Source organism: Papio anubis, chromosome 10, assembly GCF_008728515.1.
Source record: "Papio anubis isolate 15944 chromosome 10, Panubis1.0, whole genome shotgun sequence".
Classification (NCBI taxonomy): domain Eukaryota; kingdom Metazoa; phylum Chordata; class Mammalia; order Primates; family Cercopithecidae; genus Papio; species Papio anubis.
The window spans coordinates 57564111-57708289 of NC_044985.1; the positions used below are offsets into that span (position 1 = coordinate 57564111).

The following is a 144179-nucleotide window of genomic DNA, read 5'->3' on the forward strand; positions in this document are numbered from 1 at the left end:
GGTCCCAGGGTGCAGGATGATGGTGAAGGTGATAGTGAGAAAGAGAGTGGGGGAAGGGGAAGGAAGAGGAGAAGGAAAAGGAGGGAGCTCACCTTCCTGCGAGGTTCCCATATGCTAAGCCCAGAGCCTCAGTCATTTTCTTCTTTAACTTCACACAGCAACTCCATTTGGCAGTGGATGATCTGAGGCCACAGGACTTGCCCCAGGTCATTTCTGTGAGTGGCAAAAGCACTCTCCAGTAGAGACAGTGAATGCCCCGGAGGAATCAAGGATGTAGGGGGCAAGCAGGAAAGAGACTCTGAGAGGGGAGACACATGAGGCCGCTGGGCCAGGCCCACAGTATAGTGAGGCCATGCAAAAGTCAGCCTTACCATCTACTTTAATCCCGGGGTGAGGTTCTGGATCGTGGGGAAGGAATGGAGGCTTCCTGTGGCATCCAGAGCAGCTGGGGTGAGGGAAAGCGCACAGGAAGCGGGCCTGGGGCAGTGGCCACGTACTGGCGCACATGGATGGATTTCCACATCCAGACAACCAATGCAGCTACATCGGTGAGTGTCAGCGAAAGGTGAGCCCTGGTTTCACCCGGTGCAGATACAGAGCATAAGGTTTTTTGTGGTTTCAGAGATTCATATCTTTTAAAAGCCCTTTGGCATCTTCCTTAAGCCTCATTCTTCATGAGGTCCCAGATGTCTCAACTGGGCCACAAGCACAAGCATGTCTAACTGCATCCCTGAAGATGGGGCTCCCCTCCCCTCCACCAGAGGGCCCATCCTGGGGGCTCTTTTCGAAAGCCAGTGCATATAATTGTTGAATAGGAAGAACCTGATGGGTACTGTGGTAGGGAGAGCAGGGGATAAATTCCTAAAACATTACACAAATGTATCTCAAATTTCCCATCTGAGCTGGAAGAAATGCCCCAAAATATAACCAACAGGAGCAGCTCTTCGCTTCAGTGTTGCAAGTTTTCAGTCTGTTAGGCAGGAAAGCCTCAGCTTAGGCAACTTTAGAGAAAACCTCATTCAGTGAAGAGGCCCACAAGATTGGGGCCCGGCTGGGAGTCTCAGGAGAATACAGTGAAAACAAATCACAAGGCTGCTGCTTCAATGATGTAGATCAAACTGTGGAATAAACATTCATAAAGAAAAATATGGACTGATATATATATTGTCAGGCAATACCATGACAAGCATTTTGCACAGATTTAAGGAAATCAGAGCACAAGAAAGGGGAAGCACCCAAGCCAATGCCTATGCCAGGCAAAGGGCGAAGAATGATCAGCCAAGCGTTCAACCACCAGTTGATAGTTACAGGGTAAAGTGAAAACTAAACTGTTTGGTTGTGAAATGAACCTAGCACTACATAGACCCCAATCACTGACACAGCATGTACAGTAATAACAGCCAACAATTACAGAATGCTCGAAAGTCCTTTGAGAAGCAGTCAAATGAAACTCACAGCATCTGCCGTGGGAAAAATGTTGAGAATATTGTCCACTGTATCACTCAGGTCCCCACAGGAAAGACCCCATTAAAAAATTTCTTCTTTTTTTTTGAAAGCTGAGACAAGCTTTACTTCCCTTGAGGAAACAGTCTGTCACTCCTGAGCATGAAAGTTATGTCCTAACTGTTCGTTTCTCTTTCTTTTTTTTCCTGAAACGGAGTCTCGCTCTGTCGCCCAGGCTGGAGAGAAGTGGCGTGATCTCGGCTCACTGCAAACTCCGCCTTCCGGGTTCAAGCGATTCTTCTGCCTCAGCCTCCTGAGTAGCTGGGACTACAGGCGTGCACCACCACGCCCAGCTAATTTTTGTATTTTTAGTAGAGATGGGGTTTCACCATATCGGCCAGGCTGGTCTCGAACTCCTGACCTCATGATCTGCCCACCTCAGCCTCCTAAAGTGCTGGGATTATAGGCGTGAGCCAATGCGCCCTGCCACTCTCACTCTCTCTCTCTCTCTCTCTCTCTCTCTCTCTCTCTCTCTCTCATTTTTTAAAGCTTTTAGGAAGCTCACAGTCAAATCAAAATTCAAATATAGCATAGGTCTTGATCGCCTATACCATTAATCTCAAAACCACTCTTTAATCTCACCGTCCCCATAGGGAAAAATTTAAGGACAACTCCCTACTAGATGTGTATTTATTTATTTATTTATTTATTTATAAATCATATACATGGCCAGGCATGGTAGCTCATGCCTGTAATGATGGCACTTTGGGAGGCTGAAGCAGGCGGATCACTTGCATCCAGGAGTTTGACACCAGCCTGAGTAACATAACAAGACCCCATATCTACAAAAAAATTAAAAATTAGCCAGGCATGGTGGCACATGCCTGTAATCTCAGCTACTTGAGAGGCTGAGGAGGGAGGATCACTTGAGGCCGAGAGGTTGACGCTGCAATGAGCTATGATTGTGCCACTGCAGAGTGAGAACTTGTCTCTAAATAAATACACAAATAATATACATGTACGTCTATTATTACCTGATATTTTAAAGCATAATATATACAGAGGCCAGGGCTCATTGTCAATGACTGAGGATATAAATCCATATTTCAAAGGGTCTTCTAGGGGTCGGACATGGTGGCTCACGCCTGTAATCCCAGCACTCTGGGAGGCTAAGGTAGGCGGATCACCTGAGGTCAGGAGTTCGAGACCAGCCTGGCCAACATGGCAAAACCCCACCTCTACCAAAACTACAAAAATTAGCCAGGCGTGGTGCCAGGTGCCTGTAGTCCCAGCTACTTGGGAAGTTGAGGCAAGAGAATCCCTTGAACCCAGGAGGCGGGGGTTACAGCGAGCCAAGATCATACCACTGCACTCCAGCCTGGGCAACAAGAGTGAAACAGTCTCAAAAAAAAAAAAGTCTTCTAATAATTTCAAATTGTTTTAATTTCTTCTTTCACACCCAGTTAGATTGGACTGTCATAACATTTACTTCTAATGAGGCTAACAAAGAACTTGTCTGAGTAGTAGGAGAAGCACCAGCTTTGCTATTTTCTTATTTGCTTGAATATAATGCTAGCATGTGAAGTGAAAGAAGTGGTTTCTGTGCGGAAGTAAGTTTCAGCTTGCTATCCTCCTTCTCTGAGGATTCACATAAACATGAAGAGTATAAGCCACAAACCCATGGAACCGGACACAGGTGACATTAAATGAAGACCCAAAGGAAGTGAGGGAACCAGTTAGACAGTTGTCTAGGGGAAGAGCGTTACAGGCAGAGTCAACAGCCAGTGGTAAAGCCCTGGGGCAGGAGTGTGCCTGGTTTGTGGGAGGAACAAGGAGCCCCAAGTGGCTGGAGAGAAATGAACGAGAGGAGTCAGAGAGGAGCTCAGAGACTTCATGCAAGGCCAGATCCCGCTGGGCCTCATAGACCATAGTAAAGATTTTTGCTTTGGCCATGAGTGAGATGACAAGCATGAGTGTACTGCAGGATGCCACAGCCTGCCGAGAGCAGCCAAAGCAGGGAGGTGGCCCTGCCAGCCTCCCTGTGGTGTGGAGCTCCTGCCCGCATTCCTCAGGGCCCTGTGTCTTCCCTTGGTGTTGTGGGCTGGTAGAGTGAAGCATACGCCAGTCACCTATGCCAGTCACCATATTAAATATGACTAAATCTTCATGCCTCTCCTTTTGGGATGAAGAGTGACTCTGGCTAAACATACCTAAACATTCTAGTATTAGCATATGTTTTCCCATACCACAGTTGAGTCTGTGGATACACACTGCTTTGGAACTCACTATCTGTCCCTCCATCCATTTCTACATTTTCCTGGTCCTAACTCGTCCTGACTTTGGGCCCTCACTCTTGAGTTTTATTTATAGTAACCATTATTTTTGCCTGGGTTCTCATTAAACCATTTATGGAATGGAAGTACATATTTCTACATGTTGCAAACAGAATGGATGCAAGAAACTGAATGAGGCCTCCCACTCTCAATGTCCATCTTGTTATTTTGCCTAATCACATATTTGGGAATCTGTAAGTTTGGGGTTCTTCCATGCACCTTTATCTGCAAACCCTTCAAGGTCATGTTCAGAAGAATAAATGAAACGTGATTATCCACTGCAACATGATTATCAACTGAGGAATAAATGTAACATGATTATCAACCAGCATTGATTATCAACTGAAACTGAAATACCTAGACTTTAAGAAGATGTTAAGTATGTATCAAAATAAAGATTAAGGCCAGGTGCAGTGGCTCCCACTTGTAACCCCAGCACTTTGAGAGGCCCAGGCAGGCACACAGCTTGAGCTCAGGAGTTTGAGACCAGCCTGGGCAATATAGGGAGACTCCCGCCTCTACAAAAATTACAAAAATTAGCCAGGCATGGTGTCATGCACCTGTAGTCCCAGCTACTCAGGAGGCTGAGGTGGGAGGATGGCTTGAGCCCAGGAGATGGAGATTGCAGTGAGCTGAGATCGTGCCACTGTTCTCCAGCCTGGGCAACAGAGTGACACCCCATCTCAAAAAAAAAAAAAAAAAAGTACAAAAAACAAAATAAAGGTTAAGACCAGTGACAAAATTAGGATTAGGGTTAGATTTGGGTGATGAAAACCCTTAGAAAACAGTGACTTTAACATACTAGGTTTTATTCATACATGTACAAAAATGTCCAGAGCAAAGGTCTCTAGGGTTAGTCTGGACACTCCATGAAATTATGTGGGGTGCAGGGACCTTCCAGGTGTTCCTAGGATGTGATCCTCATCCCTGGGATTTAAGGTGGCAGCTAGATCTCCAACCACCATGGCCGCTTTGCAGGTGGCAGGGAAGGGGAGCAGGGGATATGATGGTGCTCTGTAAGGACACCATCCAGGAATGCCCCACGCTGCTTCCCCCTTCATCTCATTGGCCAGCAGTTATCCAGCCATACTGGTGAGTGGGAAATGCAGGCACTAAAAATCAGGGAGAATGGTTACTGGGAGAACAACAAGCAGTCTCTGCCACATCTGCCTTAAAACTTGACATTTTCATTAGCAAAAGATAGGATCCCACATCAGAATTGCATTCAGTAGATTCTGACACTAGACCATCAAGTTAGAACTGATTCTGATTTTGTATGTGTGCATCCATTCAAAGATTCATTATATATTACCACCGATGGAATATTTAAAATAAGAAATATATTGGGAATATATTACACATGATAGAGGCCCTGAACATTATCTCTCTGTGAATGTACAGTTAGTATTATCCATGGTGTCTGGACATGACTGAAAGCACTTTTTCTGTCTGATAGAACCCTGCCATTGCTTTAGACAATCAGAAGCCTTCTTGATAAGTACGTTGGGTTTTGCAAACCTGATCCTCCTTCAGATGCATGAGGGAAGTCCACTGAGTGAAACCCACAGTGAATTTTGGAGGTTAAGACTTCCGTCTTATAATGTGAACAATCACACTCTAGCACATCTGCATCAGAATTGGAAATGTTCACTTATTCAATTTTCCTAAGGCCGTACAATTTCACTAGTGATTTTAACAGATTAAAAGAAAATCTCTAAAACAAACCCAATGCAAACCTAATAATGGCTCATGATTTCCTTTTTGAAGTCTCATCTCAGCCACTGCTATGTGTCCCCTAGAGACCTCACTGGAGAGTTGGTCACTGGGTTTTTGCAACTTTCCCATAGACCTCACTTCAACAGCTAGAGATGTGGGCAGATGCTGAGTGACAATTTTCCTTCCGTTGCGGAACATGAGTCAGGGAGGGAATTCACTGTGCAATGACACACGTTTCGCATCTTTCAGGTGCCAAATGTTCAAAGGATAAAAATACCTCCACTGGCCACTCCCCAGAATAAGATAGGCAGTGGCCCAATCGTGAGCTCACACTGCACCCATGACTTCACACTCCAACTGGGAGGGCTGTGCTGTTTCGAGCTAATCAAAGAGGGAGCCTAAAAGAGACAGGTTCTCCTTTCCTGGGCCACGTTCTCCCTCACCAAATCTGGAATACCTGCTCACTCAAGTTTATAGGAATAGTTCAGGAATCGGAATCGTTCCATTGAGCTGAAGAGTAAAACGTGTTGGAGATGGGGATTGAATGATCTGTGTGCTTCATGAGTGATGGAATTGCCATAGCAAGTGGTGTGGTTTCCAGAAAGCTGACAGCATCTGAGTACATTTGCCCATCCCACGACCATTACCTCCAACCCATAAGGAAGGGAGGAAATCTCCACCTCTGTTTTATATTTCTTCCCCTCTGAAGGGAAAGAAGAAAATTATAAAATCAGGAGGCTACACACTGCCTAAGACATTTACATTTAAGCTGGACCAAGCACTACCCATGTATCACAGGCAACAATTTCGCCCTAACAGAGAAATGGACTAAGTGACTTAATGGGTATTTTCCATCTTTAATTTCCATGATTAAAAGAAAGAGGTTGAGAGGGGTACATGTGGAGCCTATTGTGAGTTTGCCAATGAATCCTAATTTAGATCAAAGAGAGGCTATGTGACACTGAACCATAAACACCCTAGTGTGCGTTACTTCAAGGAAGTTGTTAGTGTGCCCCCGATGGCTATTATGTGATATAGTTGCGCTCGATAGCCTGCACCCTTTAATTACTAATATAGAAGAAAATCCCATATAAGAGGGAGGAATGTAAATGAGACCTCTGCTCTTTTGAACATTTTATGCATTTGCCAAATTAAAATTTGCTGTGGACTTTGGTTTTCCCTGATCACTGTTGGTAGTGATCATTTGGCTCATGGGATTAAATCCAACTTCCCAAAAACTATTTCCGATCAGTGTGCAGATTTCAGATATTTATATGTGCTTTGCGTTGAGACATGAATCATCAGAACCAGATTGGAGACAACTTCTTTGAAGTTTTGAAAGGTATGGAAAAAATTCTCTTTCTTCTCTTTCATTCTCATCTTTCTGCCGATCATTGTTCAAGGGCAGGTTGAAGGGGCTGCAACTGAGAGAGGGGCCCCAGGATTCCAGAGGTAAGATGTCATACCACACTCATGCACTGCCTTCAGTTTGTGCATGTAGCTTTCGTGCACAGAGGACGCCGCTTGAAGGACTCAGGTATGGATCAGTAAGCGTGACTGTACTCACTTCAGTGGGGGTTGCTTACATTGAATTTTAAAGCACAATTACAAGATGAGCGCAACCACAAACGTCAACTGGATCAGCACGATTTTAACGATACTTCCATCTTTAGGATTTTTCTGTCCTCAGCACACATGTAGAAAAAAAGAATTGACTACTCAGGAGGCTGAGGCAGAGAATCATTTGAGCCCAGGAGTTAGAGGCTGTAGTATGCTGTGATCACACCTGTGAATAGCCCCACTGTGCTCCAGCCTGGGGCAACATAGTGAGACGCTGTCCCTGGGGAAAAAAAAAAAAAAATTTAACAGCTTTGCACTTAAATTAGCAGCTGAGTGTAGAATCAGACCCTGTACAAAAGCAAAGATGCTTATTAGACTGAGTGACTGTAGAAGATGTTAACCATTCAGGGAGATCTGCCATGCCCAATACTGCATCTTGTTCAATAAAGCAAACTCCTTCTTTGCCATCTGTCTCATACTACAAAGAGATAATAATAATAAAATCATTGCTTAATGAGTAAACTAAGTAGATGATAATTCCCTAGTAGATCATATTGGTGTTCTTCTCCAAAGGCTGCCATATTCTCAATGAGGCGGAGAACACGGGGGAGAGCATGTGATTGTGCTCCGACGGGGATGCCTAAAATCAAAAACCAAGGCAGCATATGTCAGCATTTAAAGCCCCATCAAAGAAACATCCAACTTTTCAGCTGTAACCCAAATATAAATTTTCCTTACCCTGTCAATTAGCAGATTACAAAACTTCTGTAGCAGGAAGACCATTCTGCCAGCAAAGCCGTAGTGCTTGGAATGGGTCCAGGTCAGACAGATGGTGTGGAAAAGGGGTGCAATGAGACGTTCCCTATCAGCAAAGTCAACTGTTCTTCCATGCAGCACATGCAACCTTTGACAGGAAGAGCCACAAGGTGAAGTGTGTCTCCCACGCAGCTGGAGAAGTGTACAGATGTCTAGAGGCACCCAAGTGACACGACAAGCACAACAGTAGGCTGCCTTAGGAGAAGCATTTAGAAAAGAAAAACATGCAAAACATTCAGTAACTGGAAACCTTGTTCTTTGGCACCTAAAAAGTGCCCCCCACCCTAAGCTGATGAGCATAAAAAGCAGAGTCATATCTTCTCCAACCATATTAGGATAACAGAGAGTTCTTGACTTCTTTGGAATGCTGACTATGCTATGTATGGTCAAATGATATAAACATGGGAAGAACACAAAGGATATTTGCTATACTATTATTAAATGTCACCTGTGCATGTCACAGACTATTTGCAAAACTTGTTCACTTATAAATAGCACCTACTCGGTTGCACAGAAAAGCTTGATTCAGGAGTGAATGATTAGTAAAGTTATTATGCATAGTAGCAATAACAGTCCACTGAATCTTAAGTTTTAAAATTAAAATATTGATGACAATTTTAACAATTTTTAACTTAAATTTCCTTTCATTATGATCAAAGAAGCAAAGCTACTTCATTAACTTAAATATTTTTAGGCCAATAAAAGTGTCTTTGGGCTGGGCTTGGTGCTCACGCCTGTAATTCCAGCACTTTGGGAGGTGGAGGCAGGTGGATTGCTTGGGCCCAGGAGTTTGAGACTAGCCTGGGCAACATGATGAAACCCCGTCTCTACTAAAAATACAAAAATTTGCTAGGCATGGTAACACATGACTGTAATCCCAGCTACTTGGGAGACTGAGGCACGAGAATCACTTGAACCCAGGAGGCAGAGGTTGCAGTGAGCCGAGATTGTGCCATTGCACTCCAGCCTGGGTGACAGAGCAAGACTCCATCTCAAAAAAAAAAAAAAAAAAAGAGTCTTTGTTGCTGTCTCTCTGAATTAATCATGACCAGTCACTTGTAAGCACCAACAACGCGCGAGGCACTTAACCTGTGTCAGCTGACTTCATACTCTAAACATCACTGCAAGATGGATTTATTGTCATCATTTTAGAGGTAAGAAATTAAAGACCCAAGAAAGGAGCCTGGCCGTGCACTGACAGTAACTCATAGCACCACTATTCTGATTCCAGGAATCTAGTTCAAAAGCCTGTTTTTTCTCCATTCCATCACCATGCCCCCCAAAGTGGGAGATGGCTATTTGTTGCAAGTTCCAAGTCAAACTTTCTTCAGATGGAGAAGTACCATGTGATGATGCAGATCGATTGGCCTAATGCACAAGGGCCGGTTGTAGTTCAGTCATAATTCCTATTTCAGCTAGCTCCAGGTGTTGGCTCGTGGTGCATAATTTCGCACCATGAAGTGTTTTGTGCCCAAGCACAAGCTGGAGTCCTACCTTGAGGTAGTTCCTCCTGAAGGTGTTCCTGCATGACCAGGAACCTGGGTCCACTTGGCCACCTGTCTTCTACCAAGTGAGAGCGATAGAAACACAAAATGTGGCTGTGGCAATTTTGACTTTCACAATGCCCCTCCTCCACCAAGTCCTGACTCTTTTTCTGCTGCACATTTTGCTCATTCACCCAAAGAGGCTTGGGGTGAGGGGACTCTCAGCTGAAATCATGTAGAGAGGAGACATTGAGGCCATTATCCTGACGATACTGGGTTAAATTCTTTTCAGCTGCTCTAGCAAAAGTGGACTCTGCCTTCATACAGAGGCTGGATTTTCTTTGACACAATCTTGATCGAACAGAATAGGAGAGAACTCACATGTCATGCTCTGTCTACAGCAGGCCCTGATTAAAGGGAATAGGACCTGGCATCACATTTGATGCTACAGAGATTTCAAAACCAAGGCCAGGTTGATCTGCCAAGCCTGGAGTGGAATTTTATGACTAGTACCACTATTTTCACTTCAGAGTAACCTATAAGGAAGAGGATCTAATGATTAAAACAACAAGTAACTTGGTCATCAGTTTAAACTTTTCAACCCAGGCCCCTACCCTATATCCACACCCTGCGGAGGAGGAGAAAAAAGCACAAAAGCCTCATAGAAGTAACAATTGCTTATTTTAATGTTGGCAACTTATAACTGACAATTATGTTGTTAATTGATAGTTATTTCAATGAGTTGTCATCCATGTAGATTGTTCAGATTAGCAGTGTTGTTTTTGCATTGTGATTAAACCACTGGGTAGCTGCATAAAAACTGTTGTCATCTATTATAGATACATTCTAACATCTCAGAAGAAAAAAAGGGCCTAGCCCCTTTAAAGATACAGACCATTTTTAAAAGAGGCTGGTAGTCACAAAGTCTTGTTAAAACACGATTTTTAGCAGAATTCTAGATTAATGAAATGTAACATTTAATTAGAGAAATTCCTTTCTATGTAAATGAAGTATTAACTACACAAATGGCAGTAAAAGAGGGAGCAAACGTCAGCAGCAAGGTTACCAGGCACACCAAGGAAACATTCCTCCTGTGTAGAATGAGGCTGACAGAGACCCTAGGCTTGTCCTTGGAACTAACGCTCTCAAATTCAGGACAGGTGGCCAACTGCAGGATACAGCTGGTTTCTTTTTAGGACTGGAGACCAGAGCAAGTAAAATCCCACAAGTTTAGCCTGAAGGAAAGGTTTAGAATAAGTTGATAGTCCAAGACTAAATAGCATTTATTAACTCTACATATAAAAACAAAACAAAACCCTCTATTATATCTTACTTAAAAGTTTTCTATGGCTTTCAAATCTTGAAAAAAACAGATTGGATTTCTAAGTTGTTCCACTGCATAGAAGCTTTAAGCTGTAGTTATTTTATTAGCAATAGAAAAGTGATCTTGGACATCTGCTGGCAACAACACCAGAAGCCCAAGCTGCCCCCTCCTAATCCATGGGGCAGTCTTGGCCACAAGGTGGCAGTTGCCCAAATCTTAGGCAAAGTGACCTGTTGGAACTAAACAGTCTAGAAGACATGTCATAGAGTTTTAACATAAATTTGGATGAAAAGCATTCAAGTTATCAAGTTATTCAACCACCTATTTCCTTTTAACAAACCTGGCAGTCATTCTTGTTAAATTGGAGCAAGATTCCTTTTCATATCAACTGAACGTACTTTTTGGGTTTTTTTGGGGTTTTTTTTGTTTTTTTTTTTTGTTTTTTGAGACGGAGTCTCACTCTGTCGCCCAGGCTGGAGTGCAGTGGCGTGATCTCTGCTTACTGTAACCTCTGCCTCCCAGGTTCAAGTGATTCTCCTGCCTCAGCCTCTTGAGTAGCTGGGACTACAGGTGCATGCCACCACGCCCAGCTAATTTTTGTAATTTTTTTTTAGTAGAGACAGGGTTTCGCCATATTGTCCAGGCTGGTCTCGAACTCCTGACCTCGTGATCCACCCGCCTCAGCCTCCCAAAGTGCTGGGATTACAGGCGTGAGCCAACGTTCCTGGCCCATACATCTTTTTAAACTGCTGTTTTGTGGGAGTTGCATCTATGCAGTATTACCTACATTTTTCCAACTCTCCACTCCTGATGTCCCCACAATATTGCTACCCCCTCAATTGGCATTGCCGTGCTACTGTCTCATTTGAGGATGCAGTGGATCTGTGTGGGTTTACACTGCACAGAATTTTTTCCTTTCTTCTGATAAAAGGATTCTTATTTTCTTTAGATAACCACTCCTCACCTACACTCTTCTCCATGGGTTGGGTGGGTCAATCACCACCTCTGAGGCTCAGAGCTGGGCGTGTGTCTCAGGTCCAACCAGTCAGGTTATTCCATTCCTCTGGTCACAGTCAATATATTAGAGATAAGCACAGAACCCAGTCAGTCCAATAAGAACCCACCTTAGGGCTTTTTCTGAAACTTCTGGGAAAGAGAAAGGAAGCATTCTTTCTTTAAGGTGGGGAGAATGTAAGCTTGGAGATGCTAGGCCAGCACATGGATAGAACCTGATGAGAGACAAGCTTTCACAGGACAAAGCAGAATCAAGATAGAGGAGTTCCTCATAGGCGCATAGGTTAACAATTGGAAAACTGCTTTATATATTTGTACTAGGGTTGAGTAAATAGGTAAATATATTGTAGATTAAGAAAGCCAGGTTTCTCACTATCAAAGAAAGAAATTAAAATCAGGAAAGGGGGGAAGTCTAGAATGAACCTTGAGATTTGGGGATTAGAATTGGAGGTACCAGTATGAACTCATGGTTTTTCTCCCCAATATATACCCAGATAGATAATACAGAAATAAATACAGATATATGTATGTGTGCATGTATGCATGGGAAAATACATATATTTGCTAGCCATATCTGCTAAGCAGGCATAGATGCAATGACATCCCAGTAATGATGAGCACACCTACCAGTCAGATCTTGGGTTCTAAATACCATTCTCCAATAAAAAGAACTGGGACTCCTTGGAGAAGTGAATGAATCCATGGCTGGGGTAGAGAAAATATAAAATGAGCCTGTAATATCTCTTGGTGCTGGAAAGTAGGCAAGAGCTCAAAAAAATGATGAAGGCGTATCAGACAGCATAAAAGAGTTCCCCAAAGCAAAACCTGGAACCATTTGAGCAACAAAATAAGTATTGGATTATAATACTTGAATAAAACAAACATTTATGATATCAATAAATTTTATTTTTTCAACAAATAACTGAACAAATCAACAGAAAAGACACAGCTCTTCTTACAGAAAAAATCCAACTAATAAATGCAGAAGAAACGAGGGAAATAGAAAATTACTATTAGAAAAGTATAGTAAGAAATTTTGCAGGCAAGGTACACCAATGGTCTCTAAAATTAGTGGGGAAAATTTTGAGGAGAAATAAGATAGTTGCATAGTCTCAAAGTATCTAATTCAAGGTATTTAGTAATGACAAAGGGTATGATAGCTTTCTATTGGAGAAACCCAGCAGACATCACTTAAGGTTAACATTCTCCGTAATATGATATGTTGACATCGTGTACAACCAATTTGATGGCCTCAGAAGCCTATAATAATTCCTAAGATATTCTTAACACAAATGCATAACCTCAGGCTAATCATAAGAAAAGAGTAGACAGGACATTCTACAAAATAACTGGCCACTGCTCTTTAGAAGTGTCAAGGTCATGAAAGGTGGCAAAGATTGAGGAAATGTCATAAAATGGAGGCCACTAAGGAAGCATGACAACTAACAGTGACATGAGACCCTTAACTAGATGCTGGAACAGACATTAATGGAAAAACTGGTGAAATTTAATATCTGGTTTTATTGTATTGTACCAGTGTTAAGGTCTTAGTTTTGGTCACTGTTTTATTGTCATGCATGACTTTAATGTGAGAGGAGGCTGGGTGCAGGGTATCCAGAAACTTTCTTTACTATTTTGTAGCTTCTCTATAAGTTTTAAATTATTCCAAAAGAGTTTTTTGTTTGTTTGTTTGTTTGTTTTTTTAATGTAGAGGGTGAAAGTAGAGGGTCACTGAAAATTAAAGGGCAAGGAAAAGAAGGAAAGAGACCCAAGGACCTGAAGACATTATATGAGCTTCTGAACCACGCTATGATGGCAGCTAATTTACTCCAGGACTTTCTGGTAGTTCCTGGACAAGGGTGCAAATAAAATAAATAAATTCATAAATAAAAAAAATAAATAAATTCACTACACTTAACACAATACTAAATTTAGATAAGTATAGTAAATTCATAGGCCATTGAAAAGAAAGAAGGGGAAAAGTGTTCAGCCAGGAAAGCAAATAAGAGCTGCAATTTACAAAATGTTACAATAGTGCCATTAGTATTTTTTTAAATAAAAGTTTGAAATGTTTGTAAATATGCCTCTTCAATTTGCCCAATACTTTTGAATGCCACTTTGGGTTATCAACTGAATTCACTTTTTCCATAAGTAGACCACCTACCTAAATAGTGTTTCTGAGAAATGTAAGAAAACTCAGCCCTAAAACATGATTCTATTGGTCATGCCACAGAACATGAAATTCACTGCATTCATCTCATTTTGGGTTAAGACCTCGGTCTCTTAAAATGTAAATGCTATGGTCTAATCTATAAATATTCATCTCAGTGCTCTCTGAAGGAGTAATATACTATTAACATATTATTAATCATTAGCAACTTAGCCCCAATTTATTAATCAAATTAATTTATGTCCCATGGTAGGGTCTTGGAGGGATGGAACATAGAGTGAGTAATTTTTAATGAATGACTAGAAGAAAGGAAGGGTCTGAAGTCTAAGAGACATGTGCTGACTCTGGGGATCCCATTCAAAGGTACTAGGGGAGAAAAGAAAGAGTAACAGAGAGAAAAGGAGCAAGAGAAAAAACAGCACAGTGTCAACAGCAACCCTGCCAACAATACCTGTTCATAACTACCATTTTCAGGAATAATACAAGCATTCTTTAAGGGACACACAGATCAGGGCCATCACTCAGTTATTCAGGTTGTTCCTGGACAACCTGTTACAAGTAATGACTAAATCCAGCCCAAGATCCCTTTGCCAAGCTGCAAGTCCTGCAGGGGCCTGCAACTGCCCAGAGCAATGCTTTTCTCTAATTCATGCAAAAGTTTTGCAAGGGCAGCCCTTCACCAAAATTATTTTTAAGACTTTTTTGCCCAAGGAGGAAAAGGGCATGTTGACATTTTCTGGTTATACAATCCTCTTCCACTTTGAGACTGTGACAAGAAACCTCATTGCCTTCCTCCTTGATATGGTTTGGCTGTGTCCCCACCCAAATCTCAGCTTGAATTGTAGCTATAATCCCCATGTGTTATGGGAGTGACCCCATGGAAGGTAATTGAATCATGTTGGGGGGTTTTTCTCATGCTGTTCTTGTGAAAGTGAATAAGTCTTATGAGATCTGTTGGTTTTATAAAGAGCAGTTCCCCTGCACATGCTCTCTTGCCTGCCACCATGTAAGACATGCCTTGGCTCCTCTTTGCCTTTTTCAGTGATTGTGAGGCCTCCCCAGCCACGTGGGACTGAGTCCATTAAACGTCTTTTTCTCTATAAATTACCCAGTCTTATAGCATGAGAACAGACTAATACAGTAAATTGGTACCAGGTAGTGGGGCACTGCTATAAAGATACCCCAAAATGTGGAAGCAACTTTGGAACGGGGTAACAGCCAGAGGTTGGAACAGATTGGAGAGCTCAGAAGACAGGAAAATGTAGGAAAGTTTAGAACTTCCTAGAGACTTGGAGAGCTCGGAAGACAGGAATGTGTGGGAAAGTTTGAAGCTTCCTAGAGACTTGTTGAATGGTTTTGACCAAAATGCTGATAGTGATATGGACAATAAAGTCCAGGCTGAAGTGGTCTCAGATGGAGTTGAGGAACTTATTGGGAACTGGAGCAAAGGTAATTCTTGCTATCCTAATTTAGCAAAGAGACTGGCAGCATATTGCCCCTGCCCTAGAGATCCATTAAACTTTGAACTTGAGAGAGATGATTTAGGGTATCTGGCAGAAGAAATTTCTAAGCAGCAAAGCATTCAAGAGGTGACTTGGGTGCTCTTAAAAGCAATCAGTTTGGTTTGGAATTGGAACTTATGTTTAAAAGGGAAACAGAGCATAAAAGTTTGGAAAATGTGCAGCCTGATGATGCAATAGCAAAGAAAAGACCATTTTCTGAGGAGAAATTTAAGCCTGATGCAGAAATTTTGATAAGTAATGAGGAGCCAACTGTTAATCACCAAGACAATGGGGAAAATGTCTCTAGGGCATGTCAGCAGCCCCTCCCATCACAAGCCCAGGGGCCTAGGAGAAAAAAATGATTTTGTGGGCGAGGCCAAGGGCTTGCTTCTTTGTGCAGTCTCAGGATTTGGTCTTATATCTTAGCTGTGGCTAAAAGGGGCCAACATACAGCTTGGGACATTGCTTCAGAGGGTGCAAGCCCCAAGCCTTGCCATTTCCACATGGTGTTGCAGGTGCACAGAAGCCAAGAACTGAGGTTTGAGAACCTCCACCTAGATTTTAGAGGGTGTATGGAAATGCCTGGATGTCTAGGCAGAGGTGTGCTGTAGGGGCAAAGCCCTCTTGGAGAACCTCTGCTAGGGCAGTGCTGAAGGGAAATGTGGCGTGCAAGCCCCCACACAGAGTCCCCATGGGGCACTGCCTAGTGGAGCTATGAGAAGAGGGCCACCATCCTCCAGACCCCAGAATGGTAGATCCATCAACAGCTTGCTCTGTGTGCCTGGAAAAGCCAGAGACACTCAATGGCCAGCCCATGAAAGCAGCTAGGTAGGGGGCTGTACCCTGCAAAGCCACAGCAGCAGAGCTGTCCCAGACCACAGGAATCCACCTCTTTCATCTGTGTGACCTGGATATGAGACATGGAGTCAAAGGAGATCATTTCAGAGCTTCAAGATTTGACTGCCCTGCTGGGTTTTGGACTGGCATGGGGTCTGTAGCCCCTTCATTTTGGCCAATTTCTCCCATTTGTAATGGGAATATTTATCCAATGCCTGTACCCTCATTGTATATAGGAAATAACTAATTTGCTTTTGATTTTACAGGCTTATAGTGGAAAGGATTTGCCTTATCTCAGATGAGACTTTGTACTATGAACCTTTGAGTTAATGCTGAAATGAGTTAGGACTTTGGGAAACTTTGGGGAAGGCTTAATTGGTTTTGAAATGTGAGAACATGAGATTTGGGAGGTGCCAGGGGTGGAATGATACGGTTTGGCTGTGTCCCCACCCAAATCTCAGCTTGAATTGCAGCTGCCATAATCCCCACATGTCGTGGGAGGGACTCAGTGGGAGGTAATTGAATCATAGTGTTGGGTTTTTCTCCTTCTGTTCTCATGATAGTGAAGAAGTCTCATGAGATCTGATGGTTTTATAAAGGGTAGTTCTCCTGCACATGCTCGCTTGCCTGCCACCATGTAAGATGTGCCTTTGCTCCTCCATCACCTTCTGCCAAGATTGTGAGGCCTCCCCAGCCACGTGGAACTGTGAGTCCATTAAATGTCTTTTCTTAATAAATTACCCAGTCTCGGGTATTTCTTCATAGCAGTATGAAGATGGACTAATACATGCCTTAACTGTATATGCAGGCTACTGTCACCCCATCACCCTCTTGGTACTCAGGCCTGTTTTGAAGGTGGCAGAATGCAGAGCACAGAAGGCTCTCTAGCTCAGGAAAGAGCTTTAAAGCAGTCATCAAATTACCTCCAATGACAGAGCTACTGGTGCAAACTCTACTGATAATTTTTGTGCATATTGATATATTGTTTAGGGTGGTTAAAAGTAAAGGACAATGGAAGAAAGAATCTGGCTGGAATACTACTCAATAAAAAAATCAAAACTAAAACATTGTTGTCCCCTGCTAAGTTACTTACTGCAAGAAAGGCTAGAGTCAAAGTTAGGGAAATTAAAATAAGGTATTTCTTCCTACTGCTTTCAGGACAATGTTAACTGATTCTGGCATATTTTGACCAGGAGAAAGTAGTAAATTAGCACAGTTTTCTCTTTAGAGCAGTGTGGATATATTAGTTCCTCCTATCATTTCACTAACACAGAGGCTCAAAGAAAATCCCACTGGCCTTAGAGAACATTACCAGGGGATGATAACCAGCAAATGCTTGGTTTTTCCCAACCTCTTTTCTGCAGCTTTTCTCTGGCTAGTAGTTGAAGGTGAGCCTTAGTTTAGGTCAGTGGTTATCTGGTGTCCTCCCAAGATTACTGCCACCCCCAGAGAGCACGATGCACTTGTAGTGAGCCTGAATGAGAGCCCAATTTCCTCTCAGCTAAGCTTCAGAGGAAGCTTAGCAACCTTGACAAGCACTTACCTCCTTGGTTTTTTCTTCCAATTTTCCCAAAGACATAACACAGGTGTTAAATATAGATAAGGCAGCCACACAGGGGACATTAACTTGAGGTACCATCTGCTCTTAGCTCTGCCTCCCAAAGTCTGCTGCTGCCCAAAATGTTTGATTTGGATGAAGGTATCATGTCTCCAGAGGGTCTGATGCAAGCATATTACTTTAGAGGAATAGCACACCGTTAGCCCTTCCCTCAATCATGCAACAAATACTTATGGACTATCCACTCTACTGAAACAGGTTCTCTCTGCCAAGCCTGAGGAATTAGTGCTAGGCAAAATAGAGACATTGAGTTTCCTGTCTAGTTTGCCATTCTTGCCTAACCGACTCTTCATCTTTGGCTTTTATCACCCCTCTGGGAAGTCTTCCATGAGCCCTACCTCTGGCTTGAGGAACTTCTCTTCTATTCTCCTATAACATTCAGTACATAAGCCATGGCACTTAGCACTCAAAAGGAACTCCGAGTTCCCAGGATTTCAAAGGAGGACAAAGATTAGTTTGCGCATCTCAAAATCTCCTGTCATTTTCATTTCAGTTGTAAAATATCACATAAAATAACTCTCAAAACATCATTCTTAAGCACTACTCAAAGGAAAGAAAAATTGATATGCAGTGCACAAAATGTGGAAAAATAAAGTCTATACTGCTCATAATGGTAAACGCAGTTGTGGGTCATGAATCTGATCTAAATCACTGAAATCCATAAACAGTGATAACTTGCTCATAAAACAACTCTTGCGAGACTTTCCATAGGAAACCTTAGAAGGTAATGAAACAGCAGCTAATTAACTCTGGTAAAGCCTTGATAGGTTCTGCTTTATTATCTTAATTAGGAATATCATGAACACTGTCCTCACAGCACAGACACAATTGTCTTCCTCACCCAGCTTTCCACTCCTGACGGGCAAAGACCTAGAGCTCTTCTTGCCACCAGACTTTAATAGCCCAGATTTTGTCTTTGAGTTTTACAATGTACCTTCTTACAACTTCCTGCCTGTTCTTGGGTCGCCAGATGGAATGATTTTGGCAAGCAGGCCCTATCATTGAGAATTAAGATTGTGCAGGGGCCAAGTCCTATGTTCAAAATTTTAAAACCAGACCTAAAAATCATAGCGAAAGATGTAAAACCAAAGTGAAACTAAAGTAGAGGGGGGAAAAATTATCAAACAGACTCAGAAAACCTTTTCATGTTTAGTTTCTCTCATAAAATATAGAGTTTTGGGGAAAATCACAGTATCTTGCGTTCAGGAAGTGGTTTTTTGTTGTTTTTTTTTTTAAGTCAGGGTCTTGCTGTATCACCCAGGCTGGAATGTAGTCGTGCGATCTTGGCTCACTGCAACCTCCACCTTCTGGGCTCAAGCCATCCTCCTACCTTAGCCTGCCAAGTAACTGGGTGGGACTACAGACATGCACCACCATGCCTGGCTAATTTTTTGTTTTTTGTTTTGTTTTGTTTTGTTTTTTTGAGACAGAGTTTTGCTCTGTTGGCCAGGCTGGAGTGCAGTGGCACCATCTTGGCTCACTGCAACCTCCAACTCCCAGACTCAAGCAATTCTCCTGCCTCAGCCTCCCGAGTAGCTGGGATTATAGGCATATGTCACCACACCTGGCTAATTTTTGTATTTTTAGTAGAGATGGGGTTGCACCATGTTGGCCAGGCTGGTCTCGAACTCCTGACCTCAGGTAATCTGCCCACCTCAGCCTCCCAAAATGCTGGGATTACAGGAGTGAGTCACCTTGCCTGGTCACGCCTGGCTAATTTTTTAAAAATTTTTTTTAGAGACAGAGTTTCTCCATGTTGCCCACACTGGTCTCAAACTCCTGAGCTCAAGTGATCCTCCCATCTTGGCCTCCCAAAGTGCTGGGATTACAGGCATGAGCCACTGTGCCCGGCCCAGAAAGCCTTTTGTACTGTTTCTGTTCTTTGCGTTGAAAAAAGAAAAGAAAAGAAAAGAAAAAAACCCTGATGGTCTTGGCCCATGTTCCCAGGTTTCCCAGACCCATTAGCCATTCTGTATTACCTTGGCATTTATGATCATCTTGAGCTCATGACAAAAGCAGAGAGGCAAATATTCAACATGGTAAAACACTTGCTAAGTAATGACAAATACCATTTGCACATCTCCAAATGGAGCTAATTTTGACAAGATAAAATAACTGAGTATGTAGGCTTCATAACGACACATGTGATTTCACAAAATATTTCAAAGGAAGGTAGAAAAATTCACCAATTACTAACAAAAACATATTATACTCAACTCATGGAGAGAATTGAAAAAAAAAAAGATTAAAGACACAAACTAACTAAAACATATTAAGAGGCATTGTAGCCAGTGTAAAGTTAGAGGTGAATCTATGGAAACTTTGCTTTCTCTGGATTTTCCGCCAATCTTCTTTTCAATACTTACTCTGTTGACAGTATCTTTTAATGCCTAAGAACTGCTTTAATAATCTTGAAACAGGAAAAATAACTAGCATATGCTTGTAACAAAAGGTGTGTAGACATTGATGCTATAATTATACATCATAATAAAGGATATAATTCAATGTCCTAGAAGACAGCTTGCCTAAAAACATGTAGGAGATGATTTGGGACATCTTCAGGGACATAGCAATTTGGTAGTTGGAAAATAATTTAGGCAGCAAGCAATGTGGTCTGCTTACCCAAACCACAGAACAAATGTAATTAAAAGGAGGAATGGAAAATATTGTGGGTTTGACTTAAAAAAATTGGTTAGGAACTAGGAACTTTTTCTGACTATAATCTTCTCTTGTTACAAATGTAAGCATAGGGAAGCACTGATGCAAATAACATGATCCATCCAAACCCTTCCTTTTAACCACCTGGTATGCAGACAAAAAAGAAAGACAGAGGTAAGTCTAGAACATAAGGCTGGTACATTTAGGTTCTTTTTTAATAAAACCTCATACTAGGTTCTGTGATTTAACATGCAAGAAAAAGAAGAAAAGAAAAAGACTTTTGAGGTTAACATTAAAAAAGAAAGAATAGTGTCAAACAAAACACAATACTCCTCTTCCTTTTCTGCTACCATTGGGTTGCGGGAAAAATACTAGAGGAGATATATGACAGAGTGCTAGAGAAAGCCTCATACCCTCTAGTTTAATTTTTTTTTTCTTTTTTTGAGACAAGGTCTCACTCCTGTTGCCCTTGCTAGAGTGCAGTGGTATGATCATGGCTCACTGCAGCCTCCACCTCCATTGCTCACGTGATCCTCCCACCTCAGCCTCCCAAGAGGGTGGGACTACAGGTACTCGCCACTATGCCCAGCTAATTTCTTGGTTTTTTTTTTTTTTTTTTTTTTTTTTTAGTAGAGATGGGGTTTCACTGTATTGCCCAAGCTGGTCTTGAACTTCTGGGCTCAAGAAATCCTCCCGCCTCGGCCTCCCAAAATGTTAGGATTATGGGCGCGAGCCACTGCACCCAGTCCCTGTACTATCATTTATTCTACTTGGCATTTCTTCCGAAAGTTCAAAATTTACCTGACACTTACCAGTTAACACAAGAATATAATCCCAAGGTCTTGAAAAAAATAATAATGTCAGCATAACAAGTAATACTTGTTTGTATTTTACTGTCTACCACCACCAGTGCTGTACTCAAAACTAGGGGAATCAGTTATCTTTCTTTTTTTAAGGTCAGGTTCCCCAAGAGGAGGTAAGTGAGGTGGAAAGTATATAAGAACCAAAGGGGCCCTGGCTACCCAGGTGCAGTGGTGTGCACCTACAGTCCTAACTTGAGCTCAGGAGTTCAATCACACCACTGCACTCCAGCCTGGCCAACAGAGTGAAGGCCCATCTCAAAAAGGCCCTGGTTGCCTACATGCAAGTCAGGAGCAAGTGGGATACTGAGCAGATTGTGCAGATGTGCAGAATGGTTCTTTGCTTTGAGCTCAGGTTGCCTATTGCAACCAATTCATGTTCTTCTCATGTTTCTTCTAGGATGGGAATTGAGAATAGATCCACTGTCTATCCTACTAGGGGCCCTTTCTGCTCTACGAGGCACAGTTTGTCTTCCCAATGGACATTTTGCTAGGTAGGACTACCCCTCTCCTGGTGCACCAAAGGTGCACTAGAAGCAGTTCAGGCAGAAGGAATAGGATGAAGTGTCAACATAGCCATCAGGCATAGAAGGTGCAGTGCCTAGGCTCACAACACATTTAGGGGTCCATGAACATGTTTTTAATTTCTTTTAAGATCAGGAGAGTAATGAATCCAGCAATCCCATTCCTAGGTATATACCCAAAAGAATTGAAAACAGGCATTCAAACAAGTATTTCTATGTGAATGTTCACAGCAGCACTGTATTAGTCTGTTCTCATGCTGCTGATAAAGACATACCCGAGACTGGGTAATTTATAAAGGACAGAGGTTTAATTGACTCACAGTTCCACATGGCTGGGGAGGCCTCACAATTAAAGTGGAAGACAAAGGAAAAACAAAGGCACATCTTACATGGTGGTTGGCCAAAAACAAAAAAAAGAAAATAGAGGTTGTTCAGGGGAGCTCTTGTTTATAACACCATCAGATCTTGTGAGACATGTTCACTACCACGAGAACAGCACAGGAAAGACACGCCCCCATGATTCAATTACCTCCCACGGAGTCCCACCCACAACATGTGGGAATTATGGGAGTTACAATTCAAGATGAGATTTGAGTGGGGACATAGCCAAACCATATCGAGCACTACTCATAATAGCAAAAAGATGGGGAAAAAAACACAAGTGTCCATCACTGATGAGTGGGTAAACAAAATGTGGTAAATACATACAATGGAACATTATTCAACCATAAGAAGGAATTAATTACTAGTACATGTTACAATGTGAATGAACCTTGAAAACATTACACTAAGATTCCAGACACAAAAGGCTACATATTGTATGATTCCATTTATATGAAACATCTAGAACAAGCAAATCCATACAGACAGAAGACAGATTAACGGTTCTCAGGGGTTGGGAGAGGGGCTTATGGGGACATGTCTGCTTAATGGGCACAGGATTTTCTTTGAGTTAATGTTTTGGAAGTAGGTAGAGGTAGTGATTGCACAATATTGTCAGTGTATGAAATGCCACTCAATTGTACGCTTTAAGATGGTTAGTGGTACAGCATGGTGATTATGGTTAATAACGTATTGTATACTTGAAAATTTCTAACATACTAGATTTTAAGTGTTCTTGACACAGAATAAGCATGTGAAGTAATGCATATGTTCATTGGCTTGATTTAGCCATTACACAATGTGTAAGTATGTATTTCAAAATATGCTGTACATCATAAGTATGCAAAATTCTTGTCAATTAAAAATTTTTAATGCTAATGGTTCATTTATGTAAATTTCTCAATAAAAAAGAAACCAACCTAGATTATATTCATCTTTGTACCAAAATAGTCATAATTAAAAAATATATATTTATGAAGAGGTCTATAAGACAAAAGTGCCTAGGACCTATGAAAGTCGTAATGCAGCCCTAACCGAGTGCACAGGATGCAGAGACAAGCAGAATGAACCTGAGCCATCTGAGTGAGAAAGGGTAGTTGGTCAGAGCACAGCAAGTAAGGGACAGGCTCACGTGTGTGGAGGCTGGGGAAGCCGGCAGAGGCCCAGCCAGGCATGGCAAAGCCTCGGGATGCTAGGTGAACTGCCAATAAAGAGTTTTAAGGAGACTGATATTTTCAAAGATCACTCTGGGCTGCTGATTGGAGTGTGGACTAGTCAGAGTCAGGAAGAATGGTTACGAGGAGCCCAAATTCCAGGATACTGCTGTAATCCAAGCAAAAAATGATGGCTCTTGCTCGGATGCTGGTAGAGGAGATGTAGAGAGATGCATGGCTTTGAGACACTTGGACAATCAACAAGATCACTATGGGGAATGGGAAGGAGAGGGCGTCAACATTAACATTCCCCTTTCTGGCATGAGCATCGAGAAGCATATGGTGTTATTCATTGAGACAAATACTGAAGGTCCAGGGTTAGGGGTAGACATTCAGAAATTGAATTCTGAACACATGAAGTTTGAGGTACCTGTGGAAGTTCCAAAGCAGGGGCCAAATAGGTAATTCAATATTTTACCTGCAACTCGAGGAGTGGAGTGAAGATGGAAAACTTGGGAGTTGCCCATGTCTGGAGTAAAAGGAAATCCCCAGAACAAATGAGATCATCCAGTAAAAGAGTGCAGAGTGAGAAGAGAAATCAGCTCAGGATCAAGCCTGGGGAAAATTCGATATTTAAGGGCCATGTACAAGAAGAAAAGCTAGCAAAGGAGAGAGAGAAGTGGAAAGAGGAAGAAGGAAACAGCTGCGCCATGGGTAGATATCAGGAAAGAGTCCACTTCAAGAAATGGAGAACAACCAACTGATGTGAACACTGAGGTCAGGCAGTATGTGAATCTTTAAATGTTACATGGGTTAGTGACAAGGAGGTCACTGTTGACCTTTTCAAGACCATCTTCAGTGAAGTGAAGGAGCAGAATAACTCAAATGGGAGTTATTCGAGAAGAGTGGGGGAAAAGGAAGTGAAAAGTGTGTGGGCAACTCTTTCAAGAACCTGTGAGTGAGGAGGTGACAATGAGACAAGCCAAACCCCCACTTCACTCACCTAGCTGCCTGCCCATGGGGCAATAGGGAAACTAAAGCAGAAGTAACTGCCAAAAGCAAAGGAGTTAGCAACCTGATGCTGCTAATTCTTAGAGCTCAATGACAAGCAAGGCCTAGGTCCTTCTGCAGCTGGTTGCCTGACAGTCTAGCAAGTTGATAGAACCCATGCCGTGATCCTGTTAATTTTATGACTGTTTGCAAAGGGACAGTTTTCTCTGCCCTTGTAGAGCAAAACCAGGGAGAAATTTAAGTTTGCAGTTTGCTCCCCACCAGATCTCACCGTTGTTGTGGGGAAAAGCCCTCAAGAACAAAGAAGGTGCAATCACACTGGGTCAGAGTCCAAAAATCCAGCTTCAAATAATGTTAAGACTGTATACCACCTTTGGTGGTTAAGTACAGAGTGTTAAAAGAGGTCACTCAGCACTGGCGCTGCAGGCTGAGTCCAGCCCCATGATGCTCCCACACATTCTAGGACACCTTTTCTCCACAGCCATAGCTGTTAATGGCTCACTTCTTTCCTCTGAGGCTTTGCCCTCTGTGTCCTAAGTTTAAATTCCAGGACAGAGAAATATCTCAAAAAACTGTCCCTTTATCCTTTGCCAATTGAAAAAGAAACCAGCCCAGCAGCAACGAGATTAGGTAACACAAGACCTTGGTTCTGGGTGGTGTTCACACCTACTATCGCTTTTGCTGTGCATCATCAGTCAAATAATGATTTATTAGGGCAGAATATTGCTTTAAAAAGTTGGTTTTGGCCAGGCGCAGTGGCTCACGCCTGTAATCCCAGCACTTTGGGAGGCCGAGGTGGGCGGATCACGAGGTCAGGAGATCGAAACATGGTGAAATCCCATCTCTACTAAAAATACAAAAAATTAGCTGGGCATGGTGGCATGTGCCTGTAGTCCCAGCTACTGCAGAGGCTGAGGCAGAAGAACTGCTTGAATCTGGGAGGTGGAGATTGCAGTGAGCCAAGATCACGCCACTGCACTCAGCCTGGGTGAGAGAGAGAGACTCTGTCCCAAAAACAACAACAACAACAAAAACAGTTGGTTTTGTGCATATGTTGCTGCCTCATACTTTCTAGTCTCCATTTCAGGGTTGACTCACTGTCTCCAATATTGGAGTAGATTTCAGGAACACTTTGGTTAGAAAGATACATTCCTATCATCGACTTTTCTTAGTTTTTTCCTGCCCTGAATTTGGCTTATCAAGTGAGCCTCAAGCTTAACACTAGAGCCTGAGCAAGTAAGGCCCTATGTTCTTTCTTTGAAAGTCATAAAAGGTTTATTAGGTCTCCTCATGAATCTAACCGTGCCAAGTAGACAAGGCCTACATGCAGGCTCTCCTAGGCTTGGGGCATGGTGCTCCAGATGTCACATCTGTGGATATTTAGCAGAGTTATGCTGTAGCTCTTAGAGGATCATGTTTAAGGAAAAACAAAAAACAAAAAAAGTAGCCCTTCCCTAACATTGAAATAAAAGGAATATGTTGTTATAATGAAAAAAGTGTAAGAAACTAGAGAAACCAGATAGATTTTTTTTTTTAAGTCAGAAAGGTGATTATAGTCAGAATGTCATCAGCTTCTCTTACTATAACCTTCAGGTTAGAAATTATGAAATGATCATTTCATCTTGAGTATCGGGTATACAACATGCACTCACATGTTTGTTGAACAAATAAATGCCATCAATCCTGTTTTAGGTTGTATGAAAACAGCTGTGATACTTGAGATAATCACACAGGATTTGAAGTCAGAAAATCTGGAGTCCATATTCTGACACCTACTAGCTGTGTGTTTTTGAGTGATACTCTGGCCCGCTAAGCCTTAACTAGAAATGGAGATAATGCCTATTCCACCTATCTCACCATGTTATAAGAATTGAATAATGTTATAGTTGCATGTGAGAAAGAAAAGTAAATAGTAATCAGAATCAGGACAGAGATGTCTGGCACCACCACTTCTGTTTAACATTAAGCTGTTGATTAAAAGTAGAGGCATAAGACTTGGAAATGAAGAGACAAACATTTTCTTATTTGAGGACAACATGACGGTCTCCATAGAAAGTCAATAGGATCTACAGGCAAACCATTAGAATATCAAAAGAATTATGTAAGATTATTAGACAAAATCATTTTATAAAAATCAATAGCATTTATATACTCCAGCATTGATCAATTTAACATTTAATTTTAAGAAGCCTATTCTCCAAAGCAACAACAAAAACATAAGCTACATAGGAATCAGTGCAATAAAGGATGTGTAAGGATTTTCAAAGAGACAATAATTTATTTTTTAAAACCATTAAATACTTGAATTAATGGAGAGATACAGAATGATCATGGATAGAAAGATAACATTCTTTTCCCAAATTAATCTATAGATTCAGTGTAATTCTAATCAAAAATCTTAACCTGATTGTTTAATTCTACGTAATCACTTAATCCTAAAGTTCACAGAAAGAGCCAGGGGTGAAGAACAGTCAAAACCATTTTGAAATACAGAGAAGGGTGGGCAGAGGAGACTTCCTTACCGGATATCAAGAATTTAGGATAAATGACAGAGAAGGCATTACAATCAGCAAGGAAACACTGGACTATTCAATAAACTGCGAAGACAACTGATTATCAATACGGAAAATAATGGACTTCATGCCATAAACAAAAGTAATTTCAAAGCGAATTAACAAGATAAATGGAAAGGCAAAATCATAAAATTTTTAGAGAAAAATTTGTATGACAGTAGGTAAAGAATTTCTTCAGAAAGACAGAAAAGCCACAATTCAGATACAATAAAACTTCTGCAAAACAACACACACAAAACATAAACAAAATTAAAAGATAAGCCTTAGACTCAGAAAAGATACTATCAGCATATATGTCTCTAAAATATATATAATATACATATAAAATAATATGTACCTGGGATTTATTAACAATGTTTAAAGATCAATGCAAAAATTGCAAATAACCCCAAAAAGCAAGAAGGCAAAGGATTCAAACAGGTGACTCCCATCAGAGGAAAATGGATTATGAACTTGTAAAAATATGCTCAACCTTATGATAATATAGAAAAATTAGAATTAAAGTCCTGAGTTACCATTTCACATCCAGCAACCCATCATGTGCAGTAGTAGCCTATATCCCCAGTTCTCGGATAAAATGAACAGCAGGGAAACAGTTGGATTTAAGCCTTTTTTTTTTTTTTTTTTTCTGAGACAAAATCTCTCTGTCGCCCAGGCTGGAGTGCAGTGGTGAGATCTCAGCTCACTGCAACCAACGCCTCCTGGGTTCAAGCGATTCTCGTGCCTCAGCCTCCCGAGTAGCTGGAATTACAGACATGCGCCACCACCCCCAGCTAATTTTGTACTTTTTATACAGACGGGTTTTCACCATGTTGGCCAGCTGGTCTCAAACTCCTGACCTCAAGCAATCCGCCTGACTCAGCTTCCCAAAGTGCTGGGACCACAGGCGTGAGCCACTGCCCCACGCCAAGCCTTCTTTTCAATATTCAACTCAAGAGAGCTGTCTACTATGTGAGAAGACCACCTACAGTAAGAGACTATGAGGAGTACCACACCTGGGCAGGGCTTGACTGAGAGCTAGAAGGTGGAACCACTGAGAAAAACATGCATTGTTTCTGCTACAGCTAACAAATATTTGATTACGCCTACTGGTACCAATTTTTAAATATACGCACGGCTTAGTTTTTCAGGTCCCTTTTAACTTTCTTACTTATACTTGCTTTTCTTCCAGATGAATCTAGAATCATTTTGTCAAATCCCAAAACAAAATTTCATTGTCATTCACTGGAAAAAAAAATCTGCCAAGGCAGGATTGGGAGGGTATGGAAAAAATGTGAACTATAAACTGCTGGTAGGAGTATAATTTGGTATGTATGTTATGGAGATCAATTTGGAAGTATCTGGTGAAACTGAAGATTAAGAATATCCTGTTGGTCAGTGATTCAAGTTCGAGATACATATCTCAAGAAATGCTCACATGTGCACAAGGAAATATGTCAAGTATTTCATTGCAGCATTGTTTATAAGTCAAAAATTGGAAATAACTGAGATGCTCAAGAAGAAAATGAATACATTGTGATAATGAACTACAGCATTTAAATGAATGAGTTAGAGAAACATGTTAGTGTGGATACATCTCAAAAACATCAGTGGTAAAACAAGTCCCAGAAGGTTTTGTACAGAATAATAGCATTTATATAAAGTTTCAAAATCAGAAAAACAATCCTAGGTATGCATATATACATATAATAAGGATATAAAACCATTCTGATAAACATCAAATTCAGAGCTGCAGTTACTTAAGTGGGTAAACGGAGATAAATGAAATGAGATAGGGCTATACAGACCTCAACTATAATCATTCCTTTTTAAAAGAAAAAACATATATAGGTAAAAATAAGATTATAAAAGCTGGATGACAGATACTTAGGTATTTATTACATTGTTTTCTGCATTTTTCTGTATTAATTGAAATGTTTCATAATAAAAAAGGCACAATACGAATACTAGCAGTTAATACTGGCTGATAACTACGTGGATCAAGGTGAATTAACTCATTAATACACTATGAAGACAACTATTTTCAAGTGTAGGAAGAATACTGATTTTTTTAGTGCTTACATTTACTAATACATATTATAATATGTGCCAGGCATTATGGAAAGTGGTTTACATGCATTAACTTATTTATCTCCATAATCACTCTGTGAAGATGATGCTGGCATCAGTCTCATTTTATAGTGAGAGAACAGGCTGAGTGGAAAGGTAAAGAGTGAAAGGTCACATAGGTGGTAAGCAGCAGAACTGGGAGACAAGCAAGCCCACGTGTGTTTAAGTCCCAAGCCTATGCACTTAATCACTATATTGTGCTATGAAAGGTTTCAACTTTACTAAATGAATAGATTTAAAAAACCACACAGAGTTACAAGGAGTAAACTTGAGAAAAATGCAATTAACACAATCAAGAATTTTTAAAGGATCAGGGTGTGAGTAGGACTAAGTAATTGGGTATACCATAATTAAAAGGCCCAAACTTATTCTGAGTCCAAATACACAATGAAAATATACACGATGTGGTGTGAGATAGAAACATGGGCTAATGCTGGCAGAAGGTCAGTATTCCACAAGACCAACCACAGATAAAGATACAGCCATCTGTTAAGAGGGTGTCCTGAAACTGTAGAGGGACTTCTAAGCCTTTTAATCAGTTTTCTTGGACACATTCTACCAGTGTTTCAAGGCCCACCCTTTCTGATTCATCCCAGCTCTATACTAAGTTCTGCCTCATCTAAATCTGACTCACTTGGCAGGCAGTAAACATGACGTTTTTTGGTATGTCTCAGAATGGCGGTCTCCAACCTTTTCGGCACCAGGGACTAGTTTTGTGGAAGACAATTTTTTCATGGATGGGGGACGGGGGGCGGGGATGGTTGTAGAATGAACTGCTCTATTTCAGATCATCAGGCATTAGATTCTCTTAAGGAGGGCACTACCTAGATCCCTCGCATGTGGGGTTCACAATGGGGTTCGCACTCCTATGAGAATCTAATGTTGTGGCTGATCTGACAGGAGGCAAAGCTCAGGCAGGAACGCTCCCTTACCTCCTGCTGTATGGCCTGGTTTCTCACAGACCAGGGACCAGTACCGGTCTGTTGCCCAGGGGTTGGAGACCCTTTTCTATAGGATCAAGTCATCAACCCTAACTATGGTGTTTTATGAGAATATACTGTATCTCAGTTGTCTTAGTTGGCATTATTTGGTAGCAAGTAACACCCTACTGACTTGCTTAAGAAAAAACTAAGTTGGGGGGTCTCTCTGTAAGGTTTTAAGGCTATCTTGTGGATCCCCAGAAGGATGAAATGCAGACAGTGAAATGCAAGACACTGCAACAAACACTGCCAAATTATCAGGAATCAAGAAAGCCATTTTCTTTTTCTTCTCGGGTTGAATGTCATCTTTGCTTTCTCTGCCTCCCATATATGTTCCAGATGTGACCTTCCAAGACATCAGTTTTCCAATTCCAAATTCTCAGGAGAAATCATCTAATTGGCTCAACTTTGACCAGATGTCCACTCCTCGTCTGATTTCTGAACAGCTCCTCATGGAAGGTGGCAGAAAGTAATGCTCAGAAAAGGGATGTAAGTTGGCAGGTATCCTAAAAAGTCACTAAGCCAATACTTCCTATATTCCCTGTTGTCTATTAATCGGAGGCTTAGACTTTTTTTGTAGGAGAAGGGTGGTGGGGAGAAATAACTGCATTTCTCTGATGGCCTTTCCCAACCTTAAAAACCACTTCAATACTAAATTTTATCTTTCAGTCAAAATGAACCTGAAGATTCTCCGGCTGGTTTTTAGAAATGTTCAAATACGATAGAATCTTACATAGGGGTATAATATCCTCAAGAAAATACACATCTATGTGCCTCAGCCTTTTCTTCTTATTCCATCCTTTTCTGATAGGGCAGTCACTTCAGACACTTTATCCACTATCAATTTAGGTCTCAACTGTTCTTTTCACATTTTTGCATTATAAACAAGACTCCCCCTCATTTTGGAAAAATTAATGCATGAACCATAGTCAAACAATGAAAATTCTAAAACACTTCACTACAGAAAAATGGAATCTCCAGAGTTAAGGGGGGAGGAGGGCATTGGAAGGTTACCATTTGAATCTCTACCATAAGTCAGGCACTATGCTAAATTGCTTATATTTTAATGCAACAATTCTATGAAGAGGGAGTACTATTGTTAGCCTCTTCATGAATGATGAAAATCAGGTTTTAAGAAGGTAAGAAAACTATCAATATCATACATCTAGTATGTAGCTTAGCATAGATTTAGAAGAGTTAAAAGGTGAAAAATGGAGAGAAGGGCTGAAGGAGATAGGCCTTCTCAGGATATCATTCTTAACATCAAAAACTGTATCCTAAACATATTTAATACAATGAAGTGGCATGACTCGTTACATAATATACATGACAGCTTTTACAGTTTTAAAAATATATTCGTATCATCAAGACTTCATAACATCAAATAAAAGCAACGGGGGGGGAAAAAAAAACTTTGTATACCCTTTAGACTCCAATTTTGTTATGTGTATTAAACTCCACACATTTGGCCAGGCGTGGTGGCTCACGCCTGTAATCCCAACACTTTGGGAGGCAGAGGTGGAAGGATCACTTGAGCCCAGGAATTCAAGACCAGCCTAGGCAATATAGTGAGATCCCATCTCTAAAAAAAAAAAAATTTAAATTAGGGGTATATCCTCAAGAAAATACACCACCAAGTCGAGCATGGTGGCGCGCACCTGTGGTCCAAGCTACTTAAGAGGCCGTAAGTGGGCAGGATTGCTTGAGACCAGCAAGTGGAGTCTGCAGTAAGCCATGATTGCACCACTGCACTCCTACCTGGGTGACAGAAACAGACCCTGTCCAATATAGGGAAAAAACAAACAACAAACCCTGGACTTGAATGAATTTTTCTGCGGAGGTGTAGGATCCCAAAAAAACTAGGAATCACTCATAAAAAAAAATAAATTCTTCTCTTTTGCAATTTGGCAGCCCCTCTTAAAATTTTATCCACTCTGTCCCTCACAAAGTACCCCCATCACCCAACATACCACACTGTACCTTTGCAAACGCCATTTCTGCTGCTGAGTTTCCTAGACTTCATGCAGAATTCTCCCTCTTTTAGGTTTCTACAGTACTTTGCATCTGCCACTAATATATATTTACATCATATGCAAATCTGTCTGAACAAGGCAAAGGGTCAATGTATTTTTGTTTCAACACTAAATAAAATTGTGATTTCACTGAAATATCAAATTTTGTACCCAAGATATCAATTAATTTGTTTCGTGCTTATTGTCAGACAACAAAAGACTTAGTACTCATTCATGGCAGTAAGTTTTAAACATACTGTTTAGTGAAAAATAATTATTTTACAATGAAAACGATTGTTACCAGCTTCATATAATTAAAACTGAAAACCAAATTCTTTAACAGGTAGCATAACATGTCAGTGTATATATTTTAAAACCAAATGTTATTCCATAATCATTTATGCAACCCCAAATTTCAAATATTGAACACAATACAAATTTTTCAAAAAACAAAACTTTTGGATCTCGAGTAGGCAGTACTGGAATTTAAACTACAATCAAGAGCCTAAGGGGATGCTTGCTCTATTTTTAGTGATTGTAACAAAGTAGTGTTTAACAGAACCACTTGAGCAGCTGTTTCAAAACACATATACACTCCATCCCCAGATATGTTGATTTAGTAAGCTGAGGCGGCTTACCAGGCCTATGGAATCTTTAAAATGCTCCCCAGTAATTTCTGATGAACAATACTGTTTCAGAACTATTTTCTATGAAATAGGTTTGACATGCTTTCAGCTTATATGTTATGTGTATTTTTAAGTATCTTAAGCATTGCCACTATTTTGAAAGACCAAAGTTATTTACAGGGCATCCAACTTTCTGTGGTAGGTGTAGCTCCTTTAAAAGGTTATGTGCTTTTTGGTTGAGTCACTTTTCAATAATTAAGCCTCAATCTATAGAAAATTAGATGCTCTTCAAGTGATTATTTTCTTAAATTAAAATTTGAGGTATACAGATAATCGAGTCCACTAAATGTTACAATAGGATTTGTACATAAATATATTCAATATGCACTAACTCTAGCCTTTACAAAAATAAAGCAATTAACACCTATTAGAGTATACCTACCCTGAGAAATATTATACTCATACACAGTATTAATAGATTTTATAACCAGAAAAAGTTGACATCAGAGCAAATCTTCAAATGTTGTTTCCAGAGTATATTCAACATTTTAAAATATAAAAATAGAAATATTTAAAATTATCTACACCCAGGTTACATAACTTTGGTAAAAGTTCCAAAGTTCACTAATATATTCCTAGTGGGCACTAAAAAAATCTAAAAATTTAAGTAATTTTCAAGCCTACTTATTTTCTTCATTGCATTCATTCTCTATGAATTCATAACATATGCATGGACACCTATGGATTCAAAGTACACCATAAACTTACTGTAAAAATTCAGTATTACTTAAAACATCTCTACTATCACTCAAATGGTTTAATTTGACTTAATGGGCAGTTTGCTCAAATGAACCACCTGCTGCTCACTTCATTCTCTTCACATTAATCTTAATGTAAACATTCTAAAAATTACCTAAAGGAGTTTAAAGATTCAAAATCTAATCCCTGTAACTTCAAAATAATTGTAAATTCTAGTGGTTCATTTATATTATTCCAAGTAGAACTTCCTATTTTACATCACAAGCTTAAGTCTCACATTTAGAAAAATTGTCCATGTTTATGCGTGTCTAGAGTTCTCCAATGCAATCAGCTATTACAGACAGAGTCAGACTGGGCCTGGAAAACAGAAAATGGACATATTTACCCCCACTGTATACATGTTAATAAATTTGATTTTTACTTTAAAATATCTAGAATACACAATCACATTAATACTTTCTTCCTACTCTGCCTTTATCATGATCAAACACATGCAAATTCAAAACACAACTTTTTCAAGTAACTCCTGCCATGGTTACCAACGCTTGTCTTATCATTTTCAGGAGCTTAAACGTAAATTCGGGTTTTCGATAAATCAAACTATTCTGCATTGCTTTAAAATGGGAAACAAAAAAAATTTGCAAAATGGTACTGATAAAACTGATATGAATCAATGTGGGCTAACACTAAGACTTTTTTTCAAAAATTGTATTTAATAAGCTCAATCTTATTTACTCTAAGTAAAAAATTTGTAAATGAGACCAGTGTCTCCATATATCTCTTCTTCAAATAAACATGCCTGTTTACAATTCAGTGTCTAAAATCAAGAATCTAAAAATAAAAAGCCAAGTTGAAGAAAAATAAACCACCAACTCTTACCCCATACCACTGCAATATTTTTAATGCATAGGAATACAACAAACTCAAAAGAAAAAAAAATAGTGTTTTATTAACTACCACACTGTTATAATACACTTTAAACGTACAATAAGGTAGCCTTTAAATTTGAGGTGGTCTTAAGAATAACAAATGAACACAATTCCAAATTTCTGAAATAGGTGAACTGCTGCAGTTACAGGTATACATTTAGGAAAATTGTATAGCTCTTACAAGACCAGCAATGTAACTTTATTTTGTACATTTTTAAATTGAAAATATAAACAATAATTAAAAAATAAAAAGAAAATACAGCATAATAAAAAACATACGTTTCTCAATTAAATGTACTGGATACATATAAATTTTAAGGGAAGAAGCAAAAAAGGAAAATGATTGATATTTAAGTGCAGACTGACTACCTAGACAAAAAAAAAAAAAGACTTAAAAAAATATCATAAAAGCTCTAGTTTTTCTATGACTAATATCCATATGGTTGGAGTATCGTCACTATGGAAGTGATTTTGTTATGTTTGCATATGTTATACTTTACTGGTAATTTACATGATGGCTTTTAAGGCCCTGGGAGACATATGGTTTTTGGAAACAAGATTGGATAAAAATCACTGCTAAGACGCAATACACCTTATTTTTTTGGTCCTCCAATAGTCAAGAAAAGGGATAATTCACTATAACATTCTCTTACCACCCAAATGCCTCAACTTATACATTTTAAACTTTTTCAAACATTGGTTATATTGCCCAACTTCGTTATTGAAAGAATATTAACAAGACATTATTTTGGCAAATTAAATCTTAAACATGGCTTTTCAACAGGATTTAAAAGGTGACTATCCCTAGAGTTCCATGTTAAAATGTAGTTTTCAAAATCTTACAAGAGTAATGCTTAAAATATTGTACATAGTTAACCTAATTAAAATAATTAGCCTCAAAATGACAAATTGATAAGCTAAGTAAAGCCTACACTATGTAACATTTGCTTGGAAACTTGATTTGTCAGTTATGCATAATAAAAATTCCAGTCATCAAGAAAATTACAAAATTTTTTATCATAACATGATTTCTTTCACCCACCAGCTTTTTTATCTTACAATAGATAAATACCAACATGTTCTCATTTTTACACTAAACCACACAGGATTGATGCATTTGGTTAGACTACCATTCGCATTGTTAAATTCAATTTTCTCTTTATATAACTTGGTAAAATTTCATTTCTTCTAGATTCCAAAAGTACCTACAAAACCCATGCAATTTTACCATTTTTAATATACTATGGAATATCATACAAAGTAAGGCATTTCAGTGTCATGTATAACCAAGTTACTGTCAATCCAAAAATTTTTGCACATCAATAAAAAGATATCTAAGAACTTAGGAACAATATTCTTCTCACTACTGTATAAAAATAACCACAATGAATAAGTATTTGTGTAATATTTACTCCATTGTCTCATTTCCAGAAACTGTGACAAGCTGTAAAGGTATTTCAGTGTTGGTAAGGATATCTTGATTGCTGGTGGCGGAAGTATTAACAGTTCCTATCCCTGAAACAGAACCTTGTTGAATATTTGCAAGGATAAGCGTTGTTCCTCCTGCAGTAATCAAAGTATCATCTCGCGCAGCTTCCACAGATGCCAGCACTGTACTGCTAGAGTGAATACCTTTTTTATTCTGGTGTGTTTTAATATGTTTGGCAAGATGGTCACTTCTCATAAAGCGTTTTGAACATTCTGGACAAACAAATTTCTTCTCACCTGTTAGGAAAAAAATTAAGTTACTTGGTTTTAAAAATTCAACTTTAACAGCTCAATCATTTCCCCCAAAACATAAAGTCAGTCAATGCTGACAGGTAAGGATGGGAGCAGGGGTCTATTAAAACTGTATTCATTTTACAAGCTACCCCTGCCAGATTTCTCTTACAGAATATTTCTCCTTAAAATAAATCATCTTTACTTTTTGATGAATAGCAAAATTCAAATATGTATTATATAATAGATATTCAAATAAAACTTTAATATCTCAACTATGCTGTTTTAAATACCTGTGTTAAGATGCCAGCTAAAAAAAAATCATCTACAACACATTTTAAAGTCTAAATAAAAGTATATTCTTTCACACTATAACTAAAATACTAACGTGCCATGTTCATGATACTAAACCTTCAACTCTTAAATATAATTAAAGCAACAGGGTATTTCTAGATTAAAGAAATGACACGACAAGCTTGAGATCCAAAAAGAGTAAGTAATCCGTAGAAAAAATGAATCTGGCTAGCTGACTTGATTTCAGCTACAACAATCAAGAACAAGGATAATTAATGTCAAGATGTTAAAGTTGATAAAACCCTGATGCCTAAATTTATTTCCCAGCATGAATAAATTTAAATACAAAAGACAGACTGAACTTCTATTATGTTGAAGACCGACTCTGCAAGAGGATTACCAAAAAAGACAAAAGGCCAACCTAAAAGGATTTCAGAGAGAAATCAATAAAAATCAATAAATCTAGGAAATATTTTCTTAATTCTTTTCTTCAAAAATGTCTTACCCGGTATCTTTTGTTCTAGCACCTCTACTCTACATAGGTCTTTATCAGACCTCATGCTTGAACTATATTGCAGTCACATCCTAGTCTGTCTCTCTCGACATTATTTACCTTAAAGACCAAATTTTATTACATCAGAAAACTTCAAGATTATATTAAGTGATATGGAAATGCAAGGGTAACTTGCAGATGATGTAACAGTTTAGATGCTCCACTGCCTAATTTACAAGGAACTTTAAAATGTGCCTCAATCCTACTTAATTGAAATGTTATGTAAAATTTCATCCTCATTCACCGCTACCAAAAAAAAGGGGGGGTCTCTCACTTCTTCTATTAACATACCACCGTTTTTCTAGGAAAGTATTTCCCAGTTTCTCTTGTAACATTAGTCCTGAGAGGTACTCCATGGCAAACGGCACAATGATCAAACAAGGTTAGGAAATGCTACACACGTTACATCACTAATTTATAGATGCAAGCTGTCCATCTAGCATTTAAAGGTCTTAAGAGGTACTGCCTTGAAGGTACTTTAGCCCACTATTTCCTACACTTGTTTGATCACTGACCTTTTTCTCCCTTTTACATTATTCCTTTTTACAACCTGCTGATAAAATCCTACTGAGGAAAATTCTGTTACAGGGCCATCGTAAGGTCTATTATCCCGTACTTTACTATCCCAAGCAATAATTACCTGTTTCTGAGCCTTTTCAACAGCAGACTGCAATGCAAAATCTTTTATCTACCTTTTTTTTTTTTTTTTTGGAGACAGGATCTCACTTTGTCACCCAGGCTGCAGTACAGTGGCATGACCATGGCTCACTGCAACCTCAGCCCCCTGGGCTCAAGCAATCCTCCCACCTCAGCCTCCTGAGTAGCTGGGACTACAGGCACACACCATCACGCCTGGCTATTTTTTGTCTTTTTAGGAGAGACACAGTTTCACCATGTTGCCCAGGCTGGTCTCAAACTCCTGAGGCTCAAGGAATCTGCCTTCCTTGGCCTCCCAAAGTGCCGGGATTACAGGCATGGGCCAGCATGCCCAGCAGCCTTATCCACTTTAATTGTCTGTTGCAGTTTCATATAGGTTAATCTCATCTCTCTACCTACCCAATGAGAGACAGGAACTAAAACAATTAGAGCATCTGTGTACTACTACAGACCTCATAGGTAATTTTATACAATACTGAAGGGCCAAAGTAGGAGATGTGAAGCAATGTCAGAGATAGTTTATTCGCTTAACCTAATAGGGAACTTGGGTTGGAATCCAGATGACTTCAAAATCCATGTTGTTCTCCATTTCACCATGCTTCTTCCAAGCTCTCTAGGGATTGTAAATACATATTTTTCAATTCTCCAGTGTTGAGCATAGACTGATGAACACTTTAATCATTTACATGGTAGTAGAAGAAAACTATCTCTCTCTAAGTTAATACCGTTAGGTTTCAGTGTAGATCAGTCATAGGTCCATTTCATTTAACAACCACACAACACTATGTAAAAATAATATGATGAGAGAAAGTCTTCACATCAACATTGCCTTGGTTACTCCTCGGTGAAATACCTTTCCCTTACCTCCAAGATACTAAAAACAAAAGAAAAGGTGAAATGCCCAAATATATCAGAAGAAACAGAAATATTTTTTGTTACAGTGTTAAGGGGAAAGAAAAGAATAGGATAGATCAAGAGTAAAAGCTGATAACTAATTAAAAATGTTAACAGAATAAAAATAGCATAAATGTGGCTTAAAGCATTCAATAATGTCAACAAAAGCTACCCAAAGTCTACTTAAATAAAACTTTATTTTAGAAGATAAGCCATACTGACTTGTTCTTTGGAATTTGTGATATTAAGATGGTGTTCCTAAAGGTAAAAACTGGATGTAATTCATTGTATTTTAAAGATTCAATTCAGTAAGAAATGCTAATTAAAAAAAAAAAATGTCAAGGCAGTTATGTAGCCCTATAATTCATTTTTGTCTGTTAAAAGTAAATATTAGTAACCTGTATGTGTTCTTCTGTGCCTCTGTAATTCATCACTTCGAGTAAATCTTTTACCACAGTACATCCAGTTACAAACAAAAGGGCGTTCTCCAGAATGCCAACGCAGATGAGCTCTCAGATGTGAGGTCTTCCCATAGACTTTACCACATCCTGGTATGTGACAAATGTGTTGCTTCTTTTTCCCAAGATTGGTACCTCTAAAAAACACACACAGAATAATATATACCTTATATGAAAATATTCAAATGGACATTACCATTTATATCATATATCCCCATGTTGAATTTTAAATAGAAGACATTATCATTACGAAGTCAATCAGAAACCAAAACCATTTAAAATCAGTTTAAATGAAAATTTATGTATTTCAGGCATATACATTTTATATATTAACCTTACTCCCGAATTAATGTGATTGCTGTCCAAATGTAAATATGCTCAAGAATTATGTAATTAAAAGGACATTTCATATGTAAAGAATGTACAATAAAGCTATTTATTCTTCTATCAGAACCATTCACAAATTCTACGCATAAGCCTCATCCAATTAATTATATAGGAAACTAAATGTGGTCTGTATTCAAAAGTCATGGTGTCAGATAATCAAAAATATATTTAAACCAAAGAATGAATGCATAACTGATCACAGGTACAATTAAAAGATACAGGAAGCTTTAGCAGACTTTAACATGATTTAAGAGTATTTATTCATATTTGTGTGGCCACACCCTGAATATACACTGACTTGGAGAAAGCTTTTTTTAAAATCTAGCTAAAGCAATGGTCTGAACTCCCTTAGCATTAGATGAAATAAATATAAATCAAAATTATCTTTACATTTAAAATTCCCATATTAACCATGTAAAAGCCAAAATTAGACACAAGAGATAAAATACAGTTTTCTCCACATCACCAAATTTGACATTTATTACATTTCAGTATTTGATACCAAGAGCAGGGTTTAGAAGATATGAGATTAGATGGGTGAACAGAGGTATCTTAGCCTAAGCAAGAAGAAAACTTTTGATCCCAGAATTTGATAATCTGAATAGTATTAAACACTACAGAAAATGTTATTTCTCAACCTTTTAAAATAAATTTTAAAAAATTAGGCTAGTTACTGAATAAATTATTTTTAAAAAACATGACACTTTGGACAAAACAACTTTTATAAACTTTACAATGTTTCTGAGTTTTTTTTTAAAAAAGTACATTTAGCCCCCTCCCCAACTCCCCTCCTCCCCCAGTCTCACAGTTTAGTCATATCCTGTAAAACTTTCTACAGCCTGTAAATCCTCCTGTATACAATACACCTATCGTTTTTCAAATTTACTGGAAAAATGCATATTTCCCCACATTTATATTTTAATGTACTCACACTCAGTAGCATGTGAAATTGCCATAGGACAAACAGTGCTAAACGGTGCAGTGCTGGCTGTTAGATGCCATAGGTGTTCTGAACAGGGAGACATCAATGTGGGCTCCAGTAGTTAGAGAAGGCTTCGTGGAGGAGGTGGGTAGGATTTAGATAGAAAGGAGGGAAGGCATTCCAGGCAGAGGAATAGCATAAGTAAAGACAAGGAGGAGTCATGCTGTTGTCTCAAGGGCAAGGATGTCATAATCTAACACAATTCTAGTTTCTGCTCCAGTCCACCCCCAATTTCTACAACTCTCTTCAAAGAGCTGAGTTGAGTGAAACAGGTTTTTCTGGCTCCCTTGCAATGCCAAAGTCTCATTAACCAAAGCCAATATTGATTCCATTTAATTTAGATTTTTAAATTTATTATTTAAAAAGCCCTAAGAAAAACAGCAATGTTTGTGGCTACTGGTGTACAAACCAATTTTACATATCGTGTTCACCATAGCAATTTCACAGAGAACCCAATTCAGTTCACTCGTGTACTCATGATTTCATGCCTCTCCTCTAAGCCTACCACTCAGGTCAATCAACGCGCTTTTACAAACTCAAAAGTGTATTTCACAAACCTAGCAAAATTTAGCATGGGAACACTAACAAAGCACAAGACTAACAAATTAACAGCAACAAATCTGGGTTCTCAAAGAAGCAAGAAGCTAGGGAAGGTATTTTTAACTGAATTATTAGGAGATAAGAAATATTATTTGAAAATGGGATAGGCATCTAAGAAAGAAAAAACATAGGGGCGGGTTGTACACATATATAATTTAAGGAAAAAGCTCAACATCCAGGCCCAAAATTCTATTTAAAAAGAAAATTTGATTCAAGATAAGATATAGATATGGTAGATGTGGATTTATGGCATGTTATATGAAGGCTTGAAGGGAGAGAACTGAAGTGAATTTCTCAACAAACTTCAGGTAAGAAAAGACTTAAAGTTTTCTTCTTGATTAATATCCACACCACTAATGCCTATAATATAGGAAAAACTAATAATTTTACATTTCTATTCTTGAGTGTCTAAACTTGTTCCCAATAATTTAATAATGCTAAGATAGAGTGGAAGTTAAACTGTGGGTAGAGGGGTTAAGAAAAGTTAAGTAAATACACTCTCTTCTGCTCAGGGTGGGAAAAACAGGACATAAACTGAAATGCTGACAAAGAAAACAGATTGTGCACAATTTTAAAAATATGGACTGATGTTTAATCCATACAAAACCTATTTAACAATCATGTCTCTAGAACGTATTTTACTTACAATTATTTGTCTCTCACTAGGTTATCGCTCACTAGTTTCAACAGTCTCTGAAAGCTGGTTCCGCTCAATAAATATTTGCTAAATAATTACAATTTTTAAATATTTTATATTTTACACCTTACTTTAAAAGGTAAACAAATAAATAAAATTTACTTCTCTAAGGATGAATAAAATTAGTTCTCTAAAAATGCCATCTTGCCCATATTCTTTGAAAAAAAAAATCGTTGCAAAAAAAGACAAATATTATAAAAAAATTTTTTTAACTACTATCTGTATCACCTTGCAGAATACTTCAGAATAGTCTGGATTTACTACATATGTTATGCTTCTATTAATTAGGTACAACTGTCATTTATACAAGTGTATCTATCACACATATACTACTTGAATTTTGTTCAAATAAGCTCTAAGAAACAATATAGTTTCTTTTCTTAGGAATCTCAATTTTTATTGCTTAGAATAAGTGAGCTATTGAAGAATGAAGTCACAAAAGTTCTAGAAAAAATATAAATGAACATTTTTATAACTCTCAGAATACAGAAAACTTGTAATAAATAGCATGGTAACAAGGCATCTAATAAAGGAAAGGCTGATCAACTTAAAATTTTTGTGCTTTGCAAGCTGTAAGTGATGGAACTGTTTCTTTACTTGCGTAGTAACAATGCCTTCTGTAAACCACTGAAAAAGTTAAAGGCAATGTAAAACTGGGAAAAATATTTCCACATGACAGTTACATAAATTAACAGATTTACAAAAAAAAAAACAAAAATTCAAAAAATAAATTTTAAAATGGCAAAATAACATCCCCAAAAATGCTCAGCCTCACCAAGTAATTTAAAAATATACTAAATAAGACAATATTAAGGTATTTTTCATCTGTCAGACTTTCAAAGGTTAAAAATAATGTAAAATTCATTGTTGGCAAGGATATGGGAAACTAGATACTCTCACACACTGCTGGTTAGAGTACAAACTAGCCTTTCTAGCAGACAATTACCTTTAACCCAGCAATTTCACTTCTGCCAACTTATACAAATAAAATATTCAGACAAATGTGCAAAGACATACATGTAAGATTATAACAATAAATTCCCAACAAAAGATGTTAAATCACTCTACATCCATACAATAGAATACAACAGAATACTATACAGTCATAAAAACGATGCAGACTATACATACTTGAAAATATGGTCACAAAAATTATCAAAACAAGAACAGACATATAAAACAGTGAGAAGAAGATGATTCTATTTTAAAATACATGTAACATCTTGAAGGACATATACAAACATGTTACTAGCTTATCTTGAAGTGGGGTGGGATTCTGGTGTTTTTAAATGTCCTATATTTCTGCATTTTTATGAGCATGTCTTAGTTTAATAAACATAAATTAAAACATTTTCATTTTAAAATAAAGAATAAATGAAACAAAGGCCAGGCCTCCATTAGATTTTTTGTGAATAATTTATCTTAAAAGTCCCTCTAAAATGAGTTTCAGAAAAGTTACTGCCTAGCTAGAATTCACAATTTTAATTGACCAAATTATGTCAGAAAACAAACTTTTAAACTAATTACAACAAACATGAATACCTAAGGATCCGATGTAGAAGGAGAGTCACTTGGGAGGCAGCATAGTTTAACGGTTAAGGCTCTGGGTAAAACTAGGTCTGAATCCCTGTTGTGTGTGCTCTTCAGAGTCATTCAACCTCTCTATGTCTCACTTCTAACACCATTGGGAATACGGTAAGCTCTCAATGTTACCAGTTGTTAGCAATTATTATTACTGCAGAGGGCTGGCCAATGTGCAACTCAAAGGCAGATAGAAAAGCTCTATTAGATCAAGTTTGTTAACTGTATTAAAAGTACATTTTATCTACTTAAACAGTGCATTTCTAAGAAAGGTATGTTAACTTTCACCATGACAAGGTATTTGGTTAGGTATGGCTTTAGAGTTCTATCCATTTTTGCTCTATATATTTCAAAGCTGCACAAAAAAGGGACCGTGACTATTAAATCTTCTTGGTGGAAATTTAGTATTATTAACAAGAAATACATCTCTGTCTCATTTGGGGCTTTCACCTCAATCCCACCTCGTGTGATGTATTAACTCTGCTACCCAAGTTTTCTTTTTGTTAATACTTGCCTGATAAATCTTTTCCTATCCCTCATCTTCAATATTTCTGTGCCAATTATTTGAGGTGTTCCTTATAATCAACATCAGTCTGGATCTTTTTTTTTTTTTTTTTAAATATGATCTGAGTCTCAATCTCTTAATTATTAAGCTTAGTACATCCACATTTAACATAATCTCTGATCATTTTGAGTTTACTCCAGTCATGTTATTCTGTCAATGTTTACCTTTAAAAAGACTGAATTGAAATACAATCTCATTTTTTAAAAAATTCAATCTATTAAGGCTTATTTTTCACTTCTACTGAAAATGGAAATATTTATGCTTATCAGCCATAGATGAACTTAATCTTTATGTAACTACTATTCTCAACCTAAAAATCAATTTTTTATCTATATTTAAGGCAAATTCCATTGCTGGTGTGCAAACAGGCTAATTTCTGATTGGTGTGGGCCTGTTAAATGGCATGTGCTATACTGTTTTTGAAATAGCAAACTAATAATTTCAGTTTAAAAAACATTTAGAACTGAAAATCCAATTCCATATATTTTGTTCTCTAACTTCTGCCACACGCATACACACACACCCAAAATGATCATGTAATGAATAATTTCTCATAATTAAATGACATAGCATGCAGTATTTCAAAAATTAGAATGATATTAGCACTCTTAAAAATATGTATGTTTCATGTATGCATACCTTCCACCACCTTCTTTACAGTTGGGACAGGTGCAAGCTACCCTCCGAAGTCTTTTTCCTTCTTGATGTTGTTGGTCCCCTTCTTCATCTACCACCTGTACTCTTAAGTGTGTTAGGTCATTGGTATTCAAGGTAGAATCACCACTGAGCTGCCACTCTTCAGGATCAGGTTCTTCTTCCTTGATCCTAATATCTACAGGAAAAAACAAAAATAAAAACAAAAAACAAATACAGATGAGAACCAAATGGCCCAAAAAAATAGCATGAAATTACATGTCCTCTCCCAATGTCACACCCTTGCATGTACTACTTCTCCTGCCTAGACTATTTTCTAGTTACTTTGTTCTTCATCTAACTAACCTCTATCTATCCTTCAAGACTAGTTGGAGAGTAATCTCCTGTATAAATGCTTATAGTAGAATTAATTACATTAATTAGTTCATATGTCCCTTTAGATAATAATTGCTTCACTCAAAGTTCTCAGAAAATACAATCTCCCTAGATGAACAAATCTTCCTTAAGAAGGAACTTCCAAAATAGGTAATAATCGATCTGGAAAAACTTTGTCCTCTGCTTTTCTATGCCTTCTATGTGCAAATAATACATAGAGATGTTACAAGATTAAGCTGATACAGATGAGACCACAAAGTGCTCACTAAAGACAATAAATTAATTGCCCAAAAAGTGTTATGCCCAATTTCTAATCACTGCATTCATTCATACACATCTGGGTATACTTTCAAATTCTCATAAAATCAATTAATGTAGTAAGCCCTAAATAATTCTCCTTTGCATACCAACTTAATACAGATACCTTAAATATAAGTCATCAGTACCAGGCACATAAGTTTACATCTTCCTTCGTATCTCAGTATAGATGAAAGGAAAACACTTTTTTTTACTGTGCTGTATTAATGTCCTACATGGTAGCTAGTCATTCTTAGAAATCCACTATTTATCAGGCTCAGGAGAAACGAAAGTAATAATCCATCAAAATGACCCATAAAAGTAAGAAAAGGTACTCAACATTGTTAAATATCAGGGAAATAAAAATTTAATTCACAATGAGGTATCATTACCCACCCACAAAATGACTAGAAATTTTAAAACAGACTGTACAGACTGTTGGGAAAGAAGTGTAACAACTGAAACTCCCACAGTGATGGTAAGTGTGTAGATCAGTACAACCACTTTGGAAAATCTTTCGTCTATATCTTCTAGAAGTGAAACTATGTATTCCCTACAGCTCAAACAATTTCCCCTAGGTACACACCCTACAGAAATGCATACACTGAACACCAAAATACAAGTATAAAACTTACACAACGTCATTTGTAATCACCCTAAACTAGAAAAACTCATATATCCACCAGTATTGGAATGGAAAAACAAATCATATTTGTTCATACAATGGAACATATTAAAACAATGAACATTAACAACCACCTACATGCAACAGAAATGACTCTCAAAGCATTTCGAACAAAAGAAGCCCCCTGCACCCGGTATGTATTCCCTTTATACACAGGGAATGGGACCGTGTGTGATATTTATATAAAGAAATTTTCATTTATATAAGATTCATAACAACTGGCAATGATTCCAACCATATGACACGTTGGAAACGGCAAAACTATGGAGACAGTAAAAAAGATCAGCGGTTGCCAGGAATTAAAGGGCACGGAGAGATGAACAGGCACAGCACAGAGGTATTTTTATTCTAGAGTAGTGAAAATACTATGTATGATGTAATATAGGTGGATGCACGGCATACATTTGTTCAAACTTACAGAATGTATAAACACGAAGAGGGAACCCTAATGTAAAGTATGGACTTTGGGTGATAATACATCAAGCAAATTCACCAACTGTAACAAATGAACCACTTTGAATGATGGGGGATGCTGACATAGGGAAGGGTATGCATGTGCAGGGGCAGGGGGGTAAGGTGTATCTCTATACTTTCCTTTCCAGTTTACTAAGCATCTAAACTGTTCTTTAAAAAATTATTTATTTATTTTATTTTATTTTATTTGAGGCAGAGTCTTGCTCTGTCACCCAGGCTGGAGTGTGGTGGCATGACCTCAGCTCACTGCAACCTCTGCCTCCTGGGTTCAAGTGATTCTCCTGCCTCAGCCTCCCGAGTAGCTGGGATTACAGGTGCCCGTCACCATGCCCGGCTAATTTTTGTATTTTTAGTAGAGACAGGGTTTCACCATGTTGGCCAGGCTGGTCTCGAACTCCTGACCTCAAGTGATCCACCCACCTCAGCCTCCCAAAGTGCCGGGATTACAGGCATGAGCCACCGAGCCCAGTCTAAAAAAACATTATTTAAATGTTAAGGGAGTGGGTGCTCCATGGTGATAGAAGAGTGGTGACTGCCTACTTTTGAGGGAAATATATGACTGAGTACAGGGAGATTTCTGGGTTGCTGGTAATATCATGTTTCTTGATTTGGGTGGTAGTTCTCCTATGTGTTCATTTTGTAAAATTTCATCAAGTTATATACATATGATCTGTATATTTTTTGAATGCACATTATACTTCAATATAAAGATTATTCTAAATTAAATACTTTAATGTAATTTATAGGTGATTAGGAACTGTTAAAGACAGTTTTTTTGCTTTACCTCTAGTTCCCACATAGTTTACTAAACCTTCCATTTTTACACAAATTAAAAAAAAAAAAAACTTAAAATGAGTGTGTCCCACAAATTAAATTCATAATATGAAATTTAGAATATAATTTTATTCATTCAACAACTATGTGTACGGCTACAATGTGCCAGTCACTGTTCTAGGTTCTAAGGATAAGGCAGTTAGCAAGTTACAAGTTCAAGCTGACTGGGTGTGTTGGCTCATGCCTGCAATACCAGCACTTGGGGAGACTGAGGCGGGAGAAACGATTGAGCCTAGGAGTTCAAGACCAGCCTGAGCCAACAGAGAGAGGTCCCGTCACTATCCAAAAACAAAACAAAACAAAAAACAAAACAAAACAAAAGGCAAGGCAGACATGGTGGCACATGCCTTGTGGTTCCAGCTACTCAGGAGACTGAAGTAGTAGAATCACTTGAGCCCAGGAGGTCAGGTTGCAGTGAGCCATGATCACATCACTGCCCTCCAGCCTGGGCAACAAAGCAAGACCCTGAAATAGTTTAGATATTTGTCCCCACCCAAATCTTATGTTGAAATGTAATCCCCAATGGTGGAGGTGGAGCCTGGTGGGAGGTGACTGGATCAAGGGGGCAGATTTCTCATAAATGGTTTAGCACCACTGTCCTGGCACTGTTCTTGCAATAGTTAAGAGATTTGGTTAAGCATGTGGCACCTTCCCTCCTACTCTTTCTCTGTCTCTCTCCTCCCCCTACTTCTACCATGTGACGTGCCCATTCCCCCTTTGCCTTCTGCTATGAGTAAAACCTTCTTGAGGCCTTCCCAGAACCAGATGCCAGCACTATGCTTCTTGTACAACCTGCAGAATTGAGTCAATTAAACCTCTTATAAATTACCCAGTCCCAGATATTTCTTTATAGTAATACAGGAATGGTCTGACACAGTCTTAAAAAGAGATGATGGTGGCCTGAACCTAGGGTATTGATGAGGAGGGGTAGAATTGGTCAGTCAGAAAATATGTTTAAAGTAGAGTCAAAGACATCTGCTAACAGACTGATAACAGGTTATCATGTGAGGAGCAAGAACAGAAAGAAGTTAAAAACACTCCCAAGGTTTTTGTTTTGTTTTAATCCTCAGCAACTAGAAAGATGGACTTGCCATTGACTGAGATAGGGTAAACTGAAGGTAGAAAAGACTGCAGGGGAGGGGTGCCAGTCAGGGGCCTATTTTGAAATATGAAAGTTCTGAATGCCTACTGAATATCCAAATGAAGGTGTTGATAAGGCAGTCAATGGGTTTGGAGTTCAGGTAGAAATATGGCCTGACAATATCAGCATATATGTTAGGTATTGAGAGTCATCTGGAATATAATGTAGACAGGAGGAAACCCCGCAGCACTCCAAAATGAACAAGCAGAGATTAAAAAGAACCAGCAAAGGGGACTGAGAGTGGCCAGTGAGATATGAGGCAACTGGTGTCAGAAGTCAAACTGAAGAAATCATTTCGAGAAGAACGTAACTGTGTCAAATACTTAAAAAGTCAAGTAAAACAAGGACTAAGAAATGATCCTTGGATATAACATTGTGGTAATCACTGGTGATCTTGACAAGAACTGTGAGCACAAAACTCCGCCTAGTACAGACTCCAGAAAGTGGAAGGAGATGAACTGTAAACAAGTACAGGTAACTGTTTCCAAGAGTTTTGCTGTAAAAGCAAGCATTATAAAATTGGCAGTACAGCTCCTAGGTTAGCCCACAAAGGTAGATTTGACACATAAGGGTACCTGAAATATTTGTATATCAGCCTTTATATTCTGTAGCAATAGTGCATGCTAGCAGTATAAAGAAATGAATGTGCTTATTTACATTTGATTAATATTTGAGGAAAAGTATGCAAAAAATTTAAGCAATGAAAAGAGAAATACAAGGAAATGTGCATGACACATTTAAGAATTTTATAAACAGCACTTTTTTTTTTATTATGTCTATTTTCCACCTCAAAATGTTTCCTTTTCATTTGGCGAGGTATCGCACTGACAGTATCTCTGTCCTGTGATTATGGCTGTTTTCAAGGCCTACCAATAAAACAAGCTTGCAAAAGGGGTATGTACAAAAGAAAAACAATTTCTGCACACCTGGGCAAGAATTGAAGAGAAGAAAACAGAAAATTTAAATAATGAAATATACACATACACACACAAACACAACATGGTTACAAAGATAAGGCTAATTTTCAATATTAGTTAAGTATCAATAACTCAGGGCATGCCTAGATTTCTATTAAAAATATTACAAGAAAATCCTAAATACCTCTTCCTAAAATTAACTGCTAATTATTTATCAATACAGCTAATAGAACATTTAAGATAAATTCTTAACCAATTTATCAAGTCTGGAACACGCGTATTTAATTTAAATAGCTAACATTAGATAAATATGAATTACAGTATGGTTGATAAAATGAGACATTATCTTTTATCAAGTGTGCCATTAAGATTTTGTTGTTCTTATCAAAGTCTTTCATATTTTCTGCCTTCAACTTTTTTAAGCACTGATGAAATTACTTCATTTGATTCTAAAAATTTACATTTTCCCTTTAATCAGCTTCACCTGCCATAAAAATCATCTAACAGAACCACTGGATAATTCTACAATATCTCATGTATTATAAAGTTTCATTATTCCTCAGATTCCTATGGATATTTCAGAGGTACCAAGCTTTTTTCCAACTTTTCTTCTAAGGGGATAGTTCTAAATTATAGATATGAATTCCTAAAAATATTCCTTCACTAATGCTAAAAGAAGTTAACACTTTAGGGGTAGGTTTTTAAAACTAAATGTTATCCCCTTACCAAATATAATAATAATTTTAAAAACATAGATGGATGGATAATCACCATCTCTGCTTTAACATCAAGCAATCTCTTCCCCCAAATGCCATCTCCTTAGATTTGGATCATTATTCTTCTATAAACTGCTCCTTTCCTCCCATTTGAAATTAATCTTTTATTAATCTTTCATTTTTATAGTTTTCCAAATTATCTTACATACACATACATATGAACATAACCAGAAATGACTGATTTCCTAATATGTATTACAAAAGATCTCATTTTATAGTCTTGCCACAAATATGTGAGAAAAAGACTATGTGACCTGTAATTAGTACACTGACTAGTGAGATATTCACTTCACCTTATTAAATCTTGAGTACTAGTTAAGCCCTTGTTAAACAGTGTCCTACTCTCCCCAATGATAAATATGATGGCTAAACACATAAGGTAAGGATTTACTACTTGTTGAGCACTATTCTAAGTACTTACATATATTAACTCATGTCATGCTCCCAACTACACTGAGGTTATTATTTTTCCCCTTCCTTTCTAGATGAGAAAACAAAGAGGTTATGTAGTTTGCCTGAAGTCACACAGTTGAAAATGGATGCAGCCAGGATGTAAGATGGAAAACTGTGCAAAACCATATTGCATATATTGCTAAAGATCAACTCCCTACCAGGGCCAGTTCACAGGAAGAGAAGCTTTAAGTTAGCTTCCCTGTATATAAATATATGCAACTTTAATTAGTTTTAGTTTAATTAAATCAAAGTGAATTTAAAAATCTAGGAAGGGGCCGGGCGCGGTGGCTCAAGCCTGTAATCCCAGCACTTTGGGAGGCCGAGACGGGCGGATCACGAGGTCAGGAGATCGAGACCATCCTGGCTAACGCGGTGAAACCCTGTCTCTACTAAAAAATACAAAAAACTAGCCGGGCGCGGTGGCCGGCGCCTGTAGTCCCAGCTACTCGGGAGGCTGAAGCAGGAGAATGGCGTAAACCCGGGAGGCGGAGCTTGCAGTGAGCTGAGATCCGGCCACTGCACTCCAGCCTGGGCGACAGAGCGAGACTCCGTCTCAAAAAAAAAAAAAAAAAAAAAAAAAAAAAATCTAGGAAGGATAAAGAAACTTTATACATAGACTATTTTTGTCTGTTTGAGACAGAGCCTCGCTGTTGCCTAGGCTGGAGTGCAGGGGCGTGATCTCAGCTCACTGCAACCTCCACTGCCCGGGTTCAAACTATTCTCCTGCCTTAGCCACCCAAGTAGCTGGAATTACAGGCATGCAACACCACACCGGGCTAATTTCTGTAATTTTAGTAGAGACCAAGTTTCGCCATGTTGGTTAGGCTGGTCTCGAACTCCTCACCTCAGGCGATCCGCCCACCTCGGCCTCCCAAACTGCTGGGATTAGAGGCGTGAGCCACCGCGCCCAGCCACATACGCTATTATATGTGAAATATTCTATTGTATGTATATAGTATGTGTATGTAGCACGTGAAATCCTGTCACACACTACAACACTGATGAACCTCAAGGACATTATGAGGTTAAGTGAAATAAACTAGTCACAAAAGGACAGCTATGATTACATGAATATCAAGTACCTAAAGTAGTCAAAATCACAGAAACAGCAAGAAAAAAGGCAGTTGCCAAATGGGGGAGAGAGGGAAACGGAAGTTGGTATTTAAAAGGTAAAGAGTTTCAATTTTGCAAGATGAAAAATTCTAGATATGTGTTACACAACAATGTGAATATACGTAACATTACTGAACTATACACTTAAAAATTGTTAAGATGGTAAATTTAATGTTATGTGTTTTTTACAATTTTTTTTTTAAATCTGGCAAATCTCCCCTATTGTTTCCCACTCCCACAGAGGACTTATTTTAGAAACCTAATGGATAAAATCCTCAATGTCAAAGGTAAGAAGGTCAGAGAAACTATGAAGGATACACAGCAATATTACAAGTTATTATGACACACAATACACTTTCCTAAGGCTCCACCCTTGTCCCCATAAGCTCTGGGGACTAGTTTTCCTCTCCCCTTCAGATAAAAAAAAAAGAGACTACTTTAAATTTACTATAAAGGTTTTTTTTAAAAAGCCATTCTACCAGGTTAAAATAGTACACACACACAAAAAGATAGTTCTCAGTAATTCCTAACTGCTATCCAAGAAACAGCAGGAAAGTGATCTGCTATAAGCAGCAGTAACTCACAACTCTCAAATCAAATGTACTAAAATGTACTAAATGTTCATCTTAAGAGTAGACTGAATTTTTAGGGACAATTAAAGATCTGAAGCTGCCTATTATGAATAAGGTTAAGTATTCAAACTGCTCTTGATTCAAAACAAATTATGACTACAACAAAAACTGGATCTTAATGTAGTTTAACCTCCTTTCCCACCTCCCAATCACCTAATCTAAGCATTGTATCACAATGTCTAGTCTAACTTAGTCTAACTACTTGAGGACAAAATACACTGCTTTTCAAGCCTCCTTTAGTAAGACCAATGAAGGAAACATACAAAATAGCAATATATATTATTTTTTAACCTCATCTCTTAGTGTTTAATAGATGTACCTATTATAATCTTATTCTCGGTTTTTATGCCTTCTAGCAAATAGATATACGTTTTCTTCCAGGTTCTATACATGTATTTATGCTACTCACCAAGAATGCAAAAATGAGGCATGTGGTTCCCAGAAAAGCCCTGTCTTCCAACAGGACAAGTGCTAAGCATCCTATAGAATGTACCAGAGGAGGGGCATGGTGGCTCATGCCTGTAACACCCAGCACTTTGGGAGGCCAAGGAGGGAGAGTCACTTGAGTCTAGGTGTTTGAGACCAGCCTGGGCAGCACAGTAAGACCTGTCTCTATCAAAAATAAATTGGGCCACAATGCCCAGATAATTTTAAAATTATCTGGCTTCCACATTAATTCTATTAACTAAGTCATTCTAATTGCATACTGCAGTTAAAACTTTTCAAATGAATGGCCTGAAGTCATTTAAAATATTCTAAAAAAATAGCCATGACAGAACAGAGCTGGTTATGCTTTTTAGATACTATTGTATTAGTCTGTTCTCCCACTGCTATGAAGAGATACCTGAGACTGGGTAATTTATTTTTTAAAAACATTTAATTGGCTCATGGTCCTGCAGGCTGTATAGGAAGCATGATTCTGGCATCTGCTCTGCTTCTGGGGAGGCCTCAGGAAACTTACAATCATGGCAGAAGGCAAAGGGATAGATGGCAAGTCACATGACCAGGGCAGCAAGAGGGTGGCAAGAGGTGCCACATACTCTTAACTAGATCTCACAAGAACTCACTATCACCAAGACAACACCAAGAAGGATAGTGTTAAACCATGGGAAACCACCCCCATGATCAAATCACCACCAGGCCCTTCCTCCCACACCGGGGATTACAATTGAACATGAGATTTGGGTGGGGACATAGATCCAAACCATATCAACTACATATCTTTTTTTTAAGACAGGGTGTCACTCGGTCACCTAGGCTGGAGTGCAGTGGTGTGATCTCTGCTCACTGCAACTTCCACTTCCCGGGGTTCAAGTAATCCTCCTATCTCAGCCTCCTGAGTAGCTGGGACTACAGGTGTCTGCCACCACGCCCGGCTAATTTTTATATTTTTTAGTAGAGACTGGGTTTCGTCACATTAGCCAGGCTGGTCTCGAACTCCTGACCTCAGGTGATCCACCCACCTCAGTCTCCCAAAGTGCTGGGATTACAGACGTGAGCCACCGCGCCCGGCCTGTATCATTCTTGTAACTTGTTGAAATGTAATAGTAATGGCATATATCACAATATAAATTCATTTTCTCAAATTTAACTTGAGGTCCTTTTAAGCTTTAATTATAAAATATTTTAATTAAACTACTTTTAATTGTGTATCGCTTTAAAAATACATCAAAAACTTCTAAAATTCAAAACCTTCAGGACATGAGTTATTTAAAATAGTTATATCTTGAACAAAAATTCCTACAGAATCAATTACGCATTTACCTACTTTCCTTGGCAGGAAGCTCAGAATGTTATTTAATCTTTCTTCTAATGATTCCAATTCATTATTAAAAGTAATTTATGGTATCAAATAGGCCCTAGAACACTGAACTAAAAACATTCATAATTACAGTTTTTCATTTCTTCTACTTGTTTTTCCTGCCTTCTTCCCAACTCTGGTGATAATCCACTCTCCATCCTCCACTTACCACGTTACCGTACCCATCATCCTTTCTACTGTACATTTTCCAAGCCAGTTTTAAACTTGGAAATCAGTCGGAACTGTTAAAACTGTATATAAACATTAAATAAATCAGGACTAAAGAAAGGATCTAAGGCTACTCTTAAGAAACCCAAACCCTTGAAAATGAAGATGGCCACGGCAGGTATATCTGCTTCATATAGGGAATTTCAAACTGTTTCCATAAAGGATACTGTAAGTGTCAGCAGAGAAGAGGGCCCCAGGCCCTCATAAAAGTCAGAGCAGTCCCATTAATATTAGTTTTATACACTGGAGTTCTGCCTAAGATGTCATTTGAAGAAAAGGCTCTGCTCTAGCACTGGACTAAAACTGATGTTTCTGCCACTGCTGCAATGGCTAGGGGAAAAACAACCAACCAACAACAAAAAAACATGGTTTGGGCATTTCTTCCTTCATTAAAAAAAACTGCCTTTAAACAAAACAATTCCGTTCCAACACTTTCTGCAGACTGTAAACAATCCTAATTTGAGTCAGTATCAACAGAAATAGAAGAAACAATGCTTTAAAAGATCCACTAAACCACACCTATGTACTGCTTTGAACTCCTATTTACAAGCTTGTTTTCTATTTTCCCCTGTGTCTGCTACCTGAATAATCCCTGCCATATTACCTATATAATTAGAGGACCCGTAGTCAACATGTGAGTTGGCTATCACACAAAGAATAAAAGCCAAAGACCTGGATCTTGGCAGTTTTAGAATTTTGTACATTTTTCTTTTGCCCTCACATTTTTACATATTTGATTCAAACATTTATTGAACAACTATATTGGGTGAACATTTGTTGACCAAAATTACAATCTAACACATTAATGAGAATCAGTGAAGTTGTGCTACAGTAACAATCAATCACAAAAACTCAATGGCTGTGATAAAACAAAAGTTTATTTTTCACTAATTTCAAATGTCCAATTCAGGTTGGTAAGGGAGATCTTATCATGATAGCACCTCAGGAGTCCAGGCTCCACTTGATACATGCTTCCAAGGTTGCCTTGCCAAAGGTGAAAGAAAACGTGGAAAATCACATTCTGCTCTTAAACTTCCACTCACGCTTTGTCACAAAAAGGCGTATGGCCATGCCTGATATTAAGAATTAAAGGAAAGGGCAATTCTATGATTATTTTATGAAGAATCATGACTCCCTAGTCCCCCTGCTGTCAAATATTTATTCTTCCCACATGAAAAAACACACCTGTCCCTCCATTCAGAAGGTAACCCAAATATCCCATCCAATCTCAGCAGTAAGCTCAAAGGACAGGATGTGTGTTGATGGGGAAATCACCTCTATATCAAGTCCAGATGCAGCCCCTCTTCACAGAGACCTATTAAAACAAGTAATCTACCTCCCTTCAAACACACAATACACACTGACAGAATATAAAAAATGCTCCAGTTCAAAAGAAGAAAATAAGATAACAGTCAGTCGTTCATAGCAATTCATAAGCCAGGCTGAACAGACTGTACAAGGGCTCTCTGTCCTGGAAGGTGGGGAATGCTCTGATTGACCCTTGGGAGGAGTTTCTAAGTGTGCTGTTCTCTGTGCCTCTAGGTTCTGCCTTCTGGAAGGCTTTTCCTGGTCTGTTATCTTCTACCGCTAAAAGTGAAGTGGACATCAGAAAGTGACTCCTTAGCAGAGCAGAATTCTCAGGAAGCAAATAGGTTAGGCAGGCACGGGGCAGAGAGCAAGATCATTATGTATCAAGCAGTTATACTTTATTCAGACTTCTGGCTATGCCTCTCCCTGAAAAAATTAGAAGGCTTATCTATTTGATACTATCCAGTTTCAAGCGCCAATGTCCAGAACCAAAGCTTTTTTCTAAGATATGCCTCTTAGATTTACTACTTTTCTTCGCTTTCTTGCCTCATGAGACAATGTGTCTATTTTTCTCTACCTAACTATGGGTACCCTGAGTTTACCTGGCTTTAGCAGGGAATCCATACCTTTTAGTCTCTTTCCCCTAACCCAACTGAAAAGCAATTCCCTCTCAAGTTGGCCTTTACTCTGAATTACCTTAATCCTTTCAGACATTTTAACAATGGAAGTGATGTTCATAACCCTGACTGGATCCTGCCCAAAAAATGGATTTTAATTATTTATTCAAAAGCCTTTTCAGTTGTGTCTCCTACTGATTGGAGGTAAAAAGCAATTACTGGTCAGGCAAAGTGGCTCATCCCAGCACTCTGGGAGGCCAAGGTGGGAGGATTGCTTGAGCCCAGGAATTTGAGACTAGCCTGGGCAACACAGGGAGACTGTGTCTCTAATTTATTTAAAAAGGAAAAAAAAAAAAAGGAGCAGCAGCAACTGCTTCTTCTAATCCTACAAATTCCCAAATTTCTGGACCCTTTGTATTGCTTTTCATTCATACTTGGAAACTAAACAATTATTTTCCAGCTCATCTCTTTCCGTTATATAACACCTTGTCAAATGAAACCAGTACCAGTTAAAATACAATTTGTTTTCCAACCTTATCTCAAAAGCTACAAATGCATTAGGTATACTACTTGCCTTCCAAGTTATTGCAGGTAAGTTTTATATAATATTGTTCTCTGCATCATAATGTTCCTAGCATCTAACATCAGTTTCCTTGCTGCCTGATTCTCAAGCCAATGCCACAGTTGAAGTTTTTTTGTTAGAGCATACTATTCTTTGTATAAATTTTGACTTAAGTGATGACAGGCTGTAATAACATAGATGCTGTCCAACAGAAATACAATGCAACTCACATAAGTAATTTCAAATTTTCTAGCAGCTACATTAAAAAAGTAAAACTCAAAGGTAAAATATATTTCATTTAACCTAATATAGACATACCTCAGAAACACTGCAGATTTTATTCCAGACAAGTACAATAAAGCTAATATTGCAATTAACAAAGCCACCCATTTTTTTGGTTTCCCAGTACATATAATGTTTATACTATACCGCAGTCTATTAAGTGTGCAACACCATTATGTCTAAAAAAAACAAAAAGTACATTAATTTAAAAAAACTTTACTGCTAAAAAATGCCAACAATCATCCGAGTCTTCAGTAAATTGTAATCTTTTTGCTGGTGGAGGGTCTTGTCTCAATGTCGATTGCTGCTGACTGATCAAGATGGTGGTTGCTGGCTGGGCATGGTGGTTCCCATCTGTAATCCCAGCACTTTGGGAGGCCAAGGCAAGTGGATCACTTGAGGTCAGGAGTTCGAGACCAGCCTAGCGTTTTTTTTGTTTTGTTGTTGAGACAGTCTGGCTCTGTTTCCCAGGCTGGAGTACAACGGTGCAATCTCAGCTCACTGCAATCTCTGAACCACTCAACCACTGAACCACCTCCTGGGTTCAAGCGATTCTTCTGCCTCAGCCACCCGAGTAGCTGGGACTACAGATGGGCGCCACCACGTCTGGCTAATTTTTGTATTTTTAGTAGAAATGGGGTTTCATCATATTGGCCAGGCTGGTCTCGAACTCCTGACCTCGTGATCCTCCCGCCTCAGCCTCCCAAAGTGCTGGGGTTACAGGCTTGAGCCACCGCGCCCAGCCGGAAAATCTGTTGTTTAGCGTGACCCTTTGCATCAATGATGTTAATTTCTAGATAACTTCTTGCAGCTTCTACATCAGCACTTGCAGCCTTGCCTTTATGTTATGGAAACAGTTTCTTTTCTTAAAACTCACAGACTCATCTGCTAGCTTCCAACTCTTTCTGCAGCTTCCTCACCTCTATCAGCATTCACAGAATTGAAGAGAGTTAGGAGCCTTGCTCTGGATTAGGCTTTGGTTTAAAGGAATGTTGTGGCTGGTATGATCTGGCCAGACCACTAAAATTTTCTCCATATCAGCAATGAGACTGTTTTGCTTTCTTATCACATGTGTTCACTGGAATAGGACTTTTAATTTCCTTCAAGAACCCTTCCTTTGCATTCACAACTTGGCTGTTTGGCACAAGAGGCCCAGCTTCTGGTCTATCTGGGCTTTCAATATGCTTTCCTCACTAAGCTTAATTATTTCTAGCTTTTGACTTAAAGTGAGATATGTGCAATTCTTCCTTTCACTTGAACACTTAGAGGCTACTGTAGGGTTATTATTAATTGGCTTAGTTTCTTTTTTTTCTTTTTTTTTGAGACAGAGTTTTGCTCTTTTGCCCAGGCCGGGGTGCAGTGGTGTGATCTCAGCTCACTGCAACATCTGCCTCCCGGGTTCAAGCAATTCTTCTGCCTCAGTCTCCCAAGTGGCAGGGATGACAGGCGCCTGCCACCATACCCAGCTAATTTTTGTATTTTCAGTAGAGACGGTTTTCACCATGTTGGCCAGACCGGACTTGAACTCTTGACCTCAAGTGATCTGCCAATCTTGGCCTCCCAATGTGCTGGGATTACAGGCATGAGCCACTGTGCCCAGAATTGGCCTAGTTTAAATATTGTTGTGTCTCAGGGAGGAGGGAGGCCCAAGCAGAGAGATGGGGAAATGGCTGGTTGTTGGAACAGTCAGAACATACAACCTTTATATCAATTAAGTTCACCTTCTATGGGGGTGCATAGTCTGTTGTGCCCCAAGACAATTACAACAGTAACATCAAAGACCACTGATTACAGATCACTGTTAAGAAGTATAATAATAATGAAGGCCAGGCGCGGTGACTCACGCCTGTAATCCCAGCACTTTGGGAGGCCAAGGCGGGCGGATCATGAGGTCAGGAGATCGGAGACCATCCTGGCTGACACGGGGAAACCCCGTCTCTACTAAAAATACAAAAAATTAGCCAGGCGTGGTGGTGAGCTCCTGTAGTCCCAGTTACTCAGGAGGCTGAGGCAGGAGAATGGTGTGAACCCAGGAGGCGGAGCTTGCAGTGAGCCGAGACTGTACCATTGCACTCCAGCCTGGGCGACAGTGGGTGACTCTGCCTCAAAAATAAAAATAAAATAATGGAAACATTTGAAATATTGCAAGAATTGCCAAAATGTGACACAGAGACACAAAGTGATCACGTGCTGATGGAAAAATGGGGTCAACAGACTTGCTCAAACATGAGGTTGCCACATCCTTCATTTTTTTTTTAGTATCTGTGAAGCACAGTAAGATAAAGCATGCCTATATATCCAAAGAATTAAATTCCAATCTTTTATCAATAATAAAAATTCATGAAATGTTTTACATTCTATTTTTTATACTAAAACTTCAAAATTCAGTTTGTATTTTATTACACTTAACAGCACATCTCAATTCAGTCTAGCCACATTTCGAGTGCTTAACAGCATCACAGGGCTAGTGGCTCCCCTATATAACAGAGCAGGGCAAAATTAAGTTGTACTAACAACCTCTCAAATCACAGTGGCTTAAAACAAAGGTCTATTTTTTATTCACATCCATCATAAATCAGCTGAGGGTGTACTGCATGCTTTCTTGACTAATGGATCAATCACCATGACATATTTCATTGGCCAAAGCAAGCTCCATGGCTACACCCAACTTGGGTGAAGAAGAGAACCAGATATATTAGGAAGACAGTACAAATAACTAACATTTATAAAATTATATATATATATATATATAAAACATTTGTAAAATAACCTTTATAAAATCACAATTTAAAACTTTCAAACTATGTTTTCAATAAATTCTACCTTTATTTTCCTTTTGTTCTGATATAAGCCTGCTTCAAAAAGCAAACGAAATGATAAAGTGGTAGAGCTCTACTTGAATAAACTACTACTACTAACTAGATAAAACAGTAAATCTAAGACAAATAAAATTTCTTTACCATGGAACATCATTTGCCCTTCAACAAAATTCCTGAAGATTTAATAAAAGCAAATGAAAAGAGGAAATAAGAGTTGGATTATGTAGTCCCAAGTACTTGGGAAGCAGAGGTGGGAGGATAGCTTGAGCCCAGGTGCTCAAGACCAGCCTGGGCAACATAGTGAGACTCCACCATTACAAAAAATCAAATCATAAAAAAATTAGCAAGGCACAGTGCTGGGCACCTGTAGTCCCACCTACTCAGGTGGCTAATGCAGTAGGATCCCTTGAACCCAGGAGTTTGAGGATGCAGTGAGCTATAATCGTACCCCTGTACTCCACTCTGGGTGAGAGAGAACTTGCCTCTAAAAATATAAGAGCAAAAACTTAACTGATTAGAATGGAAAAAAAGCAAAAATGGGAATAGACATCAAATACCATTTTTTAAAATTCATTTTGGCCATCAGGTACTTCAAATCCTCTTTAAAACTTTCTTACCAAGTCTTTTTGAGTGGTTACTGCTGTTGAAACAAGCGTAGGCTGAAAGAAAATTAAATAGGAGTGAAAAAAACTATTTATTTATAAAAAGTAGGGAGAAAGCAGGAAATAATAAATGACATAATGCTAATCAAAACTAAAGATATTTTCACCAATTTTCAAAAAGATTTCCTTACACCCTTTAAAGTTAACTTCTGCCATTTATTAACACTGTAACATAGAAAGTCAACTGCCAGGCCTGTAATCCCAGCACTTCAGGAGGCACACAGGAGGATTACCCAAGGCCAGGGGTTCAAGACCAGCCTGAGCAACACAGCAAGACCCCATCACTGTAAAACATAAAAAGTAAATAAAAAAAAAAATTAAATCAGCTCTCTACTTATTTATCAACAAATATAAGGTATTACCTTCAAGGTTAAAAGCTTTGCTTTTACAGTTCTAAGGCTGAAACTTTCTTCTAAAAATAAATACATTCTATTCCATCTTCACTTAAACATTCAAGAAGGAATTTTGGCATATAAGAGGATCCAAGGTAATGAATGGCTGAATTACATGAAGTAACGGGAATTAAATACTTTAAGTGGCAGAAAATAAAAAAGCACCAAAAAGAAGGGCTTATGTAAATATAGCAGCAAATTTTCCTTAGGGAATAAGTGTACTTATATGTTAACTGGTATCAGATACCAGCAATTAATTCTTTCTTACAAAACCTGTTTTAAAGTCGATGTTCTAGGCCACGTGCAATGACTCACACCTGTAAATTGGAGGCCGAGGTGGGAGAACTGATTGAGCCCAGGAGTTCGGGGCTGCAGTAAGCTATGATCATGCCACTGCACTCCAGCCTGGGCGACAGAGTGAGACGCTGTTTCCAAAAAATACAAAGCTGGGTATTCTAACTTATTAATGATCAGTTCAGGCTAAAAGAAGTTCTTTTAAATAAAGCAGAGGTGATACCTAGAATTGATAGACAATCCATGTAGATGTTTTCCTGACGGAAAATAGTAAGACAAAACCAAAACCCAACCAACAAAACAACCAACACCAAACTAATCAGCTGAGTCCAAACTAAACTTTCCAACGCCAAATGTCAGGGGAAAGAGAAATCCTGTTTTCCTGTTACCCAAAGAAATATATTACCCACTAAAACTTTACTATCCCAAAAGAGTATCTTAGAAATGGTAGAAAATACACATTTCCTGCATGTTTTACTGATGCTAATAACATAACAGTTTTATGGTCCCCACTCCACCACCCCCAAAATTTCCCAAAGCATCTTCCTTTTTATAATTCCCTTGTTCAGTTTTATCAATTCTCCTGACCTCAATTGTGTCTATTACCCCTCTCCTACAGAATTCCATTCCTTTGTCCTAGGCTCAGCCCTCCATGTCTGCTAGCAACAATTATTTCAACCACAAATTCAATCCATTCAAACTACTATCATTTTGGGGTCACCAGATCAGTTTTCCCCTCACAAATGTGCCAATGATACAACTTTAAAACAATGGATTCATCTCTTGTATTCCTGATAGTTAATCACCAATCCTATAAATCCGTATTTTGAAATGCCTGGCATTCTTCCTTCCTTCCTTCCTCCATTTAACTAAAGTGGCCCATTACCACCTTCTTTTTTTGAGACAGAGTCCTGCTCTGTTACCCAGGCTGGAGTGCAGTGGCGCAATCTCGGCTTACTGCAACCTCTGCCTCCTGGGTTCAAGCAATTCTGTCTCAGTCTCCCGAATTGCTGGGACTACAGGCACATGTCACCACACCCGGCTAATTTTTTTGTATTTTTAGTAAAGACAGGGTTTCACCATATTGGTCAGGCTGCTCTTGACCTCAGGTGATCCACCTGCCTTGGCCTCCCAAAGTGCTGGGATTACAGGAGTGAACCACCACGCCTGGCCCCGCTCCTACCTTCTTTGGTGCTAGTTTCTTCCCATTCCACTCTGTTCTGGAGATATGTCTTCCAAGCATTGATTTACTCACATTATTCCTCTGTTCAAAAACTTTCATGGGCTACTTAAGTAAGGTTAAAAATAGTGAAACCCTCACCAATAGTATTCAGTGCTTTTCATTCTCTCACCATACTTATTCAAATGTGTCCTATCAGCCACTAGTCACCAAACCGCCTAGATTTCTATTCATGCTATAACAGCATTTCCCAAAGTAGTTCCTCACAATTAACCCAATGAAATACTGATCACTACAGAGGTATAATCTAAAAAAGAAAAAAATGCTGCTTCCTTTCCTTAAATAGGTTCATTTCCCACAGAATTTCTCAGAAACTTTAACATGCTAATGAGCATTTTTATAACATTTAATAACACCTATTAATATCTTACAAACCATTTTTGGAGAAATGCTTTGCCTTGCCTCTATTTTTTTTTTTTTTAGACCTTGTTACTAAACATCTTCCTCTCATCTCTCTACCTATACAAATCTAGATTCCCCATTAACCTTCTCTTCTCTCTTTATTAGGTCTCCTGGAGCCTTCTTTGATTTTCTATTCCTCTGAAATTCTACACAGTTATCTGTATCACGCAATTTAGTGACTTATTACATTGATTTATATTGCAGATCATACACCGATTTATACTGATTACTGCTCCATGTATCTATCTTACTCCAATAAATCTGTAAGCTTCCTGAGAAAATAGGTACATACTTTTACAGACAATACAAAAAAAGTACATATTTGACTAAATAGTTTCAATGTGAGAAACCTGTTCACCCGCTCTCTCAAGTTCTTGAGGCTTTATTATCCCCGTGCCCAAACAAGGCTGCCAAATGAAAGCAGCAAAGAGATTTATTAAAAATGTATCTGACTTTCCCCTTCATATGCAAGAAAAACCAAGAACACTTCTACTGCAGCTTTATGTGACTGGCTATTCCCTGAAATTTATCAACTACCTTCTTCATTAACACAAGAGATAATGCAGGAAAATAGCCTAAACAGTAAAAACTTCATCTTCAAGGCTTTCACAACAGAACCATAAAATCCTCTTCCACTTGTGAATCAAGGAAGTATTCAAACCCTGCCCAAGCTGTTACTATGAATAAAGTTTACTAACCCAAACATCACAGGAGATGTTGGAACCAAAATTAAAGTCCAATCTTAGTTAACGTTAAATTTCTTGAAAAAAAGTTTTTAAATAATCCTTCTGATGCTCACTAAAGTCTGAGAAAAAAAATGTTTAAAAAGAAATTTTAAAATATTTTTAATCCAAATTTTCTACTCATTAAAAACATGAGGCTAAAACTCACATTCTCAAAACCTTTTTATTCTCGAAAATCTCCAATATATACCAAAGTAGAAAAGTGTAACAAACTCCCATGTACCCATCACCCAAATTCCACAAACTCTGGGACAACTGTATTTCATGTATAACCCAAACTGCCATTTTGAAACAAATCCCAGATATAACATTTCATCTGCAAATATTTCATTATGTACTGCTCAAAGATAAAGAATTTACGTTTTAAAAATCTCTCATCATGTCATTAGAATAAAAATACACAAAATCTACAGTGTTAAAAAATGACTTTGGGGCAAGTCATTTAATTCTCCTAAATTCTCTCATATGCAGGTAAGACTAAACCTAACGTTCCTTTTGCTTCTCTTAAGTTTCTTCCGTCACAGGTTTATATGTTGGCTTCTGAAACATAATTCTGAATGTCAAGAGTTTTTAAAAAGCTACAAATTTAGCACAATTACAGAACTGGTAGAAGTATGAAACAAACAGAATGCAACTTTCACATCTGAACAAAGTTATAATCCCAGCACTTTGGGAGGCCAAGGAGGGTGGATCACCTGAGGTCAAAAGTTCAAGACCAGCCTGGTCAACATGGTAAAACCCTGTGTCTACTAAATATACAAAAATTAGCCGGGCGTGGTGGCAGGCGCCTGTAATCCCAGCTACTCGGGAGGCTGAGGCAGGAGAATCGCTTGAACACAAGAGGCAGAGGTTACAGTGAGCCGAGATAGTGCCGCTATTGTGCTCCCACCTGCGCAACAAGAGCTAAACTTTGTCTCCAAGAAGAAAAAAAATAAAAAACAAGCAAGCAAACAGGTAAAATTTACATTATACATTTCCACACAAATCTACGTTTATTCTGTATCTATTACTGGTATCTCTTCATTTTATCCATTTAAAAAAAAGTAGGAAAAAAAAGATGAGTAAGAAATGACTGCCCAATTCCAAAACAAGAAATACATGTTAGCTATAATACAAGACAAAGGACAAGGGCTATTAAACAAGCAGTAATTCAAAGCTGGCAAGAAGAAAGGAAGGCTGCGGGATAAGGTAGTATCTGAGCTAAGTCTTGAAAGATGTCAACCTGAAGGTTACTCCACTATTCCTGTTTCTAAAGTGCTGTGGGGTTCAATGTTAACATACCATTTATCACATTATACTAGAATCGTGTGCATGTCTGTCTAACCCAATGATTCTTAAGGGGGAGATGAAGAACTGCCCTCCAGGGGACATGTGGCAAATGTGTGAAGCCATTTTTTTTACTGTCACAACTGCAGGGGGTACAGAGTGCTACCAGCGTCTAGTGGGTAAGTCAGGAATGCTCCTCAATATCCTACAATGCAGAGGACAACCCCACAATGAAGAATCACCAGGCCCAAAATATCAACAGTGCAGAGGTTGAGAAATCACAGTCTAACCTGTTAGATTATGAGCACCTTTAGTGCAAGAATTATCATACTCATCTTTGTAACTCCAGTATCTGGCATGCACAGCAAGAGCGCTATAAGTATTTGTAGACTCAAGAGACCTCAATTTAAACGTAAAGGAAGAGCCAGTCAAGACTTTACAGAAAGCAACAACATGATCTGTGTTTAGGGAAAATGAATGATACAAAAATGATGTATTGGAGCATTTCTAGTGTCTTACAAAACTAAAAAGGCACATATTCTCCAACCTTGGGATTTTGCTTTCAGATGTATATGCTTCGGATATGCATACTTAAAAGAAATGATACATCTGCATAAGGATATCCACTACAGCATTTTTGAAGTAAGATTAAAAATTTTTGTGACATCTGGCAAGGCACAGTGGCTCATGCCTGTATTCCCAGCACTTTGAGAGGCCAAGGCAGGTGGATCACCTGAGGTCAGGAGTTTGAGACCATCTGGCCAACATGGTGAAACACTGTCTAGGTGTGGTGGCGTGGGCCTGTAGTCCCAGCTACTCAGGAGGCTGAGGCAGGAGGATCACTTGAGCCAAAGAGGCGGAAGTTGCAGTGGGCCAAGATTGCGCCACTGCACTCCAGCCTGAGCAACAGAGCGAGACTCCATCTCGGAAAAAAAAAAGTTACATCTGATTTTGGGAGAGGAATTAAAAAGATAAAAAATGTAAAATTGTTTAAAAAAAAATAAATTTGTGTTGATGCTCCAGAAAGGAGGAATGATTGGAGGCATGGAAAATAAAAGTTGTTTTTTAAGAGAGAGTCACCCAGGCTGGAGTGCAATGACTCAATCATAACTCACTGTAGCGTTGATCTCCTAGGTTCAAGCAATCCTCCCATCTCAGCCTCTCTGAGCAGATAGGACTATGGTCACATGTTACCGTGATCAACTAATTTTTTGTTTTTTTGGTAAAGGCAAGGTCTTGCTTGGTTGCCCAGACTGGTTTCAACTTCCTGGCTTCAAGCAATTCTCCCAGCCTCAGTCTCCCAAAGTGCTGGGATTATGACACCACACTCAGCCTAGACTAGATGTCTTAACAGCAGTCTAGGACAGTGGTCCTCAACCTTTTTGGCACCAGGGACCAGTTTCATGGAAGACAATTTCACCGCTGAAGGGGAGATGGTTTCAGGATGAAACTGTTCCACTCACTCAGATCAACAGGCATTAGATCTTCATAAGCAGCTTGCAATCATTAATTTGTGGCGACATTCTTAGAAAACCAACCGCCTCAACCAGGTCCACCTCCAGCTACCATCTATTTCTTTTTTTTTTTTTTTTTTTTTTTTTTGAGACGGAGTCTTGCTCTGTCGCCCGGGCTGGAGTGCAGTGGCCGGATCTCAGCTCACTGCAAGCCCCGCCTCCCGGGTTCACACCATTCTCCTGCCTCAGCCTCCAGAGTAGCTGGGACTACAGGCGCCTGCCACCTCGCCCGGCTAGTTTTTTGTATTTTTTAGTAGAGACGGGGTTTCACCGCGTTAGCCAGGATGGTCTCGATCTCCTGACCTCGTGATCCGCCCGTCTCGGCCTCCCAAAGTGCTGGGATTACAGGCTTGAGCCACCGTGCCCAGCCAAATGTTGCTCATAACACGAGAAAAAAAAAATTGTAATTTCTCTCACTAAATCCTCTTCTCCTTTTAAATCATTCTACTCATGCTTTCCCCCTCAGCACTCCAATGAAACCACTTGTTAAAAGTCACCAACAACCATTATCTTGCTAAATCCAATATCCCATTCTCTCTCATCTTATGTACCCTCCACGATATATGAATAGATGATGCTAGGCACAGTGGCTCACGTCTGTAATCCCAGCACATTGGGAGACTAAGGCAGGTGGATACCTTCAGCCCAGGAGTTCGAGACCAGCCTGGTCAACGTGGCGAAACTCCATCTCTACTAAAAATTACAAAACATAAGCCAGACATGGCAGCACACACACGTAGTCCCAGTTACTTGGGAAGCTGTGGTGGTAAGGTCATCTGAACTTGGAAGGTCGAGGCAGTGATCATGCCACTGCACTCCAGTCTGGGTGATAGTGAGACCCTGTCTAAAAAAAAGAAAAGAAACAGATAAGCATTCCCTCCTCCGTTCTTAAGTAATTTACTCACTTGGCTTCCAAAATATACTTGGCTTTCATGGAAGCTCCTTCTGTTTCCTTTGCGAGTTCTTCCTCTACTTCTCACCCTCTAAATGTTGAGAATGCCCTAAGACTCATTCTTAAGGCTTTCCTTCAATTTTGGACACTTAAGTTTCAGTTCCTGAATTTCTATTTGGTTCTTTTACAAATCTGCAGTGTCATTTCTGTTACAGTCTCCAACTGTTAAAATTTTTTCAAGCGTGGCTTGTATTCCCTAGACCACAGTTAGGTAGTTTTTAGTCTATTTCTATTGTTTCTGCTGGTTCTCATTCCTGTTGTCTTACCTTCTCATATGCCTGGTGGGTTACATTTGATACTTTGCCAGACTCTACATTTAAAAAGTCTAGAGAAATAACCTGAGGCTCAGAATATGATTTCCCAAGCTCTTCTCTACGTATATTCTTTCTCTATTAAGTTAGAAATTCTTAAACCAGTTGCACTTCAAAATCACTTATGGACTTTTATGACACAACTTTCCTGGCTTCACGTAGAGCAATTAAACTAGAATTGGGAGGAGGATGAACACAAGTTGTTGGCATTTCTAGAAAGTTCTCTGAGAGATTCTACAATGCAGTCGAAAGTTGGGGCCGGGCGCGATGGCTCATGCCTGTAAGCCTGTAATCCCAGCACTCTGGGAGGCCAAGGCAGGCGAATCACTTGAGGTCAGAAGTTCAAGACCAGCCTGGCCAGCATGGTGAAACCCCATCTCTATGAAAAATACAAAAATTAGCTAGGCGTGGTAGCGCACATCTGTAATCCCAGCTACTTGGGAGGCTGAGGCAGGAGAAACGCTTGAACCCAGGAGGCGGAAGTTACAGTCAGCTAGGATCATGCCACTGCACTCCAGCCTGGGCGACTGGAAAAGAAACTATGACCTGAATGATTTCATTGAGTCATATCTGTATACACTAATGACACCCTAAATTCTACCTCCAGGCCAACCTGACCACTAGATTCTGATATTCTACTGTTTACTGGAACCATCCACTTGTAGATCTAATAGTCATTTCAAATTTAACAAAGCCATAAGAGACTTAATTCCCACTTTACTCCACCCTTCCCCAGATTTTCCCCATTACTAGCCTAGCCAAACTATCATCTTTTGATTGTACAGTCAACCCTCCACGGGTTCTGTATCTGTGGATCCAACTAACTGCAAATCAAAAGTTTTTTTAAAAACACAAAAATAATAAAAATACAAAATTTAAAATACAGTACAACTATTTATATAGCATTTACATTATATTAGGTATTGTAAGTAACCTAGAGATGGTTTAAAGCTTGTGGGAGGATGTGTGTAGGTTATATGCAAATACTACAAGAGACTAGAGCATCTGGGGATTTTGATATTCTAGGGGGTGTAGGAAGTATCCTAGAACCAATCCCCATTGGATACTGAGGGATGACTCTGTTGCTCCATCAGCCTTATGCTTACTCTGAGGCAGGGACCTGCTAGAGTGGTCTTTTAAACACATAAATTATATCAGTTCCCTGCTTAAAACCTACCAATGTTTTCCTATGAGACATGAAATAAATCCAATTTCCCTACCATGGCATATATTATCTGGTCCCTGACTGATACCAATCTTATTTTCTAACACTCCTCATTCACGAAATTCCAGCCACCTTGCTCATTCCCTCTTCCTGGAATACTCTTTCCTCCAAATGTCAGTGACAGGCTCCTTTATCAATGTTCAGATCTGTAGCTTAATTTCATTTTCTTATAAGGCGGGATTTCCTAACCATCATATTTAAAATAACCACCATACCCATGGTTATTCCATAACTCTGCTTTATTTTCTTTTTTAATTTAATTTTTATTTTGTTATGAGATGGGGGTCTCACCATGTTGCCCAGGCTGGTCTCGAACTCCTGAGCTTAAGTGAACCTCCCACTATGGTCTCCCAATGTGCTGGAATTAAAGGCGTGAACCACCGCTCCCAGTGCCGCTTTATTTTCTTCATAACACTAATTATGTAAAATTATTGTACTTGCTTACTGGTCTTCATCCACTAGAACACAAGATTCATGAGAGTAGGGACTTAGTCTTTTTCACTGCTGCAAAGAATACTACCTAGAACATTGTAGTATAAAACCATTTGTCACTTAATGACTGGGATACATTCTGAGAAATACATCATTAGGCGATTTCATTACTGTGCAAACATTGCAGTCTTTCTTACACAAACGTAGATGGTATAGTCTACTACACATCTAGGCTATAGGTATAGTCTGTTGTTCACAGGCTAAGAACCTGTATAACAAGTTACTATACTGAGTACTACAGGCAACTATAAACATGATGGTACGTTATCTGTGTATCTAAACATAACAGAAAAGGAACCGTAAAAATAAAAGTCTTACATCTTATGGGACCACCATCGTATATGTGGTTTGTTGATGACTGAAACATCATTATGCAGCATGTGACTGTACCCTCAAACATTTGCTGACTGAATCAATGACTGACTAACCTAGGTTGCTGAGAGAATGATGGTCCTATGTACACATGGCTCCACTGTATACTACTTGTGAGGTGAAAGAGGTAAATAACATCTTAATATTATGAAAATAGCTTTGACTTCACTCTCCCATTAAAGGATCACAGGGACACCTCCCCCAGGGGTCTCAGACCACACACTGAATCAGAGAATTAATGAGATTTATGAAAACAATGTCACACGTTAAGTACCCTCATAAAATAAAGCCGAAGGCCTGGCATGGTGGCTCACACCTATAATCCCAACACTTCGGGAGGCCAAGGCAGGCAGACCGCTTGAGCTCAGAAATTCGAGGCCACCCTGGGCAACATGGCAAAACCCCATCTCTAGAAAAAATACAAAAGATTAGCCGGGTGTGGTGGCACACACCTGTAGTCCCAGCTAACTCAGGAGGAATGCTCGAACTTGGGAGCTGGAGATTGCAGTGAGCCAAAACTGCACCACTGCACTCCAACCTGGGTGACAGAGCTAGACCTTGTCTCAAAAAACATGAGGTTGAATACAAAAATTGTACCCAAGAACCACTAAAATGATGAGGCAGTTTAGAGAACAAGATGTAAAAAAGTTCTCCTCTTGGATTAAAATACGGCATTACTGAAAAATATATCAACACTCTAATGAAGAGCACACATCAGGTGATTTCCATTCTTTTATGTTCATCCAGAATCCTTATTTGCATTATTGTTGCTGACTAAATTATGGGGTAAATTTGGTTAATTATAAACTAAATACACTATTCCAGAAAACAAATTAAAGAGAAAAGTATTAAAAAAAAAAAAAACCCACCAATGGTGGGGCAGTGGTTCACGCCTGTAATCCCAGCATTCTGAGAGGCCAAGGCAGCTGGATCACTTGAAACTAGGAGTTTGAGACCAGCCTGGCCAACATGGTGAAACCTCATCTCCACAAAAAACAAACACTGAGCAGCCATTCGTTCAAGATGCATTTAAATAAGTTGAATTATTTGAGCTCTCTAAAATTATATGGTTTAAATCACACAGCTATATCAGAACAAGTAAATGGTTATAGTATTTACTATTATTAAATTACATACACTCCAGGTTGATGGAAAGTATCATCCTCAAGGATGGGTCTCATGGAACTATGAACACTATTTTTCCATAGAATACTAAGAAACCAAAGTGTGACCAAAACCATATATTTAAAATTACTTTAAAGGTCACACAATGCATTTTAGATCTTCTAGTCTAAGAAAGTATAATTTAAAATTCCCAATTTCTTCCACATACTGTTCCCACTACATCAGAAGACGTGTAAATCAATACAAACTAAATTAAAAAACTACATCTCAAAGTTTCTAAATTATTATACTAAAAAAGAGTCAAGTAAGAATTTACGTATACCTCAACCCAACATGACTAAACTTGAAGGCAAAAAAATGATGACATTATTTGTAGTGTGGGACAAAAGATTAATATCCCGGACATATAAAGACGTTTTACAACATCTTTATGTATACAGTATACAAGAAGTATGCTATACTAGTGGGGGAAAATAAGCAAAAAACATAAAAGGCAATTTAACAAAAAAACACAATTAGCCAATAAACATGCAAAATTGTTCAGCTTCCCTAATAAAAACTCCACTGTACACTACTTGTGAGGTGAAAGAGGTAAATAACATCTTAATATTATGAAAATAGCTTTGACTTCACTCTCCCATTAAAGGATCACAGGGACACCTCCCCCAGGGGTCTCAGACCACACACTGAGAACCACTCCATTAGTATTTTGGGACAATATTATATGATGTCAGATTTGCTTTAAAATAACTCAGCAAAGGTCAGGCCTGTTGGCTCATGCCTTAATCCCAGCACTTTGGGAGGCTGAGGTGGACGGATCATTTGAGGTTGGGAGTTCAAAACTAGCCTGGCCAACGTGGTGAAATCCCATCTCTACTAAAAAATTCAAAAATTAGCCAGCCATGGTGGCAGGCTCCTGTAATCCCAGCTACTCAAGATGACGACGCAGGAGGATCACTTAAACCCAGGAGGTGGAGGCTGCAATGAGCCAAGATTGCACCACTGCACTCCAGCCTGGGTGACAGAGTAAGATACGGTCTCAAAAATAATAATACATTGATTAAATAACTCAGCAAAAATAAAACTTTAAATGGTAGAAATAAAAGAAAGAATAGCAGGGTGATCATCATTGCTAAAGCTGGGAAAGGGGTACGTGGAAGGTTCATTACGTATTGTTTTTGTGTACTTTTGAAATTTTCTACATTTTTAAGTTACCAATATTATCTTTTTTTTTTTAAAGAGATGGGGGTCTATCTTGCCCAAGCTGGTCTTAAACTCCTGGCCTCAAGCAATTCTCCCACCTCAGCCTCCTGAGTAGCTGAAACTAAAGGCATATACCACCACACCGGGATTCAAATTACCAATTTTTAAAATCCATTTCTGTAATTATTGTTATTTCCTCATTTTCAACTCATTTCCTCAGGATCCATTTTTCCTACTTAATCCTGTAGTAGTCAGTTCAATAAAGATCTTTGAATAATAGTATTTTAAATATCTTCACTAATCTCTAAATCTTGAATAGTTTAATTGCTCACTGAATTCTGGGCTGCTGGTTATTTTCTCTCAGCACTCTGAATACTACTCTATGATCTTCTGACATCTGTGTGGCTAAAAAGAAAGATACACCTTTTTTTTTTTTTTTTTTTTTTTTTGAGACGGGGCCTCACTCTGTCACCAGTGTGGAGTGCAGTGGCACAATCACAGTTCACTGCAGCCTTGACCTGCCAGGCTCAAGCAATCCTCCCAACTTAGCCTCCCCAGTAACTACAACTACAGGTGCATACCACCACACCTGGCTTTATTTTTTTGGGGATTACAGGCATGAGCCACCATGCTTGGCTGGGCTATCTATCATTCCTTGTAAGTAATCTGTCTTCTCTCTGTTAACATTTAAGATGTTAATGTAACATCTCTGTAATGTCTGTGATTTCAGTTTAAGTCAGAGATGAACTTATTTCTACTTATCTACATACTTGAAATAAAACTTGATCTGTAGATTATATTTCTTCAACACAAGAAAATTCTTAGCCATTATTTCATCAAACGTTGCTTCTCTTGCCATTCACTTTATTCTTTTTCTCTGAAATTTCTACACTGGTGGCTCTCAATCTATCCTCCATGTCTTAATTGCTCGTTCATTATCCGTGTGGTATTCTGGGTAAATTCCTCAGTATATTACTATTTGCTCAATCCATTCTAAAGGTTGTCTTTTTTCTCCCCGAAAAACTTTTATATTTCATCTAAGAGAAAGCACTACCAGTTTAAAAAAAAAAGAGACAGAAACACTGACATGTCTTGAATTGCAAGATGCACCCCAATTTCAGAAATGTGTCTTAGAATCAATGAAATGTGTTTCTCATATCCAGGATTTGATTGTTTTTTCATATCTACTGTTTTTGTTTCACTTCTTTTCTATAGATGCTATTGCTTCTTTTATCTCACTGACAATTACAAGCATACTGATTTTTAAAATCTTTAACAGAATGGTTTATTTTCTTTAATCTGACATGAATTCATCTCCTAATTGTTGATTTTATCAGCTATCTTTCATAGATTTTGCCTTCATGTATTTTGGAATTTAGGTTTTCAGGATCATCTTGAATATAATTTTTTTCTATCTTTCTCAGTATTACTATTATGGGTCTGCCATTTTTGCAAGCCCCAGAACTCATATATATAAGTCTTCCAAGTAGTAATACTGGCTATATCACAAATCGAAACACTCAGCTAACAGTTCAATGGTTCAAACTGGTTCATATGTGGTGGTCGTAAGACTGTGCTGATGTCCTCCTATTTCCCTGCATCATCGTCTCATCTCTGTAAATCTTCATTTAAGTCATACCTCAGGATAACAAACAACAGCAACAACTTTCCGTAGCTCCCCTTTAACAAAAAAGAGCCCTACTCCAGGCTCTTGTTTTCAGCAATGAATCTAACTCTGGGCTTTTCTGCATGTGGGGAGGGGGGAAGGATAGCATTAGGAAATATACCTAATGTAAATGACGAGTTACAGGGTGCAGCACACCAACATGGCACATGCATACATATGTAACAAATCTGCACGTTGTGCACATGTACCCTAGAACTTAAAGTATAACAAAAAAAAACAAAAACTTAAATATTAAGTTAAAAATTCCTACCTTTTGGGCCGGGCGCAGTGGCTCAAGCCTGTAATCCCAGCACTTTGGGAGGCCGAGACGGGTGGATCACAAGGTCAGATGATCGAGACCATCCTGGCTAACGCGGTGAAACCCCGTCTCTACTAAAAAAATACAAAAAACTAGCCGGGCGAGGTGGCGGGCGCCTGTAGTCCCAGCTACTCTGGAGGCTGAGGCAGGAGAATGGTGTGAACCCGGGAGGCGGAGCTTGGGGTGAGGTGAGGTCCCCCCACCCGACCCCAGACTGGGAGACACAGCGAGACTCCGTCTCCAAAAAAAAAAAAAAATCCTACCTTTTGTAAGGTTTCTATTTTCTCTAATACAAAAAGACAGCTACCAGTTAACCTGCAACTGTCCAGTTTTTCATGAATAATGGGGAATTCTAAACATTAAGTTGTTTGCTATTAAGAAGACATGACTTCTATAAACTCTTCTTCCAACTTCAAACACCTGACTCCATTTTAAATGTGCCCAGTCTTGAAAGATAAACTGTATTTTAGATAAAACAAAATCTGGTAGAGGGCTAAAATTTGAGACTGAATTAAGTCTTGGCTTAAATTGGGGGAAAATTTTGACAATGGAAAGATACATACATTCATACTTTGCCTCCTCTTACCCAGTTTCGAATATACAGCAATGATAAAGTAAAAATGAGACAACAACAAAGTTTCCTAAAGCAGCATGCTTTTCTCAGTGAGCCACAAATGGACAGATATATGTAAGATTAGCAGGGTTTCAGCTAGGCGCCTGATGTTTCCAGGAAGATGGAGATTTGGTTTCGAAAGGATAAAGAGTAGTAAAAGTACCCCAAAAAAGAAGGGACCAAAGGCAGACTTACTGCTTAAAACAGGCTGGAGTAGAGGTCATTTTTATTAAAGGGGTCCTTTAAACTTAACAAAAACAAACAAAAAGGCAAATTCCAGAGCCCTGGTTTAAAAAAATAAATAAATAAATAAGTAAGTAAGTACTTTCTCCTTTATTTTGGGAAATTGTTACATAAATGTCATGCTTATCAAAAGTACAGTACAGGCTAGGCACAGTAGCTCATGCCTATAATTCCAACCCTTTGGGAAGCCAAGGCAAGAGGACTCCTTGTGCCAAGCAGTTCAAGACCAACCTGGGCAACATAGCAAGATGCCATCTCTACAAAAAATTTAAAACTTAGCTGGGCATGGTGGTGCCAGCCTGCAGTTCTACACATTCAGGAGGCTCAGGCCAGAAGTTTGAGATCACAATGTGTTATAATCACAGCACCGCATTTCAGCCTAGAAGACAGAGACCCTGTCTCTTTTAAAAAAAAAAAAAAAGGTCGGGGGGCAAACCAAGGATGTCAAAGTTTTCAGCATTTTCATCTGGGCATACTACACGTAACACTGAAACAAATGTTTTGCTCTGATTTTCTGGTGAGAAAAAGCATCTTAATGTATCTCCCTTCTTGCCAATTAGAAAGTATACCAAGAGAAAGTTTATACCCTCAAAATGAAAACTTCCTGATTTTTATTACTAAATATGCTATGTCTTATCCAGCATTTTTATTCTCACTTGCTTTAACTTTTACTTTCTCAAATAATATCCCCATTCCTTTAAAATCAGGACAAAATTCAAATTTAATGGCTTTCTGGAGTATTTATTTTACCTTTCTTGAGCACCATTCAATAAAATAAAATTCCATTTTGTATTAAATACATACAGTGTTTCTATTCTGGTAACATTTGAAAAGAAATTACTTGACTGAAGAACTTAGTGCTTCATAACAACATCATTTCATGACCAACATAAATCCACAAAAATCAAAGTTTCTAGAGATTTTTCTAACACCTATAGAACTCTGTAACATTAATTATGTAAACACATTAAAAACTGGTTTCTAAAAACTATCTTTCATGTCTTTAGTAATCTGTCACCTAACTCTCAAACCTTTTAAGTCTCAGAACTCCTTTCCAAACTTACATATTACTGACGTTCACAAAAAACTTTTGTTCATGTAGTATATGTGTAAACTGATATTTACTGAATCATAAACAGAAATTTAATTCAAAAATAAATCCATTACGTTAACATAAATTAACACTTTATGAAAAATTTTTCAAAACAACAAAAAAAGTTTAATGAAAAAACTATGTTTTACATTTTCACAAATCTCTGTAATGTCTAGAGTGAATAAAAGAAGACATTTAAAGTCTCAGATCTGCTCCTGCATTCAATCTCTTGCAATACATGTTTCGGGCTGAAGCTTATGAAGAGTATCTACTCTCACAGATATGTACCTGGAAAGGGCAAGAATAACTTAGTACCCTTTCAGCCAATTGTGGGTTTTCTTTGAATACTACACCAAATTTAAAGGTGGCAGTTTCTTAAAGTTCAGTACAAATGTGGAACCTGACACTACTGTAAACTTTCTATACTGTTATTGGTCTATCTTGCACTTTGAATGGATCTTTTACCCATACACAATTTTGTAATATAATGAGTTGGTCATTTGAAATCTGCTGGTTCACTGAACTATCACACAGATCTTCCAAGTGTTAGCACATTTCATTAAAATACAATATCAAAAAAGCTGTCAGTATCACTACCCATCTCATCAGAAAAATATTTAGTATTAAGAAGGTATCAAGCTCATAATAGATTTGAGTTTCTCAAAATTCTAATTTTCACTGGAAAATGCAAATTTTGTCATCAGCAGCAAGCGGTTTCCAGTTTTTTTCCTTCACATGACAGGCTCATTTTTTTTTTTTTTTTTTTTTTTGAGGAAATATCTGTCACTTAACTACATTAATCTCAAAACCAGTTTATCAGTCATTCTTCCAAGTAAAAATAATATTTGATGAAAACAGCATCTAGTTCAGCTTGCAACTGACAGAACTGCATAACTGAGGGGAAAAAAGTGGTTTTTTAAACAATTCTTATTTTGATATGCAGTAAAAATGCTTTATTAAAGCGTATTTCCCATTTCATCACAAAGAATACTACAAAGACATGTAGTAGTAACTACAAACCAAAACCATAAAGAGATACCACTTCATACCCATTAGGATGGCTGTAATCAGAAAGATGTGCAATAAAAGGTTGGTGGCGCTAGAGAGAAACTGGGACCCTCAACATACTGCCAATGAGAATGTAAAACGGTATGGTCTCTTTGGAAAATCAGTTAAACCCAACTGCCACACAACCCAGCAATCCAGTCCCAGGTACATACCCAAAAGAAAACATTTCCACACAAAATGCTACCTACACACATGTTCACAGCAGCACTATTCATAAAAGCCAAAAAGTGGAAACAACCTAAGTGTCTATCGGTAGATAAATAAAATGTGGTATATGCATACAATGGAATAGTATTCAGCCATATAAAGAAATGAGGTTCTGACACATACTATGACACAGATGAACCTTGAAAACATCATGCTAAATGAAAGAAACCACAACACCAAAGGTCACATATTGTACAATTACAGGTAAGAAATAACTGGCAAATCCGAAGGGACAGAAAGTAGAGTAGCGGTTGTCAGGGTCTGAGGGGAAGAGAATGAAGAGTGACTGCTAAAGAGTATGGGTTTCCTTTTGGGGTAATAAAAATGCTCTAAAACTAGATAGTGACGATGGTTGTACAACTCCATGACCACAGTTAAAACCAGCGAATTGTATAAAGAGTGAGTTTTATGGTATGTGAATTATATCCCAATAAAGCTATTATTTTTTAAAAAACATGCAGCCCTCAAGGGTCAAGATTTAGTAAATATCTTTTCTTACTGTTCATCAAGGTCATTCTTGAGTGAAGCTGGGATTTTTCTTTAACTGCAAGTGCATGGTCATGAAGAATACAGCAACAACTATTACAGTCTGCTGTCACTGCCTTGATTTACGCTAAGACACAAGCAGTCTTACCACCACCACTGAAAGTGTCAACACAGAGAAAAAGGCAAGTAATTTCTTAGGGTAGCTTGATAAGAAGGACCTCTCAGACGGTCTCAGGGATATCCAATGGTCCACAGATCACGTTTTAAGAACTACTGCTCTAGGCCAAGAGCAGAGTAGTGGCTCATACCTGTAATCCCAGCACTTTGGGAGGCCAAGGCCGAGGCGGGGGGATCACTTGAGGTCAGGAATTTGTGACCAGGCTGGCCAACATGGTGAAACCCCATCTCTATTAAAAACACAAAAATTAGCTGGACGTGGTGGCATGCACCTGCAATCCCAGCTACTCAGGAGCTAATCCCAGCTACTTGGGAGGTTGAGGCACAAGAATTGCTTGAACCCAGAAGGCAGAGGTTGCAGTGAGCTGAGATCACGCCACTGCACTCCAGTCTGTGACAGAGCGAGACTCCATCTCAAAAAGAGAAAAAACAAAAAAACCACTGCTCTAAACCAGCTTCAGAAATCCTAATCCCAACCCCTAAAAAAAATCATCACAGCTTCAGAAGGCTCAAATGCAATTACAGGATTTCCAAATACAGATCTGAGGTTCTAAGGCCATTCCTATTTTCTAAGCATGTATCACAAATTTATCAAAAGAAAAAAGATAATCTTTAAATGGTGATGGGAGTTATGTGAATCAGTTCAGTTAAAGTGTCCCACTTTTAAGAGTTTAGAATCACTGACCTGGTGAAAGAATGTTAATAGTACAATCTCCACAGAAATCCAAATACAAAACAGAATTAAAGTAATAAAGTTCAGGACTTACTGCACAACAAAACATTCAATCAAATGTTATCTAGACAGACAACATTCATAGGGTAAAAATTACACTATCTCTTTTTAAACTTTATTATTTAATTCTTATACAACATTCCAAGAGTAGACTTCTGAAATGTCTACTAATACTATTGACAACTACTTCTAACACAATTAACATTAATGTAATGCCCACTATCACAGAATCAAAGAATTTTTGGTCTGGAAGGTCACCTAGACAGTTACCTAGTCCAACACCTCCATTTTAGACAACGAGGAAACCGAGTTTGCAAAAGAAAAATAACCAGGCCAAAATCACACACCTAGCAAGTGGCTGAGGCATATTTACTCCCTGTACCATGTTTTCACTGTACCAACCTGACTCCTCAACCAAATATAATGCATAAAATTTTTAATTCACATTACACTAAGGCCAAGACAGCCTACCTGCCAAATAAAAATTTTATAATGCCTGAATCAATCAATCAAATGTCAAAACAAATAAAAAATTAAGAAAAAACTATAAATGTAATTGGCATACTAGAAAAATGAATCCCTAACGTCAAAAACTACAAACTTTCAAAGAACAATAATTTGGAAGCTACTTTGATGTCTACTTTCATACAAACATATTTTCACACAAACATTGATCATTACTTCTAATGTAAGCCTGACGCTGATAAATACCTGAAGCAAAAAATTTCCCTCTGTGTATTTTCACTGACTTTATTTATGGCATGACATAACTTAAGACTCACCTGCAGGACTGTCAGCATTCTCTCCTGGATGTAGCTGTATACCAGTAGAATCTATAGAGTTTACTGTAACTGTTTGTAGATTTGGCAACTGACCAGTGCTTAGACTAACTGGAGTTGAAGTGAAGGCTCCACCTGCCGCAACTTGACCAAGTGTGAGTGTTTGAACAGGCGTCAAAGTTATTTGTTGGGCAGCAGTATTCTGTATTTGCAAATTCTGCAAGTTCTGGACCCCTTGTACTTGAAACGTTTGCCAAGTTACCTGTCCAGAAGGGGTCACTGTCTGTGCCTGAATTAAAAAGGTTCCAGGATTCAGCTGCAACTGAAGATTTTGCAAAGCCTGTTGTGATATATTTTGACCACTGGCTTGCACACCATGGATTGTCTGTGGTGTAATACCTTGCACAATTTGGGCTTGACTGGTTGGCTGCTGAGACTCTTGAAGTTGTAGATGCTGTACAACAGGCTGTGCTGTAGAAACCTGAATATTCTGTGCCTGTGTCTCTTCAGAAACAGGCGACTGGATATAATTTCCCTGAAGATCTGAAGAATGAACTTGCCCACTAGATGTAGTCAAGCTATTTGTGTTTTGTTGTAATATACCTGTACTATCTATCGTAACAGGCAACTGTGATGAAGAGGATGTTGGCACAAATAAATCTGTATCAGTATTAGTTTCATTAATATCAGGAGAAACCCGCTCACCAGTCCTTTCTGAATTGTCTGAACTATCCATAGCTTGTCCTGTGTTTATCAAATGTCCATCGGCATTAATGCCTGCAGTCATTGTCTGAGAACTGCCCGAGAGTCCCAAAGAATCTAGATCGACACTATTGATTGGTACAAATGTAATATTTCCTGGCAGACCAAGAGGCACATTAGCAACTACTTGGGTTTGACCAGGAAAAGATGAACCACCAATTGCAACTCCCTGAACCTGGACTTGACCAGTCTGTGGTATGAGATTCTGGATGTTAGCAGGAGGTGTTCCAGAGGCAAGTAAGGTTTGATTAGAGCCAGGAATGATCTGAATTTGACTGCTTTCTTGATTTATACCCCCATTATCCGAAGAGCCTGTGAAACCAATTTGAACCTGCTGACCATCTGTTGACTGGATCTGTGGTATCACTTGATATTGAACATTGGACACTGTACCATTTGATGAATCTGATCCTGGTGCAACGGAAAATATTTGTTGATTCTGCAAATTCTGAAGGGGAAGAACATACTGCCCACTTGAAGTAGCAGCACTTGGAATCTGTACTAGATTACCAGCTTCATCTTTTATAGTTGTAGGTGTGGCTGACAAAACCTCCCATCGGTTTGGTGCTCCTCCTAACTGTGCAGAAGCCAAATCACCTGTCTGGATGAAGAAAACAAAAACGTGATGTATTTGTGGTATATTTAAACCAACCCTCAAAAAATTCTAAAAACTGGTATAAATCCTACTACCTGAAAATTCAACTTATCTTAAAACACAATAGGGTTCAAATACAGTAGCAGTACTATATGAACTACAATTATCACTTCTAGTTTTGTTATTGCAAAGACAATTCATCCTATTTGAGTGGGACAGAAAAAATTCTCAGAATGTTCATCACAACCACAGACCAATCTTCTAATCCCGCATCTATGATCTCTAACACTACATAGCTAAAACACAAAACACAACAGTGGAGATAGCTATGACTAAATTAGGTGCATTATATTTGTGTATAAAAAGGAAACATTAGCAAAGTGTGTTAAGTCATCCGAGTTAGAAAAGATTTATTATTGCTATAAACCTAAAACCAAACAATGAAATCTACTCTTTTGTGGCATCTATTAACATACTCTGAAGTAAACTCATTGCTAGAGCTATTCCATTAAGCTATCAAACTCTTTACTTTTTCCATGAACTATTGAAAAATAAAGATGTTAAAAAAACTGAATGAGAAAAAGTCATTGTCCTGTGACTACATGACAACATAGCCCAATTTGAAAGGTTTTTCTAGAATTAGAAGCTGGAGCATACACACTGTGACTTTACCTACTACTGTAAGTTTTCAGTAGAACGCCTGGCATATATCTTTTGTATTCTGGTATATGCCTGGCATTCTTCTGCAAACTTAGAATAGTAGGTAAAGCCACAGTCTGTATGCTTCTGGACCTACTAGCAGCTCAGTTACCATCCCCATAGTTTATGGATTAGGCAAGATTGGAAAAAATCCAATGTAGAAAAACAGAAAGAAATAAAACCCTACATGTCAATGTCCAAGAGTAGATTTTCTCAAGGGAATAATAGCAATAATGTCTAACATTTAAGGTTTTCTTTTTTTTTTTTTTTTTGAGACAGAGTCTTGGTCTGTCGCCCAGGCTGGAGTGCAGTGGCCGGATCTCAGCTCACTGCAAGCTCCGCCTCCCGGGTTCACGCCATTCCCCTGCCTCAGCCTCCCGAATAGCTGGGACTACAGGCGCCCGCCACCTCGCCCGGCTAGTTTTTTGTATTTTTTTTAGTAGAGACGGGGTTTCACCGTGTTAGCCAGGATGGTCTCGATCTCCTGACCTCGTGATCCGCCCACCTCGGCCTCCCAAAGTGCTGGGATTACAGGCTTGAGCCACCGCGCCCGGCCTAAGGTTTTCTTTTATATGCCAAGTACTATGAGAAGGGTTTACAGAATTATGTAATTTACTCCTTAAAATAACCCTATGAGATAGGTATTATCCCTATTTCACAGCTGAGAAAATTGAGGGACAAAAATCACATGGCTATCAAATAGGCAAGACAGGATTTAAAACTAGGCTAAGCTTAACTCCAAAACCCAGGCCCTTAAACACCGGATCATGTTTGTGCCATTCCTACCCCCAAGACCAATGGCAAAGATAGGGAATAAGACCTATGTAATTTATCATCAAAATAAAGTCATCCTTCTCCTACTTCCTTCTAGATCTACCTGTGACTTCAGTAACTCCATATCTCATTAGACAATGGGAACATAAGCATATCTAGCCCAGCACTGGAAGCCCTTTAAAACAGCATGCCAACTTTCTGACAAAGTACTAATACAATTTGAGGGAAAGATAATCTAGGGTTTCATTATATTCTCAGTGAGAATCTATGACCAAAAAATCAGTTAAGACATACACAGTTATCTCAACATAAACCATTCCATAAAACTTAATGCAAATAAGATTTAAAAAATCATAAGTTTCTTAAAGAAACTCATTACCTAATTTTCATGAAGACATAGTTGAGAAGTATATACAGTTAGTTATTTCAGTGGATGAACCACAGTTAAATGACTAAATTCAAATATTTTAAAGTAATTTACCAAGATGAAACACACATGTGAGTAAACCCATGACATACAATCCCAATCTTCAAATGGTTCACTGTCAATCCAAGCAGACATACACACATCCATGCTAATACAATGTGAAAAGTAGCACAGACTAGTCATATGATCAAAACACTCTGTGGAAGATACAAGATTGAAAAAAGATTTCATATAAATGTATTTTAAAGTAGTATTAGAATATAAGATTTCCCTGTAGTGAGTTAAAAAAAGAGGCACTAATAAAGGCACAGAAACAATAAAATCACAGACAAAAAGAAACCCTAAAAAATAATATGAAGTTTGAAATTGAAGAAAAGATCCCAAAAAGGCTCATATTCATAGAGGAAAACAATGGGGAACAGGACTAGACATTTTTATCAAGGCTTGCAAATGGCTTCACAGATCCCACTAAATTGTTTGGACTTTATCCTGTAGATAGCGAGTGAAAGCTATAAAAGGTTTATAAGCAAGTGAGTGGTGCAATCACATCTGTGTTTTATAAAGATAAACTAAGACTCAGTGAAGGAGACTGAAAAGAAAGGGAGGAGACACTAAAGGCTGAGAAATTGTGGAACCCAATACAAATCTCTAGGCCTGAACTAAAATAGTGATCTGTCTTAAATACACTCAAATTGTACTTACTAAACAATTTTAAAACGAAGCATCAGACATTAAAGTCACATGTCACTCTGCAACTTCAATCTGGTATAGAAATTACAATGTTAAGTCACCTTTCCTAACATTACAGTGATGAATGTTTCATTTCAGTCTCTTGGCATTTTGAGTCAACTACAAATATTTAAACCTATATACTAAAATCTAAAGGGTGTCTAAAATCCAATCTTTATCTTCTTAAGGTTACTGCTCGCCTGGAGGATCCACTGAAATTTTTTCTGACCGGTATAAAATTTACAAGTATTGAGCTTTTATCAAAGAATATAGTAACTCAGACACAAATTAGTTTTACAGTACTGGCATTATGTCCCCTTTACTTTCTTTTTAAAAAAAAAAGTCAAATTTACAGCATGTAAAGTTTTTTTTTTAACAAAATAGTAATAAAGACAGATATTCAACCATCATTGAACAGCTTTCTATCAAGAAATTCCTTGAAAATAAATACAGCTACTCAAATGACAAATCTGAGTAAATACTGCCCAAGTCATCCCCTCTCCAGAAGCTAGATAAAAATAAACTGTAGTGCCATTTTTCCCAGCAAGTCAGGCCATTAATTGAAGGAAAATCTCTAAACCTAGAGCAAAGTGATGTATTCTGAATTTCTCTGAATAAGCCTGAAATGAAAACCATATATTAAAATACCTGTGAAGCACAACGATGGGAAAAAAAAAAAAAAAAGCAACAGATAATTTAAGGAAAATAAGCAAGAAAAGGGACTTTTTCAATATAATAAATTTGCAGTTGTAAAAAATTTGCTAACTACCCTATTTTCTAAATGGAATGGAAAAAACACAATCAGAAAACTACTAGATTAATTATGCCAAAACTACACTCGACAAATAATATATTACACTAGAAAAAAAAGAGCTCAGAACTGAGTTCTAGTTCTGACTACACTGTGGAATTGTGTGAGTTAGAGCAACTCAATTTCCTCATGTGAACAACCAGAAAAACATTACTTTGCAGGGTCATAAGAACCAGAAGAAAAATATTAAGTTTTATAAACTATTGAGCACTGTGCAATCCCAAGATCACTGTGACTGCTAAGATTATGAGAATAGATTTGAAAACCATCCACTAAAATGCCCAGCACAATTCCCGGCACTCTGTAAGATCTATATATATTTACTGAACAGTTATTTTACTTTAAAATCATTGCAAACACAATGACAGAACAGATCAAAACAAATTTTGAGGTATTAAGAGCCTTCTATGAAAAAGTCTAAACCAATTTTAAACCTATTTCCACAATTCCACAATGAATCAGCTCCAAATATTTCAAAAGTACAAAGCCTTGTAAAGCACCATCATGTGTAAATTTCATCACCAATATACCACTAAAGAGATGAAATACACTAAATACCAAATGGGAGAAGAATAAATTAGAAAATCATCTGAGACAAAAAAAAAAAAAAAAAGTATGAAAAATGTTTGATGTTAGACTACTGGAAACACTACAAAAACAAAAGAAGAAAAGGAGATTTAAAAACATACAACCATGGCCGGGCCGGTGGCTCATGCCTGTAATCCCAGCACTGTGGGAGGCTGAGGTGGGCAGATCACTTGAGGTCAGGAGTTCGAGACCAGCCCGACTAACATGGTAAAACCCCACCTCTACTAAAAAGACAAAAATTAGCTGGGCATGGTGTACATCTGCAGTCCTGGCTACTCGGGGGCTGAGGCAGAAGAACGGCTTGGGCCTGGAAGGCGGAGGTCGCAGTGAGCCGAGATTCCGCCACCACACTCCAGCCTGGGTGACAGGGCGAGACTCAGTCTCAAAAAAATAAAAGTAAAAAAAATTAAAACAGGCAACCTAGACGAGAACTAGTATTTGATTTAGAAGCAAGATAATTCTCTACATAACTTATGTCTACATAAGTTTACAAACTAAATTAAAAATCCACCAGTGTTTCTCTCAGTACCTAATATTCTTACTGGACAACTAACAAACAAAACATGGGCAGGTGGATTCTTTGAGTCTAGGAGTTCAAGACTAGCCTAGGCAACATGGCGAAACCCCATCTCTACAAAAAATACAAAAATTAGCCAAGTGTGGTGGCATGTGCCTGTAGTCTCAGCTACTAGGGAGGCTGAGGTGGGAGGATCAATTGAGCCCAGTGGTTGAGGTTGCAGTGAGCTGTAAAAGTGCACCTGTACTCCAGACTGGGAGACAAAGCGAGACTTTCTCAAAAAACAAACAAAACACCAACTAACATGAATGTTGGCATTAGTATGGTAAGAAATTGTAACTAAGGCACTCTAAGTCTCTCTACATACAAATATACCTGTGGAAACGAAAAAAGAAAAAATTCACACCAACTATTGCATAGTATTTGGAAATGATCATTAACTTAGTTCCTACGAATGCCTTTATGAAAGCCAGAAACAGGAAAGGAAGGAGCATAATTGGAAACAAGAACAAGCGTGAAGCCGAGGTGGAAACAAACTAAGAACTAAGAGCAAATATTCAAGTTTCTTAAAATCTTCAAAGAGCACTAAAAGAACTGAAACAGACTTCAAATAGAATCACCCTACCCAATGAATTAGTTACAACGACAGCATAGGTCTTATTTAAATAATGGCAAAATAACATTTTTTGAAGTAAGCTATTACTTATTTTTTAGCTCAACAACATTTATGTGCCATATTAAGGAACACTAAATTTACAACTTAAACCAAAAATCAGGCAATCACTTTCATAATAGTCACTTATTTTAGGCCAAACGCGGTGGCTCACGCCTGTAATCCCAGCACTCTGGGAGGCTGAGGCGGGTGGATTGCTGAGGCGGGTGGATTACGAGGTCAAGAGATTGAGACCATCCTAGCTAACACGGTGAAACCCCGTCTCTATTAAAAAATACAAAAAAAAAAAAAAAAAAATTAGCCGGGCATGGTGGCACACGCCTGTAGTCCCAGCTACTCAGGAGGCTGAGGCAGAATGGCGTGAACCCTGGGAGGCAGAGCTTGCAGTGAGCCAAGATCGCGCCACTGCACTCCAGCCTGGGGGACAGAGTGACACTCCGTCTCAAAATAAATAAATAAATAATAGTCACTTATTTTATTACACTAAAGTGCAAATGAGGTAAATTAAAAATCCACAAGTTCACATAAATGCAAACTGGTCAAAGTTAATACTTGCACAAAGGTCTATTTTTTCTATTTCCTGGTTTACTACTAAAATTAGCCACACAACTTAAGCACAAAGGAGCGCTGCTATAAAACCATCTTTCAGAGTCCACATTGTAGAACACTACATGTGAGACTGCTTTGTGACTAGATTTCTTCAGCAATGTACTGTGGGTAACCAAACACCCTTGGCTAGGATCCAAATTCAAAATCCAAATATTAAAAGCAATCTTCAGCACAGTTGATTGGCTTTTCAAGGCCCTTTTAATCTCAAAATACCAAGCTAAACTGGCATAAAGTTGATCTGTACGTGTGTATTTCCACTTGTTTAAACACAATATATAAGCAATGTGGAATCCTAGACTGGATCCCAGAAGAGAAAATGGACATTAGTGGAAAAGCTGGTGAAATGCAAACAAAGTCTAGTTAGTAATATCATACCAATGTTCATTTTTTAGTTTGGACAAATGTGTCATCATGATGCTAACATTAGGGGAAACCGGATGAAGGGTATGAGACGATTCTCAGTTCTGTATTTCCAACTTTTCTATAAATTTAAAATTATTCCAAAACACAATTATTTAAAAACACAGCTATAACCTCTCATAATTCCGAATCATTTGAGTAATAAAAGATTATCTAAGCCCATGAACTCACGTAAATTTCCTTCCTTTTCTAAGATGTGCTGAAAAAATATCAAGTTCATATTTGCACTGGAAAAATGATTTTTCTATTTGCTAAGGCAAATATACGCAAGCCAGTCTTACCAATTTTACTCAAAGCGAAAAATCTTGGGCGCAGGTACCAAACATCATAAAGAAATATATGATTTAGGATTTTTTTTTTTTTTTAGGCAAAACTATTTTCATTTTACTATGATTGGCAAATTATGATTTGAGATTTATCAGATTGATTCTAGTTCATGTTCATCTGGCAAAATATGTGTTGTCAGGAATGATCTGGTAATTCAGAAAAGCAGCTAAAGCAGCACGGAAACTTCCCTACAAGCATATGGCCACAGCTGGCTAAGGCTGGAGACAGTATTCTATCCTTGGGCCTCAGACTCACATGTATATGTACATACACATTTTTCACCCATAGTTCCTTACTTCTCCCCTCCCCCATCTGTAAACTGATACCTAAACTTTACAAATTACAGCTACAAGAAAAGTTTTGTTCCATTTGAAATATAAAAAAGATCAGTAGAAGCAATCTGCTTTTCAATTTTACTTATGCAGTTTAAGATAGTCAATTTCTTTTGGCACTTTGGAACTAGAGGGATACAGTTCATAAAAAAGGTCTACCAACCCTTAGTGAAGCTGAAATGAGGTGAAATAAAGGCCTACCAATCCATAAAAGTATTTAAAAATAACAATGCCTAATACAATTTTACATTTTTACATCTTAATCTGCTTATGAAAAAAGACATTAAAACTATTCACATCCCCTATAACGAAACACTAAAATTACAAATCTATTTACCAATAATAGCTTAACATTGGTTTAACTTTAAAAAAAAAAAAATCTGGACGTACTAAGCATTTGCTGTAGACTATACCAAATACCAAACTTCTCTTTCTTCAGTGACTATTCAAAATATCACTCCACAAATCAATTCCTATGATCTCCCCCCCCCCCCCCCCCACACACACACACACACACGAGAGGGTTTTCATTAACAGGTGAACAAATCTACACAATACAACAGTGATGATCCAAATGTAAAATTCACAATTAACAGTCTAAAAACTATTCCTACCCTATTTGTATTAACCCCTCACATAACACAGGCGAGCTCCTCCCCTTGCCCCGGACACTGTGAAAACACTACAGAAAGAATCCCACCACATCTTACCTGACTAGCAGTCGTAATAAAACGAAAATATACTTTTGCCAATCATATTCAACTGTAAGTATTGCAGTATTAGCATGCATGTAAATACAATTTCTTACATATACTTTTCTAACACTGATAGTCATATTCAATTTCAAAAGATAAAGTACTATCTAAGCAACTTGCTAATTTCAAAGGCTGCTTAATGTTTCACTTAACGCCCCTTACAAAAAAAAGTCACTGCAAATTTAAGTAGTCTGCAAAAACTAAAATTCAACGATTTTGAATGGTCACTAAAAAAGCAAAAAGTGTTCACTCCTGCATACAAAAGGATAATTCAAATAATAAACCCTCATTTTTTAAAAATAATGTATGATTTAAAACAGTAAGATCCTGTAACTTCCAACAGAAAATGCCCCAGGTTCAAAAATACTAAAAACTAAAGACACTGCTTCTAGTTGATACTATCTATGGCCGATAGGCTGTGCTTGAAAATTTTGTAGTGTTCAGCGAAGGAGTTTTCAGCACTGATATGAATTGCTCAAACATCCATTTTGGAGTCCTCTACCCCCGCCCTCTCAGACTTCATTTTGTGAAGAATTTTGCGCGAGGTGCCGCAGTGACAATTTCGAGAAAGCCTGGGAGGGCTTCAGATCCAAACAGGGATGCGAAAGAGCAGGAAAGGGCGCCCTGGAGCCCAGCGGCCCGTGCGGCTCGGGAGAAGCGCGGGCGCCGGGGAGGCCTTTTGGGCGGGCGCGCTACGGGCCCCGGATGGCGGGCGCCGGGCCTCAGCGGGGGCGGGCCGCGCGCGGGACTTACCGCTCCGGCGGCGGCGGGGGCCCCGGCTGCGGCGGCCGCCTCCTCCTCGTCGTCGCCCGGCGATGGCGGCCCTATCTTGCTGCAGGTAGCGGCCAGCAGAGCGAGCGGTGACGGCTGAGTGTCCTACCCCCAATGGGCGGGTTCAGAGAGGGAGACAGGGGGAGGGGGTGGCGGTTAGGGCCGGGCCGCCGCTCGCACAGGAAGTGCGACTCGATCCCCGCCGACTGCGCCCAGGCGAGCGCCAACCCGCACTCTCCTCCTCCTCCAGGTCCCGCCGCCGGCCCCCGCCTGGCGTCCCCCGCTCCACGAACCCCGACTCCCCGGTCTGCGGGCAGGCGGGCGGCGGGCTAGCGCGCCGGGCCTCCGCCTTCCGCCCGGAACCCACCCCCGAGAGGGCACGCTGGGGCCCACACTCACACGCGCACAAAAAGGCGGCAGGCGGGCGGGGCGGGGCGGCGCGGGCGGGGTCGGAGCGTTGGCGCCTCGGGCGGGCAGCTCCCGAGGCGGGGGGAGGGGAGGGGTGGGGAGAGGCGAGGAGGGAGGGGTGAGGCGAGGAGGGAGGGGAGAGGCGAGGGGAGGAGAAAGCGGCGCGAGGGGGGAGCCGGGCCGGGGCTCAGCCGCTCCTCACCTGGGCCGCCGCCGCCGCCACCGCGCCGTTTCCGTGCTGTTGCTGCTGCTGCAGATACTCGCCGTGGCCGCCGCCACCACCACCGCCGCCGCCGCTGTCCACGTCCAAGGCAGCCATTTCCTCTTGTTTCACGGGCTTTTCGGGAGCTGCAGGCACAGCGCGGGGGGGGTGGGGGTGGGGAGGAAGGCGGGTGGCGGAGAGGGAGGGGGCCCGCGGGCCGAGGCGAAATTACTCCCAAAGCCCGGACCCAGGCCCCTTCCCCTCCCCCACCCGCCCCCCGGCGGCGGCGGCGGCGGCGGCTCCCTCCTCCCCTCCTGCTGCTGCCCCCGCCCGCCGCTGCCTGTAACCCTCCTCCTCCTCCTCTTTCCCTCCTCCTCCTCCTCCCCGCGCTGCCCCTGCCCCCTCTCCTCTCCTCCCCTTTCCCTTCGCGCCGCTCGCTCTCACTCGCGCTCGCTCCTCTCGCACCGTCAGTCACTCACACACGCCCGCCCGCGCCCGCACACAGGGGGATGCGCTCCCGGCGGACCGGGCCGCCCGCCCTGGGGCCTGGCGGGGAGACGGCGTTGCTGGGGCTTCGGGGGTGGACGGTGGCTGGCGGGGAGGGGAGGGAGGCGCAGGGGAGTGCAGCTTTCTGCCTCTCACAGACACTCGGTCGCACACACGGGGCCGGGACCGGCGGCAGCGGCCCCGGGCTGGCTGTGGTCGGCGGCAGCGGCGGCGGCGGCAGCAGCAAGGGTTGCTCTCTCGGCTTTACGTACCGGTCATAGTGTGTTTAGGGCACCTCAGGCGGGGCTCCCCGCCGCCTTACACATGGTGAGGAGCGAAGGCGGCGGCGGCGGGAGAGGATGCGGGAAGCGGCGGCGGACACGGCCGGAGCGGTCCGGGGATTTTTTTTTCCTATTTTGATTGACTGTGCGGGAAACACAAAAGGTGGAGCCTCCAGCCCAAAAGGGGGGAAGAGGGTGACAGCCTGCCCGGAACTCCCGCCCCTCTTCTTGGCCCTCATTCGCCGCCGTGTTCTCCGTCGGATGTGCTCATTGGTCCAGGCGCCCGTCCGTCGCTGTGCCAGGCGGCGCGCTTCCTGTTTGCCCCCCGGGTGGAAGGGGCGAGACAATGAGCGGCCGTGGCAGCGTAGGTTTCCGAGAGCGGCTACGGCTCGCCGGTTACCCCGCTGTGTCCGCCTCTCTCGCCGGCTGCCGCTGCCAGGCCCGAGGCGCAGGCCTCCTCCACCTCGCAGGCGCTCGGAGCAGGCCTAGCCAAGCTGTAGGGGAGCTGAGCTGGGGAGGAAATTCGTCCCCGGTGACTCCGGCTCCACTGGAGGCTACCTCCATCCCGGCAGCAGCCTCGGCCGGATTTCCCCAGGGCCTCGCGCTCTTGGAGCCGCCGTTTGCCTGCGCTACCAGGAGGCCACCGCCGCTCAGCCCCGGGGCTGCTGCTGCGGCCGCTGCCGCTACTGAGCAAACCAGACCCGCCCCACGAGCCCGGGGGGAGGGAGCTGGTATTAGGGGAGACACCCCCTCCGAGGCTGGAGGAGGATTTTTCTCACACACATCCAGCTTTCTGATTCACAGACAGCCATCTCGCTCCCAGCCCCCTTAGCCCCAGCTTTCCAACCGGTCTCCCACTTTCACGTACCGTGAAGGCAGGCATTTAAAGCAAAAAAATTTCAAGTCACCTCACATACGGAAGGAGAGTTTTAATTTTGGCCAGTGGCACCAAAACGGGCACTTAAAAGTATATTTCATTTTACCTGTGGTATGTGTATGTATCCAATGGGGCAGAATACTGTTTTTTTTTAAAAGTCAGTCACATAATCATTTTGCTGCACAAACGTATTATCCCCAGCCTCTTAATCCTCTTGGTACCAAGTCAGATATCTCCTGAAACAAGCCCATCAACCATTGCCAACGTTTTTAAAGTTGTGAACTGGTGAAGTACCTTTTTTCCCCCATTGGAACATTTTTGTTGTATTTTAAAATCTTGTTTCACTCACTGGATTAGGTTAACACTCCCTTCTTTGGCAACCTTGATATCTTGCTGTCATCCTGGGGGAAAATGCTGAGGTTTTATGTCTGTTTTGCCAACTAAGAGATATCTCTCCCTGTTACCTTCAAGTATAGTTGCCAACAAAGAAGTTAAATTCAAGAGGTGGAAACACTGTCCACAATACCTCTTTTTTAGAAATCTGGCTCAAGAATCAGTTTTCCCATTACTGTGATGATTATATTTTGTGTGATATGTGATGATGTGCTGGTGGATGAGGTTGTGAAGCACTTTAACTAGATTTTGTGTGTACTAACTTAATAGGTAATCCATTTGTGAGATAGCGAGTTTGCATCCCAGTTCCAAAGCAGTTAACCGCCTATGCTCACAGGATCAGAAACATTGTATGGTTACTTTGCTCTTAATTGTACAAAGATCGAATTTCTAGGGAATTGACCTGAAAACCACAAACATGCGGAAACGAGACTCAAAATTCTGAGTCCAAGAATAAGGTTCATCTCTCCTAATAGTAAGACCTTGTAGTCTCATTTAAGTGGAAAAATAACTTCAAAGTTGAATGGTATAACCTGTGTACTATTTTACAACAAAAACTTTTAAGGAAATAAAAGTCACAAAATAACCTGATTTGGGGTGGGGGGAAGGGAAAAAGAGATGGGTGCCCTGAAGAGCAGGACAGGTGAAAAGTGAAAATAAGTAGACTGGGGTAGGCCGGGCGCGGTGGCTCAAGCCTGTAATCCCAGCACTTTGGGAGGCCGAGGCGGGTGGATCACGAGGTCAGGAGATCGAGACTATCCTGGCTAACATGGTGAAACCCCGTCTCTACTAAAAATACAAAAAACTAGCCGGGCGTGGTGGCGGGCGCCTGTAGTCTCAGCTACTTGGGAGGCTGAGGCGGGAGAATGGCGTGAACCCGGGAGGCGAAGCTTGCAGTGAGCCGAGACTGCGCCACTGCACTCCAGCCTGGGAGACACAGCGAGACTCCGTCTCAAAAAAAAAAAAAAAAAGAAAATAAGTAGACTGGGAGAGAGGAAGGGAAGTCACTATTATCACTCTGTTCTTACCTGGATCTGTTGGGTGGAAGGTAGCTCTTTCCCTAGAAAGGATATTTCAGGCATTTTCAGATTTTTTGTTTGTTTGTTTTTTCAGGAGTGGGGATATGTTCTACACTATTGCCATACCATTTTTGCAAAGTGTTAGTCCAGCCACCTAGAGAGCAAAGTATTTGGCCACAGGAATTAAATTCATTTCTTCATTCATACCAGTTGGCAAATGATGTAAGACATGAAGTCTTTTTTCTTTCTTTTTTGCCGGGTGGGGATGGCACGTCCATAGACCATTTTAACAAACAAAAAAACGGAAAAAAAAAAATAGCCTAGCTGGGCACGGTGGCTCATACCTGTGATCCCAGCACTTTGGGAGGCCGAGGCAGGCAGATCACTTGAGGTCAGAAGTTCGAGACCAGCCTGACTGCCATGGTGAAACCCCGTCTCAACTTGAAATACAAAAATTAAACAGGTACGGTGGCGCACACATGTAATCCCGGCTACTCAAGAGGCTGACACAGGAGAATCACTTGAACCTGGGAAGTGGAGTTTGCAGTGAGCTGAGATGGCACTACTGCACTCCAGCAAGACAGAGACTGTCTAAAAAAAAATTTTAAATGACCTACCTGAACTAACTATACTGCTTTTGATGGGATGCTTTTAAGAGATATATATAGAGGTGGGGTGACAAAGAGAGGTTGGTTAATTGGTACAAACATACAGTTAGATGGAAGGAATAAGTTCTAGTGTTCAGTAGCACAGTAGGGTGACTATAGTAAATAGCAATATATTATATATTTCAAAATAACCAGAAGGGAAGATTTGAAATATTCCCAGCACAAGAAATGACAACCGTTCAAGGTGACAGGGGAGAGAGGGCAGAAAAAAAATGTTCAAAGTGATAGATACCCTAAACACTCTGATTTGATCATTACAACACTGTATGCGTGTATCGAAATACCACATGTACTCCGTAAATGTGTACAAATATGTATCAATTTTTTAACAACAAAAGATGCATATACCAAAAGCATCACTCACTACTTTAGTCAGATTCAGAGAACCCTCTTAGACCACACTTGAGTTACTGTCATGGAATATCTTTTAAAAATGGCTGGAAATGAAGATAGTCTTTTGAAAGAACACCTTTTCCTGCCTATTTCAGTATTGTAGTCAAGTCATGAAATACAATTTTTTTTTATTTGAGACGGAGTCTCACTCTGTCATCCAGGCTGGAGTGCAATGGCATGGTCTTGGCTCACTACAACCTCTGCCTACCGGCTTCAAGCAATTCTTCTGCTTCAGCCTCCCTAGTAGCTGGGATTACAGGCGCCCGCCACCACGCCTGGCTAATTTTTGTATTTTTAGTAGAGACAGGGTTTCACCATGTTGGCCAGGCTGGTCTCAAACTGCTGACCTTGTGATCTGCCTGCCTCTGCCTCCTAAAGTGCTGGGATTACAGGCTTGAGCCCAGCTGAAATACAATTTAATTAAAATACTTTCTTAATAGAAACTGCCTCTCAGTGGCACCTACTGCTACATTTACATAGTAACCCAAAATTGCAATTGCTTAACAGGGAGAGAATCACAGTGCTGGATATTATTTATACTTTTTCTTCCAAAACAATTTTAGGAAATTCTCTGCTGGCAGTTTTTACCCGCCTTTAAGGAACATAATTTTTCCAGTTCCCCCTAAAATGGCTGAGTGCTGCACCATAACATCACTCCATTCCAACCAAACAGCTGGAATAAAAAATGCAATTATACACACATATATATGTATAATCTATACACACATAAGTATGTATAATATATGCATTAATATATAAACAGAACAATCCATAATAAAAGAGATGATCATCATGGATAAATCTCAATATTGTGTGAAAAAAGCTAGTTTTAGAAGGATAAACATTACGCTACTACTGTATATAAAGTTTTTAAATGTACCAAATTATATTCTATACTATATATGGATATATACATATGTAGTAACATTGTAATTGCAAAGGAATGATGTGCTAAATTTAAAATGGTGATTACCCTTGGTATGAAGAGAATGGGATTTGAATGAGTTTCCCATGGGCTTTGTTTACATTTGCAAGTTTTACTTAAGCTAGGCTGAGTGTATTATTATTGTATTCTCTATATTGTTCTCTTTGCCTGAAATACTATTTTAAACTAAGCATTATTTTAAACTAAAAAAAAAAAAAAGTACCTGATAGAAGAAGTACTGCAATAAGTAAGTATGCTCAGGTAACTGATCAAAGGGCTGGAGGCAAGAGAGAATGATTCAAATATAACTAAGTTTGCCAGCTTTTAGTAAATGGAAAGATGAACTGAAATAAAGGATTTTAAAAGGGCATGAGTAAGTGATGGGCCATTATGAATTTGGTCTTAGATGTGCTGAGCTGGAGGCGCTAGCAGGACTTCCATGAGATGGATAGCCAACAGACTCTTGTCAAATTGAGTCTAGAGCCACAAAGAGAAGCATGGGCAGGCTTGGATTTGGGGACTCTTACCATCTTCACAGGCCTTTGTCCATTTGTCTTCAAACATAGCTATGTTTGAAGGATAAACATTCCTTCCTATCTTTAAAAATCCTCCATGTGACTGGTTGTCCCTAGCTACTATCTTTTTTCTTTCCTCCCTTTCCTTGTCCAAAGTCTCAGTAACTTGCTGTCTTCTTACTGCCTTCCTAATATAATTCTACACCCAATTTCAGCATCTGACACTGTAAACATTTCCTCCTTAACACTCTCTCCTCCCTTGAACATTATCAGCTTTCTGGTTTTCTCTCAAATCTATGTTTCTCTGTATTTTTACAGTGCAGTCCCATAAAAAGCTACCTGTGGTGATGGAAATATTCTATGTGTACACTGCCTATTACCATAGCCACTAACCACATGTGACCATTAGGAACTTGGAAATGTGGCTAGTGTGACTGAGGAACTGAAGTTTTTTTTATTTTAATTAAAGTTAAATGCGAATGGCCACACGTGGCTAGTAGCTATCATATCAGACAGTGCCACTTTAGGGTTTCTTTTCAGTTTTTGGTTCCCTGAGCTTTTCTTCAGAAGCTGGGAACGCAGCGTTCTGTAATGTCAGCCCTCATCTCCAAACTCACTCCCAAACCTCTAGTTATCTCCTGTCACCTGAGTTCTTGTTTTATATCCTTTTTTTTTTTTTTTTTTTAGACAAAGTTTCACTCTTGCTCAGGCTGGAGTGCACTGGCATGATCTCAGCTAACTGCAGTTTCCACCTCCTGGGTTCAAGCGATTCTCCTGCCTCAGCCTCCTGAGTAGCTGGGACTACAGGTGCACGCCATCGGGCCCAGCTAAATTTTTTTGCATGTTTAGTAGAGACGGGGCTTCATCATGTTGGCCAGGCTGGTCTCAAACTCCTGACTGCAAATGATCCACCTGCCCCGGCCTCCCAAAGTGCTGGGATTACAGGCGTGAGCCGCCGCACTGGGCCTTGTTCTATATCTTTAAGCACTGTGAATTCCTCTTGAATGTCTCACTTTCACCTCAAACTCAGAATGTTTACAGCTAAACTCATAGCTTTCTCTACACAACCAGCTCCTCCTCCCTTCCGAAGCTTCTGTCTGCGACAGTGAGGCCATCATTCTCTCAGAAGCCCATACGGGAAATTACCTTTGACACATCTCCCTTCCCTCTCCCATAGGCAGCCGCTTACCAGGTGCTGACTGCCAAGTTTTCCTGCAGACACTCTCAGCTACCTGTTCATTGAAATCACATTTATTGAACCCTGCTCTACAAGATGCTGCATGGTCCCTATCCTCAAGGAGTGGATATCCAGTTAAGAAACAAAATATAGGGCCGGGCACAGTGGCTAACGCCTGTAATCCCAGCACTTTGGGAGGCCGAGGTGGGCGGATCATGAGGTCAGGAGATTGAGACCATATTGGCTAACAAAGTGAAACCCCGTCTCTAATAAAAATACAAAAAAATTAGCCAGGCATGGTGGTGGGCGCCTGTAGTCCCAGCTACTCAGGAGGCTGAGGCAGGAGAATGGTATGAACCTGGGAGGTGGAGCTTGCAGTGAGCCCAGATCACATCACTGCATTCCAGGCTGAGTGACAGAGCAAGACTCCGTCTCAAAAAAAAAAAAAGAAAAAGAAAAGAAACAAAATACAGGCCAGGCACAGTGACGCATGCCTCCCAGCACTTCGGGAGGCCAAGGCAGGAGGAACACTGGAGCCCAGGAGTTCAAGACTAGCCTAGGCAACATACTGAGACCTCAACTCTACAAAAAAATTTTTTTAATTAGCCAGGCATGGGGGTGCATGCCTGCAGTCCTAGCTACTTGGGAAGCTGAGATGGGAGGATTCCTTGAGCTCAGGAAGTCAAGACTGCAGTGAGCCGTGATTGCACCACCGCACTCCATCCTGGGCCACAGAGCAAGAACCAAAATATAAACATACACAAATTCAAATAATAGAGAAGAGAAATAACAAAGCCTACAATACATCAGATGCTTTGCCAAAGGACTGTCTTCCGAATTCAGAAATCACTGGGGGGTCAGTCAGCTCCTTCTGGAAGGGATCAAAGCATGCTTTGCCCTGGCCCACTTTTGTTGCCCTAGACAGGCCTCCAGACTTTCCTGCTCCTTTCTGTTCTATATCTACCACCAAATTAATCTTCCTTAACCTGGCTCAAAAAATTTGAGTGATTCAAATGATCTAATGCATATCAGGGCATCTCTCCCAACTCCTCACTGTCCTATAGACAATCTAACCACGGAAAATTTACTGGCCCTCTGCCGCCAGGATTTTCCTTCTCCCCTCCCCATGCTCCAATTCAAGTCTTAACCTCTTTCCATAAAGCCCCTGCTGGCCAGGCATGGTGGCCAATCTCAACACTTTGGAATTCGAGACCAGCCTTAGCATCATGGCAAAACCTCATCTCTACAAAAAATACAAAAATTAGCTGGGCATGGTGGTGTGCACCTGTAGTCCCAGCTACTCTGGAGGTTAAGGCAGGAGGATCACCTGAGCCCGGGGAAGTCAAGGTTGCAGTGAGCTGTGATCGTGCCACTGCACCCCAGCCTTGGTGACAGAGACCGTGTCTCAAAAATAAAAATTTAAAAAGCCACTGCTTCCAGCTATTGGTCATTCCCTCATCTCTAACTTTCCATTAACCTTATAGTATACCCCTTAATATCACTCTTAATTCATGATTTAGTATTGTCACCACGATTTAAATCATAAGTGCTTTGTGCACAAGCAATATCTTACTCTTTTTCTACAGTTCTTAAGCAGTGATTTCCAAGGAAGGAGAGGTATCATTTGAAAACAAAACAGCTCTTTGTCCCATAGGGACGTTTTTAAAAGCTATGACACTTAACTTACTGGAATTTCAAATATTAAAGGAAAATGTGAGACTTTTATGCTTTATGAAAGCAGGCATGTTGCGCAGTGAAAGAGTAAGGAGACAATTTTTCAGTGTTGAGCAAATAGAAGATAATTAATGGATATCTGTTGAACAATACATTGATTTCAACAAGCCATGAATTTGGATTCTTTTAGGATTAAACGTTCAGACTTCTTATTTTAATGGAGAAACTGTTAGTAATATGACCTGCTGATTGTAAAGGGGCCACAAAACTGGTACTCACCAGTTGAACCAACCATCAAAAACATAAGGATATGTTTGAATGTTTTTATGAACCATTTGATATATAATATATGCACAATGTATACATAAACTATAAAACAATAATAGATGATGAAGTCACCTAATTTAAGAGATTTCTGGAACTAATAAACACCTGTTATTTATTTATTTATTTATTTATTTATTTATTTATTTATTTATTTTGAGACGGAGTTTTGCTCTTGTTGCCCAGGCTTGAGTGCAGTGGTGCGATCTTGGCTCACCGCAACCTCTGCCTCCTGGGTTCAAGCGATTCTCCTGCCTCAGCCTCCGTAGTAGTTGGGATTACAGGCATGCGCCACCATGCCCGACTAATTTTGTATTTTTAGTAGAGATGGGGTTTCTCCGTGTTGGTAAGGCTGGTTTCGAACTCTCAACCTCGGGTGATCCGACCACCTCGGCCTCCCAAAGTGCTGGGGTTACAGGTGTGAGCCACCGTGCCTGACCAACACCCATAATTTAAAGCTTCTGTTATCTTTAACAGCAAATGACTTTATTTTTGCTCTAATTACATATATTTCACTGAGTTTTTTTTTAAATCTAGTATATTAAAAATATGGCGTTTCTTGGCCAGGCGTGGTGGCTCACGCCTGTAATGTCAACAGTTTGGAAGGCTGAGGTGGGTGAATCACCTGATGTCAGGGGTTCAAGACCAGCCTTACCAACATGGTGAAACCCTGTCTCTACTGAAAATACCAAAATGAGCTAGGCATGGTGGCGTGCGCCTGTAATCTCAGCTACTCAGGAGGCTGAGGCAGGGAAATCACTTGAACCCAGGAGGCAGAGGTTGCAGTGAGCCAAGATCACCCCATTGCACTCCAGCCTGGGCAACAAGAGCGAAACTCCATCTCAAAAAAAAAATAAGGCATTTCTTTAAATTCTGTAGTCAATATGCCTGTCTTACTCATTGCATTGGAATTATTTTGTTTCTAGCATGCTTGCTAACTCATGAGTTTGTACTTTTTTACTCTATTTTGAACATTCTGATTTCACAGTACTGAGATAATCTTTCTTTTTTTTTTTTTTTTTTTTTGAGACAAGGTCTCACTCTGTCACCCAGGCTAGAGTGCTGTGGTGCCATCTTGGCTCACTGCAACCTCCACCTCCTAAGCTCAAGTGATCCTCCTGCTTCAGCCCCCCCATGTAGCTGGGACTACAAGCGTGAGCCACCACATCTGGCTAACTTTTGTATTTTTTATAGAAATGGGGTTTTACCAGCTCAGGCTGGTCTCGAACTCCTGAGTTCAAGCGATCCACCTGCCTCAGCCTCCCAAAGTGTTAGGATTACAGGCATAAGCCACCAAGCCCAGCCTACCGTGAAATAATCTTTCTACCTCATATTTCCTCCACACTGAATTGAATAAGCCACTTATCTGCTTATGTCCCTAGTCGTCTTAAGTCATTTCATTCCTTCTTTGTATTGACTGACCCTCCCTCTAGTTTTGTATAACAAGCTTACTGCATGTTACTTCTTCCAAATCACTGACATATAAAAATGAACAAAATTGGTCCTAATATTGATCCCTGGATCTTTGTAACCCATCCATTCCAAACTATTCCACACTTTGATATCAAAGTCAATGTTTAATCTACTTAAGTATTTCATCGCTATACCATACTTGTCTAACTTCTAGATTAGTTGTTTGTCTGGTATTGTTTTCATGGTACTTTATCCTAAAATATAAGTAATTGGTTCATGGCTTCCCTCAGCTGATACTTGTTATTAGACCCAGAAGTTATTTCATATCACTGAGGCAGATGAGATGTGAAGCCATGCTGACTCTTTTTAAAATTAAATCATAACTTTCTGATATTTCCATTTGCTGATTTCCTACAAAATTTACCCATGTCACCTTCTCTACGGAAGTTAATACTTCTGAATCTTATGCTCAAGAGAAAAAGGGATATTTAAGGAATGAATAATAATTTAATGAGGGTTTTACTTATTATAACTGACATAGACCTAGTCAAAGATAAAGTATTTCAAATCACTTTTCTCCTTATTGATGAATTCAAACATCTATTAAGAATAAAGAAGCAGGCTAAGCGTGGTGGCTCACGTTTGTGATCTCAGCACTTTGAGAGGCTGAAATGGGTAGATCATTTGAGTCTAGGAATTCGAGACCAGCCTGGACAACATAGGGAGATGCTGTCTCTACAAAAAATAAAAAATTAGCTGGGCATGGTTGCACCCGTGGTGGCATGCACCTGTGATCCTAGCTACTCTCAAGGCTGAGGTAGAAGGATTGCTTGAGTCCAGGAGGTTGAGGCCGTAGCAAGCCGTGATCAAACCACTGCATTCCAGCCTGGTCAACAGAGCAAGACCTTGTCTCAAAAAACAAACAAACAAAAAATCAAGAAGAAGATATTTGCTTTACAATAGTGAAAATGTATCAGAGTAGTCAAAATTCATAGAACTGTATAACTAAATAAGGTAAATTTTACTATATGTAAATTATACCCTATTTTATAAATAGGAGAAAAAAGTAAATAGAATCTTCATTTTATGTTTGTTTTGTTTTTTTGAGACGGTGTCTCACTTTGTTGCCCAGGCTGGAGTGAAGTGGCACCATCTTGACTCACTGCAACCTCTGCCTCCAGGGTTCAAATGTTTCTCCTGCCTCAGCCTCCTGAGTAGCTGCGATTATAGGAACCCACCACCATGCCCCGCTAATTTTTGTATTTTTAGTAGAGAGGTGTTTTCGCCATGTTGACCAGGCTGGTCTCGAACTCCTGACCTCAGGTAATCCACCCACCTTGACCTCCCAAAGTGCTGGGATTACAGGTGTGAGCCACCACACCTAGCCAGAAGCTTCATTTTTAAAAAAACCTAGTAGAATACTGAAAATGAGACTCTGTGAGAATAGCATAGGGGATGGTCCAGGCTCCTGTACCTGGGAGGTTTAACATAAACTAATTTAATTGTGGAAACTTTTTTGAAGAGGAGATGGAAGCATATGAACAAAGGCTTAGAAATGAATATTTTGAAAGAAAGAAATCCATGGATAACAGTGGAATGGCAAGAAATGCACATGTTAGGCTGGGCACGGTGGCTGACACCTGTAATCCCAGCACTTTGGGAGGCCAAGGTGGGCGGATCACCTGAGGTCAGGAGTTCCAGACCAGCCTGGCCAACATGATGAAACCCTGTCTCTACTAAAAATACAAAAATTAGTCAGGTGTGGTGGTGCATGCCGTAATCCCAGCTACTTGGGAGGCTGAGGCAGGAGAATTGCTTAAACCCAGGAGGCGAAGGTTGCAGTGAGCCAAGATGGCGCCACTGCACTCCAGCCTGGACGACAGAGTGACATTCTGTCTCAAAATTTAAAAAAAAGAAACAAAAGAAATGCACACTTTAAAAGTGTGTTTAATGTATGCTAAAAGCAAATGCATAAAAAGGCCAAATGAATAAACCCACAGAGTTCCTCACAAACACATATATTTCTGCAAATATAACAGCAAGATTATAGAAAGAAAAATGGTGTATATATATATATCTGTTTTGTACACTTGAAAGCAGGAACCATCAGAAAACATTGCACCTAGTAGGACTTTAATAAATTATTTGACTAAAGTGATATTTAACTTCTTTAGGCCTGTTATCTCATTATTAGTCAGCTATTCCTAACTTGTTTTTAATTTGTTTTATTATTTTTAATAAACTTTTTATTTTGGAATGCTTTTAGATTTACAAAAAAAAGTTACAAAGATAATATAGAATTCCCATACACCTCTAATCCAATTGTTAGATTACAGCCAATCATTCCAGTTTGCACAGACTGTCCTGGTTTTAGCACTGAAAGTCCCACATCCCAAGAAACCCCTCTTCCACACAAACTGGAATGGTTAGTCACCCTACAATGTTAGTATCTTACCTTACCATGGTACATTTGTCAAAACTAAGAAACCAACAGGGTGCATTATTACTAAACTCCAGACTTTATTTGGATTTCATTAGTTTTTCCAGTAACATCCTTTTTGTATTATAGGATCTAAATCAGGATACCACATTCATGTGTTTAGTCATTATGTCTTAGTGTCCTCTAGCCTGTGACACTTTCTGAGCCTTTCCTTGTTTCTCATGACTTTAACTCTTTTAAGGAGTACAATAGCCCACCCTTATCTGTGAGGGCCATTCCAAGACCCCCAGTAGGTGCCTGAAACCTCAGCTAGTACTGAACCCGATTGCCATCAATTGGAACACGTTTTTGTTCATGTCTTCCACCCACAAACTTAATGCCTTTTGCATCTTAACTAGCATTTATCATGCACAGTGGCCATAACTTTTGCAATCTGAGGTGTGATGGCAAAACTAGCAGGAATTACTTTTTCCTTCATCACAAGTTCAGAGATAGAAGATTTGTTCTTGTCTTAGATCTCAGCAACCCCAGCATATGATTTTTTTTCTTTTTCTATTGAGAAGGTTCACCTTTTCATTTAAAGGAGGTACTTTATGGCTTCTCCTTGGCATGTCTGAATTACCAGCATCACTACTCTTGGTGCGTTGGGACCATTGTGAGGTCAAATAAGAGTGACTTGAAGGCTGGGCTCACGCCTGTAATCCCAGCACTTTGGGAGGCCAAGGCGGGTGGATCACGAGGTCAGGAGATCGAGACCATCCTGGCCAACATGGTGAAACCCCATCTGTACTAAAAATACAAAAAAAAATTAGCTGGGCTTAGTGGCATGTGCCTGTAATTCCAGCTACTCAGGAGGCTGAGGCAGGAGAATCGCTTGAACCAGGGAGTCAGAGGTTACAGTGAGCAGAGATCTTGCCACTGCACTCCAGCCTGGCAACAGAGCAAGACTCCATCTAAAAAAATTAAAATTTTTTTTTAAAAAAAGAGTGACTTGAACACAAGCACTGCGGTACTGTGACAGAATCCATGAGAGGGCAATTGAGTGACTAACAGGTGGGTAGCATTGACCATGTGGATCTGCTGGACAAAAGGATAATTCACATCTGGGTGAGATGGTGTGGGATGGCCTGAGATTTCATCAAGCTACTCAGAACAGCACACAATTTAAAATGTATAATTTTTTATTTCCAGAATTTTCCATTTAATATTTTTTGCCACGATTTGCTGAAGATAACTAAAACCACAGAAAGTAAAACTGTTGATAAGGAGGTGCTATTGTACTGGTAAAGTATTTTGTAGAATGTCCCTCAATTTGTGTTTGTCTGGTGTTTTTCTGACATTTAGACTGGTCTTATGGGGCTCGAGGTCCTAATTTTATTTATTTATGTATTTACTCATTTATTCATTCACTTTTAGAACCGAAGTCTTCCTATGTTGCTCAGGCTGGAGTGCAGTGGCTATTCACAGGTGCAAACATAGCAGCTTCAAAACTTCTGAATTCATGCCATCCTCCCATTTCAGGCTCCTGCATAGCTGGGACTACAGGTGTGTACCACCTCATCCAGCTCTTATTTATTTATTTTTATTTTGTTTATTTTTCTTTTTGAGATGGGGTTTTGCTCTGTTGCCCAGGCTGGAGTGCAGTGGTGTAATCATGGCTCACTACAGCCTCAACCTCCCAGGCTCGATTGATCTCCCCACATCACCCCCGCAACAAATAGCTGGGACTGCAAGTACATGCCACCACACCTGGATAATTTTTGTATTTATTGTAGAGATGAGGTTTTGCCATGTTGCCCAGGCTGTCTGACCTTATTTTTAATACTTGCATAATATTTCATAGTATGTAACTTGGAATATATTATATGACATTCTTGTAACTAAACATTTGCACAGATCCATGATAATTTTTAAGGTTGAATTCCTCTAAGTGGATTTGCTGTACTGAAGTGTAAACACAATTTTAAGGCTTATGATATGCATTGCCAAATTGCCCTTCAAAGTGCATAAACTTACCAGTTTATACACTCACAAGCAATTTATAAAAGTACTTATTTCTTCACACACTCAGTTTTCATTTTTATTTTTAATCTTTGCCAATTGGATCATCAAAAATATGGTGCTTTTTTAAAGTTTCATTTATTTGATTACTGGTGAGAGTGAGCATTTTTACACGGTTAGTGCCATTGGTATTATTCTATGAGTTTCTTGTTTATACCCTTTATCCAATTTTCTATTGAGACATTCATCATTTTCTTTTGATTAGAAAGTGCATATTAGGCCGGGCGCGGTGGCTCAAGCCTGTAATCCCAGCACTCTGGGAGGCCGAGGCGGGCGGATCACGAGGTCAGGAGATCGAGACCATCCTGGCTAACACCGTGAAACCCCGTCTCTACTAAAAAGCACAAAAAACTAGCCGGGCGTGTGGTGGGCGTCTGTAGTCCCAGCTACTCAGGAGGCTGAGGCAGGAGAATGGCGTGAACCCGGGGGGCGGAGCTTGCAGTGAGCCGAGATCGCGCCACTGCACTCCAGCCTGGGCGGCAGAGCAAGACTCCGTTTCAAAAAAAAAAAAAAAGAAAGTGCATATTAATGATGTTAAACATTTTCTTTCAATATGTTTCTAATTGTTTTCCAGATTTTCATTTGCGTTTTAATGTCTTGATATTCAGAGGTGTGAACCACTCTCATTTGTTTTCTGCCTTTGGATGTTGTTTTTGTTTTTCAATTTGTTGTTGGTTTGATTTTAATATGGAGCTCAGTTCTGAATCCTGCTTGTTCCGGGACAGCTCACATGAGTCTTCAAGTCCTGCAGCACAGCAATCTCATCACAGATTGGCAGTGCTCCCCTTCCTAGTGAGGCAATATCCCTAAGTCCTCACAGTCCCAAGCTTTAGGAGATAAAAAAGAAACAAAAACAAATTCAAAAGCACACTCCTCTGAAAGCTGCCAAATTCAGGCTGCCATTGACCTCGAAGGAAATAAATTCCAAAGATAGTAAAAACCACAGAAAAAAAAAAAAAACAACCACATATTTTAACACAGTTCAGCTCCAAACCCCAAAACAGTCTGAAACAGTCTGTTTTAATGGCTTTAGTACAGTAGAGAATAGGGGTTCCCAGCATCCTCTGTGAGCATCCCTGCCATCGAGTCTTTCCCTAAGGCTTCGGCTCTCTCTGAACAGGGATCAGAAGCCTGGACTCTTTAAGTCCTGCTCAGGGAGGCCAGCATTTCTCTTTCCTGTTTCCCATTTTCTTTGCCTCCATTTTAGAACTTTTAAGGTCCTGACAATCTCAGAACAGATGTCAGGACTGAAAGTTATTAGAAAGAACCAGAAAGGGGTGGGAGGAGGGAGAGCATCAGGAAGAATAGCTAATGGATGCTGGGCTTAATACCTGGGTGATGGGATGATCTGTGCAGCAAACCACTGTGGCACACATTTACCTATGTAACAAACCTGCACATGTACCCCTGAACTTAAAAGTTAGAAATTAAAAAAAAAAAATTACTCCTAAGTATTTTATTATAGTGAGACTTGATACCTTGTGGAGAAGGTCCTCCCTCCTTAATTTTTTTTTTTTTTCCAGATAGAGTCATTTTCTGTTGTTTAAGCTGGAGTGCAGTGACATGATCACAGCTAACTGCAGCCCTGACTTCCTAGGCTCAAGTGATACTCCCACTTCTGCCTCCCAAAGTGCTAGGATTACAGGCATAAGCCACTGTACCCAGCTCTTACTCTGTTAATTCACGAATGTCTTGGGTGTTTTGTTGTTGTTGTTGTTGTTGTTGTTGTTTTGGGTTTTTCTTTTTTTGTTTTTTGTTTTTTCTGGAAATTTGCTCTTAGATGTACATTTTAGAGCCAGTTGTCAGGCTCCATGAAAAATGTAGAATTTTCATTAGCAGTGTTATTGGATCTATAGATCAATTTTGGAAGAATGGACATCTTTATTATATTGAGTATTTCTAGCCATGAAGATGGGATATGTCTTATTTAGATTTTCATAATGTCTTGCAATAAAGTTTCATAATTTTCTGCAAAAAAAAAAGAGAAAGAACCAGCATCTCATGCCTGTAATCCCAACACTTTGGGAAGCCAAGGCAGGTGGATCATGAGGTTAGGAGTTCGAGACCAGCCAGGCCAAGATGGCGAAACCCATCTCTGCTAAAAATACAAAAATTAACCAGGTGTGGTGGCGGGCAACTAAAATCCCAACTACTTGGGAGGCTGAGGCAGGAGAATCGCTTGAACCTGGGAGGCGGAGGTTGCAGTGAGCCGAGATTACACCACTGCGCTCTAGCCTGGGTGACAGAGCGAGACTCCATCTCAAAAAAAAAAAAAAAGAAAAGAAAAGAAAGAGAAAGAACCAGAAACATTAAAAGATTAAAAAGCCTTATGCCTTCTCTTTCTCCCCACTCCTCTTAATGAAAACATTTAAGACAGCAAAAGCTTTACATTAAATTTAAGTAAGGAAAAATAAATAAATAAGAAAAACTTGAGGCAAAAAGCAGGCCTAGTGCACAGATGGTATAGTATTTTTTATAATTGACAAAAATTGTATGCATTTATGGTGTACAAAACATGATGTTTTGAAATCTGTATACATTGTGGAATGGCTAAATCCAGCTAATTAACATATGCATTACTACACACACTTATTTTGATATATGTGTGTGTCTGATGAGAACACCTAAAATCTACTCTCTTGGCAATTTTAAGTGTAGAATATGTTGTTATTAACTAGTCACCATGTTGCACAATAGATCTCTTGAACTTATTCCTCCTGTTGAACTGAAATTTTGTATTCTTTAACCAACATCTTCCCAATCAACCCCCACCCCACCACCAAGCTTCTGATAACCACCATTCTATTCTGTTTCTAGACTTTTTTAAGTTAGACTTTTTAAGATTGCACATATAAGTGAAATCATGCAGTATTTGTTCTTCTGAGCTCAGCTTATTTTATTTAACATAATATCCTCCAGGTTTATCCGTGTTTTCACAAATGACTTTTCTTCTTTTTTAAAGCAGAATAGTTTTCCAGTATGTGTGTATATTTATATACACACACAGCAAAATGTGACATATATATCTCTCACACACACATTTTCTTTATCCATTCATCCACTGATGGACACTTAGGTTGAACTTAGGTTGATTCCAGTCTTAGCTATTGTTACTAATGTTGCAATGAACATGGAAGTGCAGGTATCTCTTTGACATACTGATTTCATTTCCACTGGATAGATACCCAGAAGTGGAATTCCTGGATCACATGGTTTTTTGTGGAACCTCCATACTGTTTTCCACAATGACTGTACTAATTTATATTCTCATCAATAGTATACAAGGGTTCCCTTTTCTTCACATCCTTGCCAACACTTGTTATCTTTCACCTTTTTGAATAATAGTCATTCTGACAGGTGTGAACATAGCTTGCTTTTCTATTATGAGTCAAGGGATCTTAGGAAGGTCGCCTTCTCACATTTTCCCCAGAATATATCCCTTCTACAAACTCACCATAGATGTTTTGTTTCTCAAGTGTCTGACACAATATCCAGTAGAAGTGGGTATGTGTGAGTAACTGCAATAATTCTTGGAAAGTACTGAGATGTATGAACTAGATGTCTGTCCTCAAGTCTTCAGAGATACAGATTATCCTCTGGAAACAAAGAGTACCCACAGTTTTGCCTGGATTGTGCTTTTCGGTTGAGAAAGGGGGTCTTGACAGAGAAGAGAGCTCATATGGCCTTGATTAAGGTGGGAGCAGATGATGATGGGAGGAGGTGCAGCTGGTGCCTTAAACACATGCTTACTCTCTCTACTGGGTAATAGAGCTTTGGTCCTGAGGGAGCTACTACTCTGATATTCAATGGTATAAAAACTAGTAACGGGGACGTGGTTTTCACCCCCACCTCCTCACTACTCCCAAAAGCTGGTCTAATTCTAAAACTACAAATCAGAACAACTCAACATTCAGTCAGCAACCCCAGGTCACATTCTTCATTCCAAAAGGCTGCAGCCTAGCCCTGTTCAATGCAGCTGTGTTATAGAAATATTTTCTTTAACACTTGTAAACTGCCTTTTTTCTAGAGTTTCCTTGTTGGTGACCTTATTTTGCCATCCAGTTTCAATGTAAATGCAGCACGGAAGGGGAGTAGGAGGGATGTCCTAGCCTGAGCCAAAGCCGGGCTCCAAGCCAGGATACAGATTCGTCTGGGCATGTCTGATGGGCTTGCCAGGAGTATCTCAGCATGAGGGATGGAGGAGGCCCATAGAAAATAACATCCTAAGTCAGTAGGTGTGGAGGGATGCATCACAGGTATCAGAATCACCAGGAAAACATTAAAAATGTGTGTACCCTGCAAACTACACTCCTGATTCTGATTGTGTGTGTACGTACATGTGGGAACACTCTAGTGAGGAACCCTGCTTTAGCACCAAAATTGGCCCTAAGAGTTATACAGATCAGTCTGCACTAGAGGCCTGAGAGCTCAGAGAAAACAACATGACTTCTGTGCATAGCAAGTGTTCCCAAGCCACCGGCAGCGTGACCTTGCTACAGTGTTGTGAACACCAATAGCTTCCGTACTTCAGGTATAGTCTGCATCAGGATGCTTAAACTAGAAACCATGGACCACTGGGAGTTCAAGAATAGGCTGCAGGGGTCCATGAACTCCCGAAAATTGCGTCAACTTACCGCGTATACGTTTGTGTTTCTGGGAAGAGATTCTATAGGTTTTGTCAGATTCTCAAAAGATAATGTAATCCTCAAAAGGTTAAGAACTACTGCCCTGGCAACTGCCAAAAACATACTGGGGAGAGCAGATTTTGTAAGATTCTGAGAATGCTATGATGGTAAATCTTGGCCAAAACCAGAAAAATGTTGCTTTTTCATCTAATGTGACTTATTTTTACCTCGAAGCATCAGTGACCTGGCAAAACATTCGTTGTGTGAAATCACACCCATCTTACCCACGCTTTAAGCCCACTTTAAATGCTTCTACCTCCTCCCTAGCCAAAATCATTGCGTCCTCACCTAAACCTTGTATATCTCCTTTGTAATAACACTTTTTACCTAGCATGAGTACATATATCATATCTCTTTTACAAACTATAACTTTTTTTTTTTTTTGAGACAGGGTTTTACTCTGTCACTCAGTACAATGGCATGACCATAACTCACTACAGCCTCAAACTCCTGGGCTCAAGCAATCCTCCTGCCTCAGTGTCCTGAGTAGCTGGGACTACAGGCATGTGCCACCATGCCTAGCTAATTTTATTTTATTTTAAGAAACAGGGTTTCACTATGTTGCCCAGGCTGGTGTCAAATTCCTGAGCTCAAGCAATTTTCCCACCTCAGCCTCCCAAAGTACTGGGATTACAGATAGGAGCCACCATGCCTGGCCAAAGTATAACCCTTGAGAGTAGGAATTATGTTTTATCCATTTTCTTTCTATCTTACAGTGTCCAGTGTAGCACATTTACTTAGTTATCATTGGATAAGGAATGAACAAGTCATAAATCCATCCATCTGCCAGACCTTTTTACTGTCTCTACTAAAAACAACTAATCTTTTTTATTTATTATTTATTTATTTTTATTTTTTTATTTTTTGAGACAGGGTCTCACTCTGTCACCCAGATCTCAGCTTACTGCAACTTCCGCCTTCCGGTTCAAGCAATTCTCCTTTCTCAGCCTCCTGAGTAGCTGGGACTACAGGTGTGCACCACCATGCCTAGCTAATTTTTTATTTTTTATATTTTTTTGTATTTTTAATAGAGTCAGGGTTTTGCCATGTTGTCCAGGCTCGTCTCAAACCTCTGAGCTCAGACAATCCACCCACCTCAGTCTCCCAAAGTGCTAGGATTATAGGCATGAGCTACTGTGCCTGGCCTAAAAACAACAAATCTTATTTCCTTGTAAATTATGTATTTTAAATATATTCCTTATAATCTCCATTGTCCTAGCCCATTTATTTACCTATTTACACATCATCCAATGTTTACCTGCCTTATCTGTTTACTTGGTTGCACACTGCTTGGAGGAACAGGATCCCATATAACCCACACTACGGAAACCTACATGCCTCTTGGGAAGAATGCACAGGGCTAACCAACATGTCCGGTATTCTGGTGTATGTGCCTCACAGTACAGATACACCATGAGGAAATGTTTCATAAAACACAGACAGAACAGAGGCTGGTAGGAACAACAACAACAACAAAAAACAACTGCTAATGTAGGAATTAAGCAAAAGAAGCAAATCATCAGGTTATGGAATTGGATTGCAGATAAACCAAATGAAGAGAAGCCTGAACCTGTCTGAAGAAGAGGGCCGACAAGGCAACCCAGCCTCAGGGGGTAGAGCTCAGCAACAGTTCAGAGCTTTGGAACTAGCCGCATGCAGGTTTTGCAGGAGCTGCCAGGTTTTTTCTAACCCTATTACCGTATTTGGTTTGTTCCATATTTGTGTCAGGCTTTTCCTGTGTTCAGAAAGACCTGACTGCAGCTATTACATGTAAAATGCTAAGAAAATCATTTTATGTACTCTGTTTTCAAAGTAGAACACAGAGTATTTTTAAACTGATACGAGCACATTCCTGATTATCAAAGCAGCAGAGGCACAAAGATAGGGTGGCTTTCTTCTCTTTGTCTCCTTTTCTTCACAGTTTACTATTTGTTACTTACATATCCACTCACATGTCAACACACCCTTAATTCTGTACAGTCAGTGTCTCCAAAGGTCAGTGTGATCTTGGCGACCATTTTGGCTTACTGACTGAATTGTGTTACAGCATGATTATACGCAAGATGTTGATTAACTGATAATGGGCAGTCATAAATGTCAGGCCAACCATTCCACAGGCAAGGGTCAATGCAAGTGGTACAAGGCTACACCATTTAGTGGCTACATGGATAGTAGCTTAGCTAGTGATTTTAAATACACCACAACTACACAGAGATCAGCCCTAGGACTCAGGGTGATTTTAGAGTGAATGCAGTTAGATAAGTCAGATAATCTCACATTGCTCATGTAGCTTATCACAAGTTTATTTGTCATTCAACAAGCATGTATGGAGTGCTTATGTGTGGAAACCATCATTAAATGGAACAAAAGTCCTACCTATTAGAATGAAGTTTACATTCCAACAGAGAAGAGTCCCGTCTGGGCATCATCTGTCAATCCTGTGGTAGTTTTGCATTTTCTCTAAGTCTCAATTCTTGGAGGTTATTACCTTGCTTGCCCCTGGTATTTGTATCTCTGGGCCCCAGATGAGTTTGTTTTCAGCACCTCGGGTATTTGCAGAAGTAGGGTCTCTGCATTTCTGGGCCCCAGGTCCAACCCAATCCTCTCTTATGTGTTAAAGAGGCCCCTTTCCTTACTACCTTAGGGGCTTCTTAAGCTCTTAGGCCCTGGCCATTGGGGGCTTGTTAGGCTCTGGCCCTCAGGGATCCCTGAGTACTCCCAGAGACTTCTAGGACAGAGGGTAAGAAAATATGAGTGGGTCCAGCTTAACCCACTTACTTCCTAGATGAAGAAACTGAGACCAGAAAAGCAAAGTGACTTGCAAGTGTCACATGGAGGGACCTAGATGTGTCCCCTGCTTCCTTCCTCTCAGCCTAGTGTTTTTCTGTCACATTAAATGACATGCCCTGTGAGGTCTAACAAAAGCGGCAAAGGTGGCTGGAGAACAGAGGTGACTATAGCAGGATGCATGATCAGATAGAGCTTATGCTTAAGAATAACTAGAGAGGACTGATTTCTTGTTAGATGGAAAATCTTGAGTACTTTGGTATCATATCTTCTTCATCACCCCAAACAGGATGAAATCACGGCAAAGAAGCTGGTGTTGGGTGTCCTGAAAGCTACTGCAGATATAGGCCAGTCAACAGTTAAGTTATAATTTAAAAATCTTTGTTCCATCAACTCATCCATTTATATGTTTCCGTAATTGTTTACCCAGTTTACTAGGATGAGCCAATTTTGAAAGGGTCCAATGTTGTCACAGCTGGGCTGGACTATGCTAAGAGGAAAGAATTTTTCTAGATCTCATTCAATACTGGGACCAGGAACAACAGCTGCCTGAGCCAACAGTTCTGATGAATATGGGACAGAGAGAACTGAAACCATGAGAAGCTTAAGCTTGCTTACCATCTGAGAAAACCCTAACAAAATTTAAAACTTTAATAAGAAGCTGTATGATCCAAGATACCAACACTCATTAGCTTTTAACTGTCCTTACCAACGAATCCATTAGCAATTAAACAACACCATGGGTTTTGTGTTAGATTTAATTTCTTCAGGGTACCAATTTTATGGCTTGGGGCAAGTTCTTTAACTTTCCTGAGGCTTTTCTACCCATGAAGTGGAGATAATAAATCCTCTCTGATCTTCCTCTCTAGGTTGTGAAAATTAAATGAGCAAGCATATGAACACTTTTTATAAACTGTACAGCACTGTAAAAATTTAATTATCATTATCAATTAGCATTTAACTATAAAACGTTCTTAATTAAGCTCAATTTAAAATTTTAAATTTAGTAACAATATGAACTTGAAACTTTGCTTTGGGGGGCTTACATGTTACCAATGTCAATTTTTTTTTTTTTTTTTTTTGAGATGGAGTCTTGCTCTGTTGCCCAGGCTGGAGTGCAATGGCACGATCTTGGCTTGCTGCAACCTCCACCTCCTGGATCCAAGCAATTCTTCTGCCTCAGCCTCCCAAGTAGCTGGGATTACAGGCGCCCACCACCATGCCCAGCTAGTTTTTGTATTTTTAGTAGAGATGGGGTTTCACTGTGTTGGCCAGGCTGATCTCAAATTCCTGACCTCGGCCTCCCAAAGTGCTGGGATTAGAGGCATGAACCGCCATGCCCAGCCCCAATGTCAATACTTTAAAATTCAAAGAAACAAAACAAATTCCTTCAGGTATAATCATGTGAATGAAAATAGTCTTTCATTCATTCATTCATTCATTCTTTCTTTTTAAATAAATATACAATTTATTTTCCTTATCACAGAGAAAGTTAAAAAGAGAGCCACTAGGGTGAGTTCATTTTACACACTTTATGGAACAGATAAGGTATTGTTTACTCAATTGCTGAGTTCTAGAGGAGAACCCCAATCTGAATTCTACTCAGTATTAACTGCCTATCCTTCAGAAGGCCTCACACTTGGATGACTGAGAAACTATCTTCTTCCTTCAAACCCTGTACTTTTATTTTTTACCACGGAAATGTTTATTCCTCTGTCCCAAATTGCAGAAAACCTTCTTTGCTGAGATAAGCAAAGCTTTGCCACTTTTGGTAGCTTTAATCAAAAACTGATTCTACAGATTTGGCTGCCCAGACAAGTTGACTGATGGAAAGATATTTATTAACATGCACAGGACTGAGGGATACCTGTATATGATGCAATAATTCTTAAATCCACATCTGCCAACCTTTAGGGCATAATTAACATTATTTTATTTTATTTTTTATTTTCAAAACTGTACCCTGTGCAATATCGCCCTTGGGTGTTAGTGGAGAAAATGAACACATTGTAACAAATAAAATATTACAGAACAGTAATAGTGTTCACTAATAAAAATGAGAACCCACAAAACAGTCTTATTGCCAAACTGCTGGGGAGAAGCAAAGTCCTTTAACCACTAAGACTGGGACAGAGTAGAAACAAACTCTTCCAAGCAAGGTAGGATGGCGCATGCCTGCAGTCTCAGCTGTGCGGGAGGCTGAGGTGGGAGAATAGTTTGAGCCCAGGAGCCAGGAGTTGGAGGCTGCAGTAAGCTATGATTGTGCCACTGCACTTCAGCCTGGGTGACAGAGCTAGACCCCATCTCTTTAAAAAAAAAAAAAAAAAAAGGAAAGGAAAGGAAAGAGACTTTTCTTAAGCAATGCAAGGGACATAGGAGCTGGTACAGGGAAGAAAGGCTGGAGGAGGAAAACAGCAAGCTTTCTTAGGAGCAAATGATTTCCCAGCCAGGCCTACAAAAAGTTCTCGAGTATGGTAATGAGCCAGAACTGCCTTGATGACTGCAGATGCATCAGGTCATATTTGATACTTAAGTGGTATAGTCCAACTTTAAATCTCTAACTGAAGACCTCCCTGTTTAACTTTCCCACCAGACTTACCTGATGTTATGGCCCTCATTTTCCTAAATAGGAAAAGGCCTATATTATTGTAAAACGTAAATAAAACTAATCTAGTCCATATATACAAATGACAGTGACCGAGAATATGTATTATAAACAAATGCATGCATACATACAAATACGCACACACACAGTATATACACACACTCACATGTGTATATCCATGAACTTACAGGCCCTTCCGAAGATCTGACAAACATAATAATCTACTGGCCAAAATACAGAACCAGTCCACTAGGCGTCCTTAAAATAAGAGTGTACTCTAGTTTTTCTTCAAGCCTCCACAAAGTTTTGCATTGCTATCAAAATATTTTTGGAAATTCTGTAATGTTTCTCCTTTTCCCTTGGCTTCTTATTTCTGGCAAGGACTAAACCCCAAAATATCTTTCCTCTGGGACACTGAAATAACTGTCCCAATGCAGCTGCCAGAGCTATAGCTATTCAGAGATTTGAGACAGATTTCCAAGGAAGGCCACTTGTAATTTTAATTGTTTGAGTCAAAAGACCAACTTTCTGAGATATTCAAAGAACAGGTGTATGAGAATTTTTAGTCATTCTGGATGCTCTCATTTTCGTTCATGATTCTATCTGCTGTTTCACTTCTGTTTCATCCCTCCTTTTGTCTTCATCCCGCCCATCCTCTGGGTTTTATTTTAGACCTACAAAAAAAGTCAGCCACCCTCCTCCCTCCCAGTGCTCTGAAGTCGTATTTCTCCTCTGCCGACTGCTCAAAAACTTTCTTGTTATAATGATGCCACAGAATTGGGGTCTTTGTACCCAACACCACCTCCCTCAAGTTTAGGCCAAGGAAGAGGGTGTATTTGGTAGATAAAGGGAGGAAGCAAGCTGTCTCTGCCAACAAGCGCGGCTGCTTGACCAGCCCAAACTGAGAGGCTTCCTGCAGATGAATAAGGTTTAGACCCATCACACAGCACACAGGAACCTTTCCTGTGCTTATGCCCAAGTTACTCACCTTTAGGTCGGTGCTTCTCGTCTCTGGTAGTTGTTTTTAAAAATATCTTTGTAAAAAAAATTTTTTTTTAACAAAACCTTTATTTAGACCCATTGAACAAAATCTCTGGGCCTCGGCCTGAGCGTTGCAACTTTTTTAACAGTTCCCAGATGATTCTATTGTGCAGCAGGGTTAAGAACCACTGATTGAGATTCCGCTCATGGAAGTTATCCAACCCCAAGCTTACTCCCTTCCTTCCAAATACACCCCAGGAGATTCCTCTGCCTGTTCTCACACTAAAGATTTCTGGGAGCCAGGAAATAAAAGTAAGGCGGCCTAGGGAATGCAGTTAGTTTTAGAAAGGAAGAGGGTTGAAAAGAGAGGGGGTGCCACAGAGTGGAGGAGGCTGTGCTTGTGACTCTCTCCCTACCCCTCTGTGGACATGAGCTGCACACAGCTGGTGTAGATAAAGCTACCACCTCTCTCGAGGACTGGGCCTCCGAGGATTTGAGGATGAGATACTATAAGTGTCAGCATGTTCAGTTACTTTCCTACTGGGGTGGGAGAAGGGAAATCATAAGTGCTGGAGGATGCTGGAGACTTGAGAACTGTGATGCAGAGACTCTGGGGAGAAGAACATGATCCCCAGCCAGCAAGAACAATTTAGAAATTAAGCCGGGTGTGGTGGCTCAAACCTGTAATCCCAGCACTTTTGGGAGGCCAAGGCAGGAGGATTGCTTGAGGCCAGGAGTTTGCAACTAACATAGCAAGACCTCATCTCTACAAACAATACAAAAATCAGCCAGGCAAGGTAGTGCACACCTGTAGTCACAGCTACTTGGGAGACCGAGGTGGGAGGATTGCTTGAGCCCAGGAGTTGGTGGCTGCAGGGAGGTGTGATTGAACCACTGCACTCCAGCCTGTGCAACGGAGACCTTGTCTCAACAACTAGAAAATTAAGTCCCACCCATGCCAAAGAATTAGGATACAGTAACGATATGATTTTTCCAGCTTGAGAGCCACACAGCTTCTACGGTGACGCATCCACAATGGCCAGAGACTCTGCTAGCTAGGGAGGAAGCAGCTCTCAGAGCCCAACCCACATGGTCCCTTCAGACCCTCCAACTGTTCCCTGTGCAGTTAGGAAATAATAAAGAAGTTCCTTCTTGGGGTCCAGAGCTTAAACGAACCCCCAGAAATTCTAGACACCCCCGGGTTGCTTAGGCAACTGGTGGGCACCATCCAACACTTCCAGGCCAGTGACTCTGCTGGGAGAGTGGCTTGCCCTGCTGCTCAGCTTTTGCTCAGAGAATCCTGGCTATCTGCCTGCCTGCCTCTGGCACGTTCACAGCTGCTGTTGCGCTCTTGGCTTTTTCTGTCTAGAGGTCTCCCTGCCTCCACCCCTCTTTTTTCCCCCTCTCTCTCCCCAGATGTCTCAGTGTTTATGTGGGAAAGCATGTTCGTACAGCCTGTTAGAGACTTTTGAAGTCATGCCTTCCCCTGCAGCTTTGGGAGTCCACCATGTCTAAGCAGTGTGTAAAGGGGACTGAACAGGAAGGTGTATTTTGCATTCTCCGGGTAGAGTTGCTAAATGCAACTCTGGGTTTCCCCTGGCACTGTTCTCTGATTTGTGAGCATCCAAAACTCAGGTCCTTGCCCTCAAAACAACCATCAGCAGCCAGAATAATGCAAATGTGTAATATGGCTGAGTTCCAGCTATGGAGGAGCAAGGGTGTTTTACATTTTCTTGTCCAGTGAAAATCCTCCCCATTCCTGCAACCTTGGTGCCTCCAATTTAATGATGTTCCATTACCTGCAATTTGGGGTGTGTTTCTCTTCTTTTTTTCCAAAATAAATTCAAGCAAAGACCAAATGCGAGTGAGTGATCTCAGATAATGAACTGCCAAGGCTCGTGACAGATGCTGTCCCACCATCAAACCAGCATGCGTCAGTCCGTGCTGGTCACCACTGCTTCTTCCTGTGGTCAAGCCAGCCAGCCCAACTCCCCTGGGGCTGGGAGGGCCCTTAAAGCTTCAGGATAATATTGGCAAATGTGTGCACCTCCCAGCTTTGAAAAGAGGTTTGTTTGTGTTTTTTTTTTTAAATAAAATTAATTCATGCAATCTCCTGCATTTGCACTCTAATCCAATAGTCAGACCAGGACACACCTGAAAGGCAGAATCTGATGTAGCTTCAAAAGGTGTCAGAGCAATCACATACGTAGGATGGGGAGCGTGACTGCCCTAAAGGTAAATCTTCCTCCTGGAGGAAACTGACAGGAAATACCCTGCCTAGAACAAATACTCTTGCTGCAGGGATTTCTTGCCATTTTCATTTTTAGAAACCAGAAAAACATGACATGTAAAAAGGGCCCCAGTTCTAACCATCTTACTCATACCTGGCCACAGGCAAAACTAAGAAATGGGCCAGGAAGGTAAGGCCAGGTTTTCAGCCCCTGTCTGCACCAAAGGTAAGGACCCAATCAGTGCCACCCCACTCCTCAGCCCAGGGTAGACTAAAGCAGCTCTGGAGCACATGCATTACTGAAATCTCTTTATACAGGACAGCAGAGCAGAGAAATCAGAGAAGTATGTCATGGAGTCAATAGAATAATCGTTACAATAATAGTAATGGCCACTAAGATTCTTGTCCTACTTCTGCTCTTTATAGGCTTTGTGACCTTGGGCAAGTCATTTACGTTTTCTCTTTGTTCACCTGTAACATTGTAACACTGTCATAATTATCTATTCTGCCCTTGTCCCAGGCTGGTCTTAAGAGCAGGATGAAGCTGGGCACAGTGTCTCACGCCTGTAATCCCAGGACTTTGGGAGGCCACTTCGGGTGGATCACCTGAGGAGTTCGAGGCCAGCCTGGCCAACATGGTGAAACCCCGTCTCTACTAAAAATACAAAAAATTAGCCAGGCGTGGTGGCGGATGCCTGTAATCCCAGTTACATGGGAGGCTGAGGCAGGAGAATCACTTGAAACTGGGAGGTGGAGGTTGCAGTGAGCCGAGATCGCGCCACTGCACTCCAGCCTGAAAAACAAGAGCGAAACTCCATCTCAAAAAAAAAAAAGAATCAACCCAAATGTCCATCAGTGACAGACTAGATTAAGAAAATGTGGCACATATACACCATGGAATGCTATGCAGCCATAAAAAAGGATGAGTTCATGTGCTTTGTAGGGACACGGATGCAACTAGAAACCATCATTCCCAGCAAACTATCACAAGAACAGAAAACCAAATACCGCATGCTCTCACTCATAGGTGGGAATTGAACAATGAGATCACTTGGACACAGGAAGCGGAGCATCACACACCGGGTCCTATTGTGGGGAGTGGGTAGGGGAGAGGGATAGCATTAGGAGATATACCTAATGTAAATGACGAGTTAATGGGTGCAGCACACCAACATGGCACATGTATACATATGTAACAAACCTGCATGTTGTGCACATGTACCCTAGAACTTAAAGTATAATACAAAATTTTTTTAAAAAAGAACTGGATGAGATTGTATGATCGAAGTTTTTTTTGAAAAGATAAAAGTTTATTTGTAACCTATTTACAATATTTATTCTTATTAAGACTACTTGGTCACGCTGTGGTTCAAGCCTGTAATCCCAGCATCTTCTTTGGGAGGCCGACGGGAAGTGATCACGCAGGTCAGGAGATCGAGACCATCCTGGCTAACACAGTGAAACCCCCGCTCTACTAAAAATACAAAACTTAGCCGGCCAGGTGGCGGATGCCTGTAGTCCCAGCTACTCGGGAGGCTGGAGTGCAGAATGGCTGCCTGGAGGAGCTTGCAGTGAGCTGGAGATCCCGCCACTGCACCTCCAGCCTGGGTGACAGAGCAAGACCTCGGCCTCAAAAAAAAAAAAAAAAAAAAAAAAAAAAAGACTACTTAACACCAAATAGGTATTTCAAAACAGGTACCACACCTAAATATTATACCTGTGGACAATATCTTAGTTATCTACTGATGACTAAATATGCAGAATCTGATGGGTGCATCTATCATGCTGTATTTTTCTTGTAATATTCCAAACTGTTACTGGGGATATGCAAATAGCCTCACTGCATAAAACCCATGATCATGGCATTTGCTAAAGTGGGCTTCTACCTCGTGATGTGGTGTAGTTTCAAGGGTCCCTAAGGAGTGCTCTGTACAACTCTGAGTGGGTGGTACAAGTCTTTAACTAGAACACATAAAAATTATATCTATTCTCATGGAATGCAGCTATCTCTGTGATTTGTGAGTAGGCTGCTCAATGAGTTCAGAAAAACATTTCCCTTCAGCTCCAGCTGGCGAGATGTCAAGATTGAAAAACACATTTTCTAGTTCTCCTTCTTGCCCCAATTGGGATAGATGACCCTAATTCTCACCACCCCATTTCCTTAAGCCATTAGCAGTGATTGAATCTCTGCCCATCCCAGTGAGCCTCATACAGATGATTTTAATGCACAGAAGCACCCATAATAGAGAGAACTATGTTGTGAAACTTCAAATTTACTTTTAATTCCATCTTTGACAGACCAAATTGAAGTCGTGCGTTATACTTTGATATGGCCACTTAACGCTAGCTGGAAATTCAGGCCCCCTCCAGTTTGTAAAAGTTTTCCTCTCCCATTAGCCTCAGATCAGACAGAGGCATCTCCTTTTCTATCTTAATGGCTTTCAGTCCACAGAATGAGTTCGTCTGGCCTGGGAGAGGGTATGGAAAGAACAGTCAGAAGCTAGTGTCCCTGAGGAATTGGGGATCCAATAGTAGAGATGAGACAGTGAAGTGTCCTCTTACTGGGCATGCATTCACCATGCATTTGTTAAGTACTACGGAGCAAGGAAGGAGTTTCAAGAGACACACAAATACATCACAAGCAAAATTCACTCATTCTTAACTGACCAGGCATCATTTATTCTGCTATAAGTTTTTAGAGAAAGAAAAGTTAATAACAGCAACATCACTATTGATTATTATCTCTCTTTATCCTCACAACAAATCCATGAGGTACCTATGATCCCGATTTTTTAGATGAGGTAATGGGAGGTTTAGAAAGATTGGGTACATTGCCCAATATTCCACAAGTATTCGGTGGCAGAGCAAAATTCTCACACTAATTTATCTCCTAAGTCTTTACTCTTAACCAGTACACTTGGCTGCCTTGCAGAGTCAGGGAACCATTGAGAAGTTGAGGTTTGAATTGGCTCTTGAAGGCAGTCTATGGTTTGGATCACCTTGGCTTGAGGTGAAAGGAGAGGCAGTGTCATTCAAACTGTCTAGATTATATCCCCAGAGCTTGGAACACTGCCTAGTATATGGTAGAAGCTCAGTATCTATTGAACAAATGAATGGGTGGATGGATGAGAAGCATCATCAATAGAGTCATGGAGATGGGGTCAGAGTCATGGAAATGGGACCAGAATGGAGAGCAAGGGCTGAGAAAGGGAAAATGAGAACCTGGAATGGAAAGAGAAGTCAAGAGACCAGTTTGAAGCACAGTGTTCATTCTGGTTGGGAGTAGGAGCTCAGGTCACCTAAACCTGATGGATCACTTCATGGAAGGGTGAGAAGTCTGGATTTCGTTCTATGGATTGTTGTCAAGTTAATTTCTAAAGAGATGCCCAATAAGGTGAAAGCCATGATTTAGAAGGATTAATCTGGTTCTGACATGCAGTGGGGGCTAGAAGTGGAGGGACCAGAGACCATGGGACCAGACAATGAGCGTATTGATCAGGTGAGAGCACAGCGGAACATGCCTGGGAGGACCTGGGGGCTCTGATTGGGAAGCTAGGGTAAGAGTCAAACACAGACTTGTGTCTTCATTAAAGAGACAAGAGAGTTGGGCATCCAATTATGACTGAATCATTTACAGCAAGTAGAGGACAGCAGGGAAATATACAAGCTATCTTCCTCACAAGAGCACCTAGATACAGAGATCTAGAGATTTGAAAATATTCAGCTCAGTCTCACTACACAAATAATAATTACTTTAAAAGTTCTTGGTCATCAGGCCAAAGGAATCAGTCACTGGTCTAATAAAGTGATTACAAATGCTTTTAATGATCTTCATTGGCCTAGAGAAAAAAAACCCTCAAATTAGAGCAGTTCCTTCCTCAAACTTAGGTGCATCCTCTTGCTAGTAAGAGTCAAGATCCGTAAGGCAGCCCTTACATGGAAACTTCCCCAGCCACATGGCAAACTTTGGTGAGAACAATGGCAGAGCACACTCCTTTTCAGGAAGTACCACAATGAGTTCACACCAGGTACACAGAAATGAGTGGTTCACAAATATATGCTGCCTTGACTTACTAGTAACTGAGAGAGCTTCCTCCTTATGTCCTAAACCAAGTTGACACTTAGCTGCTTCCATAAATGCTCAAAGAATGACTGGAACTCCAAACATTTGTGTTCCAACATCAGTACTCAGACTATACTTTGATCACATACACCCACAGGGATTTTGTCTTTAATAAATACACCTAAAACAATAATAATAATAAAAAGAAATGCACCTTACGGTTGTTGGATGTTGGTAGTGTTCTATGATCTGAAGAGGATTTGAAACTGCATATATTTAGCTGTCCATCCAATCATTCAACGAATGTTTACTGTGTGCCTACTACAAACCAGGCACTGTTTATGGCACTAAAAATATGTCAGTGAATAACACAGGCAATCCTGCCTTTGTGGAGGTTACCTTCTAGTAGAAGGAGACAGATAATAGCTAATAAACATAACAAATAAGTAAATTCATAGGTTAGAAAGTGATATGTGCAATGAAGAAAAGCAACAGAGTGTAGAGGCTGGGTGTGATAACCACAATTTTAAATAAGATGGTCAAAGCAGGCACTGATTAAGATGTGACATTGATGAAAGACCTGAAGGAGACCATTGTCTATGTTGCTACTTATACTTACATTTAAAGTCCTTCCTAAAACATCAGACTTAAGGCAAAACCAATGCATCAGCTTATATCTGGTATAAGCAGAATTGGGGACTTGCCCTCTTATCATGAAACTAATCAGACACATGTTTTATCCATTTGCATTTAATAACAAAAGCAATTAGAAAACCTAATTTTCTGAGGCAGAATGTGTTAAAATACCATCCCCCAAATCCTTTTGGTGTAACAAAGTTCCCCCTATTAAAACTCTGGCCCTACTTGTTGGTGCCACTCTCTCTCAGGTACCATTCTTTCTCTGAAGACAACAATAACAACTGCTCTCTTATCAAGATTAAGAACAGAAACCAAATTTTTGTAGGTGATAAATAGCCAACAGCGAGTCTAAGCATTAATCCAGTAGTGTATGAATAAGTTATGAAAATTCTCTTTGCCAGAAAAACAATCAGCTGTCTCACTGCTCACCTATCAGCGTTTATTTCCTACTAGGTACTATATTTATGGCTCCTATCTAGAAAAAAAAGAAGCTGGGAACAATTCAAGCTTAAGTGCATATTGTTGAAACTATAAATCTCTATTCCAGATTCTAAGCTATTATCATGTACTTATTTTTAAGACTTTCAGATTCCAGTGTTTCTCAAATGTAGAAAATTATCTTACAAGTCAGCAGGTCAGGGTTTGATCTTGAACAGAACCAGTTTAGAGAAAGTTCCCATGGGGAGCTTTCAAGATTCCTGAAATACAACACATGTCTGAGAAAGTAGAAAGTCCACAGCAAGTTTCTGTTACATGGATTACAACTGAGTTTGTGAGTGGTTGGTGTTGACTGCTACTAAGTGGCCTTGCTCAAAGATTCTTCCCCAGGCCTCATGTGGTGGCTCATGCCTGTAATCCCAACATTTTGGGAGGCCAAGGTGAGCAGATTGCTTGAGCTCAGGAGTTCAAAACCAGCCTGGGAAACATGGTGAAACCCTATCTCTATAAAAAATACAAAAAATTAGCCAGGCATGGTGGTGTGTACCTGTAGTGAGGTGGGAGGATGGCTTGAGTCTGTGAGGTGGAGATTGCAGTGAGCTGAGATCGTACCACTGCACACCAGCCTGGGCAACAGAGCCAGATCCTGTCTTAACAAACAAATGAAGATTCATCCCCAACACCACCCCACATGTCTACCTCCTGCCTGCATGCCTCTGGCTGCTCAGCTGTCTGCACTTCTGACTTTGCTCAACACAGCTCTGGCCTTTGCCAATCATGAGCTGCCAAGACTAGAGTGTGTGGCTGAAACACTCGAACACTCATGTGAAAGAAACTCAACTTCTGCTTTTGGGTAATTTGCTGACAGTTGCTTTATTTCCTTTTCTCCTGTTAAGCAATTCTGTTTGCACAGAAAAATATAATCAAGAAGTGATTTTCTTAAGCAAACACATAAAAGCAATGATAATAAACTAAATGATGACAAACTTTTACAGAACCTACTCTGTGCTCAGAGTACACACTTGGCAATGTGTTGTGAGCCCTTTCAGAAGAGAAATGATAAAGAACTTAATTTTTTTAAAACTGTCTTTACAAACAAAAAGAGCATAGTTTCACTGTGATTTGAACTGACAAGAAGTACTTCTTGTTTCAAGCGAAAATACTTTGGACCACTAGGCACATTAGGTATTGAAATGTCAGGTTAACACTGAATACTCCTGTTTATTTTCTCCCTCTTTTGGCAGATGCTGAATTCCAAGGCTTGGTTGAGAGCCAATGTATCCTGTTCAAGTACAGCACACACACACAAAATGGACACTTTCTTTCATAGGAAAATTCAACATATAAACACTTTCCCTTTGACCTGTCCATTCTCCAGGCTTCATGACTTTCTACATTCACCAAGCAGCCCTGTATCTCACCATAACCTTAACCATCCTCTTTTACTGTGTAGGCAAATTAACTGTGACAAGATGAAGTGACTTTGCCCAAGACCCAAGTACAGGTGTCAGTATCAGACTAGAACTCAGGTCTCTGGCTCCAGGCTAGTACTCTTTTGTCCAAAGTTACACAAGTAATTAACAAAAGGTGAAATGATTTTCCCTGCTTTCCAGGTTCCAACACCTGGTTTCTCCATCTTCTCTCACCTCCTTCAACGAGAATGTTTTACTGCCATAACACGCATTTGTATCCAGTGTCTCTTTAAAGTCATCTGGTTGAGTGCTGCCTTCCCTTGCATGCAGGGCTGATATACAAAATATTTCACAACTTGGGTGGCCTAGGCACTGACCAATCAGAAGGAACACTGGTTTCCTGCTGGATCGAGGAGCTGGAGGCTCCCTTCCCCCCCTGCAATGGATCCCCTTAGCTGCAAGTGTGTGAGGAAGTCAGAGGAATCCCCGGAAGCCCTGCTTAGAGGCAGTTTCAGAAGGGAAAATTGTGAAGGGCCCAGGCTTCTGTCATTTTTGCACCATATGCACAACGCTTCTTATTTATTATTCACTCAGCAAGTATTGATTAAGTACCTACAATGTTTAGAACCTTATGGGAAAAACAAAGTCAGTAAGACATGCCCTTATGCCCACTTTATTTCCCGGTATAATACATAAGAAATGTACATCAATAGCTATAATTGAAATAGATTATAGCTGTAATTGAAATATAGCCATAAGTGAAAGAGCTATAATAGAATGTTGTTTGTGTTTGAAGATAGGTCCAGGAAAATGGGTATGGCAGTTGGAAAAAAAAAGGATTCTTTCTGGTTATGGATCACAGAAGGCTTCCTGGAGGGCTCATTTCAGCTGTGGCTCTTCAAGGGTGGGGAGGATTTGGTGAGGAGGAGCTAAAATAGACAAGCAGTCCAGGCTGCGGGAAGAAGATAAGCCGCATTCACAGGTAGGAAGTGATAGGGCAGATAAAGGTGACAGCAGCCGTCCAGCCCGGCTAGACTGAAGAGCACACTGGTGCACCTGCACAGGTGTCAGCACTGAGTAGGTATAGCAGACAGGTAAGAGAGTGGTCCACTGACCACAAGCTCCCCAGCAGCACTCCCAGGCAGCCCTCTCATTTCTACAATTATCCAGGCACCCTTCTCCCTGGTTCTGACCATGCTAGAGAACAAACACGCACTTGCCAAGCAGTGTAAGGGATTACATGCCCTTTCTGGGTTCTGAGGGGCCTGGGAAGAATTGGCGATTGAAGGCTGTGCCCAGAATCACTGCCTGGGAACAGTAGGCATTCTCTCAGGCTGCTTGGAGGCAGCCCAGTGCTGGGTCTGGCTGTAGTCCAATCTGGCTCCTGAGCCAGGATGGAGTATGTGGCAGTGGGCGGTGGGTGCTCCCTAGTTCCTAGCACTGACTCCATTGAGCCTGTAGGTGGGGAAAGGGAGGGTTGGTCAAAGGTAGATGCCAAAAAAGGGGTAAGTCAAGAACACTGGAAGAAGTCGTTTGAGAATAATGAGTGATTCTCAGACTGTTGTAGATAAAATGGAGAAAGAGATAAAAGGTTGCTTTTCCCGTCTTCTATAGTATTTAAAGATCCCTCATGATTTAGTTCAATAAGAGAAACTAGCAACATGCTAACTGGAAAAACCAGGGGCTCTGGAGTTCACTGATCTGGTCCAAGTCTCTTCCTTGTCAAGTGGAAAGGGCATCCTATTTACCAAGAAATTATGCAATGGCAGGGAGAGTTCACAGCTTCAGAATGAAGTCTAGGAAAAAGGAAGTTAGTGAGTAATAATTTGTTGGTGCTTCTCTACCATGATGCAAGAAAGATGGTGCTCTGTTCTTCATGATGGGTAGAATCTTTGGTTGGTTGGTTTTGGTTTTTGTTTTGTGACAGGGTCTCACTCTGTCACCCAGGCTGGAGTGCGGTAGCATGATCTCAGCTTACTGCAGCCTCAACCTTCTAGGCTCAAGCAATCCTCCTACCTCTGCCTTTCAAGTAACTGGGATGACAGGCATGCGCCGCCACACCCAACTAATTTTTGTATTTTTTGTAGAGGCGGGGTTTTGCCATGTTGCCCAGGCTGGTCTCAAATTCTTGAGCTCAAGTGATCCACCCACCTAGGCCTCCCAAAGTGCTGGGATTACAGGTGTGCACCACCATGCCTGGCCCAACTGGTAGAATCTTAAACAGAAATACTTGTCCACAAATGCAGACAGGATAAGTAACTGCCCTTGTCTGAGCACCACATTCACTGGGAACAGCAAACTCCCTTTGTTCTTTTTCTACTCTCACCAACCCACCTTCTAATCTGCAACTCAGTTTCCTGAGTGGACTTGCTTTAGAGCATCCTTATCTATAAACAGCCACAGTTTTCAAGAAAGCCTTGGTCTTATTGCATTGTTTTTAAAATTGGATTCTTAAATAATATTTTCAGAGGTCCACGAATGCTTTAGAAGAATTTTTAAACGTGGCATTTTCATTTTAAAGATAATATAACCCCATCGTCTCAGCCCAAAATCTCCTTAAGCTGATAAGCAACTTCAGCAAAGTCTCAGGATACAAAATCAATGTGTAAAAATCACAAGCATTCTTATACACCAATAACAGACAAACAGAGAGCCAAATCATGAGTGAACTCCCATTCACAATTGCTTCAAAGAGAATAAAATACCTAGGAATCCAACTTACAAGGGATGTGAAGAACCTCTTCAAGGAGAACTACAAACCACTGCTCAACGAAATAAAAGAGGACACAAACAAATGGAAGAACATTCTGTGCTCATGGATAGGAAGAATCAATATCGTGAAAATGGCCATACTGCCCAAGGTAATTTATAGATTCAATGCCATCCCCATCAAGCTACCAATGACTTTCTTCACAGAACTGGAAAAAACTAAAGTTCATATGGAACCAAAAAAGAGCCCACATTGCCAAGACAATCCTAAACCAAAAGAACAAAGCTGGAGGCATCATGCTACCTGACTTCAAACTATACTACAAGGCTACAGTAACAAAAACAGCATGGTACTGGTACCAAAGCAGAAATATAGACCAATGGAACAGAACAGAGCCCTCAGAAATAATACCACACATCTACAACCATCTGATCTTTGACAAACCTGACAAAAACAAGAAATGGGGAAAGGATTCCCTATTTAATAAATGGTGCTGGGAAAACTGGTTAGCCATATGTAGAAAGCTGAAACTGGATCCCTCCCTTACACCTTATACAAAAATTAATTCAAGATAGATTAAAGACTTAAATGTTAGACCTAAAACCATAAAAACCCTAGAAGAAGACCTAGGCAATACCATTCAGGACATAGGCATGGGCAAGGACTTCATGTCTAAAACACCAAAAGCAATGGCAACAAAAGCCAAAATTGACAAATGGGATCTAATTAAACTGAAGAGCTTCTGCACAGCAAAAGAAACTACCATCAGAGTGAACAGGCAACCTACAGAATGGGAGAAAATTTTTGCAATCTACTCATCTGACAAAGGGCTACTATCCAGAATCTACAAATAACTCAAACAAATTTACAAGAAAAAAACAAACAACCCCATCAAAAAGTGGGCAAAGAATATGAACAGACACTTCTCAAAAGAAGACATTTATGCAACCAACAGACACATGAAAAAATGCTTATCATCACTGGCCATCAGAGAAATGCAAATCAAAACCACAATGAGATACCATCTCACACCAGTTAGAATGGCAACCATTACAAAGTCAGGAAACAATAGGTGCTGGAGAGGATGTGGAGAAATAGGAACACTTTTACACTGTTGGTGGGACTGTAAACTAGTTCAACCATTGTGGAAAACAGTGTAGTGATTCCTCAAGGATCTAGAACTAGAAATACCATTTGACCCAGCTATCCCATTACTGGGTATATACCCAAAGGATTATAAATCATGCTTCTATAAAGACACACACATGTATGTTTATTGCAGCACTATTCACAATAGCAAAGACTTGGAACCAACCCAAATGTCCATCAATGATAGACTGGACTAAGAAAATGTGGCACATATACACCATGGAATACGATGCAGCTATGAAAAAGGATGAGTTCATGTCCTTTGTAGGGACATGGATGAAGCTGGTAACTATCATTCTCAGCAAACTATCACAAGGACAGAAAACCAAACACTGCATGTTCTCACTCATAGGTGGGAATTGAACAATGAGAACACTTGGACACAGGAAGGGGAACATGACACACCAGGGCCTGTCGTGGGGTGGGGGGAAGGGGGAGGGATAGCATTAGGAGATATACCTAATGTAAATGATGAGTTAATGGGTGTAGCACACCAACATGGCACATGTATACATATGTAAGAAACCTGCACGTTGTGCACATGTACCCTAGACCTTAAAGTATAATTAAAAAAATAAAGATAATATAAAATTTTTAACACAAGTGTTGCCACCTTTTTACAGAGTACTGCCACATAATATCAATGCCCATGCTGCATTTTCATTCATGACTGTTTTGATCAAGTGACCTAAACTAAAGTCTCCTAATGGAAGTTTGAATGCAGTGTTTCTCAAATTGGGACATATTCAAGAGTTTACGGGTTCTCACGTGTGAGAAATACTTCCTATTATAAATCATCTGACAAACTGATTTACACATCAGTCTCTTATAAGTTTGGCTATGATGAATTGATCCTTTCTAGTTTAATCTCCTTGAGCACAGGGCCCAGTAGTTATTGGATCTGTAAAGCTGAGGATCAGATCTGTGGTGTCTGTATCAACAAATTGCCAATCAGTGAAGCAGCCAGCCACATGGTCTCCTCCTGAAAAGCTCTACTCTCTTCTGCGTGACAGATGGATTGCAATTAGTTAATCAGACAGACTAATCTTAGGTTTGAAATAGAAGACTTTTCTGATCCTGAGTAAGTCCCTTAATCTCTGTTCTCAACTTTGCGGAATACAGGCAACAAACTACTACCTATCACATGGGGATGTTGTGCTAATAATTTCAGGCTTTCTGCCATGCTGAGCTGGTCTGGCCCTGCTCCTGATACAGTGCTCCAAAGAGTTTGCAATTTGCCAAGAGACCAATTCAGTGAGATGGGAGAGGCATAAGAAAGAATGTTTTGGAAAAGTCGTCCCTGAGATCTGAGGTTTAGTGGGGGTGGAACTGTGAAAATCTTCTTTAGGTGGTGCTAGAACAACTGAACATCCACATGCAAAAAAAATTAATCTAGATACAGACTTTACACTCCTACCAAAAATTAACTCAATAGGGATCATAGACCTCAATGTAAAATGCAAAACTATAAAACTCCCAGAAGATAATATAGGAGAAAACCCACATGACCTCGGGTATGACAATGACTCTTTAGAAACAACACCAAAGTCATGATCCATGAAACAAATAATTGCTAAATTGGACTTCTTCAAAATTTAAAACTTCTGCTCGGTGAAAGACACTATCAACAGAATAAGCCAGGCATAGTGGCTCACGCCTGTAATCCTAGTACTTTGGGAGGCCACAGTGAGAGGATTATTTGAGGCCAGGAGTTCAGGACCAGCCTGTGCAACATAATGAGACCCCATCTCTATTACAATAATTTTACAAAAAAATAAGAATGACAAAACAAGCCACAAAGAGAAAATATTTGCAAAAGACACATCTGATAAAGTATTGTTATCCAAAATATAAAAAGAATTCACAAAATGCAACAATAAGGAAACAAATGACCAAATTAAAAAATGGACCAAAGACTTTGACACCCGCCAAGGAAAATACACAGATGGCAAACAAGTATACAAAAAGATGCTCCACATATGTCATCAGGGAAATGCAAAGTAAAACAACAGAGATACCACTACACATCTATTTGAATGGTCAAACTCTTGAACACTGAAAAAATAAAATGCTAGCAAGGATGTGGAACAACAGGAACTCTTGTTCATTGCTGGTGAGAATGCAAAATGGTACAATCACTTTGGAAGACACTTTGGCAGTTTCTTACAAAACTAAACATACTCTTAACATATGATCCAGCAATCACACTCCATGATATCTACCCAAAGGAGTTGAAAACTTACGTCCACACAAAAACCTATGCACAGATGTTTATAGCAGATTTATTCATAACTGCCAAAACTTAGAAGCCACCAACATGTCCTTCAGTAGGTGAATGAATAAATAAGTTGTGGTATATCCAGACAATGGAATGTTATTCAGCACTAAAAAGAAATTAACTATTGAGCCATGAAAAGACATAGAGGAACCTTAAATGCATATTAACAAGTGAAAGAAGCCAATTTGAAAAGGCTATATGCTGTATGACTCCAACTATATGATATTCTGGAACAGGCAAAACTTGAAGACAGTAGAAAGATCAGTGGTGGCTAGGGTTTGGAGGGAAGAAGGAATAATAGGTGGGAACACAGAGGATCTTTAGGACAGTAAAAATACTCTGTATGATACTATTGTATCATAATATACAAAGTATATATAATTATATACTTGTCCAAACCACTAGAATGTACAACACTGTAAGTGAGCCCTAATGTAAACTATGCACTTTGGATGGTAGTGATGTGTCAATGTAGGTTTATCAGTTGTAACAGATACCACTCTGGTGGGGGATGTTCATAGTTAGGGAGGCTGTGCATGTGTGGAGGCAGGGGATATATGGAAAATCTGTACTGTCCTCTTAATTTTGCTATGAACCTAAACTGCTCTTTAAAAAGTCTTAGCCGGGCACGGTGGCTCACGCCTGTAATCCCAACGCTTTGGGAGGCCGAGGCGGGTTGATTGCTTGAGGTGAGGAGTTCAAGACCAACCTGGCCAACATGGTGAAACCCCCTCTACTAAAAATACAAAAATTAGCTGTGTGTGGTGATGCACACCTGTAATCCCAGCTACTCAGGAGGCTGAGGCAAGAGAATCGCTTGAACTTGGGAGGCAGAGGTTGCAGTGAGCCAAGATCATGCCACTGCACTCCTGCCTGGGTGACAAGGCCTTTGGCCTTGAATAACCACAAGTGGCAGTCATGCAGATTGGCCATGGCCCTTGGATGAGCCCCAATATTGTGCTGGTCTTCAGGGCTTCAGATGCAACTCAGCACAGTTCCAACTGTGGTGGCTACAGGAGTACCTGTGTCACCCACCTCCAACACTGGGCAGGCCAGTACAGAGAAAGACTCCTGACTGAAGGAAAGGGAAGGCAGAGAGCAAGACACACTGCCTGGTAACCTAGGGAATTCTCCTAATTATCTGCCCAAGTCCATCAAGACTGTGTATGTAGGAGTAAAGTCTTTCCAAAAGTTTCTCTGGCAAACTGCATCTGAGAGACTTCTGTGACTCCGGATCAGAATAGCAGTAAGCATGCTTTTGGATGCAAGTAAGAGAAAACAACCAAGGGAGCTCCTTAGGGATGTAATTGAAAGTGCAGAGGTAGATCAGGCTTCAGGTGTTGATCCAGCGGCTCAGCGCTGTCCTCAGGACCAGTTTCTGCCACTCTGCCCTGCCACACGCAGCACTGGCTCCACCGTCAGGCTGGCTCTGCTTCTGGGTGCAGGATGGTGGCCAGAAACCTGCAGGCCATATGCTCTATCATTTGGGGATGCTTCTGCTCAGCATTCCAAGCCAGAATTCCAAGATTTATCCTGAAGAGAATCTTCCTTGACATCTCTCTTCTCTCACATTCAACATCCAGTCTGTTGGAGAGTTGTTGGCTCCACCTTCACAATACATCCAGCACCACCACCTCTCACCGTCTTCGGCTGCTACTAGCCTATTGCCAGCTACCAATGTCTCCCACCCGGCTTAGTGGGTCACCTCCTAAACAGTCTCCCTGCTTCCACTCCTGTTCCCCTTACAGCAGCCTGAGTAATACTTCAAAAATGTAAGCCAGACAAAGATTGGAAGCCATAGACACTGGGGACCCCATTAGTGAGGAGGGTGGGGGGTGGTGAGGTTGAAAAATTATCTATTGGGTACAATGTTCACTAGGTGACAGTTTCACTAGAAGCCAGACCACAATATTATACAATATATCCATGTAACAAACCTGTACAGGTATGCTCTGAATCTTAAAAAAAAAAAAAAAAAAAGTCGGTCAGAGCATGTTACTGCTCAAACCCTCCAGTGGCTCCCCATCTCACTCAGAGGAAAAGCCAGTGACCTTGCAATGGCCACCAAGGGCATGATCTGGCTCCCTTGTAACCTTTCTGAATTTAGGTCGGCCACCCTCTCCCTCTCTCACTCCAATTCAACCATCTTGGCCTCTAAATTGTTCCTGGGAAACACACCAGGTGTGTTCACCTTCCGACTGGGGACTTTATACTGGTTGTCTGATTTGCATGAGACACTTTTCTAGAGAGCCGCACTGCTCACTTTTCAGTCACTTTTTCAGTGAGGCCTACTTAGAACACTCCATTTAAAATTGCAACCCGGCCCAGGGTGGTGGCTCACATCTGAAATCCCCGTACTTTGGGAGGCTGAGAAGGATCACTGGAGGCCAGGAGTTCCAGACCAGCCTTGGCAACAAAGGAAGACCTCATCTTTACAAAAAGAAATTAAAAAATAAAACAACTGTGACACCTGCAGTCCCCCACACTCACATCTTCTATCTTGCTTATTTTTTCCCCACAGTACTGCTTACCTAGTATGTTTATGGATTTAACTCACTATTTTTCCCAGCTAGAATTCAGGGATTTTTGTCTGTTTTATTGACATTTCCCTAGACTCTACAACAGTATTTTGTTCATAGCAGATACTCAAAAAGTTTTGTCGAATGAATGAATGCGACTGGCTCAGGACACCCACTCTATTTCTGTATGCTTAGGGAGGAAATGCCTAAATCCTAAATGCTGGGAGTATTTCCAAAGTAAGACCAAGCTTGATGTGTCCAGAGCTTGGAATTTGGATTCTGCTCAAGAAAAAAAACTGGTAAGAATCAACAGATAATCCAGGAGGTTAACAGTACCTGTGGTGCTTAGTTAATGTGATCAGTCTTGGATCACACAAGATACCACAGGTATCCAAGATACCAAGATATCTTAGATATCTTGGATACCACAGGCCTACAAATCAAAATCTCTAGAGATAGGAGTCATAAGTCTGCTTTTCTTCCTTTTTTATAACCAGCAGCCCCCAGGTGATTCTTCTAGTCACTAAAACTGAAAACAGTCCCGGACTGTATGCAAAGCCTTGGCAGGAGTGACACAGATGTGCTGTGAGACATAACTGGAGCATGACTAAGAGAACTGAGATAAAATAAATGGTACTAGCACATCAGAAGAGGCCAGGAGCTGTGGTTCATGCTCATAATCCCAGCACTTAGGACGACAGAGGAGAGAGGATTTCTTGAGCCCAGGAGTTTGAGACCAGCCTGGGCAACATAGCAAGGCCCCATTCTCCACACACACACACACAAAAAAAAACGTTTGCACATCAGAAAAAAAGGATGTAGATACAGAAAAAGGAAGATCTTGGATTTAGGAAAAGGAAATCCAGAGACCAAAATTTGAGGAGTGTTTTTTTTGTTTTGTTTTGTTTTGAGACGAAGTTTCACTCTTATTGCCCAGGCTGGAGTACAGTGGCACAATCTTGGCTCACTGCAACCTCTGCCTCCCAGGTTCAAGTGATTCTCCTGTCTCAGCCTCCCAAGTGGCTGGGATTAAAGGTGCCTGCCACCACTCCTAGCTAATTTTTTGTATTTTTAGTAGAGACAGGGTTTCATTATGTTGGCCAGCTGGTCTTGAACTCCTGATCTCAAGCAATCTTGAGATCCCAAAGTGCTGGGATTCCAGGCGTGAGCCACCGCGCCCGGCTGTGGAGGGTTTTTCCACTCCTGTCTGAGGAAAAAAAAAAAAGACTTAGATCTAGAGATTACAAATAATTGGGTCACAAGTCAGGGTTATAAGGTAATTTGTCAAGCTCCATAATGTGAACTAGTCCTCAAAACCATCTGTATTAGTTTGCTAAGGCTGATGTAACAAAATACCATAAGCTGGGTGGCTTAAACAATTTATTGTCTCACAGTTCCGGAAGCCAGAAGTGTGAGCTGAAGGTGGCAGCAGGACTGGTTCCTGCTGAGGCCTATAGGGAAGAATCTGCCCCATAATACCTCTCCCCTAGATTCCAGTGCTTTGCTGCTGTCTTTGACATTCCTTGGCTTATGGACACATCATCCCAGTCTTTGTCTTCATCTTCCCATGGTGTTCTCCCTCTGCATGTGTCTGTGTCCAGATTTTCCCTTTTTACAAAGATACCAGTCATATTGGATTAGGGGCCCACCCTACTCCACTATGGCCTCATTTTAACTGCAGTTGACCCTTGAACAACACAGATTTGAACTACATGGCCTCCACTTATACACAGATTTCTTTTCTTTTGTTTTGTTTGTTTGTTCATTTGTTTGTTTTTGAGACGGAGTCTCACTCTGTCACCCAGGCTGGAGTGCAACGGCACAGTCTTGGCTCACTGCAACCTCTGCCTCCCAGGTTCAAGCGATTCTCCTTCCTCAACTTCCCAAGTAGCTGGGACTATAGGTGCGTGCCACCACACCCAGCTAATTTCTGTATTTTTAGTTGAGACAGGGTTTCACTATGTTGGCCAGGCTAGTCTCAATCTCCTGCCCTCATGATCCACCCGTCTCAGCCTCCCAAAGTGCTGGGATTACAGCCAGTGAGCCACTGGGCCTGGCCAGATTATTTTTTTTCCAACAAATACATTGGAAAATTTTTTGGAAATGCGTGACAAGTGTATGTACAAAATATATGTAGATAATAGTCTATTTTATCACTACCATAAAATATACACAAATTATAAAAAGCTAAAATGTATTAAAACTTACACAAACACAGATTGTATGGGGAGCCATTCAAAGTTGAGAGAAATGTAAACAAATGTAAAGATGCAGTATTAAATCATAACTGCATAAAATTAGCTGCAGTAATATTGCACTACTGTAATAATTTCATAGCCACTTCCTGTTGTTATGGTGGCAAGCTCAAGTGTTGCGAGTATCCACTTAAAATGCCGTGTGATGCTCATCATCTCCGCATGAGCAGTTCATCTCTCCAATAAATTGCATATTGCAGTAAGAAGTGATCTCTGTCAGTTCTCACATATTTTTCAATGGGTTTAGTGCAATACTATAAACCTTGAATAACACCATGGGACCCATGCGAAGTGCCACCAGTGATGTTCAAAGTGCTCCCGAGAAGCAGAGAAAAGTCATGAGTTTACAACAAAAAGCTGAATTGCTTGATATGCACTATAGATTGAGGTCTGCAGTTGCTGTTGCTGCCAATTCAGACACACAATTCACCTTGTAGACAGGTGATGTGAACTTACAGTATCAATAAATACAGTACAGTACTATAAATGTATTTTCCTTATTTTCTTAACACTTTTCCTAACTTACTTTATTGTAAGATCATTGTATGTAATACATACAATATACAAAATATGTGTTAATCAACTGTTTCTGTTATTATCTGATAAGGCTGTGGTTCCACAGTAGGCTATTTGTAGCTAAGTTTTTGGGGAGTAGAAGTTATACATGCATTTTTAACTATGCAGGTTGGCATGTCTAACGCCCACACTGTTCAAGGGTCAGCTGTAATTATATCTGCTACAAGTCTATTTCCAAATAAGGTCACGTTCTGAGGTACTAGGGGTTAGGACGTTAACACATGAATTTGGAAGGGACACAGTTCAACCCATAACACTAGCCATTTCTCTTTCGTGATTTTGTGATCACCAAACAACTTTCTGGTTACTAGCATGATTCCCCAGGTACCCAGGACTTAGCCATGGGGGTCCTGGAGAACAATCATGGAGCTTTTTGGTCACCAGAGACAAATGTCACCATCATAAACTGGAGTTCTGTTCACTCATGAGTCTTCACCAAGTCTGGCTAGATGAAACCATCCCTGAGGGTCTGGTCATTCTGGTCACATTGACGACATGAGTTTTGGGGACTACAAAACTGTGATGACTCCCCCATTAGGGCACATTTGCAGAACTGGTTGTCTTCTCTCTATGATATTATTGGGTCATCTTTGTAACTGCAAGAGGGAGCTCCACCTTAGAAGATTCAGAAAAACAGCTAGAGGAGCCAAGAAATGTGCCTAAGTGCACATCTCTCACCAGCCCTGCTTCCCAGCCATCTCCACATCAAACCTAAGGGTCCAGGGCTGCCATCCTCAAAAATGAAAGAGTTCAGAGTGTGTGCCCTCATTAAAAAGGGATATAGGTACCTGAGTTGTAGGTAGGGATTCCCAGACATTTTGCAACAGATAATCTACCCTCTCTCTGGCCCCTTCTTTCCTGAATGACAGGTATTTTGAAAAGGGGTAAATTCCTGAGAGCTATCCCTACAGACCAGGGTAAATAAAGCTATCAACTCAGGAAAATACTCACCTGATTTGACTATGCTTTCTGGCAGGATAGCCCCCAGTATCTTTTGATCTGGGAGCCTCTACCAAGGAGGAGGAAGATCTCGATTTCAACTTAAACAAATATTCTTGCTTGCCATATCCTTCTCTGGCTCCATCAAATATCTTTCAAGTCCCATGTCCTTGCAGAGAAAACAGAGCTAAGTAAGAACTTAAGTGGAGGTTCTTAAAAGCCTTAGACATTGTCATAAACTAGGAAGAGTGTTTTCTTAGATTAGCATGGACATTTAATCAATCAATCTCCTTGTTTTGTCTTTAGAAAAGGATATAATCAAATGGCCTTAAAATGGCTCAGTTATGGTAGGTTACATATGTAATGTGAACTTCATAGGCAATTAGCACTGACTCTAAGCTTGAGGGCTTTAGGCCCAGGCCCAGTATCTGGAAAACTCAAACTATAACAGCCAAAGCTTGAGTGCAATGAGATTTCCAAAGCCTAGTGGTTGACCCAGAAATCTAATCCAACAGAATTTTAATACAGCAGAAGCTCTCTTAATGGAACACTACCTAAACAATTCAGTGCATTAACAGACACTCTCTCTATCCCTCTCTGACACTGATGCCAGTGTGCACTGAACACTACACTACTCTTTAACATAGCATTTTTCAAATCACAGGTCTTCATACCAATTTACTAGGTGAAATAAATTCATTGGATCATGACCAGCATTTTTAAAATGAAACAGCACAGATCAGTTGAGTTGTACGTTTACAGTTAGTGATTTGTCTGAAACTTCTTCATGCCTATTACATAAAAGAATGAAATATGAGTACAAAAAAACCCACCATGAAACAAACAAACAAAAAACAAATTATGAAAAGCAAGTTCAATATTTTGAAAAGACTAAAGGCAGTTTACTTAAAAAAAAAAAAAAAAAAAAAAAAAAAACAGTAAAAATTGTTGTCAAATTAGTGATGGGCTAGAAAACTAAAAGATTAGGAAAAGAAATTGTAAAGCCTAAAAGACTCCACACTGATATTGTTTTTTAAGTGTCTAAGCTCACTCCTCTCTATAGAAAAACAAAGGCTGGAAACCATAAACCCAGTGTATCACGGGTAGGGTTAATGCAAGAAAAACAATGAGTAATTTCAATCAGAGGATTCCAACACTGAGCCCAACATCTAATCATTGAGGAATGAATGTACAATTATATGCTTTAAGTAAAACTAAAAAGTTTAGGGTTTATATATTTTACAAATTTCTATCTTACTTGATAAAATGATTGATATATTTTTAAAATTTGGTCAGTTCTTAGAATATGATGGAATAGGATTTAAATGTTATAAACTCATTGCATTTCTCAATGATCGAAAGAATCATGAAGCATACCCTTAATGTAGCAGAGAAAGTTATCAGATAGATAGTATATATGACAACATGATTAGGACAAAGTACAGAAAAAAAACAACAGCCTCACATCGGGAAAGACTACCCACTTATAAGCTAAAGATTCATAATCAGTCCAGATAACTGGTTGTCTCTGAAGTTCTGTTCTGCTCCCTCCTCTTTGCTGTCTCCCTGCCCCACTAGAACTGGCTTCTTCTTTTTGTCCCACTAGCTGCTGTAAGTCTGTCTACCTGGATCTACCGAAGCCCTTGAGACAATTTTCTACATATCACTGTTTATATATGAGTGTTCATCAACTAGACCCTAAGCTTCTGAAAGGTAAGGATCAGGTCTTATTTCTTGTTTCCAGCATCAGCACAGGGCCTGGCACTTAGTAAATTTTTGTTGAATGAATGACTCTATGCACAGATAAATTGAAGTGTTGTCCTAATTTTCAGTAAAAGTGGAAGGTAACTCTAGTTGAGTGAATTATAACTTTGTAAATTGTTGTGTGCATGTTTTTTAATGTTATAGTAATACAAACAGAAGATCACTGTTACATCCTAAAGCGTTGTAAGAAAAAATCAATCAATCAATCAGTCAATCACAGGAGGCCAGCACGGTGGCTCATGTCTGTAATCCCAGAGCTTTGGGAGGCCAAGGCAGGAGGATTGCTTGAGACCAGGAGTTTGAGGCCAGCCTGGGCAAGACCCCATCTCTACCAAAAACGTAAAATGTTAGCTGGGCGTGGTGATGCATGCCTGTAGTCCCAGCTACTTGGAAAGCTGAGGCAGGAGGATCGTTTGAGACCAGAGGTTCAAGGCTTCAGTGAGCTATGATTGCACCACTGCACTCTAGCCTGCACAGAGCAAGTCCCTGTCTCAAAAAAAAAAAAAATCACTGAAAAGGTGAAAGTTCACTAAGCTAGTTGAAATAATCATTATGATCATTTGCCTCACTTTGCCTTGGCTCTGAATTTAGCACAAGACCCTTCTACAATTTTGATTCCCTGCCTGGAATCTTGACACTTCAAAGGAAGTCCCCTAGATAGGAAAGACAAATATTCTGGTCCCTGAAGAGGAAATATCTCTACATTTCAAACTGACAAATTGATTTTCTGGCACAAATCAGTAAAGGGTGGCTGCTCTGGGGAAAAAAATGAAGGAAAACTTAGAGGAAAGCTATTGTTTTGTTCTCACGATTTTTTTTTTCCTCCAAGGTCATCACATCTCTAAACATCCAAAATGTGATCATTTTTATTGGCTAAATTATATGGATAATTGAAGTACTTTTCCTGAGCAACTCAGAAACACATATTGACCATAGAAAAGCTGGAAAGGACTAAAAGGTATAAAACAGGAGGGGGAAAAAATCACTCATACTCCTCCTACACTAAGAAATCAGCTATAAAATCTGGCATGTTTACTTCCAGTTTTGTTTTGCAGTTTTCTTTACATAGTTGAGATTACTCTACATGATACATTTTTATGGTTCTAAACTCACAAAGTTGACTTCATATCTCAAGTTTTATTCTACTCCTCCTGCCCTACGAAGAGTTTTTCTTTTCCATACCTTCAAATTTTCTAGAAAAGTCTCTTTCTAGGTATCACTGAAGTTTTATTTATCACTCAATCAACAAACATTTATTGAATACTAGCTGTGTGCAATGCACTAAGTTGGTGCCTTTTAGTATACATAGAAATAAAAGTGACTGTTGAAAGAACTTAAAATGTAGGTTGAAGAAACAAGCTATCTGTACACAAAGAAAACATACTGTCAAGCAATCCCCTGTTTAATGAGTTAGGATGCAAAGTAAAGGGGGCGGACGGGGGGAGATACCAAGGTCAGCTTAGGAGAAAGGAGGCTCTTGGCTCTGACAGATAAGACTAGATAAACTCCACGATAATTATTTCATTTAATCAGTTCTCCAGGCAACCTTGTGAGGTGGCTATTATTATCATCATCCCCAATTTACAGCAGTGGAAACTGTGGTGTAGGGAGGTTAAGTAACTTGCCCCAAGTCACAGAGCTATTAATAATTGCTGGTGGAGCCAAAGTCCATCTCCAGAGTTGGGCTCTTAACACTGCCTTCCAGATGTCCAAAGGCCTAGGGGAGACTGGATAGTCACAGTAAGAGGAATCTGCCGATCAACTGTTAATAGAAACAAAAGTATGAGTTTTTTTTATTATTTTGAGACAGGCTCTCACTCTGCTGCCCAGGCTGGAGTGCAAGGGGCAACATCTCACTGCAGCCTCGACCTCCAGAGCTCAAGCGATCCTCCCACTTCAGCTTCCAGAGTAGCTGGGACCACAGGCGCACGCCACCACGTCCAGCTAATTTTTAAATTATTTTTTGTAGAGACGGGGTTTCTCCATGTTGCTCAGGCTGGTCTCGAACTCCTGGGCTCAAGAGATCCACCCGCCTCGGCCTCCCAAAGCGCTGGGATTACAGGTGTGAGCTAATGCACCAAACTCTTGTGCATTCTTTAAGATGCTCAGCACTTGTTCTACTGAAAGCCAGGGCTTCCCTGGGGGCCACCTGCTCCACTGAACTTCGACAAGCTGCCCCTATCTTTCAGATAGGCCTAACCCTTCACCCCACCACTCGCTGGAGGTTTGGGGAGAGGGCTTCCTGAACCGGGGACCTTCACCCTTCACAGGCGCTGGCTCGTGTTCACACCCCTTCCACCCTGGGAGAAGTGAGCTCCCTCCCCTTCCTCTGCAAGTTTCTAACTTGGGGCCCACAGAAATGAAGACCCTGTTTTCAGGTCCGGAGCCCCCTGGAGCGGGTGGCTGAAGAGTCTGATGAGTCACACTGAACCCCGCTTTCTGGGTCTAAGCTCAGAACCGGGACGCACTCTGGGCCTCTGCTGTCTACAGAAAGCGCGGCCCGGCCACGCTCCGAAGTCCCGAACCCACGTGTGAGAGGCTCCAGCCTCTCTCTCCCGCGGGGCCCGGGCTCGGCTGCTCCTCCGCCTTTGGGGTCCCCTTGGACTTCCGCTCCCGGCCCTGGGTGCCTCCGGCTGCGCAGTAAGAAGCTGAGGTTCACGCTGCCCTTCGACGTTAGAAACTGCCGGCGGCCTAGACCAGCGACTTCCCAGGGCCCGACCCGACCTACTCCCCTCCCGCGCCCTCTCTCCTCCCGCACCCAGGCCTTCGCCTCTTCCCGGCTCCGTCCCAACCTCCCGCTCTCCCAACCCCCGCCTCGCCCCTCCTCCTGTCCCCTTTTCTTTCGCTTCCTCCTCCCTTTCTCTCCCTCATCTCCCCTTCCCTCTCCCGTCCTCCTTCTCCCCCTCTCTTCCCTCTCCCTCTGTCTCTTCTCGTCCTCTCCCCTCAGGCAAGGGGGACCCTCAGGGAAGGGGGACACCGGTAGAGGTGAAGGCTCCTCTCCTCCCCTTCCCCGGAGCTGGAAGCTGTGGAACTCGGATCCCCGCAGCGCTACCCGCCAGTGTCCTGGCGCTTCTGGACCCAGGATCTGCAAAAGCTGAGCAAGTGGCCCCTGCCCAGCCCGTTAAAGGTTCCCACACGGGCTTGGAGGAGGCCCTTTCCGCTCGTGAGCTTTTCACTTGAGTGGCTCCTCCTGTAGGACAGGGAAGTAAGAGGCAAGATTGCAACTCCTTAAAGAAAACGTTTGGACGCAGATGGTATTTGAGGCCCCGAGGCACAGTGGAGACTGGGAAAGATTGTAGGTGAAGGAGCAAAAGGCCCAGGTCAGCCCCAGCTCGCCTGTGTCCTGGACTCTTCAAGGGGATCTGACGTCGCTGTGTGCCTTCCAAGCCCTGGAGGTCCAATCTGAGCGCCTTCCCCTGGTGATCTCTGATGCTTCACTACAGAACAGCAATCAGTATTTTACTTTGCCGGGAGAGATTACAACCCGCGCCCCCACCCCCACCCCACCAAATCACAGAAATTTCCAGCCAACACTGTGATTTGGCCCAAAAGCTAAATAATGTGTTCAAGGAAAAATCCGTTGGAGGTACCAGCAGAGCAGCAGATCTAGAAGAAAGAGTTTAGATCTAGACATTGCCTCTGGCTAGCTTAGGGCCTTAAGCAAGCAAATGGAGTAATGATGCCTACAGTTCCCGTTGTTTTGAGGAGAAACTGAGATAATGCATGTGATCATCTAAACTATAAAATGTCATACAAATGTAAGCTATTGTATCTGCAGAGATGTATGGCCAGCCAAAGAAGAAAAATAGTTTAACCCTGACTTTCAATAAGACTACAGTGAACCATGTTTCCCAATGCTGTTTTAGCAATACCCTAGGGAAGATCCCAGGGGCCTATGGGACTGCCACAAAATTCTTACAAAATTGCCTTAACCAGGACACTTTAATTTCACCATCATTAAAAAATAACTTGCCATTGAGTACATCTGGGAACAGATGTCAGAAAATCAAAGATTGGGTGTCAAAATAGTGAAATGGTAGATGAAGATTTAGGAAGCATTCGGTTAGACCAAATAAAACAAGTTCTTTGCTCCTGTTTTACTCCAGAATTCCTCATAGCCTTTGGTATGCATATTGTGACTCAAAAGAGCCATCGCATCAGCATTTCAGGACTAATCTGCCAAGAAATGCACGTGAACACCAGCCTATCCTCACAGGCAGGTTGGACTAATCTCTTACTCTGGATTTCTACACTCTCTACCCGAGGATCTGACACTGTGACTTCAGTTTCCTCATAGGTAGCCAAATGCTTGCAAAGAATTGACCCTCCTAGATTCATTCATCAAATTTTCTTGAGTGTTTTTGTGCCAGGCACAGGGCTATAGACACACAAGCACACAAAACAAGTAATACTCCAGCCCTAGTGTCACTGGAGGAAACAAACACAGTGACCACGACAATATAATTAGCCATTCACCATGAGCAGCTGGCAGTTGGCCTCACATAGGGGTCTGGTCTCAAATTCAAGTGCTTCCAGAAACCAGAAACAAAGGTGAGGGGCAGGGGCGGTGGGGAACTGGGGAAGGTAGGCCTGGTCTGAAGGGGGAGCCCCATGAAGCATGCACCCATCGTTGGCGTGCCTAGCCAAGTTACCACATCGCCCACTTTTTCAAGAGAAGCCAGCAATCTGAATTCTTGTGTGAAATCACCTAATTTTTAAATGTCACCTGATCCAAACTTTTAGAAGAGGACCATCAGAACACATTCTGTGAGCTGCCAGTTTATAACTTCTACCCTCCCTGTGTCATCAAAAATGATTCAAAAATAGGATAAGAACCCAAAAAGAATGAGAAATACCCCTCTATAGTGGCTATCACTAAAGGAGGCATAAATGCCAAGTAAATAATTTCTAAGCTTCATAATTATCCAAAAATATTTATTATGGGTTTAATATGTGCTGACATCTCTATGAATGGGTCTTACTGTTTCAATTACAGTAACATGTGACTAAGTCATCAGACTGCTGTACCCCAGGTTATCCATAAAAAACAAAAGCAAAAAACTTGGCTCCACCTAAGTAGCAAAACATTCTAAATTTTCCAAAGCAAATGAATAGGAATGGTGAGAAGAACCTATTAATACATGTTTGCTGAAGCTAAAATACTGTTTTATGATCCCATCCCTTTGGGTTATCAGAAGAATTGAGTTTTAGGGAGGAAGCCTGGGGTGCACACATATTATATTTATATCTGCCAATCTGTTTTTTTAAATTGCTGCCCAATACGCTTTGTATTTGTTTTGCCAAACATGTCACTAAATTATAGTTTGGTTTTGTTTTTTAAGGGATTGAAAGTAAAGTTGCTGAAGGCATGCCAGAGAGGGACCCAAATACTATCCAGGCAGCTTGACTAGCAACGTGGCTCAGATTATATCAAGGAGGAAAAAGTAGGGAATTGATTTGTTTGGTTAAGACTAAAAATAAATTATTTTAATTTTAATGTTGTTGAGGGCTGGTGCTGAATTTTTTGGGAAAGGAAGGAGAGGAAAAAAAGCCCTAATACAGCCCCTACTCATGCAGGCTATGAAAAGTACTAGTATCCTAGTTTCACAGACAGAGGGTGTAAAATATGTATAAGACTTACCCCCATCGTTGTCTCTCAGCAGATAACCTGGCCTGCTTCATTGAGAAAATTAATTTTAAATCCCACAGCTTTCTGGCTTTCACTGTAAACTCACCTACATTGTAGCCATTCTCCCTCTAGTCTTAGCATAACGGTGTC

General features: G+C 40.3%; 1 protein-coding gene across 11 annotated transcripts; it reads right to left on the minus strand.

The window, feature by feature from the left end:
• Positions 1-31601: 31601 nt before the first annotated feature.
• SP3 (Sp3 transcription factor) lies at positions 31602-91021 on the minus strand. Of its 11 annotated transcripts, none has more exons than XM_021923718.2 (10): positions 90483-90597; positions 89725-89870; positions 89097-89219; positions 79329-80688; positions 60366-60407; positions 44420-44612; positions 38909-39105; positions 35806-36118; positions 33742-33821; positions 31602-32165 (listed from the first exon to the last, which is right to left on the minus strand). In XM_021923718.2, the coding sequence occupies exons 1-9, from the start codon at positions 90487-90489 to the stop codon at positions 33773-33775; spliced, it is 2430 nt and encodes an 809-aa protein (XP_021779410.1). In that variant the 5' UTR covers positions 90490-90597; the 3' UTR covers positions 31602-32165; positions 33742-33772. The 11 variants fall into 11 exon arrangements, 10 of the variants coding, with proteins under 10 accessions (XP_021779410.1, XP_021779411.1, XP_021779409.1 ...); XM_021923719.2 differs by having other exon boundaries at positions 31602-32169; XM_021923717.2 differs by lacking the exon at positions 31602-32165 and having other exon boundaries at positions 32321-33821.
• Between the last annotated feature and the right edge of the window lie 53158 nt (positions 91022-144179).

Coding starts and splice junctions, on each gene's coding strand:
- SP3 (XM_021923718.2), bottom strand. Junction 89,220..89,724: donor TGGCGGCGGCGGCGGCCCAG/GTGAGGAGCGGC, acceptor CATTGGGGGTAG/GACACTCAGCCGTCACCGCT. Junction 39,106..44,419: donor TGTAAAGAAGGTGGTGGAAG/GTATGCATACAT, acceptor TGTGTTTTTTAG/AGGTACCAATCTTGGGAAAA.